This window comes from Magnolia sinica, chromosome 2 (assembly GCF_029962835.1).
Source record: "Magnolia sinica isolate HGM2019 chromosome 2, MsV1, whole genome shotgun sequence".
Lineage (NCBI taxonomy): Eukaryota > Viridiplantae > Streptophyta > Magnoliopsida > Magnoliales > Magnoliaceae > Magnolia > Magnolia sinica.
Genome location: NC_080574.1, coordinates 9488100 through 9632278, shown reverse-complemented (window position 1 = coordinate 9632278; position 144179 = coordinate 9488100). Strand labels below are relative to the sequence as shown.

The window sequence follows — 144179 nt, the reverse complement described above, 5'->3', positions numbered from 1 at the left end:
TTTTAGGTTTAGGTTATAAGTTTAAGTTATAGGTTATAGGTTCTAGGTTAAGGTTTAGGTTTTAGGTTTAGGTTAAGGTTAAGGTTATAGGTTATAGCTCTAGGGAATTGAGAATAGGTTTAGGTTTAGGAAATCGGGTTCGGGTTCAGAATCGGGTTTAGGTTTGGGTTTTCAAGTTTAGGTTTAGGTTTAGGTTAGGAAGTTGACATTAGGATTAGGTGTAGGTTTAGGTTTAGGGATTTGAGAATACATTTAGGTTTTAGGTTTAGGGATTTGAGAATACATTTAGGTTTTAGGTTTAGATTTTAGGTTTAAGTTAGGTTATAGGTTAAGGTTTAGAGAATTGAGAATAGGTTAAGGTTTAGGTTTAGGAAATCGGGTTCGGGTTCGGGATCGGGTTTAGGTTTGGGTTTTCAAGTTTAGGTTTAGGCTAAGGAGTTGAGATTAGGATTAGGTATAGATTTAGGTTTAGGGATTTGAAAATACATTTAGGTTTTAGGTTTTGGTTTTGGTTTTAGTTTATAGGTTTAGGTTATACGTTTAGGTTTAGGTTAAGGTTAAGTTATAGGTTATAAGTTTAGGTTATAGGTTATAGGTTATAGGTTAAGGTTTAGGTTATGGTTATAGGTTTTGGTTTAGTTTTAGGTTTATGTTATAGGTTTAGGTTTAGGTTATAGGTTATAGCTTTGGGGAATTGAGAATAGGTTAAGGTTAAGGTTTATTTTTAGGAAATTGGGTTCGGGTTCAGGATCGGGTTTAGGTTTGGGTTTTCAAGTTTAGGTTTACGCTAAGGAGTTGAGATTTGAATTAGGTGTAGGTTTATGTTTAGGGATTTGAGAATACATTTAGGTATTAGGTTTAGGTTTAGGGTTTTAGTTTATAAGCTTAGGTTATAAGTTTAGGTTTAGGTTTTAGGCTTAGGTTAAGGTTAGGTTGTAAGTTATAAGTTTAGGTTATAGGTTATAGGTTAAGGTTTAGGTTATATGTTTTGGTTTAGGGTTAGGTGTAGGTTATAGGTTATAGGTTATAGCTTTAGGGAATTGAGAATAGGTTTAGGCTATAGGTTTAGGGTGTGGTTTAGGTTAAAGGTGTGGTCCCTGCAAATACAGATATAAACACGGCCTGCTCCAATTGGCTAGGCCCTTCTAATGCTGTCCATAGGAAATGGACAGCTTCATCATGGTCATAACAGCGGTTCTCACCTTGCAGGGACCCCCGCTCATCCGGATAGCTCCGACGCACATCCGGGTCTACTCCATTAATTTCAACCAAATACATAAACATAGCCTATCCAAATAGTTAGGCCCCTCCAATGTTGTCCGTAGGAAATGGACAGCTTCATCATGGTCATAACAGCGATTCCCACCTTCCAAGGACCTTCGCTTATCCAGATAGCTCCGACGCACATCCGGGTCTGCTCCATTAATTTCAGGCAAATACATAAACACGGCCTGTCCAAATAGCCAGGCCCCTCCAATGTTATCCATAGGAAATGGACAGCTTCATCATGGTCATAACAGCGGTTCCCACCTTCTAGGGACCCTCGTTCATACGGATAGCTCCGACGCACATCCGGGTCTACTCCATTAATTTCGAGCAAATACATAAACACGGCCTGTCCAAATGGCTAGGCCACTCTAATGTTGTCCATAGAAAATGGACAGCTTCATCATGATCATAACAGCGGTTCCCACCTTCCAGAGACCCCCGCTCAACATCCGGATAGCTCCGACGCACATCCGGGTCTGCTCCATCAATTTTTATGAAATTATGCATATCCTTCTCATGAGCATGCCTAATATTACCAATGCATGGGATTCAGCACAAATACCTTTTCATGATTCAAAGAAGGGAACTCGAGGGTTTTCCTTACCTTCCCTTGTATGCTTTCAAGGTGCAAATGAACCCTGAAACACACATACATCCTGGGAATCGCTTCTTAAAACCGCAGACTGTTTTGTTTTGAAACTTGTTCATCTCACCTGAAAACCTGTCACATAATGAATAATTATAACCACAATGATAACTATTGTGAATGTACTATAATGAACAAATTATTATTATTATAGATAACTATAATTACAACATAGATATCATGCACACAATATCACGAACATATTGTTACAACAAGTAAATGTAATTATAATCACATAATGTATTGTTTGATGAGCTACACGTGTATTCTTAATAAGAGACGTACCGGATGCTTGAATCTGAAATATGCAGCTCCAATCCTCCCACATGCAACATCCACCTGAAAGAATGCACATAACGTCATGCTTGAGTAATCAATACAGGAATGTACAAGTAAAACCAATGCTTGAGTAATCAATATAGGTTTAGGTTAAGAGTGTGGTACCTGCAAATACAGATATAAACATGGCCTATTCAAATGGCTAGGCCCCTCCAATGTTGTTCATAGGAAATGGACAGCTTCATCATAGTCATAATAGCGGTTCCCACCTTCCAGGGACTCCCGCTCATCCGGATAGCTCTGACGCACATCCGGGTCTACTCCATTAATTTTGAGCAAATACAAAAACACGGCCTGTCCAAATGGCCAAGCCCCTCTAATGCGGTCCATGGAAAATGGACAACTTCATCATGGTCATAACAGTGGTTCCCACCTTCCACGGACCCCCGCTCATCTAGATAGCTCCGACGCACATCTGGGTTTGCTCCATTAATTTCAAGCAAATACATAAACACGGCCTGTCCAAATGGCCAGACCACTCCAATGCTATCCATAGGAAATGGATAGCTTCATCATGGTCATAACAGCGGTTCCCACCTTCCAGGGACCCCCACTCATCCAGATAGCTCCAACGCACATCCGGGTCTGGTCCATCAATTTCGAGCAAATACATAAACACGGCCTGTCCAAATGGCCAAGCCACTCCAATGCTGTCCATAAGAAATGAACAGCTTTATCATGTTCGGTTAGTAGAGAAGGACAATGTACTAAACTGGACATGTGGAGAGAGAGAGAGAGAGAGAGAGAGAGAGAGAGATTATTTATAAGTCTCTTTTCTCATATGTGAGGGGAAATGGTAAAAAATAAGGGTTTTTTTTTTTAATTTTTTCTTTTGGTGTAGACAAAATAAGTTTTTTTTTCTTTTCATAAGCATCCTCTTTAAAGGTCAACGATTATCCATGTGGTTCCAGAACCAGTGTACCTAGATTCAAAGGCGGAGGTCCGCGCCTTTATCCATGTGGTTCCAGAACCAGTGTACCTAGATGTTCCAATTTCCCATAAAATCTATATAACACCCTTTGAAGCTTCAGAATATGCATAAATGAATTACGTATAGTGATTCTATCATCAAGATAAATGTCGACATCTGATAGCTAAGTGAACAAGAGTGCAAGTCTAACAAAAGCACTGACAGATGAAATTTAACAAATTACACATGAAGAAGAAGAAAAGCATCATAAAAAAGATATATGAGAAGACAACATGTATAGCAACTCTTTGTCACAAAATTGGATCTAATGTGTTGATGGTGGGTGGTTTAGGTTGTGTTGTAGAAGAGACCACATATCATTTATTTCTCAGCCCACTGGATTGATTTAGCATTCTTTCATTCCTCAGCCCACTGGCATCCGAGTGAGACATTGAATCCATACTGATCCACTAATCAAGTGAGGAACCCATGGACAAAAATAGTAGTGGTTTGCAGAAAAAACAAAGATATTGTCAATGGCCCCATCCAATGCACATGTTGACCATATGTCTAATGAGTGGACTGGCCTCATCTATTTCTATATTTATACGTTCTAACAAAAAGCTCTAGATAAACCCAATCCAGTAACAACAAGATTCTTAATAACATATTTCAAGCTACCACATTATCAACTAGCCAAGCAACTTTGTATGCAAGCTGCGAAAATGGAAGATATACAAATAACATCAATGACACAAAACTCTCATATCCTAAGACCCCCACTCAACATCATAGTAATTAACAACTCTAACCATATTGTCTATGATTATTTTATTATGTTTCTAGATTGTAAAGCCTGTCCAGAGGTATGGAATCTTCTACCGCAGACAGCTTGCCTCCATTGCAGGTTTATGAGCAAATTGATTTGCGTGCTTTTGCATTGGATATGCTGTTTTTCCCCATTGATCATGGAACTGCTACTTGATAGTAATCTCTTAGTAGAGCACTCTCAAATTGAAAGATGTTAGATTATATATTCTCTAGGTAGCATTCTTTCAGCTATTTGCTATTGAAGTATTGACGAATGTTTCCAGTTAGAAATCAAATTTTTTATTCATCAATAGAAATCAAATTGAAACTAGTTTGTTTCACTACTTTATTTCGTCCAGGCGATGAAAGTTCTTCTTTCTTTCGAATTTTGCTTTAGTGTGTTGGAAGAGCTTTATAAATGGATTATAACAAAGTGGTGCATGTTTAAATTTTAAGAAGCATTAGCAAATGAAAATTTTAGAAGCTTAATGACATTGGCATGGTATGGACCACTATCTTCATCTTTGTCTCCATTTCTTTCTTCTTCTTCTTCTTTCACTTGGTAGTTGTATTCACTTCAGTTAGAGACTTACTGAAACATGTCAGCAAACTCCCTGCTAGCCAAATTATGGGTTGTTTAACTCCACTTCTGTTGGAGTACAAAGTTTTGAACTTCTCTTAGTCATTCAAAGAGGTCAATGATTTCCACAAGCAAGTCAGCTTCTTCTTCATCCTCTTTTTCTATATCATCATGGTTGTAGCGAAAGGCTAGAAAATAAATTTGAGGAAGACAAAAACAATGTAGAGAACGTTGCCACATGCATGAAGGCATGGTTTCTCTGTCTCCACCTCTAAAACAAAATGGTTTCTCTGTCTTCCTCTTATTCATCTCTTTAGACATGCCCATGTAGTCGAAGGTTCAACAATAAGATTGAAGGCGATATAATATAAAGAACACAGTCATATGCACCGATGCACGGGGCATGTTTATACTTTTTTTCCCTTGTAAGCAATGCCAGATCTATTGTTGTCCCAGTTTTATAGATCCTACAGGTATGGAGCCACCATTCTAGAACACATCAGTTAATGGTATGGAAAAAGGTGCTCGGCAATGCAATGAGTTAAATCTGCCATTTTATATGTTGGAAGCAGCATACAGAACCTTGAATTTGTAGTCTGAATGTTTTTTTAAAAAAATCCTTTTTTCCCCCAACATTATTCTACATTTATTTTAGATTTTTTTTTTCTCATCTTAGCACTTAATATGTGCAGGAAATCATGCTGGAGTTCCATGCAGGTAAGATGATCAGAGAGGGAACATGGGTGATTCCAGATAACCGCAAAGGGCTGGTTCGCATTGGAAGGGTATATATATGAACTTTAAGGATTGTTTATTTTAGTTTCAAGTACTCTTCCCTTAGTCACTTAGTGTTCTCCAGTCACAAGAGCAAAAATCACACCCTAAGGAGACATGTTAGCCATCCATTCATGTCTGTGTTGTTTTGGTATAGGATTTAATGAGGTGGTGTCGCAGTTATATTTAATTGGGTCATGTTCTGCTGTAGATGGATTGTCTATATCAAAATTCATTTGAATCAGATAAGCAGAGTAGATTGAGTCACATGGCATATAGGATATTTAAGAATTATATGTCAGAAATTCGAAAGGTAGGTTGTCTCTTTAAGATCGTCTTAGGTATTTAGGTTATTTCCAAATAATAGTAAGTAATTGTTGAGCCATGTTAGCTTTAGGACACATTCTAAGAGTCCAATGAAGATAAGATGATCTTCAATGAATGTAACTGTTCTTTCCTGCTAGTTACACGTGAAAGTGCTACATGGATGGACGGTTGTTCTCTCATATTTTTTGGAAAGTTATAAATACCAAAAGACTAAAAGACTCCTCTCCAAATTCAAAAATTCAAACGACAAATCCAACACAATGCTATATATATATATATATATATATAGGTTTAGTTCTTCACTGCTCAACAACTGTGAACCCTTAAAATAGATTTAGTTTTAGTTTGTCATTGTGCATATACTACACCGACTCTTAATTATAACTAATAGTTATAATTTCCTTCAATTTGCACATGTGCACTAGATCCAGAGGAAGACATTAAGCAGATAGGGTGATAGCAGATTCAATGTCATGAATACATAAATATTAAACCTAAATAACTGTTGATCAATATGAAATTTATTTATTTTTAATTAAAAGTGTTTATTTTCAAAAAATTCAAAAACCTTCGTCAATTTGTAGATCAGCCTATAACATGTCTAATGTGGTTTTCCCATACTCTAATTGCAATTTAAATGGGTGAAATTGAGGAAATTTTGGATTATTCCCAATTTCCCCCAATTTTTCCAAATTCACATCTTAGAGTGTAATTGATATTAATATCAGCAAACACTCGTAAATGCCTGCAAATGAAGGCTAAATAACCACTAATCAAACTGGATTTTTTGAAATACACACACACACACACACACACACACACACACACATAAAAAATCCGCAGACTTTTGTCAATCTAATATCAGCCTCTAGTATTTCCAATATAATTTTTCTATGGTCTAATTGCAATTTAAATGACTGAAAGGGGGGAAATTTCACATTTCCTCAATTTTCCCCAAATCCTCGAAATGGAGGTTGGTAGTCCATGATTGAGCATGCAAAATATGAGAAATCTATTCCATCTTAGTTCTATTGATTCCAAGTGATTTACACACAATTTAAAAAATAAAAAAACAAATAAATAAAACTCACTGCTTGAAAATTGGCCCACCCACTATCTGATCTTGAATTCAGCCAAAAAAAAAAAAGAAAAGAAAAAGAAAGGAGGGAAAAAACAGTTTTTTCTCCAAATTCGAAGAGGGTTGGTTAGATTCACCTCAAGAATTGATTAGAAGTGGATGATTTGACAAAAAAAGGGATTTTGTAAATTATTTTTAAAAAAAAAAAAATTGAATTTTTTCATCACCTCGTCTGTTGCGATGTATTTTTTTCCTCACCTCTTGTCTGTTGCGATGTATCGACGACAGTATCATCGATGATGCAATTTCATAGCCGTATGGATGCAGGAAGGGTGACATCTGATTTTCTCCTTCATTTCAATCCAATGCTCTTGAAAAACAACAACAAATGGACACTCTTGCAAGCTCTAATGATCGGCCGAAATCTCCCCTTCAATGTCCTTGTGGATTGAGAGAATCAAAGAAGTGGAAGAGAGCTTATGTCGCATGCTTGGGTTCAAAAAAAGGGGTTTTCGAAAACCCCTTTTTTAAGACTCTTTTCTTTTAACATAAGTTTTTTAGTTTGTTTATGGTGTAAGTTCAACACCAACTTTAACAAAGAAACACCACCATTTTAAGTTAAAATCAATAAAAAAATATTCAGTATCAACTTTACATTTTAAGCCTTTTAAAAATATGAGTTTTAAACCATTTAACATAAAGCTTTTTTCTCACACTTACTACTACCATTGGATTTTCTGTTTTATATTCGTTTTCTTCATGAAATACATGCGACAACAATTTATCTCCCTGCCATTCTCAAGGTTCCATTTTGGATATGTTTCCATCTTGTAACTTAAACATTAGTATTGCAGTATTTACATCTGTCACCATCATTACCATAACGTTAGTAATATGAATCTTCTAAGGTGATCAGTTTATTTGGTATTCTGCTTCTATAGCTTGGGATCTGTCTCCCACACTGCATATCATGCGTCTGCTTCAAATCCACCTTTATTTTCGTGAAGTGCAGTTGTTGTTGGATGCTAAGTGTTTTATTGATCAAAATCCTGAAGATATATCAAATTGGAAAAAAAAAAGAATAAGAAGAAGAAGAAGAAGGACAGATAAGAAAATCACTTCCATCTTAAAAGACTCCCCTTTCCATCTCAACCAAAACAGTAGATGTAAGGGCTGACACATTTGCAATACTGGTGGCTCAGTAAGAACTGTCTTTGTGTTGCTTTTCGGATATTGGATATTTTATCAGTCCAATTCCTAGAGATCTATCTAATTGGCATCTACATAAGAAAAGAAAAATAAAAGAATTCAAATTAAAGGGCTCCCATTTTGATAGGAATAATGGGCATACTTGGCCCAATCAAGACGGTTGATATTGGGTTCTCTCTTCCATACATGTAGCACATGTGTATGCCAGACAATATCCTCGTGTTGGTTCCACAATGATTAGTTCTTCCTTCTTAGCCAAACATTACACTGATTTATGATCCAAACTGTCTAAACAAGGGGCTCTAAATGGATGATTAAAAAGTATGGGCAAAAGTACACATTTGATATGTGTAAGTCCATCAATTAGTATACTAGGATCATTTGATCAGATCATTTTTCAGGTTATGACTCATCCAAGGTGAGATCCAACTCTTGGCATGTACACATGTATGAATGCAGGGGAGATGGCATGGGTATCAACCGTCATACTCATGTGAGCTTGTTATATTTCCTATAGATATTGCTGCATGAACCTAAAAATGAATAAATCTAATTCTCAGGTGGACCACACAAATGAGATTGACTGCCTACTGTTGAATACTTCTTGGGCCCACAACAGTTTAGGTCAAGCTAATATTTGTTTTTTTTTTCCCTCCATCCGAGTCTATATGGCTTTATAAATAGGTTGGATGACAAATAAACATTATGGTGGGTCCTAAGAAAGTTGCAACAATATAGTGTGATCTACTTGAGTGTTGGATTTACCTCTTTTTTTAATTTATAATCTAAAATTATATGACAAAATGTTGATGGGTTGCTTCCTACCACTGTGATTTTCGTACTTGCTCCATCTAAAGTCCTATAAGACTATCTCCTATAGTGCCTGCCTGGTAACTTGCTCCATCTAAAGTCCTATAAGACTATCTCCTATCGCTCCTCAATTGTTGTGAGACGATGATTTGGATGGTGTGAACTTATATACATGTATGGCACGTGTAATGGATGGTTGCCACACCATATGAAAACCTTAACCTTGGATATCCATCATTAATAATTCATAGATACTTTCAAAATCCTATTCATTTAATGGCCCACAGTCTTATCAAAGACGAGTGGATTCCATTAGGTATCTGTGAGTTCTGACTGTGAGCTTAAAAATAAAGCAGATTCAAATCTTAAGTAGACCATACCATATGAAACTTTGTAAGGCCCACAAAGCACGTGTTATCCACTCCGATCATCAGGTTCTCATGTTCACCACCCCCGAAAACTAGTATGATCCAAAATTCAGGTCCCGATGAGGCCCACCTGATGAACAACTTGGATGTGGTGTTCTTAATGGAGACTGGTGCAGCACAAAAACATGGTGGACCATGAAGCTTTGATGTACGATGGGAATTGTTAAGGATTCAGAAATTGGTTATGTGTCAGGAACTTCTACCGGGAGTTACAAAACAGATTGGCGAGACGATGCATGAACTAGCTGCAAACGTGGACGAGAATGCTCGTGGAATGATCAGTAGGTCTGGTTCAACCTTGTTTAAGGAGCTCATGGGAACTTCCCATGAGGTCGAGCTGTGTTGGCCCCATCATGATGTGTATCAAACATCAACACCGTGCATTTGATAGGTCCCCTTTAAATTATGGGATATCCCAAAAATCAACCGTGCACTTGGTGGGGCCCCAACTGAAATTTGGATGAGTCTGAAACTTGGTATGACCCCTCATCCAAGGGGCACAGACATAATTGATGAGCTGGATTTGTAAACCTAAACCAATGTGGGCCCAAAATATAATTATGAATGTTTTAATGGAGGGTAACCCCTCTCAACTTTTGTATGTGGTGTGGCTCACCATGGGATGGTGCATCCGACTGATGGGGTAGATGTTTTACACGCATCATAGTGGGGCCCACAGAGCCATACCAGACCTCGGCCGAAATTTAGGGCATGAGCTAAAAAATGAGCCAGATTTAAAGTTCAAGTGGACCACACCACAGGAAAAAGGGAATCGAACACCCACTGTTAAAAAATTCTTGGGACACTGTTCACTTTGGTGTGGGCCACTTCAACGTTGGATCTGCCTCATTTTTCGGCTCATGCCTCAAAATGCCATGGTAAAGTAGATGGACGACATGGATATGTCATATACATCATGGTGGGCCCACAAATAATTATAAATGTTTTAATGGAGGGTAACCCCTCTCAACTTTTACATGTGGTGTGGCCCATACAAGTGATAGATTGATTTGATTTTTAATTCCTGGGCCTACCATGGGATGGTGTATCTGATTGATGGGGTAGATGTTTGACACGCATCATGGTAGGGCCCACAGAGCCATACCAGACCCCGGCCTAAATTTAGGCGTGCGCTCAAAAACAGAGCTGCGCCCCAAAAAACCCCAATCTCAAATATCTCTCTCTCTCTCTCTCTCTCTCTCTCTCTCTCTCTCTCTCCGTTCCCTAACCCAGATCTGGTCTGTCTTCTCCTCCTCTCAGCAGCTGTGAAGAAAGCTGAAAGCGAAGAAGTATTTTTACCCTCTCTCTCACGGGGCTTTCAAGAGAGAAGCTCAAATCCGAAAAACCGTAAGAAATTCTTCCTCCTTTCAATTTCACGACGCAAAAGAGCTTCGAGATCGAATCATTTTGTGGTATTTTCACACAAATCCGTTGAAAATCACGTTAATCCATGTTCTTTCTTTGACTGAGTTGATTTCAGATTGAGAGGTTGATGTTAGGGTTTTGTTTTGTAGTGAGATTGATTGCTTGTTTGTATTGGAGACTGTAAATCTTTGATTCAATCTCTTGCGTTTTGGTTTTATTAAGAGAAAATGAAAATGTTTTTGTTTTCGTTTTTGTTTTTTATTTTTTAATTTTAAAGAAATTGAGGATATTTTTTAGCATATTAGTGAAATTTTCAACGTTCGAAACTGTAGATCCTTGAATAATCCATCTTTTTATTTTTATTTTTTATTGAAAAAGAGGCTTTGTGAAGGTAATTTTAAAAAATTGGAGGATATTAGTGAATTTCAGTTGGTTTCGATGTTTGGAACTGTAAATTTATGGGATTTCAGTGGATTTCGATGCTTGAAACTGCAACCCTTTTTTTAAGTGGATGGTGAAAGAGGACGTTGGAAGATTTTTTTTTAATTTAATTTTTTAATTTTTTTACTGGCATTTTATCACACACACACACACACACACAGAGTTCAAATTAGAGGAATTAAGTGAATTGTAATTTTTGGGATGTTTAATTTACAACAAAATCCTCTTCTTCTTTTTTTTGGTTGTCACTGATCAAATAGAAAGATACAGAATTTGTTTTTCCTATTTGTGTGTGTGTGTGTAACTGAGCAAGTAAGAGGCGCTAATGCAATTTCTGCATGGGCAAATTGAAGAAGCAAGCAATTTCTGGCATATGCCATCTCTCTCCTTTTCAGGTACTCTCTCTCTCTCTAGGTATTTTTCTTCTCTATCTCTCTGTAAAATTCCATTCCATGGCATAAATGATCTTCTGTAGAAGGCTGTTTTCTTTTTTAATGTTTCCATTGTGATTGAGGAATTTGCAATCTTTTCATTTCCATTCATGTTTCAAAATTGGGTTATTTTAGAATATTCTAATTGGGAATAATCACAAGGCGGAAAATCGAAATTCTGTTCTGTACACTTGAAAGGTTGTTTCCCACTTGTGGTTTCTGTTGTTTCTGTGTCTTTTGATTTTTAAAGTATTCACAGATTAGAATTGCCTAGAAAGTTGAATTCTATGTTTGTGAAGTTTAGGTGGGTGTTTTGAATTCTTTGGTATCGCTTTATGCTGATGCGTCTCAGCATTCCATTTTGGAATTTTTGTGCATGGTTTGCCATTTGTAGAAGTTGTATGAGGTCCATCCATGTCATGTTGGTGGTGGATGTTTATGGGGTTTGAGACCATGGATTTGGCAGGGCCACTAATTTTGGTGATTGGACGATTCTGATAAAAAAATGTTATCAGTTTTGTCAATGTAGACCGCATCAAAGTCAAAATTTCTTGCACCCTTGATCACCGAACAGCCCGTGTTCATGGCACTTAATGGTGCAGATTTTTTTGGTTCATCAATGATTTAGATTTGTATCTTTGTATCAGTGGGTCATCTGACATAGAGAGTAGTCTAGCTGAATGACTCCCAACTCAACATAGTTTCCTTACTTGTAAGTTCTTTTAAGCTGTGACTTACAGGTAAGTCACTTACAACTTATGGGTTATCCTGTTTGGATGTAAGTTGTAAGTCACTTATAGGTATGTTGGTTTTTCTTTTTTTGGATAAGCTGTAAGTTTGTTATGGGTAAAAAGTTGTATATTCACTCTAGGGAATCGTTCTAAAATGTTATAATCACATAAGAAATGTTGGTAACAAATATACCATTTTGTTAAGCCCATTTAAATGAATATTTAAGCCAATTCTTAGGCTAAATCAATCATCAAGTTGGTCATAAAAATGGGCCCATGGATAGGGACACATGGACAATCCAATCAATTGATCTGGACGTTTCTATCAAGTTCAGCTCATAATTAATGAACCACACACACACACACACACACACACACACACACACAAATAGGTAATTATATATGTGACATGTAGAATAGAGTTATTTTGTTTGTCTATTAGAGCAAGAGTGTTGAGTGTGCTTGGCGCTTACAACGAATCATTGACACTCTTTCCTTGAATGATTTTTCAAGGTTACTGGCATGGTTCTTAGAGGCATTTTTCTGTTACGGAAGAAGGAACTTGATTGGTTTTATGAGGGTGGTGCAACTGCTACTTTCCCAGATGGTATGTTTTCTATGTTTTTTAGTGTATGGGGGTATGTTTTTGCTATTACTCCTCTTAAGAGTAGGATTTTGAAAGTCTCCCTACGTAGTTGCATGATCCTTCTAATCAAGTGCCACTCCCACTTTAAATTGCACCTTGGACTCATGCCCCTCCACTTCCAGTTTGTTTATACCTGCTATCATTTTAAAACAGATGCTTCCCTGCTCCTTTGCCCAAATAAGTTGCCACTTTGCTTTACGCTTCATGCAATGCCAATATAAGACTTGTACCCTAGCGACTGCGTCGTCGCCGTGGTTCCGATGCCGCGACTCACGCGTCGATCCGACACTCTAGCCAGGAGATGTGGGGCAACGCTCGGTGCGAGGAAAACCCCGCTCGTGCGAATTCTGAAAGAATCTCTACGATATGTCACATCAATCAATCAATCAATCAATCCCATCATGTCAAGTACATATCAAGTACACATCACCTTTCACCCATTCCCAAGCAACCCCCCTAAGTCAAAAAGTCTCTTTCACACCCATGCCTTTCTTACACCAAGCAACCACAAAAGTCAAAAAGCTCTTACACACATCACCCACCACATCCATCATCCATCACCCATCTTTCACACACACACTCTCTCTCTCTCTCTTTACAACCCTCTCTGTCATCTTCACTTCTCAAACTCTCTTTCCCAAGCAAGAAAATACCATACGTCCAAGCCTCCCAAGCCCTCCAAGAGAGCTACAAGTGTGGCCCACCTTTCCTACCCTTTCATCTCCCATCTCAACCATCCAAACCTCATCTCTTTCGTTAAGATCGAAGCTAAGGAGCAAAGGAAGCCAAGGGAGCAAGAAGATCGAATGGTGGGTGCTTATATAGGCTAGTTTTCCTTATTTTCACGATGGGCCAAGTGAGGCATACCGATCGATGGTATGGATCTTACTCTGGACCCTAGGTGTGGCCGATGGCCCACCTTGATCCACATGATCATTCTATGATGGGGCCATTCTCCATGGACCCCATCATGATGTTTACCTTTCTAGCTTGTATATGGGTCATCTAGACCGTTTATTTTTGTGGAGAAGGAATCTCCACCGTTGGATTTTTTTTTGAATTAATGGGCCTACATATAATGGGACCCACTTGATGTATGATTGATTGCAACGGAGGGCCCATAGTGTCGGGGTCCCACCATCACACGCCTGTCCCACTCTCTCTTTCCCTCTCTTTTTCATTTTTTCTTTTCTTATGTTAATATGGTCATGTGGCCCATTAGGTTGGACCTTACCATGAGGCAGGTATTTTATCCAAGTCATTTATAAGTGGGGCCCACCTTATATGTGTTGTACCCACACCCTCCATCATTTGGTGGCCCACCTAAGTAGGGCCCACCTCAATGCATGTATGACCTCAAGTCGTCCAACGTCCCTGGACGTTGGACAAAAAGGGAAAAAGCACAAATATTAGCTTGTTTCCAAGCTTATGGGGTGGCCCACTCTTATAGGCCCCACCTTGATGTATGTATTCAATCCACGCCGTCCATTCCTTTCCCAAGCTCATTTTAGGCGTTGAGCCGAAAGATGGGACCAATAAGACTTTCGGGCGGGCCATAGCATGGCAAACAACGAGTTTACCTTTGAAATATCCCATGTTGTTTCTATACCCCAAAATATATTGAATATTGGGCTTGTTTGACTTGTCTTGAGATATGGGAAACAATGGTGGGGTTGGATTCATCTGATGCGGGCCCTACGCGTGAAAAACCGCAAGAAAATTAGTTTTCTTTTAAAAAAATAAATATATATAACAACAGAAGCCGTTGCTGCTGCCAAGAGGCGCAGGCAGCACGGGCCCAGCCGTGGGCCCCACCATGATGTATATCTGTCATCTAACCCGTTCATTGGGTGGGCCACTCCCTGAAGTGGACCCACTCCAAAAATCAACCTGATATAGAGCTCAGTTAGCCCACACCGTAGGAAACAGTGGGATTGAGTGGCTCCATTGAAAACCATTTTTTTGGGTCCACAGAAGTTTTAATCAATATGAAAATTATTTTTCCTATTCAGCCAGGTCTGTGGGACCCCATTAACGGCTTGGATGGCAAATACACGTTATCGTGGGCCACACGTGTGGACCCCACCATGAAGTAAGTGTTTTATCTACCCCGCCTGCCCCTGTACATGGCTGCGTACGTGTAGCATGGGGGTAGCGTGGGGGCGCAGCGTGATGTATATATCCTCACCGTCCACTGTTTGGATGGTGGGGCCCAACATGATGCATGTGTTGCATCCCAAGCCGTCCAACCCTTTTTAAAAGGCCATTTTAAGGCTTGAGAGTACAAATAAGGCAGATCTACGCCGAGGCGATACCCTGGTTGGGAGATGTGGGACAGCATTCGGTGCGAGAAAAACACCGCGCGTGCGAATTCTGAGGAAATCTCTACAATGTGTCACATCAATCAATCAATCCCATCAATCCCATCATGTCAAGTACACATCACCTTTCACCCATTCCCAAGCAAACCCCTAAAGTCAAAAAAAAAAATCTCACAAGCCATACCTTTCTTACAACTTTTGCCAAAAAAGTCAAAAAGAGCTCTTACACCCATCCCTCTCTCTCCCATCCATCACTCCATCACCCATCACTCCCTCTCTCTCTCTCCCTTTACAACTCTCTCTCTCCTTCTTTTTTTTCAAATCCAATCTAAGCAAGAGCTCCTCACGTCCAAGCATTTTCCATGGAGAGAAAAATGCATTTGTGAGGCCCACCTTTCCTACCCCTTCATCTCTCATCTCAACCATCCATTTCTCATCTTCCTCCATCAAAGAGAAGCACAAGGAGCTAAGGAAGCCAAGGGAGCAAGAAGATCAAGCGGTGGGTGCTTTGATAGGGTAGTTTTTGATGTTTTTAAGATGGGCCAAGTGAGGCCAACCGATCAATGGTTTGGATCTCACTTTGGACCCTAAGATGTGGCCAATGGCCCACTTGGATCATCATGATCATTCCATGATGGGGCCATTCTCCATGGACCCCATCATGATGTTTATTTTCTTGCATATTTAGGGTCATCTAGACCGTCTAATTTAGTGGAGAAGGGATCTCCACCGTTGGATTTTAATTTAATGGGCCCACATGTAATGGGACCCACTTGATGTATGATTTAGTGCAAGGGAGGGCCCATAGTGCCGGGGTCCCTCCATCACGCGGGTCTCACTCTCTATCCCTCTCTCCTTTATTTTATTTTATTTTATTTTGTGATGATAATGAGGTTGTGTGGCCCACTTGAATGGACCCCACCACGAGGTATGTACTCTATCTAAGCCATCTACAAGTGGGGCCCACTCTGTGTGTAATGTACCCCACCATACTCCATTGGGTGGCCCACCTAAGCAGGGCCCACCTCAATGCCTGTGATAGACCCAAACCGTCCAGCGTCTCTGGACGCTGGACAAAAGGCAACATGTAAATATCAGCTTGTTCCCAAGCTTTGGGGTGGCCCACTCATGTAGGCCTCACCTTGATGTAGGTATTTAATCCACGCCGTCCATTCCCTTTCCAAGCTTGTTTTAGGCGTTGAGCCAAAAGATGGGACTGATCAGATTTTCAGGCGGGCCATAACATGGCAAACAGTGGGTTTACCATTGAAATATCCCATATTGCTTCTATACACCGAAATATGCCCAATATCGAGCTTGTTTTGTTTGTCTGAAGCCATGGAGGGCCATTGGACGGAGTGGATCGCCTAAATGTGGACCCCTCCTGCGAAAACCACTGAAAAACAGAAAATAATAATAATAATAAAAACATAACACAGCAGCTGCTGCTGCTATGTCAGACGACAGCAGGCGCTGCCTGCGCACAGTGTCCAGCGGACGGACGGGCTGGGCAGTAGCCACGGCTATAGCCGTGGGCCCCACCTTGAGGTTTATCTGCCATCTAATCCGTTCACAGGGTGGGTCACTCCCTGACGTGGGCCCACTCCAAAAATTAGCCTGATCCAAGACTCAGGTGGCCCACACCATAGGAAATAGTGGGATTGAACCTCTACCTTTGAAACCCTTTTTGGGTCCACAGAAGTTTTGGATCAGGGTGAAATTTGTTTTCACCCTTCATCTAGGCCCACGTGGCCTTATCAACGGGTTGGATGGCATATCAACATTGTGGTGGGCCCCACATGGAGCCCACAGTGATGTATATGTTTTATTTCCACCGTCCGCTTGACGGTGGAGCCCACTGTGATGCTGGTATTAAACCCCACCGTCCTGGACGGTGGGTGTGATCTGGGCATGCGTGTGTTGGGTGTGCACGTGTGTGTATATATATGTATATATATATAATATTATATTATATATAATATTTTATGTAATGTATATATATATATATTATATTTGATTATATATAATTTATTGGTGATGGGAGGCCCATCGCAGTTTACTTGTGGCCCATGGTTGAGGCCCACTTGGATTTATATGTACAGCCCATGGGTCGAGGCCCATTTGGCGTATTAGGGGCCCATGGGTTAAGGCCCATTAAGGTGCATTGGGACCCATGGGTTAAGGCCCATTAAGGTGCATTGGGACCTATGGGTTGAGGCCCATTTGATGCACGTATGGGGCCCAATTGGCAAGGCCCATTTGATACATATAAAGCCCATGTGAGTAGGCCCATTTGATGCACTCTAAGGCCCACGGGTTATAGCCCATTGCAATGTACATAAGGCCCATTGGTGCGGCCCATTGATGTGGCCCACTTAATGAATATAAGGCCCATGTGATTTGGCCCATTTGATGTATTTACGGCCTAATGGGATGTACCTAAGGTCCATTGCAATGTGTGATCCCAACATGGGTTATGTAATGATGTTTACGTTGGGGTATGACGTCCACATTGCTAGTATAGTGTTGGTTAAATGTCCGCATTATGACTCACCCCAGGGCTCATTATAGGCCGTACGTGTTATGTGGGCCGTCTAGGCTCATCTTCGTTATGAACGTTATACATCCCATATAACATGTTTAAATTCCATGATTCATGATCATATGCATCATACGTATACTTGATATGAGAAATGACTGATCATAGCATATGCCCTCGGGTAGATTGTTCAGGGGCTCCCGTACAGGAGGTGTTCCCTACATGAGCGCACGATACGCGCAGGATTGCTGCATGACTGAATAGTGTGATTCATGCATTCGCATTGTGTGATATGGTTACTGTACGCCCTAGCGACATCAGGGCCGTAGCCTCCACAGACGTATCGTGGTTGGCAGGATTGGATACCGGAAATACTGTTCTACATGGGGTGCGATAGATATCTCTAGGTGAAAGTCCTTAAACCCTTATGGTACTGGGAGGTTGCTCCAACGTTTTAGACCGAGTGGGTGCATGAGCGCCGAGTGCCGATTACTGGATGGTTACGCTTTCCACTATGTCGTGGTCGGTTGGAAGGGGGTGCGGCCTTACCCGCCCGAGAGTAGGGGACAATGCTAGGCTGAGTCTGACCAACTCGAGGAATGAGTTCGCTATTGATGAGCCGAGCCTCGATATTGGCAGCGGATAGTGAGGTCTTTTTCACTCACCTTATTCGCGCGATGGGGCGGCAATCGGCTTGGAGTGTACTACCCCGATGATATTCCAGAGTTGATCCGTATTGATATGTGGACTTAAATGAGGATTTGTATGCTTGAGTTGCATTTCGCATTGCATGGCCTTGGTATGATCGACATCATTTATGCTTTGCACCGCATGGCCTTGGTACGGCTAATGGTATCTTGGCATTCATCAGCATGTTCCGTATTACTCTGATACTGCATAACTGCATTACCACCTCGAGCATACACTTTCACCACCCTCTAAGCTTTCTATAAGCTTATGCACGATCGTTGCGTGCAGTAACGTTGGATCGCAGCAGACTGAGGCTTGGACGCGTGGCGGATTATTTTGGAGTTTTTGTTCATCATCTTTATATTTCCCTTTATGTTCATTGTCCATAGAAGTTTTAAATCAATATGAAAATTGTTTTTCCCATTCAGCCAGGTCTGTGGGACCCCATCAATGGCTTGGATGGCAAATACACATTATGGTGGGCCACACGTGTGGACCCCACCATGAAGTATGTGTTTTATCTATTCACGCAGCCCTTATACATGGTTGCGTCTGTGCAGCATGGGGTAGGTGAGGTGCAGCGTGATGTATATATCCTCACCGTCCACTGTTTGGATGGTGGGGCCCAACATGATGCATGTGTTGCATCCCAAGCCGTCCAACCCTTTTTAAAAGGCCATTTTAAGGCTTGAGAGTACAAATAAGGCAGATCTATTTATCAAGTGGACCACACGACACGGTGAGCATTGAACGCCTACCATTGAAATCCCGAATTCTGGATCAACATGAAATTTGTTTTCCCTCTTAATTCGGGTCCATGTGACCTTATGATCAGATTAGATGAGAAATGAATGTTATGATGGGCCTAGGGATTTTTTTTTATGGTGGAAATCATTGTCTCCAATCATAGTTCGGTTTGGCCCACTTGATATGCATGAGGCCTATTGGTGTGGCCCACTTGATGTACATATAGCCCATGTGATATGGCCCACTTGCCATTTGAGGGCCCACTGTAATGTATATAAGGCCCATTAGAGGAGGCCTGCCTTGATGTATTGGTGGCCCGTTGTTGAGGCCCACCTTGATATTTATAAGGCCCATTTGAGGAGGCCCATCTTGATGTAGTTATGACCCATCCGTTGAGGGCCACCTTGATATATATGAGGCCCATGTTAGGAGGCCCGTTTGATGTATTGGAGGCCCATGGGTCGAGGCCCAATGGGATGTACATAAGGCTTAATGCGAGGAAGGTGCACCCAATGTAATGTGCGATTTCACTATCATGCAGGTAATGATGTTTATGACGGTCTTACCTTGGGAGCAATGTTGGTTTGCCGTCCACATTGTAAGAATAATGTTGGTTAAATGTCCGCATTATAATTCTTCCTAGGGCCCATTGTTAGGCTCATACTTATAGGCCATCTAGGCCCATCTTCGTTATTAACAACGTCCATCACCATATAACATGTTTAGTATAGTTCCATGATTCATGATCATATGCATCATATGTATGTTTGATATAAGAAGTGACTGATCATAGCATATGCCTTTGGGTAGATTGTTTAGGGGCTCCCGGATAGGCGGTGTTGCCCTGCATGAGCGCACGATACGCGCAGGATTGTTGTATGACTGGATAGTGTGATTCATGTATTCGTATTGTGTGATATGGTTACTGTACACCCTAGCGACATCAGGGTCGTAGCCTCCACAGACGTATCGTGGTTAGCAGGATTGGATACCGAAAATCTTATTTTATATGGGGTGCTATAGATATCCCTAGGTGAAAGTCCCTAAACCCTATGGCAGAGCCATCTTGTTGGATGTCATATACAACATGATATATTTGCAGTTATATGCTGGTTGCACTGTAAGTTAACATCTAACTAGTTGCATGTGAGACAACCTTATATTGTTGTTGTCACCGCTGCTGTTGTTATTTCTGGGTTGGCTTTACATCATGTCAATGGTTCCTTTCCCTAAAATAGAACCCTAAAAGAAAGGAGGAAGACTAAAGAAAATAAAGATAAAGCAGATGGGCCATTCAATTGTAGTTTTAAAGTTTTCAACACATGTAGTATATATTTGGCGTTCATCCATCTCATCTATGTGCATTTTTATAGTTCATGTTACATCTTTAATGCTTTTAAAGATTCATGTTACATCTTTAACCTTTTGCGGGGAATGGACATGGCTCTTTCAAAATTGAACCAGGGCGGGTGGGTTCATATATTCCCAGAGGGAAGTTGTTCTCGGGATGGGGGAAGAACCATGGGGTCTGCCAAGAGAGGTGTTGGAAGGTGAGAAATGATGTAAAACTGTGCGTCCCCCATATCATATCATTTCATGTTTTTGTGTGACAATCCTATGCTCATGCTTGTCTTCCTAATCTATTGAAATTTTATGGCTTTGGTGCCTCAAATTAGTTGGCTATATTCAGATGACTAGAATGACTAATGATAATTGGTACTAAAGCTTAGATTTGAAAGATATACACAAAGCTATTGGGAATACAATGATTTTAGTGTGAATATGATGAAATATATATAACATGTGTATATCAGGATGAATATGATGAAATATATTGTTAACAGGTGTATATTAGGAATTTTGTGCAGAATTTTAAGCTGGAATATTTATAATAAAAAAAAACGAGACTTTTAACGACGAATATTTTCGTAGCAAAAAGTTTTGTAAATGTTTTTTTAGCGACGAAATTCGTCGCTAAAAGTGGAACGATTTTTTTGTAGCGAATTCAGTTTTTTAGCGATGAAAATTTTTGTCGCTAAAAGTGGAATGATTTTTTTTTTTTTTTTTTTGCAAGGAATACAGTTTTTAAGCGACAAAAATTTTCGTCGCTAAAAGTGGAACGATTTTTTTATCAGCGAAAAAAGTCTTGTACAGTTTGTTTAGCGACGAAAATTTTCGTCGCTAAAAAGCTTCCATTTAGCAACGATTCAACGTTTTCACTGATAAAACCCTTCCACGTCTTTAGCGGCGAATTTAGCGACAAAAATTTTCTTCGATAAAACTTTTTAGCTACGAAAATTTTACTTTTAGCGACGAAAATTTTCGTCGCTAAAAGTGAAATTTCTTGTAGTGACTACCACATTGGCATTATAGAGTCAACAATAACTGAGCCTTCTTTCCTGGTCATATTAGCTTTATTCCACACTTGTGTGGGCTTAGCAAAGCTCGATACATGACATATTATCTTCCTGACAAAAAATATATTATAAGTATGTATGTGTTTTAGGTATTACAAATGATGTATGTGTTTTATCCACACAGGCCATCCAAGCCCAAAACTGAGGCAGACCACACCATAGGAAACAGTGCTAATTGAATGCCCACCAGTAAAAACTTCTCCAAGCTACAGGAGTTTTGGATCAAGTTAATATTTGGGTTTTCCCTTCATCCAGGTCTATGTGACTAATCAACAGGCTGGATGGCAAACGAACATTACAGTGGGCCTTAGGAAGTTTTTAATGGTCAGCGTTCAATCGTTACTGTCTCCTGTGGTGTGGTCTACCTCGACATGATGGAGGGAGAAAGAGAGAGAGGGAGAGGGTGCGAGAGAGACAGACAGAGATAGAGAGACAGGAAAGAGGGAGAGGGTGCGAGATAGAGAGAGAGAGAGAGAGAGAGAGAGAGGAGAGGGTGCGAATCGCATACCTTCTGACGCGAAATCTGAGAAACTAAAACCTCTAAAACGAGCATCCAATAGAAACGGAATCTCGCCCGAAATGGAGATCGAGTTTTGGGGTTTCTTGAATCCGAAAATGAGAGCAGGAGAGGGGGGAAAATGAGAGCTAGAATCAGGTTTTAAGGTTTCAGGAATCCGAAAATGAGAGGGAGAAAAGGGGAAGAAATGAGAGGCGCGAGACCGGGAAAATGAATTTGGGGATTTCGTTTATGCACGGTGTGCATTTTACACCGTTTGGCCAGTGATGCTGGTCGGTGCCCTGTGGGCCCCACTATGATGCATGTGTTATATCCACACTGTCCATCCATTTTGAAATATCATTTTAAGTCATCAGCCAAAGAATGAGGGAGATAAAAATCTGTAGTGGACCGCACCACAAAAAACAGCAGGGAGAGTGATTCCCACCATTGAAACTATCCTAATGCCCATCCATTATCTTTTGGGCCCACCGAGATGTGGTTCACAAATCCAGCCCATACATTATGTCTGTGCCACTTGTATGCGAGGTCATACCAAGTTTCAGACGCATCTAAATTTTAGGTGGGGCCCACTAAGTGCTTTTATATGTTTTAGGCATGTCTTCACATGATTTTAGATGGTATGGCCCACCGGAGTTTCGTATACGACTGATTTTTGGGATATCCCATAATTTAAAGGGGACCCATCAAATGCAAGGTGTTGATGTTTTACACACATCATGGTGGGGCCCACACAGCTTGACCACATGGGGAGTTCCCATGAGCTCCACCGTATAGAACCTTTTCCATATATATTATATTATAATAATATACACACACACGCACACACACACATAATATTTTAAAAAATATAAAAATCTATTGTATATTGTAATTAAATTCAATGGTTTGTGGCCACTTAAAAATGGTAATTAAATAAAATGAGTTCAACTCATTTTTAATTGGCACACAAACGGGCTCTTAAGAGTCCAATTTCTTAATTAGTGGATAACATGGAATTCCTTATTGTGCTAAAATTTTGTATATATGGGCCTAATGGTTTGTTGATCCAGACCATTGTACTTATTCCCCATCATGGATGGATCCAGACCATAACATGAAAAGCTATTTTCAAAACTTGCTATATGACAATCACTTTTAGAGCATAGAATAAAAGAAACCATAAACTCGAAAGACATTAGAGTCTATAGATACTTTCATAGGAATAGAATATCTGAAGTAAAAAAGAAGCTTTGAGAAATATAAAAATAAGAAAGACCCATGGACAAGATGGTATTTAATAGAAGTTTGGAAGTGTTTGTACTAAGTTATTTTGGTCCACAAAGTTATTCACTAAGATTTTTAAGATTGAAGAAAATGCCAAAAGTATGGATGAAAGGTACTGTGGTACTATTTATATGAATAAAGGAGACATATAGTGCTCCACTAACTATTGTGAGATTAAACTTACAAATCATATTTTAAAAAAAACTTTAAAAAATAGTGTTTGAGTAAAGACTAAGACTAACGTATGAGAAGAATCTAGTAGAAAATTATTTTGGTTTCATGTTAAGAATATATACCACTAGAGCTATTATCCTACTTTGATAATTTATCGAGAAATATAGGGCATGGTACACTTGAGTTTTGGATTTATCAAAAATTTGGGATCAACCCACACCGTTCATCCATTTTTCGACATAAATTTAGATAATTATCTAAAAAATGAAATGAATCATATCCAAAGATTAAATGGACCACACCACAAACAGGGGGAACGGATTGGCTACTCCCCCAAAAAATTTGTTGAACATACACCATTAAAAACTTCTTGGGAGCTAGAGAAATTTCGGATCAGATCATGCTAATATTTGTTTTTTCGCTTCATCCACGTCTACATGACCTTATGAATAGGTTGGATGGTAAAAGAAAAGGTTTCAACGGTGAGTGTCATTGTCACTGCAGCTTCCTTTGGTGTGGTCCACTAGAGCTATGAACTTATTTCATTTTTTGTCTCATACCTTAAAATGATCTGATAAAAATGATGAACGGCATGGATAAAACACTTACATCATAGTGGGCCCCACAGAGCCCTGCCCAGACGCAATTCGGGTCCCTACGGGGAAGGGGAATAGGTGAGGAAATCAGATTGCATACTGAGTTACTCAAACTCAGTTGGGCCCACTGTGAATGTACGTGGTTTATCCATGTTGTCCATTCATTTTTCAACCTCATTTTAGGCGTTGAGACAAAAATTGAAGCTTATCCAAAGCTCAAGTGGACCATACCGTAGGAAAGCATGGAAATAATGATTTCCAATGTTGAAACCTTGCTAGGCCCCACAATAATGTTTATTTGTCATATAAACTGTTCATAAGATCATGAAAACATGGATGAAGGGAAAAAACAAATATAATCTTGATCCAAAACTTATGTGACCCTAAGAATTTTTCAACAGTAAATATTCAATTCACATTGTTTCCTGTGGTGTGATCCATTTTAAACTTGTATATGCTTCGGTTTTGAACTAAGGCCCTAAAATTATCTAGTAAAGTAGATGGCCAGACTAGATAAAATACATAAATCATAATGGACCCCATAGAGTTTACTCAGGATGCTTAGCGTACTGAGTTACTCAATACGCAATCTGCTTCTATAGGTGAGACCCTGGCCTCACCCAAGATGGTGGGGTTCCTACTTTGCAGCCCACCATAATGTATGTATTCTTTATATATTCACATTATCGATCCATTTTTCAAGGGCCCCACCGTGATGGGTGTCGAACATCTACCCCATCAGTCAGATGTACCATTCCATGGCTTAAAAATCAAGTCAATCTGTGACTTTTTTGGGCCACAGCACATACAAAAGTTGAGAGGGGTTACTCACCATTAAAATATTCATAATCATTTGTTGGGCCCACCGAGATGTGGTTCACAAATCCAGACCATCCATTATGTGTGTCCCACTTGGATGAGGAGTTAGACCAAGTTTCATATGCATCAAAATTTTAGGTGGGCCCCACCAAGTGCTTTTATATGTTTTAGCCATTTCTTTACATGATTTTAGATGGTATGGCCCACCTAAGTTCCGTATATGACTGATTTTTGGGATATCCCATAATTTAAAGGGGGCCCATCAAATGCACGGTATTGATGGTCGACACACATCATAGTGGGGCCCATTTAACTTTGATATCCTTTAAACCATTCATACAACTCGGAGCTCGAGGAGCGTCAGCGCTCTCTCGACCCTCTTTCTCTCTAATCCTCTCCATCCCCCCCTCTCTCTCTCTCGTGCCCTATTCCTCTCCATCCTCTCTCTCTCTCTCTCTAATTCTCTATCAAACTGATGTTGAAAATCCTCATCGTAGCATCCCAGGATTCTCTCTCTCTCTCTCTCTCTCTCTCTCTCTCTCTCTCTCTCTCTGTTTGATCCAAAAAAGGGAGGGAGCCGAACCGATCTACACATCGGCAACCATATCAGCAGCGAGGGGCCATTGCAGCAGGTATTTCTCTCCTCTCCTCTCCTCTCCTCTCTCTTCAACGTCGAATATCCAAACCCTAATTAGGGTTTTCTAATGGTGTATGTATTTGGGGATTTTCGTTTTTTAATCCCTAATTAAGGTTTTCCAATGTTGCATGTTTTTGGGGATTTTCGTTTTTTAATCCCTAATTAAGGTTTTACATATTTAAATTTTGAAATCCCTAGTTAGGGGTATTCAAGTTCAAATCCCTAATTAGGGGTATTCAAGTTCAATCCCTAATTAAGGTTTTGCAAATCTCAGGTGGACCATACTATAAGAAACAGTAGTGATAAAAAGTCCCACTGTTAAAATCTTCATAGGGCCATTCTGCAATGTTTATTTGCCAGAAGGTGAAATATACTTGGATGAATGAAAAAAATAAATATCAGCTGATAAAATTAGGGTTGTCAACAGGCTGGGCTGGGTAGGTCTTAGCTTGGATTTTGAACTGTTTTCAAAATTCTGATTTCAGGACCAAGCTTGGCATGCCTGTAAGTGTTTTAAAATTTCATTGGCTTGAGATTTTTTGGCCAAGTCATTCCAGTTGACATTTAACATAATCAAAATTGATTGTGAATGTTTAATCAGTTATGGAAAATTTGTTAGTTCCAGGCTTCCAACAATGCTTTCCTTTTGCTTTAAGCAGTTTGCTTTTTCTCTTAAGGATAGTTTCTAATCAGGGAGCACCCACGAGATGATCAATAACCCAGTTGTTGCCTATTATCACCAAAAGATATTGAGTTGGTAATATGGATTGTTTGAGGACTGATCACCTATAACTGGTTGTAGGCTAACTTGGACTACATCCTGTTTTCACAAGCATTGTGCCCTTGAAAATAGTGGCATAAAAATTTTGAAGCATAAAAAAATAGATTTAGTACAACCAGTTGTATGTTATCAATTATCAGGTTGTTTTTTAGTTCAGAGGTTTGCTTACATCAGTTTGAGTTTGTAACTGGGTAGACATTTTTTTCTTGGGTCGTATGTTGCCATCCACTTATGAAAGCCCTTTCATAAATGGAGAATCAATCACCACAGTCCATGTTTTCCTCGTAGTAACCCCTGTTTGTATTAATAGATCATAGGAGATCCTGTTAACACTTTTTTGAAGGATTTTTTGTCTCTTACACATGCAACCTCTTCTCTTTTAAATTAGGCCTTAAAGATTACATTTGTGACTGGGTAGACATTTTTTTCCTAGAAGTCATCGGAATTTGTTTACTTAGCATTGTATTTCTCTTCTCAGTATGAAGATAAAATGTGTATATTGTTCCATTGCCTTCTATTGTCTAAAATGGTCCTTGCAAATCTTATGGACAGACCTGGATGTGTGTCGGAGCTATACGGATAGTAGTTATTTTGTGTGACTAATGAGTCGCATTTGCTTGTAGTTGACCTTGGAGAAGGAATGATGGACTGTTTATACGTAAAATGTGAGTTTGTTATTAGCTTTATTACAATGCCTCGTTTCATAGGTTGAAAAATTGCCATTGAGTTCGTGTTTTATGTTCGGTTAGTAGAGAAGGACAAGCTCTTTATACCAGATGACTTAGGACTAAAGAAAATTTCCACGTAAATTGTACAAGGTTTACAGTAATCTTGTAGTGGAGAAAATTTTCAAATATGTGCATTTCAGTTCGAGTTCTTTCTCTAATCATGATAGCCTTGAGAGGGTTGATCCGAGGGATGAGTTGATTGCAAAAGGACCGATTAAAACTATATTGGGTTATCTTGCTGGTATAATAATTTTAGGACTAGCAAGATAACCCAATATAGTTTTAATCAGCCCTTTTGCAGTCAACCCATCCCTCGGATCTATCCCTCAAGGCTATCGTGATTAGAGAAGGAACTCGAACTGAAATGCACAGACTTGAAAATTTTTTGCACTCCAAGATTACTGTAAACCTCATACAATATAAATTTAATGATCTATATAATATAATATATATAACATGAAATAGTACATGAGTGGGACAACAATGTACAATGTATATTCAACAATGAAATTAATACAATGTATATAATACAACATCTCTTCATAATTCCTCCAATGCCCTTGACAAATATCATCTACAGACTAGAGACAAGCTGTCCTTTTCCTATGGACAACATTGGAGTGGTCTGGCCATTAGGACAGGCCGTGTTTATGTATTAGCTCGAATTTGTTAAAGCAGACCCGGATGTGTGTCGGAGCTATTCGGATGTTGAGCGGGGGTCCTTGGAAAGCAGGAACTACTGTTATGCCCATGATGAAACTGTCCATCTACTATGGACAGCATTAGAGTGGCCTGGCCATTTGGACAGGCCATGTTTATGTATTTGTTTGAAATTGATGGAGTAGACCTGGATGTGCGTCGGAGCTATCCGGATGTTGAGCGGGGGTCCCTGGAAGGTGGGAACCGCTGTTTATGTTCAGGTAAGATAAGATGCATGATTTTCCTTTTCAACTATTACTCATAGAGTGACAGTACCTGTTTCAATTTTCTTGAATGGATGATGAATGTATTTGTGAATGTAAATGAAAATAAAGAACTTATAATATGTGTGTGTGTGTGTGTGTGTGTGTGTGTGTGTGTGTTATCAATGGAGGATACCTTGTTTAGGGGGACATGAAATTCTTGTACCTTATGGTATGGTGCCCCAATATTGGTTGTATGTTACTAGTATGTAGTAGATAATACTAGAGAATACCTAAACCCGATCCGAACCCGAAACCGAACCTGATTCCCTAAACTTAGACCTATACCTATAGCCTAAACCTAAACCTATGACCTAAACCTATAACCTAAACCTAAAACCTATAACCTAAAACCTAAACCCAAACCTAAACCTATAACCTAAACCTAAGCCTAAACTTAAACCTTAACCTATAACCTATAACCAAAAACCTAAACGTATTCTCAAATCCTTAAACCTAAACCTACACCTAATCCTAATCTCAACTCCCTAACTTAAACCTAAACTTAAACCTTAACCTATTCTCAATTCCCTAAACCTATAATGTATAACCTAAACCTAAACCTAACCTAAACCTATAACCTTAACCTAAACCTAAAACCTAAACCCAAACCTAAACCAAAACCTATAACCTAAACCTGAACCTTAACCAAAACCTATAACCTAAACCTTAACCTATAACCTATAACCTAAACCTTAACCTATAACCTATAACCTATAACCTATAACCTATAACCTAAACTTAACCTAAACCTAAAACCTAAACCTAAACCTATAACCTAAACCTATAAACTAAAACCTAAACCTAAACCTAAAACCTAAATGTATTCTCAAATTCCTAAACTTAAACCTACACCTAATCCTAATTTCAACTCCTTAGCCTAAACCTAAAGTTGAAAAACCAAACCTAAACCCGATCCCGAACCCGAACCCGATTTCCTAAACCTAGACATTAACCTATTCTCAATTCCCTAAAGCTATAACCTATAACCTAAACCTAAACCTAAACCTAACCTAAAGCTATAACCTAAACCAAAATCTAAAACCTAAACCTAAACCTAAACCAAAACCTATAATCCTAAACCTAAACCTTAACCAAAACCTATAACCTAAACCTAAACCTTAACCAAAACCTATAACCTAAACTTATAACCTATAACCTAACCTTAACCTAAACCTAAACCTATAACCTAAACCTAAACCTAAAACCTAAACCTAAACCTAAAACCTAAATGTATTCTCAAATCCCTAAACCTATAACCTATAAGCTATAACCTAAACCTAAATCTTAACCTATTCTCAATTCCCCAAACCTATAACCTATAACCTATAACCTAAACCTAAAGCTAACCTAAACCTATAACTTAAACCTATAACATTAACCTAAACTTAAACCTTAAACCTAAACCTAAACCAAAACCTATAACCTTAACCTAAACCAAAACCTATAACCTAAACCTAAAACCTAAGACTCTACCTATAACCTATAACCTATAACCTATAACCTAAACTTCTAACCTATAACCTAACTTTAACACTAAACCTATAACCTAAACTTAAGCCTAAACCTATAACCTTAACCTAAACCTAAAACCTAAACCTAAAACTAAAACCTAAATGTATTCTCAAATCCCTAAACCTAAACCTACACCTAATCCTAATCTCAACTCCTTAGCCTAAACGTAAACCTAAACTTGAAAACCCAAACCTAAACTCGATCCCGAACCCGAATCCGATTTTCTAAACCTAAACCTTAACCTATTCTCAATTCCCTAAAGCTATAACCTATAACCTATAACCTATAACCTATAACCTAAACCTAAACCTATACCTATAACCTAAACCTAAACCTAAAACCTTAACCTAAACCAAAACCTATAGCCTTAACATAAACCAAAACCTATAACCTATAACCTAAAATTATAACCTATAACCTAACCTTAACCTAAACCTAAAACCTAAACCTATAACCTAAACCTATAAACTAAAACTAAAACCTAAACATAAACATAAAACCTAAATGTATTCTCAAATCCCTAAACCTATAAACTAAAACCTAAATGTATTCTCAAATCCCTAAATCTAAACCTACACCTTATCCTAATCTCAACTCCTTAGCCTAAACCTAAACTTGAACACCCAAACCTAAACCTAAACCCGATTTCCTAAACCTAAACCTTAACTTATTCTCAATTCCGTAAACCTTAATCTATAACCTAACTTAAACCTAAACCTATAACCTACACTTATAATCTAAACCTTTAACTAAAACCTAAACCTAAGCCTAAAACCTAAATATATTCTCAAATCTCTAAACCTAAATCTACACCTAATCCTAATCTCAACTCCCTAACCTAAACCAAAACCTAAACTTGAAAATCGAAACCTAAACCCGATACCGAACTTGAACCCAAACCCGATTTCCTAAACCTAAACCTTAACCTATTCTCAACTCGCTAAAGCTATAACCTATAACCTATAACCTAAACCTATACCTATAACCTAAACCTAAACCTTAACCTAAACCTAAACCTAAAACCTTAATCTAAACCTTAACCTACAACCTAAACCTTAACCTATAACCTATAACCTAAACTTATAATCTATAACCTAACCTTAACCTAAACCTAAAACCTAAACCTAAACCTATAAACTAAAACCTAAGCCTAAACCTAAAACCTAAATGTATTCTCAAATCTCTAAACCTAAACTTACACCTAATCCTAATCTCAACTCCCTAACCTAAACCTAAACCTAAATCTAAACTTGAAAACCCAAACCCAAACCTAAACCCGATCCCGAACTTGAACCCGATTGATGTAATAATGTATAGCCTAATCACATGGCAACAAACAAGAAAATCTTGCTTTGTTGGCAACCATACTCGAAGTCAAGCATCACAATGCTTCTATTTCTATCTCCACCATCTCTTATAGCATAGATTATTTGAGATTTGGATTTATCTCATTTTTAGAGTCATGTCCTAACAAAATATAATAATATTAATAGACAAGGTGGATTTGTCACCAACATTATTCGAAGACACATATAACTTCTCCTTATAGGAAGTTGGGTAGGGCACATGCAGCTTGAATCCATCCAAGGAGAGAAGGATAACCTCTCATATGTTCTCTCTCTCTCTTTTCATTTATTTTTTCCATAGGATTGTTTATTTTGTGGTGTTTGCTCTAATATACGTACAACATTTTATCATGTTAATATAATTATAAGTGGCCTAATATCACCTTTTTAAAAATAACTAATAATAATTTCTACCTGATGAGAAATCACCAAGTACCATTAGGCTCAACCCAAAAGATAAATCAGCATTTTCTTTCTTTCTTTTTCTTTTAACACACACTCAAACACTAGAGTCGCTTACGACCACAATGGGTACTTGAACTTGTGACCTTGTATTGAAACTATTTTGAATCTACAATGAAGGCATGAGTAAGGACCTAGGTGTGTGTGCACAGTCGGCGATGTGTTCACTACATTGAATTTTGTGAGCCCCACCAAGAAATATGCTATGAATAATTTTTTGTATTTTATTTATGATGTTAAACTTATATGTATTTATGCGTGGATGAACGTGATGTGGATAAGATTGTTTGTGTTTGGATGGATGCAGTTTATGTTTGGATGAATGTAGTTTATGTTTGGATGGATTTACGTAGTTTAGGTTTAGATGGATGTGAATATGAATATGATGAAATATATTATATAACAGGTGTATATCAGGAAGAATATGATGAATTATATTGTAACAGGTGTATATTAGGAATTTTGAGCCAAGATAGTGCAAAAAAAGAGACTTTTACATATGAAATATTTCGTAGGTAAAAGTCTCATCCATAGAAATATAACACTTTTACCGATGAAACATTTCGTCAGTAAAAGTTGTTTATGTGTTTTTTACCGACATATAGTTTCGTCGGTACAAATATTAACTTTTCATAACACTTTTACCGACGAACCTTTTCATCGGTAAAAGTCTTACCGCGAACTTCACTTTTACCGACAGACATTTTCGTCAAGATAAGTAATTTTCTGCTTTTTACCGACAAAAATAGTCGTCGGTAAAACTCTTAGTGTAAAATTTTCTAAGTTTAAAATATCATACCTTTACCGATGAACGGTTTCGTCGGTAAAAATATTTTCCTCGACGGTTTTTGTTCATGGGTAAAAGTCAGGGCGAAAATTTCTATAGTTAAATGGTACAACACTTTTATCGAGGGGAATGTTCATTGGGAAATTTAGTTCTCAGTTTTTTACTGACAAAAATATTCGTTGGTAAAACTCTTAATGGAAACTTTTGTAATTTGAAAATACAACACTTTTACCGACAAACATTTTCGTCGGCTAAAATATTATTGCCAACGGTTTTGGTTCGTCGGTAAAAGACAACAAAAATTTCTTAGTTAAAACCATAACACTTTTACTAACGAAACTTTTCGTCGGTATAACTCTTTAGAGGAAAATTTTTTAAGTTAAAAATACAACACTTTTACCGACAAAACTTTTTGTCGACAAAAATATTATTCCCGACGGTTTTGGTTCGTCAGTAAAAGACGGAGAAAATTTCCAAGCTAAAACCATAACGCTTTTACCGACGAATATTTTCGTCGCTAGAAGTAGGGCCTTGCTTTTTACCGACGAAACTATTAATCGGTATAACTCTTAGAGCAACACTTTTACCGACGAAACTTTTCGTCGACCAAAATATTATTCCCAACGGTTTTGGTTCGTCGGTAAAAGACATCGAAAATTTTTAAGTTAGAACCATGACACTTTTACCGATGACTATTTTCGTCGCTAAAATTAGGGCCTTGCTCTTTCAATGAAACTATTCGTCGGTATAAATCTTAGAGGAGAAATTTCCAAGTTAAAAATATAACACTTTTACCAACAAAACTTTCCGTAGGCAAAAATATTATTCCCGATGGTTTTGGTTCGTCGGTAAAAGATGGACAATTTCTAAATTAAAACCATAACACTTTTAGCGACAACTATTTTCATCGCTAAAAGTAGGGCCTCGCTTTTTTACAGACAAAACTATTCTTCACTATGACTCTTAAAGGAAAATTTTCTAAGTTAAAAATGCAATACTTTTACGGACAACTTTTTGTCGGCAAAAATATTATTTCTGACAGTTTTGGTTCAAAAGATAGGGCCAAAATTTCCAAGTTAAAACCATAACACTTTTACTGACGACTATTTTCGTCGCTGAAAGTAGGGTGCTTTTTACCAATGAAATTATTCGTCGCTAAAAGTAGGGTGCTTTTTACCAATGAAATTATTCGTCGCCATAACTCTTAGAGGAAAATTTTCTTAGTTAAAAATACAACATTTTTACCGATGAAACTTTTCGTCGGCAAAAATATTATTCCCAACGGTTTTGGTTCGTCTGTAAAAGACGGCCAAAATTTCTGAGTTGAAACCATAACACTTTTACCGACAACTATTTTCGTCGCTAAAAGTAGGGCCTTGCTTTTTACCGATAAAACTATTCGTCGGTATGACCCTTAGAAGAAAATTTTCTAAGTTAAAAATACAACACTTTTTATCGTTAGCAAAAATATTATTCCCGACGGCTTTTACCGACGAAAATTTTCATCGATAAGTCTCATCGCGAAATTTTCAAAACACCGCGAAAATTTTCTATCTTAAAAATTAAAATACTTTTACCAACGAAACATTTCGTCGATAAAAACATTATTGCCGACGGCTTTTCTTCGTCAGTAAAACTCACTGTAAAAATCTTTCAAGTGAAAAACATAACATTTTTACTGACGATAATGTTTGTTGGTAAAACCATTATTCCCGATGGCTTTAGTTCGTCGGTAAAACTCGGTGAAAATTAACAAAACACTTTTACCGACGAAAATTTTCGTCGGTAAAAGTTTTACCATGAAATTGTCAAAATGGATCGAAAATTCTCTTTTTGCCGCGAAAATAGTTTTACCGACGAAAATTTTTGTCGGTAAAAATATTATTACCGATGAAAAAAATTTCATCGGTAAAAGTTCAGTTTTACCGATGAAAAAGAATTTCGTTGGTAAAAATGTACTTTTACCAACGAAAGTTTTTTTGTCGGCAATAATGTCGTCGGTAAAAGCGCTGTTTCTTGTAGTGACTTGTGGTTTATTTCGATCAATGAAATAAGGAGGATAGTGGCACACGAGTGGGCAGCTGGACAAAATACGGGCAGTGTCACATGGCGAGCCTCGTCGTTCCTTTTTTGCTTTAGTTTCAAATGGAGGTTCCTCCTGTACACGTGGACATATTTGGTCCTTTGAGCCTATCTTGTTGTTTCACATTTCCTCTAAATTGGGCTTTAGAATGGGCTTTAGCCAAAATGGGTTTATGGACTTGGTGAGTTAATTAGGTAGGTTATGTGGGTTAACTAGGTGAGTTGATTTAATGGATTGACTCTATGGTTAACTCTTTCCTAAAGTTTTGGTTTGAGACTAGTTTAAAGGTTGGCTTTTAGGGTTCTAGGGTTTAGAGTAGGGTTTGTATCAGGTTTAAGGGTGTGGATTGGGGTTTGGTTTTCAGTTAAAGGTATGGATCCGGGTTCTGTTCAATTAAACTTATCGGCCTGAGGTGGGTTGTTTACACCCTGAGATAACATTTTCACAAGTGGATACATACCGATTCCTAGTTCAGTGAAGGAGTTTAACATGCGTAGTCAATCAGAGTTGTTAGAAAGGTTCAATGTTGGTCAGTATGTGTCAGTGTGAGGTTCGAATGTGTTTGAAATCTCTATACCTTGAGATAAAGTCTTGTTAAGTGGATACATATCAATTCCTAATTTAGTGAAGGAGTTCAACATTCATTCAAAGGAGATACAGTGCATCTCGAAGTCGATCGGTGTTGTCGAAGGCATTTGGCATTAGTTGTTCTATGTTGGTGTGGGGTTTGAGTATGTTCAGAGTTTATGTACCATAAGATAACATCTTCTCAAATGGATACATACTGATTTGTAGTTCAGTGAAGGAGTTCGACATTCATTCGAAGGAAATGTAGTGCAACTTGAAGTCAATCGGTATTATCAAAGGGATTCAGTGTCAGTTTGGTCTGTGTTGGTGTAGGGTTCAAATGTGTCTAGAGTCTCCATAGTCTAAGATAACGTCTTATCAAGTTGATACACACTAATTCCTAGTTTTGTAAAGGAGTTCAACATGCGTTCGAAGAGATTACAGAGCAACTCGAAGTTCGTCAATGTTGTCAAAGGGGTTTGGTGTGTGTTAGTGTGAGGTTCTAGTATATATGAAGTTTTCGAACTTGATGCAGCGTCTTTTCAACTGGATGTCTAGCTCATTCTCAATCAGTAAAAGAGTTCAATGTGCGTTAGAATATGCTGCAGTGCATGCTAGATCGACATGCGTATGATGGGGCACACCTTGATGAACGTATTGTATATTCGTGTTGACCATTTATTTCATTAGGCCATTTGAATGTGTTACATCAACACATAAGCAGATTGAAATATCCCGTGGATCACACCTTAGGAAAAACCGGTGAATGGTTATAAAAAAACCTTTTAAAAGAAACCAAGGTTCTGAAAAATTTTGATCTTCCAATTTTAATTCATCCAAGTTTAACTGACCTTATAAATGGGTTGGATGACAAATAAATATTTCGGATCTGCTAACACCGGGCTGGTAAAATTACTAATGGTGGACGTCCAATCACCGTTTTTTGTGGTGTGATCCACTTGAGATACGAATTTGCCTCATTTTTGGCATCATGCCATAAATTGTTTGGGATAAATAGATGGGCAACGTGGCATGTACATAATGGTGGGGTCCACTGGTAGCTTCATCACTACTTACAGCCACACAACAGTCCATCCGTTTTTTCAGCTCACTTAAGGACATTGTAGGCCCACCTTCATTTAAGGACGTTATCCAAAACTTAATCAGATCCAGATGTGACCACACTACTAAAAAAGGTGGTGACTACTGTTAAAAGCTTCCAGTAGGCCACAAAAATTTTGGATCAAGCTAATCTTCATATTTTCCCTTTATCCAGTTCTGGTTGACTATATCAATGGGTTGGATGGCAAATAAATTTAACGGATTGGCTTACAGTTAGCCCACAGAAATTTTTAATGGTGAGCCTTCAATCATCACTGTTTCTTATGGTGTGGTTCACCTGAGATCTAAATCTGCCTCAATTTTAGACTCATGTTCTAAAATAATGATTCAAAATGGATGAACAGCTTGCATTAAAACATATATCATTGTGGGCCACGTAGAACAATCTAGGCTGCTTCCCTCACCCGGATGTGTGTCAACGGACTCAACACCGAGGTGAAGTCGGTGAGACCCCGACCTCTCTTTTTTTTTTTTTTTTTGTCTTTTTCTTTTTCAAACATACGCACCCGCCGCACGCCCACGCACACCTTCGTGGGATCCCAGGATCTCGTGTTGAAACTCGTCGGAGCCTAACACTCGGGCAAGGAGTGGAACCCATTAGACTCCGACCTCACCCTAGACGACGTGCCCTAATCGTGGGGCCCACCATGATGTGTCTATTCTTTATCCATCCATTTTTCCAAATTGTTTTTAGGAAATTATCCAAAAAATGAAGCGGATCCAGTTACAAGAGAAAACCGAGGTGAGTGACCATTAATGGATGGATAATATTTGATTCTACCCTTCAACCCGGCTTATGGATCTTCTCAACAGATTGGATGAAAAATAAACACTACAGAAACATTAAGGTGGGTCCAAAGATGCTTTTAATGGACGCGGATTAGCTACTGATAGGTTGAGTAGCTGGACTCTCTATTGAAGTGACGTCACCAAGTTCTGTGGGACCTACCATGATGTATGTGTTGTATCCACACAGTTTATCCATTCGAAGATATCAAATTAGGGTATTAGCCAAAGAATGAGTCATATCCAAAGCTCGAGTGGACCCCACCAAAGAAAACAGTGGAGAGACCAGTGGGCCCCACTTCGTGATGCGCTGCGCGATCTATCTGCGCGCTCTGCGTACTAGGGCTGAAATGCTATAGCTGTTATGCAGCACTTTGAGTTGAACTAGGATGCTACAACGTGGAGCATGGGAGAGAGAGTTGTGATGGGTTTCAAACTCCCTCTCCACAGACTCTATACAAGAGAGCTGAACGGTTTCGTCGGTAAAAATATTTTCCTCGACGGTTTTTGTTCATGGGTAAAAGTCAGGGCGAAAATTTCTATAGTTAAATGGTACAACACTTTTATCGAGGGGAATGTTCATTGGGAAATTTAGTTCTCAGTTTTTTACTGACAAAAATATTCGTTGGTAAAACTCTTAATGGAAACTTTTGTAATTTGAAAATACAACACTTTTACCGACAAACATTTTCGTCGGCTAAAATATTATTGCCAACGGTTTTGGTTCGTCGGTAAAAGACAACAAAAATTTCTTAGTTAAAACCATAACACTTTTACTAACGAAACTTTTCGTCGGTATAACTCTTTAGAGGAAAATTTTTTAAGTTAAAAATACAACACTTTTACCGACAAAACTTTTTGTCGACAAAAATATTATTCCCGACGGTTTTGGTTCGTCAGTAAAAGACGGAGAAAATTTCCAAGCTAAAACCATAACGCTTTTACCGACGAATATTTTCGTCGCTAGAAGTAGGGCCTTGCTTTTTACCGACGAAACTATTAATCGGTATAACTCTTAGAGCAACACTTTTACCGACGAAACTTTTCGTCGACCAAAATATTATTCCCAACGGTTTTGGTTCGTCGGTAAAAGACATCGAAAATTTTTAAGTTAGAACCATGACACTTTTACCGATGACTATTTTCGTCGCTAAAATTAGGGCCTTGCTCTTTCAATGAAACTATTCGTCGGTATAAATCTTAGAGGAGAAATTTCCAAGTTAAAAATATAACACTTTTACCAACAAAACTTTCCGTAGGCAAAAATATTATTCCCGATGGTTTTGGTTCGTCGGTAAAAGATGGACAATTTCTAAATTAAAACCATAACACTTTTAGCGACAACTATTTTCATCGCTAAAAGTAGGGCCTCGCTTTTTTACAGACAAAACTATTCTTCACTATGACTCTTAAAGGAAAATTTTCTAAGTTAAAAATGCAATACTTTTACGGACAACTTTTTGTCGGCAAAAATATTATTTCTGACAGTTTTGGTTCAAAAGATAGGGCCAAAATTTCCAAGTTAAAACCATAACACTTTTACTGACGACTATTTTCGTCGCTGAAAGTAGGGTGCTTTTTACCAATGAAATTATTCGTCGCTAAAAGTAGGGTGCTTTTTACCAATGAAATTATTCGTCGCCATAACTCTTAGAGGAAAATTTTCTTAGTTAAAAATACAACATTTTTACCGATGAAACTTTTCGTCGGCAAAAATATTATTCCCAACGGTTTTGGTTCGTCTGTAAAAGACGGCCAAAATTTCTGAGTTGAAACCATAACACTTTTACCGACAACTATTTTCGTCGCTAAAAGTAGGGCCTTGCTTTTTACCGATAAAACTATTCGTCGGTATGACCCTTAGAAGAAAATTTTCTAAGTTAAAAATACAACACTTTTTATCGTTAGCAAAAATATTATTCCCGACGGCTTTTACCGACGAAAATTTTCATCGATAAGTCTCATCGCGAAATTTTCAAAACACCGCGAAAATTTTCTATCTTAAAAATTAAAATACTTTTACCAACGAAACATTTCGTCGATAAAAACATTATTGCCGACGGCTTTTCTTCGTCAGTAAAACTCACTGTAAAAATCTTTCAAGTGAAAAACATAACATTTTTACTGACGATAATGTTTGTTGGTAAAACCATTATTCCCGATGGCTTTAGTTCGTCGGTAAAACTCGGTGAAAATTAACAAAACACTTTTACCGACGAAAATTTTCGTCGGTAAAAGTTTTACCATGAAATTGTCAAAATGGATCGAAAATTCTCTTTTTGCCGCGAAAATACTTTTACCAACGAAAATATTCGTCGGTAAAAATATTATTACCGACGAAAAAAAATTTCATCGGTAAAAGTTCAGTTTTACCAACGAAAAAAAATTTCGTCGGTAAAAACGTACTTTTACCAACGAAATTTGTTTCGTCGGCAAAAATTTTGTCGGTAAAAGCGTTGTTTCTTATAGTGACTTGTGGTTTATTTCGATCAATGAAATAAGGAGGATAGTGGCACACGAGTGGGCAGCTGGACAAAATACGGGCAGTGTCACATGGCGAGCCTCGTCGTTCCTTTCTTGCTTTAGTTTCAAATGGAGGTTCCTCCTGTACACATGGACATATTTGGTCCTTCAAGCCTGTCTTGTTGTGTAACACCCTGAAAATCTGGGGTTGTGCATACGCTCGACTCCCGAGTTCCCGGGGTCACTTATAATCAGTTTTCATTAATATGCGATTAATCCAAGTTAAAAGGCGCAGCATGGAATTACTTGAAACATGAAGCATGATCACAACTAGTCTGCTGAAATGAAAATAGATCATTTATACTTATATGTACATGCCTAAAAGAATACAAACGGGCGCACAAGGTGATGCCCAACAAATTCACAAAAGAATAATATGTCAAAAAAAGAATAAAGCTGAGCCCTCTGCGCGGCGAACCAACGTGACATCTACAGGTCCGATGAGGACCCGTTCATCAGCTGGAAGAAGAGAACCGGTCCTCCTTCTCAAGGCTCGCATCGCTAGGCTCCACGAAGTCTGTATCACCTGCATCTATGAACGGGTCTAGTTGGTGTTTTAAAACACCGTCCCAGAGTGGGAGTGAGTGATCAACTCAGTGGGTGCTATTAGCCTTAAGTTGCAACAAGCATCAATTATAATAAGAATTTAATGAAAAACAATCAATCATAAACATCTATCTAGTCTTGTTAATGTGCATGCATGTAGGATGATATGGTGTATGCCCTCACCACAACGCTCCCTCGTGCGACAACATCTAACGATCGCCAATGCCAACACTCCCTCAGTGCGACCTCGACTGCCAAGTCGCCAACCTAGCTAATGCCATGCAATGATGATGTTAACCGGGTTCTTAGTTAAGTCAATTCATCCAGTAAATTTGGGAATCTGATACACCCCACGTATCAAATGCCCTGAACTAGTTGCGAGGCCAAGACCCCCCAATGTGTGAGGCCGAGATCCCGCGATCCTTGACCCCGTCGGGTTTCCCCCATCCCCGACTTCAAGCACACGGGGGTGCTGAATGTGGGGTCGCTCGCAGTCACTACGGAGAAGCGCGTCACCCCAGCGTAGGCCGACAGCTCGGACATAGTGTCCCATTCCACCATGCCCGGCTCACGAGGCTGTGGACCAATTTCGAGTGGGTTATTATTGGGCTACAACGGTTGTAGGGTGTCCCAGGTTCCATACAAGTGTGAGCAAACAGGGTTAACAATCATGGTTGGCCAGACAGTAGGCTAAACCGCACGAGTCCAAGCAAGTGCATGTCGGAACGACATCGGGTGCAAGCAACCCATGTAGTCTAACTACAGTCGCCCACACGCACTCATACAAATCCATGGGTTTAGCCTCAAGGCGGTCCTACCAACGAGACCGCCTTAACTTTCCCCATTTTCTTGGCCAACCCTAGGGTTTGAATGGTGGTCCACAACATGTCAACGGACAAGGATAACAACTAGCAAAATCATCATCATGTTCTCATACCTCAATCATATAATCCATATTCACCTAATAAGCAAGCTAACAATTTATAAGCAATGGTGCATGTGTGTTGGGTGTGTTAGTGAGGAAGTTGCTCACTTCCTACAACTCATGGAAACAAATTACACATGAAGTAAATAAGGCATGCAAGCTATAGGGCATCATCACGTGAGCAATCATATGAGCAATCCAACAAGTCATCATCAAATTTGCACCAAGTCATGTAAGAAGCAAGAACAACGTCATGTGGGGAAATCAAATAAACATACAATTCCAAACCACTCTAAACAAATATAAATTCCTAGGTTCCTCTATATTCTCTAAATGCATCAAGGAAGCAGTCAAAATCATTAAACTCATATTGAAATTAGTGCTAGGCCACCTAGGAGTAATAGTCCGCACCTTAAGGGGAGATTTCCATTCTTTGAGATCTTAAGGTTTGGGGATTTGGGTAAAATCACCATTTCCTAAATCAAAATCAAGAAAGACAACATTAATGCCTATAAATCTACACTAAGTTACTCTATTGAAGGGAAATATACCATTCTTACCTCCTCTTCTTGGCATGGTGGGTTTGGTGGAGGTTTCCTTGGAGAATAGGTAGAGAGTTTGCAAGTTTGAGCTTCCTTGGGCCCCACCTCCTACCACATACTTTTTTCCTTTCTTCTTCCTCTCTCTTTCTCCTTCTTTCTCCTCTTTCTCTTCTCCCTTTTCTCTCTTCTCTCCTTCCTTCTCCAGGGCAATTTCGTATGGGGAGAAGGGTGCCCCAAATGAGCCCATTTTATAATGCCAGTTTTGGTAGAAATGGCCCCAAGTGTTGGGTTTTTACTATACTAGACCTATGAGAGGGTTTTTCTAAGCTCTAGGGCCCACTATGAGGTGTACAAGTCAATATACACCATAGGATAGCTAGCTCTAATGATGATCTACGTATGGATATGATTGGCCCGCCATTTGGATGCGCCGATCGACAGATATGATAAGAAGTCTGTTCAACGGTCACCGATAGTCGATCAGGGCCGCGGCTATACCGATATGAGCAGGGAAATATCCTTACTCCATGGGTAAAGTTTGGTCACAAATTGACGGTCCGAAATCCTCAACTTTGCATAAGAGTGGACGACTCAATTCACTTAAGTTCCAACTCATTCCTTTAGGGTATTTGCACTTCTCATGCACTCGTCCTACGGCTTAAGTTGACTGGTTCTGGACCGTACACAGGTCCGATTCCCGCGATGGACGTCAAGCCCAATGAGACGGACATTATTCTATAGTTTTGGAACTAGTGGTCCACTAACGAGCGATCTAGAGCTCGTTTAGATAACTCAGGCAGTTTTGGTGGTCCTCTGGCCATGAAACTTATAGGATAGGTGCTCCATGGCCCGATGAAGGGCCATGTAAAATTTGGGGATGATCGGATATGGGGTTTGGTCGTACGGGTCTGATTTGCGATCAACGGTCACCGTGCCATGATCGGGACCCAGATTTTGTGGGCGGGTGTAGAAAAATACATTAGACCTTCATCGTAAATTATGAAGAAATCTGATGGCTGAAATGTCTTACATTTCAGTTTTTATTTACACGTGCCAGATTCTAATTTTGGCATTGGTGGGGCGCATCTAGCAAGTGTCAGATTACACTTTTGGGTGTCCACTGGGTCCGTGGTCCGCGATGGTCCCCAAGCCCAGTGAGATCTATGCTCCCTTGAATTTTTATAATTTTCTGACCTTCCCATGTGGCGGTATAGCCCGCACGGGCTGCTGCCAAGTGTAAATGGCCATTTGGCTTGACGGCCCGCACTTGGCCCAATCACAACCCAACTGGTCTACTCTAATGGGCTAATCCTAACTTAATTTAATTATGGCACCAAACCATGAGTAGTTTAAACGAACGGTCCTACGGCAAATCCTACGAGAACGCCTCAGTACACTGTTCTGGTTGGATGAGACGTTACATGATTAACCGGACTTGTGCGGTTCTTCACTGGTACACCCTGTATAAACTGACATTGAGTGCTAATGGTCATTAAGTAATATTTAGGTTAATTAAATAAAATAAAAATTGATGGATTTTTGAAAATCCAAAACAGTGAAAATCAAGGATGTTACATGTTGTTTCACATTTCCTCTAAATTGGGCTTTAGAATGGGCTTTAGCCAAAATGGGTTTATGGACTTGGTGAGTTAATTAGGTAGGTTATGTGGGTTAACTAGGTGAGTTGATTTAATGGATTGACTCTATGGTTAACTCTTTCCTAAAGTTTTGGTTTGAGACTAGTTTAAAGGTTGGCTTTTAGGGTTCTAGGGTTTAGAGTAGGGTTTGTATCAGGTTTAAGGGTGTGGATTGGGGTTTGGTTTTCAGTTAAAGGTATGGATCCGGGTTCTGTTCAATTAAACTTATCGGCCTGAGGTGGGGTGTTTACACCCTGAGATAACATTTTCACAAGTGGATATATACCGACTCCTAGTTCAGTAAAGGAGTTCAACATGCGTTCAAAGAGAATGCAGTGTAATTCGCAGTCAATCAAAGTTGTTAGAAAGGTTCAATGCTGGTCAATCTGTGTTAGTGTGAGGTTTGAATGTGTTTGAAATTTCTATACCTTGAGATAAAGTCTTGTTAAGTGGATACATATCAATTCCTAATTCAGTGAAGGAGTTCAACATTCATTCAAAGGAGATACAGTGCATCTCGAAGTCGATCGGTGTTGTCGAAGGCATTTGGCATTAGTTGTTCTATGTTGGTGTGGGGTTTGAGTATGTTCAGAGTTTATGTACCATAAGATAACATCTTCTCAAATGGATACATACTGATTTGTAGTTCAGTGAAGGAGTTCGACATTCATTCGAAGGAAATGTAGTGCAACTTGAAGTCAATCGGTATTATCAAAGGGATTCAGTGTCAGTTTGGTCTGTGTTGGTGTAGGGTTCAAATGTGTCTAGAGTCTCCATAGTCTAAGATAACGTCTTATCAAGTTGATACACACTAATTCCTAGTTTTGTAAAGGAGTTCAACATGCGTTCGAAGAGATTACAGAGCAACTCGAAGTTCGTCAATGTTGTCAAAGGGGTTTGGTGTGTGTTAGTGTGAGGTTCTAGTATATATGAAGTTTTCGAACTTGATGCAGCGTCTTTTCAACTGGATGTCTAGCTCATTCTCAATCAGTAAAAGAGTTCAATGTGCGTTAGAATATGCTGCAGTGCATGCTAGATCGACATGCGTATGATGGGGCACACCTTGATGAACGTATTGTATATTCGTGTTGACCATTTATTTCATTAGGCCATTTGAATGTGTTACATCAACACATAAGCACATCGGAATATCCCGTGGATCACACCTTAGGAAAAACCGGTGAATGGTTATAAAAAAACCTTTTAAAAGAAACCAAGGTTCTGAAAAATTTTGATCTTCCAATTTTAATTCATCCAAGTTTAACTGACCTTATAAATGGGTTGGATGACAAATAAATATTTCGGATCTGCTAACACCGGGCTGGTAAAATTACTAATGGTGGACGTCCAATCACCGTTTTTTGTGGTGTGATCCACTTGAGATACGAATTTGCCTCATTTTTGGCATCATGCCATAAATTGTTTGGGATAAATAGATGGGCAACGTGGCATGTACATAATGGTGGGGTCCACTGGTAGCTTCATCACTACTTACAGCCACACAACAGTCCATCCGTTTTTTCAGCTCACTTAAGGACATTGTAGGCCCACCTTAATGAATGTGTTTCATATTCAGGTCGTCCATCCATTGTTTTCATATTAGGGCGTGTTTGGCCGGGCGCTGGATGTGGGATTAGGTAGGATTAGGAGGAATGGGATCGGCTATATCCTGGGATCGGCATGACGAGCCAAACAGATCTGGTGAACTTTGTCCTGGGATACGAGCAATCCCATGGATCTCAAGACAATCCACAGACATCACCATCATTACCTTAAAATTGATCCTATCCCTTGGTTGGATGGATTGGAAGGTACAATCCCAGGATATGCAGGGCGTGCCAAACAGACCCAGCGAACTTGTCCGGGATATAAACCATCCCATTGATCTCAAGACAATCCACTGACACCACCATCATTACCTTAAAATTGATCCCATCCCACCAAATCCCATGGGATTGGTCCGGCCAAACACGCCCTTAAGGACGTTATCCAAAACTTAATCAGATCAGATGTGACCACACTACTAAAAAAGGTGGTGAATACCGTTAAAAGCTTCCAGTAGGCCACAAAAATTTTGGATCAAGCTAATCTTCATATTTTCCCTTTATCCAGTTCTGGTTGACTATATCAATGGGTTGGATGGCAAATAAATTTAACGGATTGGCTTACAGTTAGCCCACAGAAATTTTTAATGGTGAGCCTTCAATCATCACTGTTTCTTATGGTGTGGTTCACCTGAGATCTAAATCTGCCTCAATTTTAGACTCATGTTCTAAAATAATGATTCAAAATGGATGAACAGCTTGCATTAAAACATATATCATTGTGGGCCACGTAGAACAATCTAGGCTGCTTCCCTCACCCGGATGTGTGTCAACGGACTCAACACCGAGGTGAAGTCGGTGAGACCCCGACCTCTCTTTTTTTTTTTTTTTTTGTCTTTTTCTTTTTCAAACATACGCACCCGCCGCACGCCCACGCACACCTTCGTGGGATCCCAGGATCTCGTGTTGAAACTCGTCGGAGCCTAACACTCGGGCAAGGAGTGGAACCCATTAGACTCCGACCTCACCCTAGAAGACGGGCCCGAATCGTGGGGCCCACCTTGCGATAATTCGGCTGCTATTTCCTTCTCTAGTAACAACAAGCATTCGTCAAGGTCAATGCATATCGACATCAAGTATCTTATTGTAAAGGAAAGTGTACAGAATCATCAAGTGTCCGTGAAATTCATCAGCATTAAGCAGATGATTGTAGATCCGCTCACTAAAGGGCTCCCTATCATGCCATTTCAGGAGCATGTAACATCCATGGGAGTCATTGATCCCACAGATATTTTCAATTAGTGGGAATTGAGCGTACTTTGATTTTCACAGACACTTAGAGATCTTGTTTTATACAGTTTGTTTGAATGATTTTGATATAAAGATTTATTTCTTCTTCTCTATATATATGTGCAAATTTTGAGTAAGTAGAACTACAGTCATGTCTCGTTGGAGACATGTAAAAGCTTTAGAACCTCTTAAGAATAGGCACATATCATCACACTAAAGTGTGTAATCCTTATACCACATTTCCTAGTTCATGATCTATGTCGTTAAGATTGAAAGTACTTGTGATCGCGCTTAGTCTCACTGTGCCTAAATTAAATGTTGTGACGACTACCTCGTTTCGATACTGACAGTCTTAATGGACCAGATTGAATAACATTACTCATATTGTCCAACTGTTTTCATTGGTTAACCATTTAGATATTTTCTTAAAATATCAAAACTTGTTTACAAAATTATTATATATATGACTATCATTGACGTTGCTCAATGAGGCCCAAGTGGGAGAATGTAAGAACTCTATTTAGTGGGCCTTACTGATCAACGGTCTAGATTGTTATACAGTTGGACTGGATGATTGAGTAGACCAGTGGGCCCCACTTCAGGTGATGCGCTGCGCAGTCTATCTGCGCTGGAATGCTATAGCGGTCTTACGCAGACAGCAGTTTGAGTTGAACTAGGATGCTACAACGTGGAGCATGGGAGAGAGAGTTGTGATGGGTTTCAAACTCCCTCTCCACGAACTCTATAAAGAGAGCTGGGTCCCTAATCCTACACCACAACACAGAAGTAAAAGTCATCTACTGATTTGCCGAAAGGGTGTGAAGGAGACGCGGATTAGCTACTGATAGGTTGAGTAGCTGGACTCTCTATTGAAGTGACGTCACCAAGTTCTGTGGGACCTACCATGATGTATGTGTTGTATCCACACAGTTTATCCATTCGAAGATATCAAATTAGGGTATTAGCCAAAGAATGAGTCATATCCAAAGCTCGAGTGGACCCCACCAAAGAAAACAGTGGAGAGAGTGACGCCCACCATTAAAAAATTATAAGGGCCACAAAAGTTTTCGATCAAGTTGAAATTTGCGTTTTCCCTTCTTTCGTGTCTATTTTAACTTATGAACATGTTGGATCATAGATAAACATCCTAGTAGACCATAGGAAGGTTTCAAGGGTGGGCGTCACTCTTTTCTGTGGTGGTTCCATTCAAGATTTAGATCTGAGTCATTCTTTGTATCGTGCCCTAAAATGATATCTCCAAATGGATGGATGGTGCGGATACAACACAAATATCATTGTGGGTCCCGTTGAACTTAGTGACGTCACCTCAGCAGCGAGTCTTGGTACTCAACCTGTCGTTCTAGTCCGCGTCCGTTTTTAATGAGAGGGTGTTCAACCACCGCTGTTTCCTAGAGCATGGTACACCTGATAATTGGATCTGATAATGCACTGAAAATGATCTGGAAAACGGCCTCACGTAATCTGATCCATCCAAGACTACCAACGAGGTGGTGTGTTGACGTCAGTAAGTTCTGTGTACCTACCTATGATGTATTTGTTATATCTGCACCGTACATTCATTTACTGTGATCATTTTAGAGGATGACCTCAAAAATAAGTCATATAAAAAGCTTAAGTGGACCACACCACAAAAAACACGGTAGAAAATGATTTATAGCATTAAAACATTCCTAAGGCCCACCATAATGTTTACTTTCCATCCTAATTTGTTAATAAGGTCACAAACACATGGAAAAAAATAAAAAACAAATATAAGATTGATCCAAAACTTGTGTGACCTCCTAGAAGGTTTTAATGGTGGACGTTCAATCCCCACTGCAATCTGCAGTGTGGTCCACTTAAGATTTTTATCTATCTCATTTTTGGCCTCAAGCCTTAAAACCATCTCATGATATGGACGGACGGCTTCTATATACCATATACATCACGGTGGATCCCACATAACTTGGTAACGTAAACGCACCACTCGGTTTTTGCCTCGACATACTTCCTAGCACGGTAGACGACAATAAATGCCAGTCGCGTTTGCCTAGACCAAAGCTTTGAAGCTAGGTCTCTTTTTTAAAATGACAAAAATACCCTTTTCATAAATAACGAATGGTGGTGGTGTTTTTTCCTGTGACATGGCCCACTTGAAATTTGAACTAGAGAGATTTTTATTCATTGACGAGAACCTCAGGATACAAACATAATGGACGGATTGGATTTCATGTAAGCACCAAGACGAGTACAATAAATGGCTTTGTATTGGATCCGACCTCTTCATTAGCAAGGCACGCACGTGGAAGACCTGGACAATTTACAATATGGGGCTGGCCATGAACATGCCCCCAAACACCAGGCCGGTGCGTCTGCCTGTCTAATGTACCAGAAGAATAGAAATAACAAGATGGCCTCATAATTTGTATTTGACATACAAGTGTGGCCCATTTATTGAATTAAGCTTCCTATTTATTTTCTGGTTGGGGCATATTAATAGTGGCCTTACCTGATAAGTGAATCTGATCCCCCCAGATTAGTTCACCTTATGGCAAAGCACTTTATTGACTACTTTCTCCATGTTAGTGTATGAAGATCCACCTTGTTTTACAGCATTTTCAGCACATTCTTTTAGTTTCATGGCATTCTTCTTCATCTCTTTTCCCTTCTCTCCTTCCATCATTTCTCTCACTAGTCCCTCTACTTCCTCTCTTTTAACGTCGTTGTCGATCTCCATTCCAATACCCCAATGAGTGCATGCGTACCAGCAATTAGTCTGTTGCTCCGAGAAGAAGGGCCAACAGATCACCGGCACTCCGTTGGATACACTCTCCAACGTTGAATTCCATCCGCAGTGCGTCAAGAACCCTCCCATCGAAGGGTGTGCCAGCACTTGCTCTTGCGGGCACCAATTTGCAAGTAGGCCCCTTTCCTTAGTCGCATCCAGGAATTCTTGTGGCAGCATTGCAGATTCACCCTTCACAAGATCGGGGCGGATTATCCATAAGAAATGATGGTTGCTATTTGCTAGGCCCCACGCGAACTCTTTCAACTGGTGAGCAGTCATGACTGTTATGCTCCCAAAGTTCACAAAAACGACCGATCTTGCCTCTTTCGTGTCCAACCAATCTAGACAACCCTTGTCTTCTTTCCACAGATTCGATCCTATCGACTTCAACGGACTATCCGGTAACTGGTTACATAGAATTGATAGGGGACCGATCGTGTATGTATTAGGAATCATGGCTTTGATTGCATCAAGGACATCGCGTTCCATGTCATCGAATGTGTTGAGAATGACTGCCGATGCTTTTGGAGCTCTCTCTGCATTGCGCATCATAAAGTTGAGCATGATGTCGTTGGGATCTGTTGTTCGAATGAAGCTCGGAAAATCCCTCAGACGAATTCCCTTCATCCCAGGTACCCAATCGATCGGTGTATCCAGATATCCATTCGTTAAGTAACTCTCATCTATACAACATTCACAAAAACAAAGCAAATAGGAAATTATAACATGTTAATGGTATTCATACTCGCTACGAGTCTTGATACAATCCAGCGCCTGCATGACAACTACCATGCGAGGTATGGATCCAGATCTGAGCCATTCATCAGGGAGTGCACACTTAGATTTCCCCGTTTCTTTTTTTCTTTTTCTCAAAAAGGTGGAAGCATACCATCTATGACTTTGTTATTTATATAGAAATTCTTCACAGAACAACTAACCAGAGAAACCACCCGACTAGCATGCACTGTTTCGAGTAACGTCCAAACCAAATGGACGGTTCAGATGCTACAGTTTTCATGGCATTTGAAACAGCCACACGTTATGGTTATTGGAATTTCCACATTTTGCACGTGTTGTTGCTGGTGGATTTCCAAACGTTTGAAACTGATGGATTAAATGTAGTTAATGGTATAGAATAAGGGCATATTAGGTATTTCACATTAGGTGCAAAAGCCTATAAGAGGCACATTGTGTGGCCGATTACAGCAAGTGTGTGCAGCAACGGTGCAGCAAGTGAAAAGCAAGTAAAAAATAAATTAATTAAATAAAAAAGGTTTTTATTTTTATAGCTTTGTGGTGTGTACGGTTCTAAGGCTTTGTAAAGCCAACAAATTGGCATCAGAGCGAGACGATCCCTGGGACCAGTTATAGTTTGAAGGTTCAGATCGTGTGATCAAGGTGTTGCCACCGCTACGTCAAGAAAAAGGCGTTGTTGATCCGTGGTGTGAAGAAGTGATGACGTCCTCGATCCAACCACAGATTCCAAAGTTATCAAAGGATAAATATGAAAACTGGTGCATCCAAATGAAAGCACTATTCGGGTCGCAAGATATATGGGAGATTGTTACCGATGGGTATGTAGAACCCACAACGGAAGAAGAAGCTCTCTACACCGCTGATCAAAGGGCGGTCCTCAAAGATCAAAGAAAGAAGGACAAGAAGGCTCTGTTTCTTGTCTATCAAGGGTTGGATATGAGTCCACATTTGAACGGATTGCTGAAGTGACAACATGCAAGCAAGCATGTGAGATTCTTAGCACAATCTTCAAAGGAGTTGATCGTGTGAAGAAGGTTCGTCTCCAAACTTTTAGAGCCGAATTCGAAAGTTCACACATGAAGGAAGGTGAGACCATTTCTGATTTTTTTTCAAGGTTACTTGTTATTGTTAACAACTTGAAAAGAAATGGTGAAAAGATCGAAGATGTAAGAGTTGTTGAAAAAGTACTTCGATCCCTCACAACCAAATTTGAACATGTGGTTGTTGCCATAGAAGAATCAAAGGACTTAGAAAATCTATCCATTGAAGAATTGATGGGCTCGTTGCAAGTACATGAGCAACGAATGCAAAAGAATGCGGGTTCAATGCTTGAACATGCCTTAGAGTCTAAGTTGACTCTAAATGAACAAAAGAATGGTCATACACAACGAGGGGGCCGTGGCACTAGCAATCGTGCAAGAGGCAGAGGGCGTGGATATTATCCAAGCCAATCACAAAATTAACAAAAGACTATCAATTTCCGTGGAAGAGGAAATGGTAAAGGTCGTTCCATGCGTGGTCGTGGAAATACAAAAAATATTCAATGTTACAATTGTAACAAGTTCGGCTATTATGCTTCAGACTGTTGGAGCAAACCATTAGATCAAGATAAGCATTCTAATTATGCAGAAGCATCAAATCATGAAAAAGAGGACTCCACACTTCTTATTGCACAAGAAGAAGCATATGATCAACATGGCGTGTGGTATCTCGACTCTGATGCGAGTAACCACATGTGTGGAAAGGAGCTGTTCGTGGAACTGACAGAAGATGCTCGTGGCAATGTGAGTCTAGGAGACTCATCAAAAGTTCCTGTGAATGGTAAAGGAAAAGTTAAAATCTATCAGAAGAATGGTGTGCCAAATTTTATCTCCAATGTGTATTACGTACCAAACATGAAAAGTAACATCCTCGGTATTGGCCAACTCCTTGAGAAGGGGTATGTCATACACATGGAAAACCATTCTCTCTATAAAAGATGCACATGGGAGACTTGTGGCTCAAGTCCATATGGCAAAGAATCGAATGTTTCCGCTCCATATTAACACAAAGGCTGAGAAGTGTCTCTATGGACTCGTGAAGAATGATTCATGGAGATGGCATCTTCGCTTTTGGCATCTCCATTTCAGTGGCCTTAAACTCTTATCCTCATCAAGTATGATGCATGGCTTGCCAGCTATTGAAGCTCCAGAATATGTATGTGAGGCGTGCATACTCGGCAAGTAACAAAGGAACTCCTTTCCTAGTGGAGTATCCCGAAGAGCAAGAGAACCATTGCAGTTGGTTCACACTAACATCTGTGGACCATTGGAGCCAATCTATCTTGGAGGTAATAAATACTTTATTACCTTCATTGACGATTTCAGTAGAAAATTATTGGTGTATGTAATCAAAGAAAAGTCTGCTACTTTTACTATTTTTAAAAATTTTAAAGCTCATGTTGAAGTTGAAAGTAGTCACAAAATTAAAGTACTCAGATCTGACAGAGGTGGAGAATACACCTCAAATGCCTTTCGAGAGTATTACAGGGAATAAGGCATCAAGCAGCAACACACTGCAGCCTACACGCCACAGCATAATGGCATTGCGGAACGAAAGAACCGCACCACCCTCGACATGACAAGAACTATGCTCAAAGAGAAAGGCATGCCAAAAAGCTTCTAGGCATAGGCGGTTGCATGTACTGCCTACTTGCTCAATCGGTATCCAACCAAGAGCGTAAGAAACATAACACCACATGAGGCATGGAGTGGTTACAAACCGAGTGTGGATCTTTGGGTGTGTCGCCTATGCTCAAGTTCCAGAAGCGAGAAGGAAAAAGCTTGATGATCGTGACGAGAAGTGCATCTTCATCGGTTACAGTGAAGTATCGAAGGTGTACAAGCTCTACAACCCACTAACCAATAAAGTGGTGGTGAATAGAGATGTAGTATTCTGCGAGGAAGATGCCTGGAAATGGAACGAGGAAGATTCAGCCAAAGAAAATCAAGTCACGGTTGAAGAACATGAAGAAGAGAAACATGAGAACCAGGAGCAGACACCTGCAACACCCTCTTCCACCGAAACGTCTGCACCCATAAGTCCAGCGATACGTTCCATCTCTTCTGGAAGTATTCCATCAAATCAAAATTCAGCCAGCACGTCATCATCCAGTTCTCCTTCACCCTTGACTCTTATCAAAATGAGGAGCCTAAACGATATCTACACCAAAACTGAGGAAGTAAATTTGTTTTGCTTATATGCAGACCACGAGCCTCTTACATTTGAGGAGGCCGTAGAAGAAGAATGCTGGAGGACGGCTATGGAAGAGGAGATCTAGGCCATTGAAAAGAATAATATATGAGATCTGACTTTACTTTCTCAAGGCCAAAGAACTATTGGCGTCAAATGGATGTACAAGATCAAGCGAAATGGTGATGGTGAAATAGATCGCTACAAGGTAAGGCTCGTAGCAAATGGTTACAAATAGAAATACGGGGTGGATTATGAAGAAGTCTTCGCTCCTTTTACTCACCTTGACACTGTAAGGATGATTATCTCCCTTGCAGCCCATCATAGTTGGATGATCTACCAACTAGATGTGAAATCTGCATTCCTGAATGGAATTCTGGAAGAATAGGTCTATGTTGACCAGCCTGAAGGTTTTGTTGTTCAAGGGGAGGAACATAAAGTGTATCGACTGAAGAAAGCCCTTTATGGGTTGAAACAGGCTCCTCGTGCTTGGAATGCACGCATCGACAACTATTTTCAAGAGAACGGCTTCGCCCAATGTCTATATGAGCATGCAGTCTAAATTAAGAAAAATGCTTATGGCGACATCCTCATAGCATGCCTATATGTTTATGATCTGCTGTTTATAGGAAACAGTCAGGCAATGTTTGAATAATTCAAGTATGCTATGTTCAATGAATTCGAGATGACTGATGGTGGATTGATGTCCTTCTTCTTGGACATCGAAGTAAAACAATAAGTCGGTGGCATTTATATATCACAGAAAAGGTATGCCAAGGAGTTGCTTAAAAGTTCAAGATGGCAGACTGTAATGCCGTGAACACGCCTGTAGCAACGGGCCTGAAGCTGACAAAAAAAGGAGAAGGAAGAAGCGTGGACTCGACTCTATTCAAGAGTTTGATTGGAAGCCTAAAGTATCTCACAATCACAAGGCCAGATATTGTCTACAGTGTTGGACTTCTAAGCAGGTAGATGGAAGCGCCAAAAGAATCACACTGGCTAGCTACAAAAAGAATTCTCAAGTACGTCAAAGGAACAATGGAATTTGGTCTTTTCTATCCATATGAAATTGAAGCAATACTGTATGGATACGCAGACAGTGATTGGGGAGGTGACCAAGATGAAAGGAAAAGCACCACGGGATATGTATTTTATCTTGGATCGACTGCTTTCACATGGAACTCAAAAAAGCAAAGTGTTGTTGCTTTGTCCACATGTGAAGTAGAGTACGTGGCAGCATCGTCCACAGTCTGTGAAGCAATATGGTTGAAGAACATGTTAAAAGAGTTAAAACATCCACAGGGGAAATCCACCATTATATATGTGGATAACAAGTCAGCAATCGAACTTACCAAAAATTCGGTGCAGCATGGAAGGAGCAAGCACATTGATACTAGGTATCACTTCTTAAGAGATCAAGTAAAACAGAAGATGGTGAAATTGGAGTCCTGTCACACCACTGAACAGGTCGCGGACATATTCACCAAGGCATTACCGACTGATACTTTCAGACGACTAAGATCGATGCTTGGAATGAAGCCTGTTTTGGTTTGAAGGGGAGTGTTGAAACGTCCAAACCAAATGGACGGTTCAGATGCTACAGTTTTTATGGCATTTGAAACAGCCAAACGTTATGGTTATTGGAATTTTCACATTTTGCACATGTTGTGGCTGGTGGATTTCCAAACGTTTGAAATTGATGGATTAAACGTAGTTAATGGTATAGAATGAGGGCATATTAGGTATTTCACATTAGGTGCAAAAGCCTATAAAAGGCACATTGTGTAGCCGATTACAGCAAGTGTGTGCAGCAGCAAGTGAAAAGCAAGTAAAAAAAAAATATTTAAATAAAAAAGGTTTTTATTTTTATATCTTTGTGGTGTGTACGGTTCTAAGGCTTTGTACAGCCAACAAGGTGGAAGCATACCATCTATGACTTTGTTATTTATATAGAAATTCTTCACAGAACAACTAACCAGAGAAACCACCCGACTAGCATGCACTGTTTCGAGTAATAATATTAATCGGGTTTGATCAGGGGTTAGAAAAATAGCAATAGTGGTTCGTATTTGACGTACGTGTCTCGCTTTATGTGTTTACTACCCTGACTTTTGGTACATGGAATGTTCAGTGTCCACTATTTAATTAATGGCCCAGATTAATCATACATGTGCCATCCCACGGTGGGGAGAGTTTACCTGTTGTAGCTATATGCAGAGGATGGAATTCATCAAAACCGTACTCGCTGCATGATCTGTTAATGTATTTGAAAATACTTCCAACGGACTTCTCTTTTTATTCTTTTTAACACCCACCCACACCATATGTTAAACGATCCCATCCCTTCAGTGTTGAAACAGGTCTATTTCTTGGAGCCAGACCTAAGTATTCTTCTTTGTGCCTAGTGAATCAGTTAAGCCCATTACGCATGTTCATGAGATCGGGGTGGACCAGAATACTCTACCACACCTGTTTTACACAGCTTGTAAAACATCAAAGATATTTGGCCGGCTCCTATCCCTTTCCCAGGTAGTTCCTGTGCAAGGATGCTGGGTGGGGCCACTGCAATGGATATGAGAAATCCATTCCGTCCATCCGTTTTGTGAGATCATCTTAGGACTACGCCCAAAAATGAGGAGGATAAAAAATTTAAGTGGGGTCACATGAGAGAGAAAATTGGGGAAAGAAATTTCTACGCTTGAAACCTTCCTTGGGTCCACCTTGTATGATTATATGCTATCCAAAATGTTTATAAAGTTATTCCTAATGGGATGAAGTGAAAAAACAAAAAAGGATAGCATGATACAAAACTTTTATGGCCATAAGAATTCTTCACCGGTGCTCACTGAATTCCCACTGTTTCCTCTTGTGTGGCTGACTTGAGCGTTGGATACACCTCAGTCTTAGTCTAAAGTACTAAAATGATATCGCAAAAAGGATGGACGGGGTGGATTTCTCATAAACATCTCAGTGGGCCCCAACCAGCATCCTATGCTGGAAACTTCCAGATAAAGACTTTCTCAGGAAATCCGCGTCCCGAGTCATGTCTACGAGAAAACTGAAGGTCAGTTTGTTGAAGATTTTTTTTTTTTTTTTTCCAGAAAGGTAGGAGCATACCAATTGAAGATTTCAGCATACTAAAATATTACCTTTGAGCGGTACGAGACCTCTTTCGATGAGCTTCCGGTAATGGAGGTAGCCCATGAAACCGCAAGCGCTTGACGTCCAGAAATCAACCCGAGGAATAGCAAGCTCTTCACCCAGTGCTAGAGCGAAGCTCATGATACCATCAAAGACTATGCAACTGACTTTGGGCACATGAGCGGCTTCGTTGAGCTTTGTTACAAGCTGCCGGAGTGGGACCAAGCAGTTCTTGCTCGTGGAATCACTGAGAGCTGGGACGTCTTGGGTAGCATCGCAATCAGACGGTGGAAGACCATCCGGTATGGCCTCGAACCGGAAGTCGTCCAATCCGTCTAGAGAGTTGGGGCCTCTAGACCTCAACAGACGATTGTGATTGAACTCGGTGTTGACAAAGGTGATGTAGAAGCCTCTAGAATGAAGGACCTTGGCTAGTTGTAGCAAGGGGTTAACATGGCCCTGTGCCGGACATGGTATGCAAACGGCATGAGGCTTCTCCACTCTCATTGACCCCATCTCTCTCTTTCTCTCCAGTACTCAATTCGGTGCTTAGCCAGGTCCAGCAGATTTAAAGTCTTTGTCCTAAATAGACTTTTTTTTTTAAAAAAAAAGTTATTATTATTATTATTATTTTTTTACCAGAAAAGAAAAGTAGGAGCACGCCCACGCGTAATTTTGATGATATGGACATGGGATGTACATACATTCAAGTGGGCCCACCAAGGTGGGTGGATCCGCTGTGGTGCAACCAAACTATAAGGGTATAGTGATATTTAATAATTAATTAATATTTTATAAAATTTTAAATAGTGAAATTGATAGAATATATAAAAGCTGTAAACGGACCCGCTTCAGTGGACATGGATGCCTGACTGTGGGGCCCACCGTGAAGTATGTGTCTTACATACACGGCAACCGTATGTTTTTCCAGCTCATTTAGAGAATGAGCCTAAAATTGAAGCAGATTCAAATCTCAGGTGGACCACACTACAGGAAACAGTGGTGATTGAATCCCTATCATTAAAAAATTCTTGGGGTTATGGTAATGTTTACTTTCCATCCAACCTGTTGATTAGGTCACATAAACCCGGATGAAGGGAGCACACAGATATCAGCCTGATCCAAAACTTATGTGGCTCTCAAGAAGTTTTTAACAGTGGAGCTTTAATCATCACTTTTCTTGTGGAATGGTCCACCTAGGATTTAGATCTGCTTCGTTTTTAGGATCATTCCCTGAAATGGTCTGACGGAACGGATGAATGGCATACGTATTAGACACGTACATAACAGTGAGCACCACAGCAGGATTCCACCCACATCCAAACCGCCTAAGCTGGAAACCACGTGCTTGGAAAGAAAAAATATATAATAATAATAATAAAATCACTCGCAGAGGAGTTACCTGCTCCACGCTGCAAAAGTCATTTCAATGCTGGGCCAGATCCGTATGATTGGAAGACTTGGATAACATTTAGTTGACTGGACTTGATATTTAATAATTAAATTAATATTTTAATTATCAATAAAGATTTTGAAAAGTTCCACTAGGAAAAAAAAACATTAATTAAATTAATAATTTTGTAAATGTTTTAAATATTGATATTGATAAAAATATGTAGATGTGGTTTACTTTGTTAGGGGTATAGTGTTTGAAACCACTTTTATTAAAAATCACTTCCGGAGTAGGTGACTCGTTCCATAGTCTTTGTTCAGCTGAGTTGACCTCTCTGGTAGAGGCTGAGTCAAGCTTTAGTTTCAGTCATCAAAAAGCTTTGGACTGAGTTTCATGGTGTCTCGCCTCAAAATCTTGTCGAGTCGAGTTGATTCAACTAAGTTTCAAGGTATTTTATTTTATTTTATTTTATTCTTATCATGCGTAACTTTGACTGCTTCAATCTATCAGCCTCATTATTCCACAACGACTCTTTTGATTTAGCAAAATATCTTAACAACCAGACAAACAGGGCGTCACAAGATAGATTTCGTGACAGAAGACAATACAATAATTATGAAATGGTGGGCCCGATAAAAGAAAAAGCATTCAACAATGGAAAAAGAAACTAGCGAGATTAGAAAAGGGAGTTTTACCATACTGACCTCGAAGTTTGGGCAAATTATCCAACAAGATTCAACCTTTCAAATATCCTAAGAGTGGCCCTCTGCCAAGCTTCGGAAATTACTTGAACCAAAATCCAAATGTCCTTGTTTCAGTAGTTATATGATTTTTTAGGGAATAAGAAGTTACATCGTATTTAATGCTAAGAAAGTGATGTGTACGAAACTCTTTTTTGCACGTGGGCAAGGACTAACCTAGTGGGGCCCACATGGATGTTTGTGTATAATATCCATGCCATTCATCCTTTTTGTTGTGTCATTTTAAGACAAAGGCCCAAATATCAGCCTTACCCAAAGCTCGTGTGGGCCACATAATAGAAAATAATAGTGACAATGGAATCCACTATTGAAACTTCTCAGGCTCACTGTGATGCTTGTTAGAAGTGGACACTGCCCAAGTCAGGACTTTTTGGGCCCACGGCGAGCAGGCCGACAAGGTGGGCGGAACGGATCACCCCATTGTGGGCCTATCAGCTTGATCCAGCGCTCACGTGGGCCAGAAAATAGAAAATAATGGTGGGGCCACATTGATGTATGTGTATTATCCATGCCGGCTATCCTTTTTAGGCCCACGGCGAGCTAGCAGACAAGGTGGAAGGAGCGGATCACCCCATTGTGGGCCTTAGGCTATTGTACCAATGGCTATCCTTTCGTTTGGTAGTAAATGAAGTAAACATGCAACAACCGCAACCCACATAACATGACAACCACGACTCATATAACATAATAATTACGATCCATGACAACTACGATCCATATAACATCACAACCACGATCTAGGCAACATGACAACCACAACCCATATAACATGACAAATATGATGCATGCAAACCACGTCGCATATAACATGAAAACCATAACCCTTATAACATGACAACCACAATTCATGACAACTACGACCCATATAACAGGACAACCACGACTCATATAACATGATAATTATGACCCATGACAACCATAACCTATATAACATGACAACAACGATCCATACCTCATGACAACCACGACCCTCACCGTATTACAACCACTTGATGCGACCTATGCTATGATACAGATATTGTTTGCATGATTATGGCGTGACTTGCACTAATTTAGTGAGTACATGGGGTATTCGATATCTACGTATGTCATGTACTAACTTTGATGGACGGTAAGGATCTTATGTGTAAGTCACGCCATCCTCGTGCGTATATAGTCATATGAGACGTAGTTGGCATATGAGTCATAGTTATCATGTTATATGGGTTATGGTTGTCATGTTATATAGGTCGTGATTCTCATTTCTTGCTCCCAGATTGCATCACAACCACGAACCTTACCACATCAAAACCATGACCCTCATGGTTGTCATGTTATATGGGTCATGGTTGTCATTTTCTACTCCCAGATTGCATGACAACCACGAACCATACCTTATAACAACTATAACCCTTACCACATTACAACCACGATCGTGGTTGTCATGTTATATGGAACGTGGTTGTCATTTCCTCCTCCCAGATTGCATGAGAACCACGACCCTTACCTCATGACAACCACAACCCTTGCCACATTACAACCATGACCCTTGTGGTTATCATGTTATATGGGTTGTGGTTATCATTTTCTGCTCCCAGATTGCATGACAACCACGACCCTTACCACATTACAACTACGACCCTCGTGGTTGTCTTTTACTGCTCCCAGATTGCATGACGACCACGACCCTTACCTCATGATAACCACGACCTTTACCACATTACAACCACGACTCTCGTGGTTGTCATGTTATATGGGTCGTGGTTTACATATGTCGTAGTTGCTATATTATATGGGTCGTGGTTATCATGTTGCCTGGATCGTGATTGTGGTTTTCAATGTGTTCACTTTCTTTTCTACCAAACTATTGGTACCATAACTTAAGGCCCACAATGCGGTGATCCGATCCATCCACCCTATCGGCTAGCTCGCCGTAGGCTCAAAAAGTCCTGACTTGGGCAGTATCTACTTCTATGCACCTTGTTGGCTGATATTTGAGCCTTACTAATAAAATGACACGACAAAAAGGATAGGCGGCATGGATTATGGACAGCATGGATACCTTACCTTTAAAATGACACGGCAAAAAGGATGGGCGACATGGATTATGGATGGCATGGATGAAAGACATACATCATGGTGAGGCCCACAGAACACCGAGCACCAGCCATTGCCTAGAAGCAGGGGGGAGTAGCCAATCCTTCACTTTCTCAGGAGAGTAGTCATTCCATCTCTCCAGGACCATACAACTTCTGAGCCAACGACAGGGGCATTTTCGTTTGAAACAATATCCAAAGCTTGTCAGAAGGCCACTCTTAAGATATTTGAAAGGTTGAATCTCGTTAGGTAATTTGCCCAAATTTCGAGGTCAGTACGGTCAAAATCCCATTAAAAAACTCCGGAATAAACTGATGAGATACCATGGGAAGTGGATTGGTTGGTGCACCAAGCACCACCGACCTTGCTAGTGTGTTGACGTCATCAAAATCTGTGATTCCCACCATAAGGTATGTGTTATATCCAAACCGTTTATACATTTGATGAGCTGGTTGCAAGACTTTAGCTGAACAATAAGAGATATTGAAAGAAAAAGTGAACCATATTGCAAAAAAGAGTGGGAGATTGAACATCCATTATTGAAAATCTTGTGGGGTTAGAGAAGTTTTGGATTAATATGATATTTGCTTTTACTATTCATTTAAGTCTGCATGACTTTATGAATAAATTGAATGGAAAATCAACATTACGGTGGCCCTACAAATGTTTTAACGCGGGTATTTGTGGTGTGATCAACTTGAGCATGGGATATGACTTATTTTTGAACTAATGCTTTAAAATGATCTCTCCAAATAGATGAACGGTATATATATATATATATATATATATATATATATATATATATATATACATTATTGTCTGGGGGCATATAACGTTGATTTCCGTTGATCCCTTTGTACGATCCGGAGCTCGAGGAGTGTCAACAATTGTCTTCGTGTGACACGTACACACACTAGCCAAGTCGCTTCCAATATCATAAGTGTTTGATTTTTTATTTATCAGTATAATTAATGATAAATGAGTAACGAATATTTACTTATATATTTATGGCAACAGTTCCAAGATTAACGTTGATAGGGAACTTGTTTGAAAAGCTTTCCAAAACTAGATTTCCACTTAGTAGGTTTTTATTATTTTTGTATGTAAAAGTTATAGGGCCACCCTGATGGATCTATCTTATCCACGCCATTCATTCATTCTACTGGCTCATTTTAGTGTATCAACACAAAACTGAGGTAGATTTGAAGCACAAGTGGACCACACAATAGGAAATGGTGGGAATTGAACACCCAAGGTTGAAAACTTTGTAAGGTTCATTGAAGTTTTAAATCAAGCTGATATTTATATAAGCCCTTTATATATACATATCAGTGTGATCTTGTAAAGAGTTTTAATGATTAGATGAACATCCCCATTGGCCTTAGAAAAGTTTCAATTTTGAACCGTGAACATCATTAGCCCCTGTTTCTTGTGTTGTGCTCGGTCAAGCTTCCAATTGTTTTAATTTTGGGCTCATGCCCTAAAATGAGATGGTAAAATGGATGGACAGTTTGGATCACATATATACATCACTACTAGACACATAAATTTTTGTGGTACTTAATTCTTCTTTAATTTCATGCATTTAATGATATTTTTGCGGTGTAATTACTTAATTATTTTTCTCTCAAATCATACCCTCGAAAGTATTATTAATTATTTACTCCCATTTACTTATGTAATTGAAAAAAATAAACATTTAAAGTTCTGGGTTTTAGAACTATAGTGTGGACCCAACATTATGTGTGTTGGACATCCACACCATCCACCTGTGTTATATCATATTTTTTACCATATTTTGGAAACTCAATTAGAACGTACACGTGTAATGGTAAGGGAAAGATATAACATACTAAAGATCTCCAAGGATACTTAGATTACTTTTTACGGAATCATAGCTGGCATGATGATAAGACAGAAGTAGGTGGGAGGTGTTAAAAAACAAACCAAGTAGCTAAGAGGCATCTAGAAGGCAATTGAGAGGTGTCTAAAAGCAGACCGAGCGCCTAAGAGGTGTCCAAAAGTAGATCAAGTAGTCGAAAGCCATTTAGAAATAGAACAAGTGGTTGAGAGGCCTATAGAAGTGGAAAAAGCAGCTGGGAGGCGTACATAAGTAAAAAGAGCAACCGAGAGGTGTCCACAAAAAGAACAAATACGAATGCGAAACAAGTGCTTTTGAAATAGAATGAAGCTTGCAGAGAGAAGGGGAACCATAAAAAAGAAACGTAATAATTAAAAGAATGATCTAAAGAAATGCTTTCGACTACTATAACCGCTGGAGTAATGGAGGAAGCATACAGAAGACACAAGGTGCAGAGAAATCTATAAATAGGAGTAGAGATTTAGAAAACCTAATATAATATAATCTAATACTAAACAAATTTATCAATTTACTTTATCTTAAGTTATCTTGGGAGTAACGATAATCCATTAGCGGTAAGTCTTAGCTATAATTTTTAGTTTTAATACAAATCTATGCTCATACACTGGATTTATCATTTATCCAATATCACACAGTTCTTTTAAGAGGCACATTCTTCCAGTCGCTCTCAATGACTGATTGTAAGTTTTTCTTTTTATTTAATTGCACTGGTATTATGAAAAGTCTTTTCTTATAAAAGGTAATGTACAACCCACTTTCGGAGAAAGAACCCCACCATCTGATTATCGCTTGATCATTGCAAAATTCTACAAGTGACTGAGAGTAAAAAACTAATCTTCTCAAAATCCAGTTATATACGTTTGCATCGAATGTATCTTCTTATTTCGGTGCTTAGTGTTGAAAGTTGATCGTTTTGAGATTGAACTGCTTTATCAATTTTGGCACGCCTGCATGCACCGTATGGGACAGAAAACAAACCAAGAGTTGATCGGTTTGGATTGAACTGCTTTATCAATTCTGGTACGCCTGCACACACCGTACGGGACATAAAACAAACCGAGTGTTAATAATTTTTGGCATGCCCAGTGGGACTCAATCGCGAGGTATACTTATTGGTGCAATAATCTCTTAGAATCATGCATTGAATGAGTGGCTATAATACTTCGACAACTACCACTAATGTTGTTCTAGCCAATAAGACTCCTGCTAAGGAGGAAAAATTGCAAGTACAACAGGTGCCCAAGTAAATCAACCACCTAGTTTGGTGCCTGTTCTATCAAAGCCGAATAGACCATCGACATCCCAGATTTAATGTCTCAAGATTATGTCAGTACGGATAGTTGATGTACAAATGAGATTTCAATACATCGTGGAATTGTTACGAGTTTAGGTTGAACAATCATGAGCTCAGACTGAAGCCTTTAATATGTGGATGGTCAACCATACCGAGAGCATGAATCAATTGGTAGCTTTGTTTGGTGAAAGAGCACCTGTTGTACCTTAGCAACAAGTCGTTATCAGTTCTGTTAGGAATCTAGCACCTATACCACCAATCTAACTAGTCTCATAAATACTTCCTTTATGACGAAATATAACATATGTTCCTATCCCAAGTCCAGTTCATGATCTGCAAATTTCACCACCTTTTATAGATTTTGGACGTCTAGGACGTGCGAAATTCATACCGCTGGTAGATTTCAGGTATCCTAAATATGAGAATAGGAACTTGATATCTAAAGTCAGGAATCAAGGGATACTTAGGAGGCAATATTCGTATAGAAATTAACATTATAACGAAGAACACTATTAAGTTTATACAAAATTACTTCCACTTGTTGCACGGCATTATTAGGATCATAATTAAATTGTTTAATTAGTTCAGGAAGTAGCAAGCCAAATTCTTGGTTGACCTATTACTCCAGTTTACCATAAGCCTTATCTAGAATGAATTGACCAACAGTCTCTATTGCCGTGACCGAATTTGTTATCTTTCGATCAAGATGGCCGATTTGAGTTTAACCAAGATGGACAAATTTGATGTTTTTCGACAAGACAGCCGATTTCGACTAAAATGACCGAATTTGCCATTTCTCAATCAAGATGGCTGAGTTCACCTAAGACAACTGAATTCACCATTTTTTTTACTAAGATGGGAGAGATAAACCAAAATAGCTAAATTTACTATTTTTCGACCAAGATGGCCTAGTTCAATTAAGACGACCAATTTATTGTTTTTCGACCAAGATGGTGGAGTTAAGCTAAATTGGTTGACTTCGACGTTTTCCAATCAAGGTTGCTGAGTTCGACCAAGATAACTGAAATTAATATTTTTACACGGTCGATCAGTTACATTTATTACGCCAAACAACAAATCACATCACATTCACATTTTACTAAAGACAAATCGACGTAGGGGCAATGTTGCACCCTATTTTTTTACCATTCTTAGAAAACCCAATTGGAAAAAGACACGTGTTATAGTAAGGAAAAAATATAGCATGCTAAATATCTTAAAAGATGCCTGGAGTGTTTTTTACGGAATCACAATTAACAGGATGATAAGACAATGAGCAGTTGGAGGTATTTAAAAGCAAACCAAGTGCCCAAGAGGCGTTCAAGAGGTGTCCAAAAGCAAACCGAGCAGCTGAGAGGTGTCCAAAAATGGAAAGAGCAGCCAAGTGGCGTTCATAAATGGATCGAGTAGTCGAAAGGCATCTAGAAATGAAATAAGCAGTCGAGAGGTGTATAAAAGCGGAATAAGTGTCTGAGAAACAGAATAAAGCTTAGCTGAGAGGAGAAATTGTAAAAAACAAGAAACGTTAAAAACATAATATAGAGAGGTTCTTCAACTTCCATAACCACTAAAGTAATAGGAGAATCATCTAAAGGAACAAGGTGCATGAGAAATCTATCATAGCAGAAGAGATTAGAAAACTAAACACAATTCAATCTAATACAAAATAAATCTATCAATTTACTTTATCTCAAGTTATCTTGCGAGTAGAGATAACCTATTAGTTATAACTCTAAGCTATAGTTCTTAGTTGTAATCTAAATCTGCGCTCATTCTTGTAGTCGCTCCTAGTGAGTGATTGTGAATTTTTTTAAAAGTTTTTTTTTTTTTTTTTTATTTAGTGAAAGGCAATATGCAACTCACTTTCGGTGAAAGAACCCTACCCTCCGACTAATCTTCTTAAAATTTGATTATATATGTTTGCATTGGATGTCACGCCCCGAACTCGGAAACCGAGCTCACAAAATTTCCGATTGCCGAATCCGGCGCCGATAGCCTCCGTAGTACCCCATTCTCAGCTCCCGGCACCCATACACCAGGTTTCGATCCTGGGATCGTACAAGGAGGATTTCTAATATCAATTTGATTCGTAATGAGTATAACCAAAAGCATAACCCACTAACAATAACCACAAGAACACCATCACAAAATCCACTATGATAAAAACTTTTGAGTACAATGCATTTGAAAGGAAATACAAGATAATACAAATAACGGAAACTCTAAAAGCTCATCTGCACGCTCTTGCTGCTACTATGCTACGGCTGCATCCTGGCGTCACCTGCACGCATCAATTGTGCATAGGCTTATAGAAAGCTTAGAGGGTGGTGTAAGTATGTGCGCAGTATAAGCATGCTCAGAATGCAAGGTCAGAGTAATGCGGAATCATGCTAATGAGTATATGAATGCAATCAGCCGTACCAGGGCTATGTGGTACAAGATATGAATGCTATCGGCCATATCAAGACCATGCGATGCGAGATGCAACTCAAGCATGTCAATCCTCATCCAAATCCACATATAAAAACAGTTCTCATTCTAAATAATCATCGGGGTCTAGTATATTCTACGCCAGCTTGTCGCCCCTATCCGAACGCACAACTGGGAGAGTGGAAGAGACCTCACTATCCGCCTGTCAATATCGGGTTCGGCTCGTTGATAGCGGATCCATTCCTCAAGCTGATCAAACTCAACCTAGAAATTGCCCCCTCACTCAGGCGAGTAAGGTCACATCCCTTTCCAACCCACCACGACACAGTGGGAGACGCGGCCTACTGGTATACGGCCCTCCCGCGCTCGTGTATCCACTCGGTCTCAACGTTGGAGTCATCCTCTGGTACTATCGGGTTTAGGAATTTTCACCCAGGGACATTTATGGCGCCCCGATGCTAGAAACAGTATTTTCGGTATCCAATCCAGCCATTCACGATGTGTCTGTGGAGGCTATGGCCCTGATGTCGCTAGGGCATACAATAATCACAATCACATGATGCAAATGCATGAATCACCCTACTAAACATGCAATAATCATGCGCGTACCGCGCGCTCATGTAGGGCAACCCTGCCTATTAGGGAGCCCATAAATAATCCATCTGTAGGCATATGCTATGATCAGTCACTCCTCATATCAGGCATACATATGATGCGTGTGATCATGAATCATGGATCTATGCTAAACATGTTATATGGTGATGGGCTATGTTCAGAATGAAGATGGGCTTTGATGGCCTCACACTACAAGTATGGGCCTATCAATGGGCTTTAGGGAGAGTGACAATGCGGACATTTAACCAACATTATCCTTACAATGTGGACGTCAAACCATCATTGCTCCCAAGGCATAGCCCGCTATAAAGGTCAACACATAAACCATGGTGGAATCTTGTTATAATAGGCCTCATGTACATCCCGTTGGGCCTCGACCCATGGGCCTCCAATACATCAAATGGGCCTCATGTACATGGGTCTCGTATATATCAAGATGGGCCTCAACGGATGGGCCATAACTACATCAAGATGAGCCTAATCACATGGGCCTTATATTTGTCAAGTGCGCCGCACCAATGGGCCTTGAATACATCACAATGGACCCTCATATGACAAGTGGGCCACATCACACGGGCCACACGTATATCAAATGGGCCACACTCAAATATAAGTGGTGATAATGATTTCCACTATTAAAATTTCTAAGGCCCGCCATAATATTTATTTCCCATCCAATCTGATCATAAGGTCCCAAAGAATGTCAATGGTAGCCGTTTAGTCCTCATCGTGCAGTGTGGTCCACTTGATAAATAAATCTGTCTTATATTTGTCTCAAGCCTTAAAATTTTATTTCAAAATGATTGGACGGTTTGGATGCAATACATGCATCATGGTGGGTCCCATAGATGGATGGCGTGGATGTCACTTGTGAGACCCACGGAACTTGGTGACGCTACTCTAGTAGCTGGAGTGAAGTACACCAGCCGTCCCACCCTGGGACGGTGTGGGGGTATAATGCATACATCAGTGGGTCCGATGTGGGGCCCACCATAATGTTTATATGCCATCCAAACCGTTGACGAGGTCACACGGACCCAGATGAAGTGGGAAAATAAATTTCATAATAATCCAAAACTTCTGTGACACCCAGAAAGGTTTTAATGGCAGATGTTCAATCCATTGTTTCCTGTGATGTGGGCCACCTGAGCTTCTCATGAGGCTGATTTTTGGGGGGGCCCACTGTCCCAAAAGGGACCTACCAAATGCACGGAGTGGATGTCCCACACACATCATGGTGGGGCCTACAAGTGGGACCCATCTCCCTAGCCCCCTTCACGTCCATGGCCGCACGAGCGGTAGCGTCCTGCAGCAGGCGCTGCTGTATGCATATATTTTTTTTGGGTAAACTGTTTTCTCACGGTTTTTCATAGGTGGGGCCCACTTCAGGTAGATCCGACTCGACCATCGGCTCCAATGGCTCAATACCAACCCATTAAGCCCAATATTCGAAGGGTGTTAGTATACAACAACATCAAAGTGTATTTCAACGGTAGAAAACTTTGTTTGCTATGCTATGGCCCACAAGAAACTCGGATTGAGTTCATTTTTCGGCTCAACACCTAAAATGATCTGAGGAGAAGGATGGATGGCTTGGATTACATACATCAAGGTGGGGCACTGTCCAATAAATGTCCACTAATTGCCCAGCCAACTAATCAAACAAGCACAATCTTTATCACACACCAACATGTTAATGGACTCATTTGCACATGCGGAGTCACAAAAATGTGGGGCGTGCAATGACGATGACTTAGAACAATCCATTCATTAGGTGGGCCACATAGGTACATAGATTCAACCATGAAGTAATTTTGACAGTTGGACCGCCTGGTGAAGGACAAATAAGCCTTATCCATCATCATGATGCAACCCATCTTTTGCACGGCCTAGAGGTTGTGTGAAAGTGACACGTTGATGGAAAAGACAACGTTGCATGTAGATTATTCTTTTCAGCCATTTGCTGCTCATAAATGGATTGGACCACAACACACAGGGTGCGTACGTGGTAGAGTTCATGAGAGAGTGACAGGAGGGTTGTCGCCAGGTTGGGTCCTATGGTACTTGCACCCGGGCTAATTAGGTTCATTTCACAGGTCCATCTCATTCTTGGGGACCCTAAATTTCTAGTGGGGATGGCTCAAATAAGAGCACTCAGGTCAGGCCCTCTAAATGGACAACTATATCAAGATTTCTAGCGAGGTTTTCAGGCCCACTTGATGGATAACTGTAGATCGCACGCGCGTGTGGAACTTTGACACGTGTGCTGCATAGATGAACTCCGTCACATGTTCGTGATCTAAATTTCTAGTGGAGTTGGGTCAACTAAGGCCAGGCCTCACACTTGATGGATGGGCTTTGGGCTACACACGTATGTGTTATTTGACACGTGCGCATGCTATGTAAATGAGCTCCCTTACATGCTTGCTTGGGAAGCCTTATTCCGTTGCTTGAAGCTATAATAATCAACATTGGAGCTGGGCTGGGCCAAGTTGACTCGATTAGAATTGGTTTTGAAATAGGCTTGACCCGAACTCGATTCAACTCAAGATTGAGTGTAGCATGCCTGACTCGATCTGAGTTTGGTCTGGTTTGAACAAATCCAGAACGAGTCCGATCCGGTCAGAAGTACCGAGTCGGATTGAGAGATGAGAAAGTGAAGAGGAGAGAGAGGCGGATGAGGATGAGGGTGATGGTGGTGGGTGGTTACCAGACTTGGAAGATGAGAAGGATGAGGGAGGGGGGAGTAGAGAGGAGGAGGAGGAGGAGGAGGGCGATGGTGGTGGGTGGTTGCCGAGCTTGGAAGATGAGGGAGGGAGGGAGTTGGGATTGGGTCGGAGTAGGGTGCGGCAGGTAGGGTTAGAGAGTTAGGTCGAGTTAGGTTTCGGATCGAGTCGAGTCTAACCAGATCGAATTTCGGGTTGAATTGGGTCGAGTTACTGGGTAACTCGAACTCAACTTGGTTTGAGTTTGAATTGGGCGAAGCCTACTCAATTCAGACCAACTCACCCATTCAATTCGAGTCGAGTTGGATCTGAACAAGGCGGACGAATTGAGCTAGCCGGATCGATTCGAATGGTGCCCACCTCTAATCAACATATATTTAGCATACATAATATCAATGGTACAACAGATTTAATCGGACGAAGAATCCACCCGATTTTAACCACTCCTAATTGATGAACCTGACCTCAACGTGACTTAGACTGAATTTAACCGTGTGCCAAAAGCTTGGATCCAAATCGAACACAACTTGGCTGGTGACCAAGCACCAGCCAACTAGCTGGTGTCAAAGCTCCGTGCCATTGACAGATGTATATGTTTCATATGCATCATTCATCCATTTATTTTTTCAGCTCATAGTTTAAGATCAATGTTGAAGTATATCGAAAGCTCAAGTGGACTGCACCATAGAAAACAGCGGGACCTTCATAGGACTTGAAGTGCTGTTTACTTGTCATCCAACTTGTTCACAAAGTGACATAGCCCTTGATGAAGGCAAAACACAAATATCACCATAATCCATACCTCTGCACCCCATGAAGTTTTCAACGGCTAGAGTCCAATTTCCTATTTCATGCTGTGTGGTTCACTTGAGCTTTGGATCTGCCTCGTATACCTGGTTGATTGCGACAGCCACCGTTGAAATCTTTTTAATTCTCAAGGCCCACCGTGATGATTAATTGCTATCCAATCTATTCATAAGGTTACATGGACTAGGATGAAGGGAAAATACAAATATTAGATTGATCTAGCCATAAAAACATTTCAACGGCAAGTGTTTATCCCCATTTTGTCGTCCAATTGAGCCTTGAATCCGCCTTATTTTCAGAAAATTTACTAAAATAACATGGAAAATGGATAGACGGTATGGATAAAACCCGAACGTCACGGTGGCCCCTCAGAGCCACTGTCCGTTACTTGTTAGGGACAACCAGCGTCTCCCAGGATTCTAGCAAACTCGCGCCAAACAGGCACGTGCGCGGGAGTAGGAATGGAATAGGTACTGTGCGGAGTACCAAACGCAATCCTCTACCTGTTGTTCGAGGAGAGGAGAGCTATTGCGAAGGATGGAAGCATTTGAGAAGCTGGAAAAGGTGCAAAAGATGCTATCCTTCATGAAATCCAATGGCCTCTCTTCAAACCACCAAGATTCCGATCGCTTCCTCGCCCATTTCCTTCTCTTCTTGGTATTTCTCTCTATCTCTCCATCTATCTATCATTTATTTCCATGATTCATCAGAGATCCAAACCGTTGCTGCGTTAGGCCCCACTGTAGATGCTACGGTACACCAAAATCTTCAATCCAGGAAAAATCATAACCCTGCAATCGTCCCCAGAAATATACGGTTAAGAAACTGCCACTCTCAACTAACAAAGGGCTGAAACTTCAATGGCTGTGATATTCCAGTCTGGGAAATTTTAGTGCATGAGAAATGGACATTGCAGTACACATTTTCAACGGACTAGATCAGTGAACCATGGGCCCCATTTGTACAAATTGAAAAAGTAACCATACTATAGAAATTTTTTTATTCAACCATGGCATCATACCTCGAGAAATTATGCAATCCGGTAATTGAATAAACAGGAATATTATATGTGAATCATAGATAGAGTATATAATGTATAAACACCACATAAGAATATTCGAATGGAGACGGATAAGAAGCTACTGGAAGTAACCCCTCTTCACTAGTTCAAAGTATAAGAACTTCAAGAAACTCATAACAATTCATCACCTGCAATCCACACAGAATCAGAATGCTGCTTGCCCTTCTGTTTGACCAGGTACCGGTCACGCACATTTATTTATTTACATATATAAAAATGCTCACACACAACTAGTTGTACGTCCAACTAGTTGGCATGTGGGGCCTACCACAATGTTTTTATGACATCTCACCTGTCCAACAAGGTTGGCCCACCATGAAAATGGAATGCCCCGCATGAATGTGGAGGTTTTTGGTTGGTTGTTCATGGTTTTCTGTGGCGTGCCCCACCTAATTGTTGGATCGACCTGATTTTTGAGGCATCACATTTTCATAATGGGACAACCTTGCTGGACAGGTGAGATGTCACACAAATACCATCATGGGCCCTACACACCAACTGGTTGGACGTATAACTAGTTGTGTGAGAGCATCTCTCTCTCTCTTACTCTCTATAACATATATATATATATATATATATATATTTATATATATATATATATATATATATATATATATATATATAATGATAATTTTATTAAAAGAAAGGGACAAATAGATGGAAAAAGGGGCAAATACAATCCATCACCCACACTGGAACAACTTCCCCAGATACAACTCATTGAAACTCCCCAAAGAGAGTGGACGCTGATCAAGCTGCTGCCAGCTGTTACCCACCACTCGCAGTACTATGATGCCTGTCTATCACAAAGAGGATGGCTTGGTGGGCCGATCAGCCTCCACATTAGCCTCATGTGCAATGAGAACAAAGGAGGTCTCCCTACCATACAAAGATCCTGAACCTCAATAATATCTGTAATACGCTATGAATAAGGCACTGCATTTCCCCAAGAAATAGCATTTTTAGAGTTGCCTTCAAAATAATAACCCGGTAGAAGTTGAATTTAACTATGATTTTGTAGCTTGGAGCATAGCTGAGACTCCCACAATAGTTGAATTGGCCATGCCAATAGGCCCTTAGAATTCCACCAACAGTGTCCTGCAATATACCCTGTATACCAGCCAAACAACAATTGCCAAAGGATCTCTCATCAAAATTGATTTTGAGATACCTTTCAGGAGGCTGCTTTAATGGAGCTAGCTTAGTATGGTTTACCTTGCCACCCAGGGAAATCTCTTTCTAGTTACTGACAATCATAGATGCTGAGTATCCCTTCCACTCGGGGTCCAAGTGTGCGCAATTCTCCAGTAGTCTACTACATCTCATAACAATTGGCCAAGCACTGCTGGAATTGGCCTCAACTGGTATTGGCAGTCTTCGGTGCTCAATGCTTGTTTAACTTCATCATTCCTTCAGGAGTTGTTTGACCATATCACCAATAACCTTGGCTTGCACATCAGGCAACTTTCCACATTACTTGAGCAAATTAACCATGTTGAAAGTCAGTGGGATATCTAACTTGTTTGGCAACTCGATGTCATTGGCACTGTTGCTTAACTTCCTCTTGATTTGGCCAATCTTCTAGGACCTGAGCTTGTTATAAGTTCCCCACAGAACCAAGTCACCATCATCATAATGCTTCTTTGGCAGTGTTTGTTCACAACTTCTTGGTTATTAGTTCCCCACAGAACCAATCGCCATCATTATAATTCTTATTTGACAGTGTTTATTCACAGCTTGTTGGTACTTGTAGTTGCTCTCTTTGAGAAAGAAGCAAGAAGCTGCAAACAAACACAAGGGGCGCCATTATCATATTGTCTATTTACTGCCACCTCACCATCTTCATTCACATTTGCTACATATTGTACAAGTTTGCCTCATTGACATATGCATGCCATTCATAATCTATTGCTACACATGCAATTGCAGTTAGGGGAGTTGTCATTATGGAAATACAATCCTGACCTCCACTTTGGTCATTTCTTCTGAATTAATTGAATTATGGCAATTTAGTCCAATTGAGCATCCGAACACACCCTTAAACGACTATTTTAATGCTGATTTCATTGATCTCATTGAAACTTGATGTGCTGAAGATTCAACCGTGCGGCATACTCAACATGGAGAAGAGGTGTCGCTTGATTTCTGAAAATCTATCAAAGGTTAGTTGGGGTTTCTTAGTCCAATATCTAGTTCCATTTCTTTGCTTGATTATGATCGAGGTCCGACAATCTGCATAAGACAAACATAACGGCCCAGGGTTGTCAGTCATATGTAACAATAACAGCCATTACAACGAGTGTTTGAAAGAGTAAAACAAAAAGGAAAATCGAATGTGTGTTATGTTGGACATTATAACATTTCCGGTCTTTGAAGTAGAAGGACCGGCTGTTATTTGTCCCATTAGTTGTGCATAAGCAACACTTTAGGGCCGTTATAGTGTTTTCTGTGACCATGATTGTTAGAGTTTTCAAGTGGAAATGTTATGCCCATGGCAGATTTCAGCTGCAGGTCTTGAGGAAGCACTACTTTGGTTTACTGTGGAAGGTACAGTGTCTTCTATTATTTTGATCTACTGTAATTGTTTTTCATCATAAGTGCTGTTTTCGGATCATAAGCTTTACAATTCCAATTTCATGGTTATAATATAAATGGCTTCTCGGTGTTTCAAGTTGATGACGATTGCATGTAAAAGCATTATTGGATGGTGGTATTTAATTGTTCTAAGGGAAATTATGGCTTAAATTTTGTCTTTTGACAATGAGAGAGCCTTGTTTTAGCATCAATAGGGCATCATTGTTTATTTAGTTCTACTTCTAGATTTATTTAAACTCCAATGCAATTTATAAAGGTAGTTGGGTTCATGATGGTTTGATTAAATTGAGGTGGAAATTCAGAAAGCATGACATGGAAAACATATGCTTGAAGTAATGCGGAGTCTACTTTCCCTGAGATATATATAATGCTGGATCCAAGAATTGCCTACGTAAGCACAATTCTTTAGTTTGTACAAGTGAGTTCGAAACTGTTGATATTATGGACTGGGTTGCAGATGCCCCATTCACTAAATTTCCCTGATTGGTAGATCATAGCTATTGAATCCTTGGCTGTTTTTAGTTGAACGTGGACCATTGCCATATTATCTTTCATAACCATTTACATGCTGGTCACCAATAGAAGTGTGGAGACTTTCCCATGAGGGGGATTTATTTATTTATTTATTTTTGTGTTCGAGCTATCTGCAGTGGGGCCCATCATGTCAATGGTTTAGATCACTGAACCATCGGCACAGCTAGGCAAACATGGAAAGCCACACATACAGATACAGTAGATATTCTCTGGTCGAGCATTATATATCACCTCCTTTTGTAAGTACTGAAAATAGGTAATAGGTTGCTCCATGGGCTATTGGGTTTGTTGACATCAGTCACTTGGTTTTATGGTGTCTGAAATAAGCAGGATTGTACCTTTAAACTGTGTAACTTTGTAGGTTATTTTTATATAGTTTTTCAGTATTTCTGCTTCCCACTATTTCTTTTAGAAGTATGGGAGATTTAGTGAGTTATTTCCTCAGTTATGTTTCCTTTTCTTATGGTTAGCACACTTCCAGCAGGATTCAGGTGGTTTTAAAAAGATTTACTTCCTTAACAATAACTGCAATTCAAAATTCATTTTATTTATCACACCCGAGACTGTAGTATCCCTATACTTCCTTTTCTAAATCTCCAATTTTTTATTGGATACTGTAGAATCCCTCTACTTTCTACAGTTCTACTTCTTGATGGTCAGTGTGTAGCATTAGGCATGGCTTAACTCGTTATTTCTATTTTGGTTCAATAAGAAAAAGTACCACTGGGAGGAAGCCTTTCTGTGGAATCTAATTTTTCTTTTTTCTTTCTTATGGTCCTTGTTGGCTTATTCTCTTCTATGATTCTCTCAAAGAATTAACTGTAGCTATATTCCAGATTCCCAACAAACCTTCGCTGAGCTTCCTTCCCAACTGGATCCTGATAATGAAAGCAATCTTTGCCCATTGAGTCCAAATGCAGAAGACATGGCTGTGATTGGACTTGATGCAATGCAGCGAGCAAATTCTACCCTTGAGGATTTTGTGAGTAAATCCTCATTCTTTAACTGTGGACACGTGAGTAATGATTGTCTAGTTCTCATTTCTGACAAAAAATAATATTACTAAGGGTCATGCCACTACCTTTGAGTTCAGGTTTATGTTCAATTAACTTTGTTTTTTTACCATGTTTGTTTGCTGCTTTTCCCTTGTTAAACTATTACAGTGTACTTACCTTCATACATGAAAGTCATCAAAACTTCATCCTAGTTAATATTATGAGGTTAGCACCCAACCAGGGATAAGCTGGAAATGATTGTTCATTTGTTTCAGCCCCTTTGGTAATTTGTATGTTTTTTTTTGCTGGTGATGGTTTCATGGTCAACCAGAAAAGTGTATATAATCTGTAGCAAGATATCTGTTTATGACCATCCTTCCATGAGAAGTTATGAAAAAATTAATTGTAGATTGGCTCCAGATAAGTTAGATGCAGAAATTCAATAATGACAAGAGCAAAGTGTCGCTCCTTTCGATTGATGATATTTCACCCGTATGAGAAAAGGATATCTTGTGCTTTACTATCCGGGGATACATAAAAAAGTGAATGCCTTTCTTAGTAGCAAAGGTCCGGGGAAAGAATGGGAAAGATGGTATCACTGCATTTCTGACCAGGAACAGGACCTACCACAAGAATATTTCTTTTTATCTCACAATCTAATAGTCAACTAATAGTTAGTTCACACGCATGCCTATGTACACAAACACACACACAGCCACTCATGCATCCACACCTGCTTATGTATGTATGTACACACAAACATATCTACACACACCTGCACATATATAGACACACATGCGCGCACACCCTAATAGTTAGTGCATCTTGCTAGCCAAAAAGAGAAAGTTACTACGCTTCTCAAAGTTCCATCTTAAACTAGTTCTCCACCGGCTGGTGCACCCCGGATTTCTTTTGTCGATTCCACATCAGCTGGTGTGCCCCCGGCTGCGGCAAACCTTTTATTGCAAGCATGGTACGGTGTCCATATCGGTAAAGATAGAACGAAGATTTGGAGAATGATGATTTTCGCCATATGGTGGTCGGTCTGGGAAGAAAGGAACAACTGATGTTTTAGGGACATTTCTAATTCAGCAGGGGTAGTCTCGACCAGGGCTAAGCGGCGATTGATTGAGTGGGCCACTCATGTAGAATCCCTGAAGGGTTGTGATTTGCTGTTTTTAGGGTTGTAGTTCTTGTCTGCTATCTCAGCAGACCTTTCTTCTTTTGTTTATTAATACAATCGTTGCCTTTCAAAAAAAAAGCCTAGTTCTCCACCTATCCTGATTAGATAATGAAATCTGTTAATATTTGCTAGGAGCAGAATATACCCAGAACATTAGCCCATCCAAATTCCAAAGTAGTGAAGATTGCAAGGATGTAAAGGAGCTTTCCCTTTTCCAGACCAAAGGTATCCTATTTTCTGTGATTGCTACTTACAGAAGACAGTAAAAGGATGCAAATAATTCTCATTGAATGGGTAGAAGTTTCATCCAAATACAAGGCTTATTAAACTAAAGGACAAATGGCCAATATATAGACTTTACTGGGGGTGGGGGGGGGATTTGATGTACAAGTCATTAATGTGAAAAAATTGGGGTTAGACTAGTGTGATGGTTCGTGATCACTTTGAAAATGGTAGTGCCATCCACTAGACATGTGGCGTGTGTGTGAGAAATCTTGACCATCCTAATTGTGGGTCACATTATTGATGGAAAATAGACTGAAAATCATACCGATAGAAAGCTCTTAATGACCTGTTACTTTTTTCTGAATTTGGACATCTGACCATTTTATTCTTTTCCATCCATTTGATATTGACGAATTGGATGCTTAGAAGCCTGGAATCCTCTGATCAGGGTGAGCTAGAGGTTATGCCCTATCCACAATGGTCTGGATGATTTTTACTGTCCAGATTCACATACATGTATGCCATGTGTATGCTGGATGAGTCACCACTGTTTGGAAAATGACGGTGAACTGTCACCATAAATTTGTTTAGGAAATTGTTGCTATGTTAAAAGTAAAAAAAGGGAAGGGTGGTACAATCCTTAATCTGGTGCTGGGTCATAGCACCATGCAATCGAGTCTCATGACTTTTCGCTTTGGCTCTTTCCCATTAAGGGGAGGTTGCAGGAAGTGCTCTCTTGATTCTTCTGCAAATTGAACCTACGCCAGTTTAGATCTTGCCTATTTTATGCATTGGAAGTAGCATATTCAGTAGTATTCATCCCAGGAGCCATTTTTGCTGAACATCTTAATCAGCGATGATATCTTACTAGCCTGTTATGCTAGTCCATTCTGTGGATGCATGAGGGTGTGCCAACCTTGATGGCATATACATGACCTTCATAAGTGGATTTTTTTTCCTCAAGCGATTTACCTTCTTTAGTGGCACTGCAGACTACTTTTTTTCTCAGAAAAGCCTGTTATGCTAGTCCATTCTGTGGATGCATGAGGGTGTGCCAACCTTGATGGCATATACATGACCTTCATAAGTTTTGATTTTTTTTCCTTGAGCAGTTTACCTTCTTTGGTGGCACTGCAGACTATCTTTTTTTCTCAGAAAATTTTGCTCTGTATTGTATTTCTGTTCTCTTTGATATCAGGAATTTCCAAATGGTTTGAAATTACGAATATTAACTAGGCCTTGTCTCTTCTGATCATTTCTGCAGCAAGTGATTGGAAAAGTTTTACTGGTGATGATCCCAATCTGGAATGTTTAATGATTGTTTGGTCGCATAGCAGTGCAGGTCTTATTTTATGTTCCATGGAATGGATGTGAATGAACCACAACCAGTATTTAAATTCCTCCCTGTGCTTTCTTTCACAGAGAGCTACATTTATCAGGTAACGGGCTTGACTTCAATATCATTGTTTACTGCCCTTTTTGTTTAAACACCACCATTACCTGGTTCCTCTTTTTCTTGTAATAGCTAGACAGTTTCAATGAAGAAATTCTGTGCTTATCGGTGGATTGTGGTGCCCCAGAAAGAGACCCTGACTCTTCACATGCTGGTTATAAGGTTAGTTCAAGAACTCTCTCATTTCTAACTTTTCATCTAGTTAGGTGCTTAAGTGATTGAATTCAACTAAAAATGCAGGAGCATAATTGGAGGGTGTCAAGAAAGTTCCTGGATGCTTTTAGAACTGATCCATTTAGATCTCTTGTTCTTCAACTAGAGCATCTTGGACTGTTGACAGAGCGGTATTGCATCCTTCTTACTGTTCATTCGTTTCTTCATATCAAAGATGTTATCTTAGGAAATAGTACAAAATGTGCCTTTTTTTCCAACCTTCTGTTGTTTTTATTTTTATTTTTTATTGAACTTAGAATAAGAACAGAACTCAGATTTGGAGCTGAATATTGGGCCTTAGAAAGGAAGCTTTGTCATGCACTGATCAATAAAAAGGAGGTACTTGCACTGTCCCTTTCACCATTCTTGTTGCCGCAGTTGGTTAACTGATTCATGCAAATTATTTCTGATCATAGTTGGCAAAACATTACGAGGCAAAAATATGGTATGGAAAAAGCATGGGTTTTGTTTGGGTTCATTTTCAATACAAACAGTAAAAAATTTGGTCAAAGATACAGATATGCCAAAAAGGTGGGAAGTGAAAAGTTTGGGTTTAATGTACAACTAGAAAGACAGAATGAAAACAATGGCCACATGTACGCATGTATCATGTATGTGATTTTAGGTCATGCAATGCCGATGGTCTGGATTGATGTGCATGCATGCCATGTGTATGGTAGATGATACACTACAACTTAAAAATATGGAGGTGAACTATCACCTTAGTCTCTCCTCTTTTAAGGGAAAGACTCCCATAAGAGTTCACCTCTCAATAATGGCAGTCTCTTCAGAGGGACATATAGCTTGGTTGTATGGCAATCTAGACTGTCTTAATTGCTTGCCCAATTGTGCATGAGCATCAAGCAAACATCATAGTAACCATCTGATTTTGCCCCTGGAATTTGGACTCACTCACTATTTTATGTTTAACCATTCATTTAATAGTCATCAATTGGATGGTTAGAATTGCTTTATTAGTGTGATTTTAGATTCTCCATCGATCCATCCACAATGTGCTCTGCAAGTAGATGGTTGGGACAGTCATACGTGAGTGCCACATGTGAGGTGGATGGGGCACCACCATCTTCTAATATGGTGGACAACTATCTTAGCAGTCTGGCCCCTCTCCGAAAGGTAATGAAATTGGGTGTTTTTTGGTACTTTGTTAGAGTGTGATGGTTGAGACACGGCCTGAGACACTGTACACGTCGCATAAATTAACTCAAATTGTACTGTCCAAATTGTAAATGTAGAAAGGTATCAACCCCAAAATCAGATTGCTATAACCAATCTTAGGATGAAATTTTCATCATATTCATCGATCACGTGCACCCACAAATTATGAAGTTCTATAGTCAAATTAGTATAATTTTGTCTATGAATTCATTTACACATGGGCTCATAGTTCTGATGGTTCAGATTGAGTTATCATTGTACCAGCTATGGCATTTCTAAGTGCTTGCTTATGAACCGTCAGACTCTGCTAGAGTACCGAACTTCTCCTTATTGAGGTTAGAAAATTGGGATGTTACTGATGAGGACACTTGGCTATTTAGAGTGTACCAGAGAAGGAGGAGATCGGCCCGACTTTCACTTTGACTCTATGGCTTGTACATGGGCTTGGGTGGGCCAGAATGAGGCCTTGAAGACCCCACATGCATGATCGTGCATCTTCGAAGACCTATACTAGGAAGATGCATGTGGCCTACCTAGTTGAGGAGTTTTGACTGTTGGATTGCGAGGACATAACGATTGGACCGTTGGATCGTGTGGATCCTTCGATTGAATGGTTAGATCATTGTGATCCTTGATCATTTTGATCATGAGTGTTTGGATTAGCATATTTTATGTTTTTTGTTGATTATGCATACCTTAAGATTAGCATATTTATATTTTATGGTGTCATAGGACATGTGAGACATTTTTATTTGAGGGGCATTATTGTAAAAACGCATTATTGAGACTATAAAGTGGGGGACGTCCAGCCCTAGCCCTTAGATTTTGGAATGAAAAACTCTCTTTTGCTTAGAAAAAGCATCTCTCATGTGATGTGAGAATCTCTTGTGAAAAGAGTCTATTTTGGTGTGAATCCTTCCTAGGGTGTGAAGTCCATTATCTTATTCTTCTTTCTACTTTCTCATTCTCCATCTCTCTCAACCCCTCTTTATTTCTCTCCACCTCTTCATTTTCCTTTTGTTCTCAACCAAAACCCATCCCCATCACATCCAAAACCACCTAAACCTGGCCCATTCAAGCCATACGACCATTCAGACCAACCCCCTAGATTGTACGTCCATGCGGGTGTGATCGTACAACCGTCTGTATGGTCAGCCCTTCCTCTCTATCTTTCCCTCTTAACCGTTGCTCAATTTTCCCATTTAAGATCCCTAGCCCTAAGCCTAAAACCCTAACCCAATACCCTAGCTTTGAAAACCCCATTTCTCCACAAACCCTAATTCCCAAATCCTCAAATTTCCTCACCCTAGAATTGAGACATATCTGCCATTGAATTAGGACCATGCCTATACTAATGTGAGAGTTCTAATCTCTCATTGGGCCTTAGATTTTCATGCTTGTGTGGGATTGTAAATTTAACATAAATATGAATTTTATTGCCTCTTTGGTACTCTTTTAATGGTAGGATAACATGTTATCATATTTGTTTTGCTTTGAGTAATCTGTTAATAATTTCCCACATCCAAATAATTAGATCATACGCCCTGCATCAAATTTTGGTATAAAATCCTAGAATTTTAGCATAGGTTTACTTAGGGTTAGCACATTCATCACATTTAGGGCCTTGTTAGTGCATTCATTGCATATAGAGTCTGGGATTACATATTGCGGCGTCTAGGTTAGCCACTTTTCCTTTGTCATAAATAGTACTTAAGAGTCTTAAGTCTTAGGCCCCTTATTTTGTCACTTGCTTATGCACATGCGTTCTGGGCGAGGTTTTGGTCTTCATCCTATCACCATGAGTCAAGATGAGATTCTCCAGAATCTTAATGCCATAGCTAGATGATTGGAGGCCCTTGAGGCTCAAAGCAGAACTACCAACAACCAACTGACAACGATTAACAATCGTATAGCTCAGTTGGAGACTTCCCTTTCAGTAAACTCTAGTAATAGGGGAGATGGCTAGTCTCAAGCGGGAGGTGTAGAGGAAGTTTATGTGGGTCGTCACGTTGGAGGACATGGAAGAGGCTGTGACCAAAGTGTTAGCCATAATGGGGTGCGTATCTAGCCACCCCTTGAAGAGTATCACGATCGTTACGATCCAAATGAGCGCATTTTGAAAAGCATTAAGATCGAGGCCCCTAGCTTTAATGGTTGTCTGAACCTAAGGGTTTTCTCTAACTAGCTTGCGGACATGGACCACTACTTTGAGTGATATGAGATGTTTGATCGCCGTCTAGTGAGGTTCTCCAAGATGAAGTTGGTGGGTCAGGCTAAGTTGTTTTGGATCAATCTTGGGCGTAAGTTAGAAATGTCTGGAATATTTCGCCTCGGATTGTATGTGGATGACAGATGCAGAACGTCAATGACTTGACCCGGATCTTCTAGAGCGGCATTGCAACTTTATTTCGCCAGGGGAAAAATCTTCTCAATCAAGGAGAGTTGATGAAGACACTCGACAATTCAGAGTGTACCAAAGGAGGAGGAGATTGGCCCAACCTTCACTTTGGCTCAATGACTTGTACATGGGCTTAGGTGGGCCACACCGAGTCCTTGAAGACCCCACATGCATGATCGTACATCTTCGAAGACCCTACACTAGGAAGATGCATGTGGGCTACTTAGTTGATGAGTCTTGACTGTTGGATTGTGAGGACATGACGATCGGACCGTTGGATCGTGTGCATCCTTTGATTGGACGGTTGGATCATTATGATCCTTGATTACTTTGATCATGAGTGTTTGGATTAGCATATTTTATGTTTTTGTTGATTATTCATAGCTTATGATTAGCATATTTATGTTTTATGGCATCATAGGACATGTGAGGCATTTTTTATTTGAGGGGCATTGTTGTAAAAGCGCATTATTAAGACTATAAAGGAGGGGGCATCCAGCCCTAGCCCTTAGATTTTGGAATAAAAAACTCTCTTTTGCTTAGAAAAAGCATACTCTCTCATGTGAAGTGAGAATCTGTTGTGAAAAGAGGCTATTTTGGTGTGAATCCAAGGGTGTGAAGCTATTATCTTATTATTCTCTCTCATTCTCTAAAATTGAGGTATTTTCTTCTACTTTCTCCTTCTCTCTTTATTTCTCTCTACCTCTTCCTTTTCATTTTGTTCTCAAGCAATACCCATCCCTATCACATCCAAAACCACCTAAATCTAGCCCATTCAAGTCGTACAACCGTATATACCAAACCCCTAAACCGTCCATCTGTACGGGTGTGACCGTATGGCCAGCCCTCCCTCTCTCTCACTCTTTCCCTCTTAATACTTGCTCCTTTTCCCCTCTAAGATCCCTAGCCCTAAGCCTAAAACCCTAACCCAATACCCTAGCTCTCAAAACCGTATTTCTCCACAAACCCTAATCCTCCCTAGCCCTAATCCCAAAGCCTAATTTCCCAAATCTCCAAATTTCATAACCCTAGAATTGTGCCAAATCTGCCTATTGAATTAGAACCATGCCTATGCTAATGTGAGAGTTCCAATCTCTCATTGGGCCTTAGATTTTTATGCTTACATGATTCATGCTTGTGTGGGATTGTGAACTTAACATAAATCTGAATTTTATTGCCTTGTTGGTACTCTTTTAATCATGGTAGGATAATGAGTTATAATATTTGATTTACTTTGATTAATCTGTTAATAATCATCCGCATCCAAATAGTTAAATCACACGTCCTGTATCAGTTGCTACATCCATGTGTGTGAAGTCCTTCCCATCAATGCATGGGCACATCTTCCAATTGGAAAACATGTGCAATATCTGAGCTTTCTGACAGGCCTTAAAGCCGGTCTGCCTAACTTCCTATGTGAGCCACCATGTACAGAGTAATCTGATGGTTAAAACTGTTTATGTTGGCTGTCCACTTGTCTTGTTTGCTGTGTTTACCTATGGGAAGAAACAGCTTGATTTTCATAAAATAGAATAAAATAATGTATACCACCTAATGTGCAGCACTGATCTTGCACAAGTTTTCCAAATTAGCACATCTACTGCATGGATGGGCAGGGCCCACCCATTTCTTACCAGCTAGTTTGTTTTTTTTTTTTTTTTTTTGATGGGCGGGCCCCCACACGTGTGGAATTAGCAAATCTGTTGTTTTTTGGATTGTGAATTCTTAGGTCTTAGGTGTCTTAAGTCGTCTGAGAGACTGCTAGAGCTGGCAAAAAGGAAAATAAAAGGTAGAGCTGTCTATCCACAGTATATATTGGGTTATTTGTCGATTGGTCCATCTAGTTGGCCTAATCATTGTTGGCCCATATTAAAAAATCATACATGTTGAACAATCTTAACCCACAATACTTTCTTCAATTTAAGCACTTAATTAACAGTTCCCATTTCTAGCTTTGATTTTATGACACCCAATTAGATCGAGGGGCCATCAATCTATGTGGATCCTTCTTCCTATTTACAGGAATGACAATTTCATTATGACTTAAATTGTTCTCTTTCTTTCCATTTAAAGGAATGATAGTTGAATCATGAAATTTACCTGCTCATAGTTCTTCTGTTCAGATTTTGATTGAAGATGTGATGAGAGCAATTCATCTGAAATCCTTTGACTATCGTGTTTTGAATCTTTTGCTATATCGGTTGAGAGAACAACAGGTAGTTCCTTCCCAGTGAGCCTTTAGTTACTTCCACGGATTTATTTGTTATACTAACTCTTCTTTCATCCATGAAGTATTAATTCAAAATCCGAAGAGTATCTTTGCAAAAAATTCAAGTTTTACTCTAAGAGTTTTGCTGATATTGTTGAAATTTGTTCCTTTAACTTGCATTATAGTATCATCTAGTGCTGAAGGTTTAATGTTGTGTCAGTTTGTCTCCCCCAATAGATTGCAAAAATGTTTCAGTACTTGATGCAGGACATGAGATTTAAATATGATATGCAAGATTTTAGGCTTAGATCATACCAATTCAGAAACAATTACACAAATTCCACATCCCACTTGAAAATCCAAACATTCAATTAAAGGGGAATCCATGCGGGTCTAGGCCTACACAGGCTAGGACTGGACCAATAAAAATTATAAGCCAAATGATCTCAAAGGGAAATAGAAATCAACCACTCATGCATAGCAAACAGTCCCTAATCCAAGGGATTCCCCAATCTCAATTCAAAGAACCCTATGGTGAAAAAAAAAAGGGCAAATAAATTAGGGCTAATGCAAACTAAGGATAGGGTTTAGGAAATAGGAATGAAAAGAGGAAAATCAGAAGAAAACCTGACCCGGAGAAAGCTCCTGCGGGCAGATGGTGACCCGAAGCTGACACACGTGCGCGGGTGGGCTGGCCGCACGTATGATGGAAGCCCACCTCCCCAAAGTGACACCTAGGCCTTGGTCGGTTAAGGGAGACCTCCAATCCCTCCAAGTTTGACTACGATCCAACGTAAAGTCGAGGCGTAGTGCTCCGCCAAAGTTTCAACCCTCCTACAGGTCTAGATTTTGGAAACTGGCTGTAGGGGAATGAATAGCTGAAAAAACTGAAAAATTCAAAGCAATAATGATGATAGAAGATGAGATATATGGATGAGAGAGGATAGGGACGGATGGGGATAGATGTGGCTTCACACCACGTAGTTAGCCCTTCGAAAAGGGAGGGCTTCGCACCCACTTTTGAATTTTTCCACAACTCACTAAGAGAGCAAAAAAATAAAGAAGGAATTTTTATTAAGCTTGAATGAATCAAAAGAACTATAAGGGGTGCCTATCTATAGGGAAAACCCTATACCCTAAAAACTCGCACCATGCGCGCAACCTATTATTTGGCGATGAAGTAAACTCAAATAAAAACCAAACAAAGAAATTTAAAGCGTTCACAATGTTCTAAATAATAACAATAAGCAAAACCTAAAATATAAAATCAATTCGACGAGTGGGCCACGATCATGAGATGCCATGATGGGCTTTCCTTGGCTATCGGGTCCACTCTCTTGGACCAAAACTTCATCTTCTAACCAGGAGGCCCTCCCTAGACATCGTCATCGATGCAGATCAACGGTGGGGCCCTCCTTCTGGTGTACGTGCGTAGGGGGCCCGACGTGCGTGTGTGCACGCCAGGATGTCCCCATCAATTCTCCCTGGCTGCGAAGATTTCGCCACTGGCGAAATAAAACTCCTAAACCGCTCCGAGATGTAAGTATCAAGACTCTGAAGCTCCTCCTCAGTGAGCCACATATTGGCTGAAGCTGGACATGACTTTCACTTGACTAAGAACTTCTAAAACCCGCTGTCCAACGTTGAAACTATCCGATGGTATAGGATATCCTCTACTTCTTCTCTGGGTGTGTGAAGGTTAGGTATGGTAGGTAGAGGCTAGGAAAAAAGGTCGGAAAGAGTAAGTATAGGAGGTAGAGGCTGGAAAAATGGGTCGGGAGGGGGCCATGGATCAAGAGAAAGGTTTGGAGAATCAGGATGGTTAGGCGAAAGGCTGGATAATGTGTCAATGGCCCCTTGAAATGCAACTAGATTCTCCACATAGAATGTGGAACTAATTCCCATGGAGGGTGGAAGATTTACCACATACGCATTAAGACTATTTCGTTTTATAATTTTGAATGGTCCAGCGCTATACACGTGTAATTTTCAAACGGCGCCCTGAGGGTACTGTTCTGGCCTGATGCGGATCATGACAGAGTCCCTTACATTGAATTCCTTGAAACATTTATGTTGGTCTGCAGAAAGTGAGTAATGTTCATTACTAGTCATGATCTTCTGCCTGATTTCTTGATGCCATGAATGAATGTGATGCTCAAAAGACTTTGCAGGCTCTAACGGCCTATGAGACAGTGACATAGGGACAAGATCAATAGGTTTTCCAGGTTTATAACTAGTTACGACTTCATAAGGACTGAGACCTGTGGACCTATCGACAGAACTATTAAATGTAATAGGTATTACGGTGTCCCATGTTCTGGTGTGCTATATATCCCTCCTACGGGGAGACTCATCCGGTGGATCATTAGGAACGACATCATGGAACTCATCCACTACTAGAATGGCCTCAATGGGTAACTCTACACTAGCCTCTGGTGAACTCTTTTTAGCCACGAGGCCGTACATGTTGTACCCCTCAAAATAATGGTCTTGATGTCCCTCATGTGATGGGGGTACGGGTGCACGCCCATGACTGATTCCTTCGCCACCTCTATTCATTGGTTTATTCTCCTGGCCACTTGCCTGAGATTGACCATCTTCCCTAATGGTGGGGTTTGTCTTGAGGGAGGCCTTTATTTGGTCAAGGCGTTGATTTATGCTTCGTTCCAAGTACTTACCCCAAGACTCGATCTGCTGGGATAATTTGTTTAGTGACTTTAGCAGTTGTTCTATGTTTAGTGTAGGGTGCTAGCCAAGACCATGACCCGTACGTGTAGGCGTACAACTTGCTAACTCCACCTAAGGACTTTCTACGACGACCATATGAGACTAAATGATCCTATGAGACTCTATATGAGGGGACTATGCAATGTTACTCCAGCAATATAATTAATAAAATAAGGGACTATGGACTTCTAAAAGCTACATGTGATGGACTAAATGCATGACGGACTCAAACAAACTAACCTTAAACAAATAATGTATTCCCCTATAAAAACCCTAAGCTTTGATACCAAATTTAATACAGGACATGAGATTTAAATATGATATGCAAGATTTCAGGCTTAGATCATACCAATTCAGAAACAATTACACAAATTCCACATCCCACATGAAAATCCAAACATTCAATTAAAGGAGAATCTAGGTGGGTCCAGGCCTACACAGGCTAGGACTGGATCAATAAAAATTATAAGCCAAACGATCTCAAAGGGAAATAGAAATTAACCACTTATGCATAACAAACAGTCTCTAATCCAAGGGATTCCCCAATCTCAATTCAAGGAACCCTAGGGTTAAAAAAAGGGCAAATAAATTAGAGCTAATGCAAACTAAAGCTAGGGTCTAGGAAATAGGAATGAAAAGAGGAAAATCAGAGGAAAACCTGATCCGGAGAAAGCTCCTGCGCGCAGATGGTGACCCGAGGCTGACGCACGTGCGCAGGTGGGCTGGCTGCACGTGTGATGGAAGCCCGCCTCCCCAAAGTGACACCAAGGCCTTGGTTGGCTAGGGGAGACCTCCAATCCCTCCAAGTTTGACGAAGATCCGACGTAAGGTCGAGGCGTAGTGCTTCGCCGAAGTTTCAGCCCTCCTGCAGGTCCAAATTCTGGAAAATGGCTGTAGGAGAATGAATAGCTACAAAAACTAGAAAATTCAAAGCAATAATGATGATAGAAGATGAGATACATGGATGGGAGAGGGTAGGGACGGATGGGGATAGATGTGGCTTCACATCACGTAGTTAGCCCTTTGAAAAGGGAGGGCTTTGCACCCACTTTTGAATTCTTTCACAACTCACCAAGAGAGCAGAAAAATAAAGAAGGAATTTTTATTAAGCTTGAATGAATCAAAAGAACTATAAGGGGTGCCTATCTATAGGGAAAACCCTATACCCTAAAAAATCGCACCATGCGCGCAACCTATTACTTGGCGATGAAGTAAACTCAAATAAAAACCAAACAAAGAAATCTAAAGCGTTCACGATATTCTAAATAATAACAATAAGCAAAACCTAAAATATGAAATCAATCTGATGAGTGAGCTACGATTATGAGATCCCATGATGGGCTTTCCTTGACTACCAGGTCCACTCTCTTGAACTAAAACTTCATCTTCTAACTAGGAGGCCCTCCTTGGACGTCGTCATTGTTCCAGATTGACGGTGGGGCCCTCCTTCTGGCGTACGTGCGTAGGGGGCTCGACGTGCGTGTGCGTGTGCGTGGGATGTCCCCATCAGTACTCGCTGAAATTTTTGTTGGCAAATAAGGTGCAAGTCTAATACCCTTTTCGGTCACACTCACAATCAGGTTTATTCAAGCATTGCATAACTCTATTCAAGTATTGTTTGGCAGGAGGTTAGTGTTGAGAAAAGGTAGAATAACACATCTGGGTGTCTCCATAGCCTGTCTCTGTCCCTGCAGGTTTTTCTCCTGGAATGTTTTTGTTCTCATATCTCGAGAAATTTTGCACTTCTCTTTTCAGTAATGGTATGGCAACAGCATATTAGCAGGGAAAAAAGGCATACAGACCTCTTCCAGCCCCTTGGCGGGCTGTTTATCCTGTAACATCCCATAACACATAACTTCACCACCATTACCGTTACCGTTGGTAACAGCCATTACGTAACTGTTTTTGAAAACCCTGGTTATTAGAGAAACAACAATGCGCAAAATGGATGATTTGGAAATTTAATTCCATTGTATGATTCATTGGCTTGCTTGCAGATTTCCACCTGTTTAACTAAAAGGTTTGAACGCTCGGGGCTCAAACTGAATTCAATATCCCAAAGAGCCATGGTCATCCATGTACAAATAAATAAACTATTCACACCATCAGTTTGCCCTGATTCCTTTCATTTTTCTTTTTGGTGGATAACATATAGGTTGCAACAGACCGAAGTAGTACATTACATAAAGAGAGTCTTGCTCCTTTACTCTCTAGACAGTAGGGTGCCCAACTAATGGAAATCACATAAGAGAGATGCTCCAGTGCTTCCAGAGCACTATAAGTTGAAGTGCTCCTAGTTGCATTGGGACAGTTAAGCAGTTCAATCGATTGATCTAGACTGTCCATTAGGTCCAATACACATTTCATGGGCTAACTTGCAATATCATTCTGATATGATGATCTTAACCATATGATCAATGGCCTCCAATATAGACGGTCAAGGTCATTTGTATGAAGATAGGTCTAACCAACAATTCGATCCATCTATTTGATAGTTCCCATTATGGATTGCTTATGATTCTAAATAATTACGTCTGCTAGCCAATCCTAACCACCCCATCCATGGGTTGGGTAAAGGATGGCTATAAAAAACTAGGCCGGATCTAGGATTGATATGATCATCAGATCAGTCTGACTTTTGCATGGTCGGCCTTGAAATGTGTTATATACTTAATGGACAGCTTGATCGACTGTCAAAGTTACCCAATGCAACTGGGAGCACCGTTACTTGCAGTGCTCTGAGAGCTTTGGAGCATTTCTCGTCACATAATTCACACAATCCTGAAGATAGTTCAATTTGATGTGGAATTGGGTCCTGTATGCCGTACTCTGGAATAATGATCGAATCTTCCTGGGTGGGTTCACTCAAAATTTCCTTTATGCGCTCACAGTGCAGAATGTTCTTCCTTCGGGCGCCTAGTATTTGCTCAGCTTCTTCCTATGTCTAACAATTCATATTCATGTGACCTCCTGAATGAGTGGATGCAGATCTTTTGAAACATTCATCTGGCAAAGTTGTTCCTTTTAACTTGCCTGCTACTTGGCTATTAAAAAAGTTTTCTTTTTCTTTGTTCTTGTTAGCAATACCTGTTTTCCATTTTTAGCTGTCAATAGTTATGCATATTTGGCTGCCCAAAAAAAAGAAAAAAAAGCGGTTATAGATCTCTTCCCTTTTTAACCTTTTACTGCATAATCCTCTTCAGCACAATTGATTTCATTAATATTCAATCATAATGTTTGGATCTACACTTCTTCACATTTTTTGCCTCATACATACTGGCTCCCAAAGCCTTCTTAATTCATTTTGATGTTTGACATCTCCAATTTGTATTTTTGTATTTGCATCTTTATGGAAATGTGCCACTTTCCAAAGTTTGTTATTATCTGATTTTGAGTTTGTTATTATCTGATTTTGTTGATACACATGGTATTACCTTTTACATAATCCCGAGTTCTGGTAACTTGCATACTTTACCAATTATGGTGTTTTTCCTCCCAAGTTGTGAAGGTCAATGACTTGCATATGGAGTTTCTATCAATCTCAGAGTTCCTAGTTGAGGTATCGGATGACTTGTGAGTACTTCTCTTATCTGTTCCCTATTGTATCATTCCCTTTTCTTATGTCAAACTCATGTGAATGCAATATGTTTCTGGGATGGATGCCACACAATCATTCTAGCAGCTAAAGAAAACTTGTTTGGAAGCTGTGAAATCGACAGTGTCCTTGCTAGTGAATGAGAATCCATGCACATCATGCATCCTTGGAAGAATGAGGAGTTGCTGGGCCTTGTGCATCTTGGTTAATGGGGCTGTCAGATGGCTGGGCTGGGCTGGCTTGGCCTGTCTGGATTTCAGGCTTGGATGGCTTTGGGCCAGGCTTGAGCTCGTGTATCAGACCCAAAGGCCTGACCTAGGCCTAAAATTCAAGCCCACTTGTTAATTGGGGGCTGTGTCTAAACAGCCCATCAACCTCGCCCGCGCAGTCCATTAAGGGGTTTCACGGGTATTTTGTAACATATCTCATATATACATATGCATACATGCAGAAAGCCATAAACATGTACATACATGCTTCGCATATTTCATTCCTTTGTAAATATGTAACCCCACTTATGATTTATATGGCTTGATTTTTGGGCCACAGTCATGCATACTGGTATAAACCAGATCTTGCAGTGGGTTTGCGAGCTGGGCTCGGGCTCTGCTGGGCACAATAATCTTGGTCTGGTCACAGGCCTGTCTGTCTTGATCCATAATGGGCGGGGCGGGGCTTGGCTTTTACTTTGCAGGCTGGGCTTAGATCTTTTTCCAAGTTCCAACCCTATTTATTAGTGAGAGGGCATGACAATATTTGTGTGCGTGCCTTCTATGTATGTGAGTGGGTTTTGCATCATTCATTCTTAGAATATCAACATGCATCCGTGCACATGGGCATGGGCAGGTTTTGCAATGTGTGCAGAAGCTATTGCTTTGTGTTGGTTAGATAAATTTTATTTTATTTTTCATTTATGAATATTTTTAACTTTTGTTTTTGACAAGCATGACAGCTCTTGATCAATGACAAGATGGAGGGTGATGTTGTAGGTTTGATTACGAGGTGGGTGTGTTTATTCATTAGCCCATCCTCTCACTTGGAAGCATTAGGGGTTGGAATATGCTGTTTTCTAATGTTAATTTTGCAATTCTGTGTAGGATGATGTGATAGAGAATAATTTCAATATTTTACGGATGTTTGTTGCAATATATGGAGCTTCAATGGCACCACGAATGTTGGTAAGCTAAACAAATAATAATTTTGAATACCAACCTTAATGGCATGGTCTTTTACTTGATGGGGAACCATCCGACATTGGCCATTGCCTTCCACTCTCTTAGAAGTTCCGACCTGAAACCTTTCAGATATATCAAGGAGATTTCCAGCATTTTTTTTTTCTCTACAAGTGAGTCATCATGTATATCCACATGAATCGGCACTGGTATAGATGCTTTTGAAATACGGATCAGACCTCAATCCATTTCTGTAGCCATTTGGATCTAAACCAGTTCAAATATCAGTTCATTTGGTCCAAACGGCAACACTCTGCAATGTCATGAATGAATTGAATGAATGATATGAGGCTGGACCAGTTGGGCTGGATGGTTGGACCGTACAAATACAAATCACCTGAGCTGGATGGCTGGACCAATTGAACCATCCGGTTCCTTCCCCAAAATGGATCTTTAGTGACCCAACCAGCTTCAGTTAGGTCTATCAATGCACCAGGCACGGGCCAAGAGAAGTCAACAATTTAACAAGCCCGTTCCCTGGCCAGAACAGTTCAAAATCCAGGCTGAAACCAACTCTCACCGGGCCTGTTGACAGCGCTACTTTTAGGGGACCATCCAGCTCAATTTGGTCCAACCATATGATCCAGGTTTTAGAACACTGGGTATGGAGATACTTTTAATGAAGTACAGTAACTTCTGTTACAATATATTCTACATTATGATATTTCTGTCAGGCAAAATGCATTTCTGAGGCTGAAGAAAAGTACGAAAGCCTATTGGAGGCTTTGGATCCTGACCTCTCTTCAAAGTACAAAAGAAGATGTGAAGAAGCTACAAAAGAAGGTGAGCTCTATTTTTCTTTTTTCATCCTACATTTCAGATTGGCTGACGATCAAAAGGCCCGTCCCTTTTCCGTTCACTCTTCAAATTCAAACATTTGTTCTTTTACAGGAGGAAAGGTATCAGGGCATGCTTTTGGAACTTGGAGTATACCCCCTCTGATTGCAGATGAGGAATCTTACCGCTCTGGCATCTTACCCTCCAAAGCAACGGTACCTCCAGATTGATTTGAATGATTTCACTGTTTCTTCCTTACATGAATGGCTTGAGTGGTTTCCCTGATGCTTATTGACTAATCTATTCCATGCAACTCACACAAGTTGAGTGATTAAAGTTTTTTGAGGAACAGATCATTGTGTTTTAAACATGGCAGTGGTTTGTTAGTAATTGTAGTTCTGGATACCCCATATTCAAGGGCACATTTTCTGGCACCAGGACGTTTATAGGGTGGTCCCCTCAGTGTATGTCCTATAAAAAGAAAAAAAGGCTGGCTCCTTGGGTGAACAACAACACGTCGATCTCTTCATACCGTGTCATGCCAGATGAATGGACTGTCCGGATTTTGGGCTAATGAACATCCACCATGGGGACCACCATATGGACACCCTGAATCCTGCATGTGCCATGTTGGCAAAAATATGGTGTGCTGGGGCATATGAAATTAGCATTCCATATGGTCCATCACTTCAAACTCACATGAGTTCTCCATGTAATGGACTATGCATGATTGATAATCTATCAGCACAATCGCAAATCGAACCATGCTAGATTTTTGGAAACTGGGCCAGGTTTCAACTTGTTTTGATTGGTCGTTCCTCTGACCCGCTATTATGTGTGAATAAGCTGCCTTATTGGAGCTGCTTTCCTCGCTACCGATTATTTGTTTCTACGGTAAATATGTGCTGTTTAATTATTTTTATATTTGAGTTAGGCAGTGATAGAGGAGCTCCCGTTGCATGGGGAACTATTATTCTCACTTGCGCTTAGATCTGCCTAATCTGGTAGCTCTGAGTTCTCACATGCAGTGGGTCAGTCGTTCCATGCCCTACACCCCATGGTTTAGGCCAATTGATCTGACTGGGGTAGGTCCTTTGTCCCGTGAGGCCCCATTGGAGCCAAGTGCCAGTCCTGTTTGGGCTGATGTGGGTTGGGCCTCGGCATGGATTTCAAGCTGAAACAGGCCTGGTCCCCAACAACAACCAAATTGTGGTCTGATGTCAGGGCCCGCATGGCGCCATGTAACCTCCGTTCCTTGGGTCATATCATCTGTGGCTAGGGCTGTCAACTGGTACCTGATAGACCCGACCCAATTTAAATGGTAAGGGTCCATTTTTTTCATAAACATTTAGAAATTGAGTTGGGTTCAGGTCCATTTTTGTCGCTGGTTAGAAATCAGGTCTAGTTGGTTTCGGGTCAGGTCCTTGAACCGGGTTAAAATCAGGTTGGGTCCAGTTAATTTTACTGATAAAAATATTATATTAAATGCATGTTATATATTCTAGTATGGGATTAAGGTTGCGAAGCCTTGTGCATGTGGTTGATGTGGCATGTGCGCAATCTAATGCATCCATATGTTGGGCCCAACCATGCAAATTCCATTATTGGACCTGGACCCAAATCTGATAATATCCAGGTTACCTGGACATGGCAAGACCCGACCCGATCAAACTGTGTACGGGATCTCTAGGACCCGACACCATGACAACCCAAACTGTGGCTAGCTATACAAAACCACACCGGATGGATAATAAGTGGCATTTGGACCCTTGAAGGTAAAAGGTCACTCCAGCTCAGTGGTGGGACCCAATGGACGAACGGTGGAATTACTTAACTGGATGGGGGCAGCCTTCAAATGACAGTTTCATGCCTGACATTGTCAACATGCGGAGTCACGGGCGAACCTCAGCTCATAAAAGATGGTGGTCCCAAGGAATCTCCCACAGGGAGCCACTGCTACCCGTCCTCGAGTCTTCGACGTGGAGGCATATGAATACGATACTCGGGTTTTCACTTTGAACATTGGAGAGTATAGGTCAGTGATCCAGACCGTTGACAGTTGCTCCCTGCTAATGGATGGACCGTTGCTGTATCTTCTCACTGAGAGGGTAAGTCAAAACCTTTACATTTGTCGCCTACAAATAGACGTTCAAGATTAAACTGGAAAGAGAAAAGGCCTTCAGCTGTTTGGATCTTCCAATCTTCGATTTTTGGGAATGGTTCATACACGGCGAGGCTTAATAGACCCATGGTCCGTGTCACTGAATCACGACCCTCACTCGCACATCTCCTTAGATGAATGCAATCCCGCGTGTACATTTCCAGCGGGTCACGCTGGCAGTTCATTGGCGGAGGATCAAACAGATCTGCTCATCAAGTGTACAGCATTTATGAGAAAAGTAATGGACGGTTTGTCCACATTTACTGTACACGAGCTCTCTACTTGATGAGTAAACAGACCTGATTTTCGATAAGGACATGTCCATGCCATCTGGCACACGCGCCACAAAGTTATCTGTCCATCTCAACATACCGAGTACACCTGGCGTTACCACCCTTTTCTAGGACGCGAATTTCCTGTCCTCCCGTGGGCGGAAGCTATGTGGGGTCCACCATTATGTCCCTAAAAAATCTGAACCGTTCATCAGTTTTGCAGTCTCACAATAGACTGGAGATAAAAAGATGAGGCATAGTGGGCCACACGACAGGAAACAGTGAGAACGGAAATGCTCACCGTTGAAACATTCTCTGAACCCATCATGATGGTGTTTATATGTTATCCATATTATTCGTAAGATAATATGGACAACCAACTCGTGGGTAGCTTAAGATAATTTATTTGATAACATGATACATACAAATGCAGTATGTATAATCTAAAATAAGAGCAAGAAAGATGTACGACGTGAGGCAGGTGTAAGCTAACAATATCTAATTTAAAACGAAGGTTTCAATTATGGCTGTACATCAATGAGTGTATGCATTCCTATCCCATCATGAGTATGCAAAACTGATGGATACTATAGATTTTTCATGCACATCAATGATAGCTTCCGTTTATGGGAACTTTGTATTGATCACTACACCTACAATTGGTTGTGTTTTAATTGTGTCACATGCTGTTGTAATGGATGCCGGTGAAACACTCAACCTAACAATTTTCAAAGTTTAAATTACAAACTTTCAAACATGATGGCAGCATATGGCTCAATCAAATCCACAATTTTCAAAGTTAAAATTACAAACTTTCAAACATGATCGCAGCATATGGCTCAATCAAATCCACTGCAAGGTAGTTTTGGGACACCACGCAATCCACATCTTTTAGTTTGTGTGGCTTGGTGGATACCCCATCCAGATCGCTGAACGTGGGCCCACTCTGATATGTGCCTTTTATCCACTCCGTCCATCCATTTTGGGTGGACCGTGGTACAGGAAACAGTGGTATTCGATCATTGAAACCTTCTCGTGGGCCATGAGTTTTGGATCAAGCTGATATTTGTGTGGTCTCTTCATCTAGGTCTTTGTGACCTTATCAAGAGATTGGATGGCAAATAAACATTCTGTTGACCCTATGAAGTTTTTAACGGTGGGGATTCAATCACAACTGTTTACTGTGGCATGGTCCACTTAAGATTTGGATATGCTTCATTTTTAGGATAGTGCCTTAAAATGAGCTGTCAAAATGGATGAACGGTACGGATGTAAGGCACATGCATCACAGTCAAGCATCGACCCAAACCGGACTATCAACAACAGAAGCCACGAAGCCAGGCCGAGGGGACATGTCATAGAGAAAATTGCACTCCAACCGTCCTGCTTCCCCGCCTCTCTCACCTGACCCAACCTCACACACTCGCTGAGAATGTGGTACACGTGTAACTCAAATTGAACCGTCCGAGTTTTTAATCCCAATTAAGATGGATTATAACACAAAATTTACACTAATTTGAATACCCAAACAGGTCGATTTGTGGACATTCATCCAACGGTTGAAATGGAAAATATCAACGGTCCTAATTCATCAAACAAGCATCCTCCAGTTGGAAATTAGAACCATGAAATCGCTCTAATTTTGGGGTTACGACTTATATACAGTGGGTCCCTCAATTACGACGGCTTAATTTCAATTAATATATGACAGGTGTACAATTTTTTAGTGCACTGATAAAAAAGCTCGAGAATATCTAATGACTCTTAACCTGCACAATACGGAAGCGAATGGTCCGAACCTAAGCCGTCCGACCAGGGCTCCTGTGGGGCCCACCGTGATTCATCTGTTTATCCAAGCCGTCCATCCATTTTTCTCAGATCATTTTAATATATGAGCCCAATAATGAGGCAGATACAATGTGGGTTCAAGTGGAACCCACCAGAGATGACTCTTGCAGTTAAATGCTCTGTGTATGAAGTTCCGGATGCTTGGGGGCCATGGTGATGTTCGTGAGAAATCCACTCCGTCCATCCATCTTGCAAGCTCATTTTAGACATGACCAGAAATGAGGCGGATACAAAAATCAAGCAAGCCACAAGAGAGGAAACAGTAGGGATTCAATGATAACCGTTGAAATATTCGTATGGCCAGAAAAGTTTCGTATCACGGTAAGCTGTTTGTGTTTTTTTTTTTTTTCCAATTCATTCCAGTGGGAATGAACCTTATAAACGGTTTGGATGGCATATAGACATCAAGGTGAAGTCTAGGAAGGTTTCAACGATAGGCATTTCTTTCCCCGATTTTCCTTCTCGTGTAGCCCATCGATCGACCTCATTTTTTGGTGGCATGTCCAAAAATGAGCTCGCAAAACGGATGACGGGGTGGATTCCTCAGCAACATCACGGTGGGCCCCAGTTAGCATCCCAGGAAGGAACTTCCTGCCTGCGCCTTAGGACCAAAAAACGCACAGCTGATGATCGGACCGTACCCACATGATTGTAAGTGCTACCATAGGTCGCCGCATACAAGATTAGACGCGGTGAACATTTTTTTGGGTGATCAGGACCTTTGATCAAGTAGTCCACCGTGTGGATGGGCAACATGCTAAAAATAGCGGTGATCCGACAACTCTTAACCGTTCATTTGTGGTGAATTTTGCTAATTCGATGCAAACGGTTGCTTCAATGGTTTTTGCACTCCCGCTGAACGGTAGCTACTACAGTGCGATGCCCTTGATTTTCGAACGTGGGCTATCCATAGGGCGGCGCGCCACCAGAACAAAAGTCCAGATAACAGACATGTTTGCCACATGTACCGTCAGGAACTGCAGACTGCTAGTGCTGATGCAGCACCGGACGCGGATTAGCTACTGACGGCTTCAGTAGCTATCTCGCGACTGAAGGGACGTCACCAAGTTAAGTGGGCCCACCATGATGTGTGTGTTGTATCCACACCGTCCATCCATTTGGAGAGATCATTTTAAGGCATGAACCAGAGAATGAGTCGGATCCAAAGCTAAAGTTGATACCATCACAGAAAACAGTACGGAAAGTGAGGCCCACAATTGAAACCTTCTTAGGGCCCACCATGATTTTTACTTGAGATCTAAGCTGTGTTCACACAGACATGGACGAAGTAAAAGCACAAATCTCCGCCCATCGAAAACTTTTGTGGCCCCCAAGAAGGTTTTTTTTTTTTTTTAATGGTAAATCCCCACTGTTTTCTGTGGTGGGGTCCACTCAAGCTTTGGATCTGCCTCATTCTTTGGCTCATACCCAAACGGATGGACGGCGTAAATACAACACATACATCATTGTGGGGGCCAAAGAACTTGGTGGCGTCACTTCAATACCTAGATAGCTAGTGAAGCCGATAGTAGCTAATCCGCGTTCGTCGACTATTCTTAATCATCTGGCGGTTGTGAAGGCAGTTTATTTACGACGCTGTTTGGAGAAGGTAGAAAACCTTGGAAAATATATTGATTTCCATGGAAATTTATTCCTGTTTGAAGGGTGAAAAAAAAGAGAGGTTTGGATGGAAAACGATTCTCATTTCCAGGAATTTCTCTATAAAATTAAATATTAATTTCTTTAATCAGTGTGGGCCACCTATGTCCGCCAATCAAAGGTCACGATTATAAGGCGGTAAAAGCTTAGCAGGACTAGGAAAATCATACTTTAAAAAAAAAGAAAAGATGTGCTGACTACAGCATGCAGACAAATACCTTATCCTTTTGACAAAATACCAAAGGCATCTTTATCTCTTTCTTGAATTGAAGGCTAACTACTACCTACGACGGTGACCTAAAAGGAAGATGAACCGGTGGGAGCCGGAAAAACTGGAATATATGGTAGAGCATCTAGCCGTCTTTATGGTGTGATAAATCATTTGGGACCATCCATCTACCTACTCTTACGGTGCATGGCCAATGGTTAAAGATGCATGTTAGATCCAAGCATATCCTAGTCGTTCGTTGCATAGACTCCAAATTAATGTGTAAGGAGCTAATATAAACACTAGGGAAGGAAATTGGAGGAAAGTGAAGGATATGATTTTGCCTGATTTTTGAAACATAAGCAATCCATGACAAGGCCCACTAGATCAACGGACCATATTGACAAGTCAGCCAGCCACGTATACTGTGGAGAGATGGCTCTACCATACTAATGTGCCATCTCATCTCCCAGAGAGAGTAATAGGGGGTCCCACCAAAGACATTTGCCCTGGAATCTGGTATTAGAAAACAAATCACTGATATAAACTATTTTAATACGACTGCTGAAAGGTCAAAACTGAAGAAAGGAGAGTCCATGAAATACTTCAAAGTGAAGGAAGGTTGAAAATTCTAAGCTCTTAACTCCAAGATTCCAAATCCCAAACAGTTGTTTTCTCAATTATAAGGATGCTTGTTTTATCTATTTTTAGTTTCTAGAAAATGGGGCGGAGCATGCAATCTGTAGCTTCAAAAAAAAAACTGTAAATGACATCCCCATCTCATGCTGGTATCTAATCTAAATAGTATATAATATAATTTAAGATGGTTGGGCTGAAAGTTTGTGAAGTACTGTTTTGGTTTTCAGTTATCCAAACAGTCGATATTGCAGGCCCATGCAGCAAAAATGGAAGAATCCAAACCTTTTGATAGAAGCCCAACAAATAAAAGGTAAAGAAAGCAAAAACGACACTGCTCCATGATCAACCAAACAAAGAAGGTAAAATATTATATGGCTTGGAAATTCTTATGTGGGTTATTTTTGGTCAATTTTTTTTTCTTTTTGAAAGGTAAAGTTTGTAAAAAGGCAAAAGCCACAAAGCATATGAGAGGCAATTACAAATCAGACCAAAAAGAAACCGAAAGTGGGCTGAGGCACTCAGCGGGAGCCCTTATATTTGAGGTCCAGTCCATTACATCCCAACCATTACATCTGTTCATCCCCATTATCGCCATTCCCTGCGATAACCAATCGGGGAGATTACGTTTGAACTATATGGATACGCATGATGCATTTGAAGATCTGCAAATATGTATGGAGAAGATTTCTCGATAAATATGAAGCTAGGACACATCAGACAGTATTGTGTATTGCTTAAGGGACCGATTAAGATGCAATTGTGTGCAAACTGTTACTGGACAAGTGGCAAGAGGAGAAGCAAAGGAGTTTAAGTCGTGGAGAACGGCTATGGTAACCGTCAAAACGTGGGAATAATTTAGATGGCAGAATTAAGAATACAAGTAGAAGAAGAATATAGGAAGAAAAATCGTCTCATATCGTTCCATAGTGTAACCCGTAGCATTATCCCAATAGCTTGTAATTTAAGTCTACGCTCGCATGATGGACTCAACTCATCAACCGAAAGGTGTTCCACAATGTCTTTCATGATCGATTGTAAGAATCTCTCTTCCCATTTCATTTTATCTGTATCAAAAGTACAATCGTATGGAAGGCAAATGTGCAACCCATCATCAGAGGACAAACCCCACCCTTTGAATATCATCTAATCTGATTTTACACATTGAGCGAGTGACTGAATAGACGACCGATCTCACCAAATCTCGATATACACTACGGGCCTGTTTGGCCGGGTGAATCCCATAGGATTAGGAGGGATGGGATGGATTTTAAGGTAATGATGGTGGTGTCAGTGGATTGGTTTACGATCCATGGGATTGCTATATCCCAGGACAAGTTCACTGGGTTTGTTTGGCACGCCCAGCATATCCCGGGATTTTACCTTCCAATCCGTCCAACCAAGGGATGGGATCAATTTTAAGGTAATGATGGTGATGTCAGTGGATTGTTTTAAGATCCATGGGATTGCTTATATCCCGGGACAAGTTCACCGGGTCTGTTTGGCTCATCATACATATCTCGGGATATTGGGATCCCATCCCTCCTAATACTGTGGGATCGGTCTGGCCAAACAGTCCCTACGTGTTTGACTATCTTGGCACTTGGGGTCATTGTTATTCAGTTTGAATTGAAGCTGCAATTTCAATTCTAGTACGCCCGCGCACGCACGTGGTACCTAAAACAGCAATAACAACATCAACTCGAGTTCTGGTAGGTTGTCCGGGTCCTCAGGTCAGGCAAGGGTTGGAAAACTCCAACCCAATTTGAAATTGGTTGGGTTTGAGTCAAGCAAATTTGGGTTAGTTGGGAGTAGTCGCATGTATTTTGGTTGGGTTGGATTGGATCGGGTCAGGTCAGGTTGGGTCAGTTTAGGGTTTCCTGAGGAATTTAGCTTGGGAACCTCAGGTGGTAATTTGAGTCGAGTCGGGTTGCAGGTTGGGTCCTCTTGAGGTTGGATCGGCTTCTGGTGGATCCTCAACCTGACCCAACTCGGTCAAGTTGCACCCCTAATACAATCTTCTGTCCCCAACATTATAACTCAATCTAAATAAAATCCAATCTATATTCATGTCTTGGCTTGGTTTAACCGATGAAAACTAAATTGAATAGAATCTACATGAACAAAGACTACCAGCAGAAAAGGTGATTCAAATGGAAAGGAAGAACAACCACACAACTTCACTTCCAAAAACAAAAAAACAAAAAAACGATGTGCTTTTTTAGATATATAACATCCATCTCTGATGCTTCTGTGTTTGGATGCAGTATTACACTGAATTGCAGTAATCGACACCATTGGGAGGAAGAACCATATTGTAATTACCCTAAAATCCATAGTGAGGAAGTTGCCTTCAAACTGCAGTTACATCCCTCTCAAGTCCCACTTGAAAGTGAAGTAATTGCATTTCGGAGCCTAATCCCTCGATACAGATACTAACAAAGGTAACTGCACTTTGGTCACTTCCACTTTATTGAAGGATTATCACAATTCAATTTGTTAGGGCATCCAAACACAGCCTTAAGTTTCAAAGCATATAAGTGGCCATAACAATAGTAGAAGCCCTGATCTCACCTCAAGGGGATGGTGGCCAATCCAACCCAAGAGCAGCATCATTCAACCCTTCATAGAATCTCAGCTCCAGTCCCTCCAGCCCATGGTCGTCATCCCAAACACCGTCAAAGCTCTCCGCATCATAGTCCCCAACATCATCCATGTACTCCCACGCCAAATACCCAGAAGAATCTGAGTAATCTGAGCACCCATCCCATAAATTCCTCACTTGGCACTCAATGTGTGGCCCACGCACCTTCAAACTGGCGCACTTCTCCTTCAAGAAGGCTTCATCGAGCTCCACATCCCAACAACCCGTTACATCCAAGAATTCAAGCTCACTACACTTTGAGAGTATCTCAAGCACGCCTCTAGTTGTGAGGAGGCAGTAGCCCATATTCAGACGCTTGATCTTGGGCATTGTGGTGGCAATTGCATGGGCCTCGTCATCCTGGCAGACCTTGTCCGACTCCGTTGGGTCCCTTCGGCGCCACAACTCAACAAGTGATTTACAATTCTGCCCAATCACCTCCAGTGCACGGCTGCCAATCTTTTCACAGAAGCTTATATCCAAAAAAGTGATATTGGACAATCGCCCTGCAACCAATTCAACTATGGAATCGCTAATGTCACTTCCCTGCACCTGCAGATTCCGAAGGGAACCAGCACTAGCAAAACCGAGAAACAATAAAATGGTGAAACCAATAGTCAGATAGAAGGCCCCCAGGTCAAAATTCAATTAAGGGCGGCCAACATGGACGTTCTTCAACTGGCAACAGATTGGATACGCTCAGCCAAATTGTAAGTGGGATATAAGAATAAATATGATTTGGAGCTGGGAAAAGAAAACACAAACGGGTAGCCTTTCTGGTGTAGTTTGCATTTCTGCTCACTTCAAATGCAAGATAGATTGGTTCATTCGGGCAAATTTACAAATACATTCTTGCCCATTGAGATTAGAGCGGGAAGTGCAGTAAATCTGGAGCCTGTCAATGCAGTTTCCAATTCCCAGTTCTGCTCCAAACACAAAATGGATTGGCTCTGCTGCACAAGTGAAACCAATTCCATTTGGGTGCACTTTCAAATCGCCACTCAAGTGTTTGTTTGACATTTCTGAAATCTCCAACTCAGGAAGAGTTTTAAGTTATAAGAAACTACGAAATTTGGGCAATGCAATGGAAATGTGGAGTGTTTCTCTTACTGATCTGCAATGAAGGAGAAGATAGGATCGTTGGAGAGGCCACAGACACTGAGCTTGCGGAAGGACCCACAGCTTCTCGTGATAAGCATTCGGAGCATCCTATCCACACTGTCCGGCTTGTGTTGACGTTGACGGCTCCATTCCAAGATGTCAATCTCTTGCCAGATGTGAGGCCCTGAAGCTGCCTTACCCCAAGATTTGCAAACCATGGGAACGACAGTCAAGAGGTCCTGAAGAGAGAGATTACTGAAGATTAACTCTAGAGCATCTGGTATCAGCTCTTCCCAGCAACGGATTTCGCCGCCCCCATCCATCAAATCTTCCTGGAAAAAAAAAGAGAATAAAAGGAAATGAAAAGACGCAGACGAGGAAAATGAATAGAAAGCAAAAGAAATCATACCAGTGAATCTGAGAAAATGTAAAATAAAATAAAAAAATAAAAATAAAAAGATGACCCAGATGCAGAAATGCACAGAAGAGACAAAATTCGTTATTGAAAGACGAGATCAATTTCAAGAGAATGATAAAATCAGATATTTATTCACAGAAACTGATGAGAGAATATGAAAGAAAGAACAGATAAAAGAGAGGAAAAATGAGAGGAAAGATACAAGAAAATGAAGAAAAAGATGAACAGTAACCATAAATTAACAGATTGTAGTTTGTAGAAGAGAAATGAATAGAGAAAACAGAGGGAAAAACCACTTCTTTCAATCACTAGCTAAATGACCAGATGCAAAAGGATGAAAAAATTAAAAAAAAAACGAAGATCCACATTTTTTTTTTTTTTTAAAAAAAAAAAAAGAGGGAAAATTGAAAAAGAGAGGCCCAAAAGGGGGAAAAAAGAAAAGGAAAAAAGAAAAAGGAAGAAGTAGAAGAAGACATAAATGCAGGAAAAAAAAATGAAATTAAAAGAGCCACTGTAACAGGGAAAGGGATTTTAAAAAAAATAATAAAAAATCAAGAACAGATAGAACCCATCATCTCAAATGAATGCATTTTCACAGATAAAATGCACAAAGATGATTTCTTTATACTATTCCCATCCTTACTACCTTTTCTAAAAACCCAACAAGCACCGAGAGAGAGTCTGCAACGGCCTCACAACGAGACTCCGGTATATCCGCCTGATAGGAAGGGGGAAAAGGGCGAGAGAGAGAGAGAGAGAGAGAGAGAGAGCGGCACACTTGTGGAGTAGATTCTCTGGCAAGGGATGGGTGTTTATAAGAGCGCCACACGCGTACAGCTGCAATCTGTACACGTGCCGATTGTGTATCCCAATCCAACGGCCCAGGTCTTTCATCTTATCTGTTCCTTTCTTTGTAAGGAAAGGAAGGGGATTGCCTGTGACCCCGGCGCGGAGATATTTCTGTGCCCGGGCTGTGTGGGGCCAGAGAGATATCAGTGGGAAATCCACTCCGTACATCTGTTTTTAAAGACACAATAGGTAGATCTTTCTAAAAATCAATCAGATCCACCCGAAAAAGTGAGGGGTAATAACCCTACGCCTAAGGTTGTAAAGGGGACGTGCCGGGCAGTTCCGACTCTGAACAGTTCGGGCCCGGCCATGCTTCATGCCGGATGACGTGTTGCGTTGTACCGTGTCGTGATATATTTTTGGAAAGTGAAGCTCGGTACGGCCCACGTGTCTAATAAGTCGTGCCGTGTTGGACTGTATCCAAAAATATTAATAAATTATGTCTATTTATACATTCAAAATAAAGATAAACAAGAAAATTTATAATTTACAAAATTGATCATTGGTTGAATATATTTTAATTAGTTTGGTATTCACTCACATATGATAAGTAGTTGAAAGAAAGAAAAAATACTTGATAATAATATATTTTTTTACTTTTTATAAGAAATTTTAAAAAAATTATAACTAAAAAATAATATTACATATATTGTTGAATTAAATAAATTGTTAAATTTCTAATTTATTAATTTTATTGTCGGAAATGTTTTTATCGATTAAGCTTTACCCTCTACTTTTCACTTTAAACCAATTCCTCTAGCACATACAATACTCCACCATCTCCACTGATAATCTACTCATATAATTATCCAATATGCGATTAGTTATATTAAACTGCAATTCGGATGCAATTGTAGGAATTTGAACGTTAGTAGATCTCTGAACATAGCGGAAAGAATACAAAAGCTAGTTTTATGTCTCCTCCACCGGGCTAAACACATCGAAATGAGTGGCTTCATCTAAAATATGAAAAATAAACTGTTCATTTTCAAGATAAAAACCTAATTCAGATGATACATTACTAGTGATTTAACTATTCTTTTATTATAAATAAATGAAGATGAATTAGATCTAGTTAATGATGGGGTAAGGGTAGAACTTGTTCATACACTAGTACTTAATTAGTTCTGATATTATTTAGAAAGTTCATTTAATATTGTCCAAATAATAGACGTATGGATTGAATTATCGGTTTCATATTTTTACTACATTTCTCAAGGAAAAAATTTCAAACCATGTAATTTTATTTTATAATAGAAGTTAAACAAAAAATTATATGAATATTTTTCAAATATTTTAAAACATTTTCTTATATTACTACACAAATTTATTAAAAACTAGATATATTTCGATAGTCTAAAAAAATAAACTTATATTATATAAATAGATTATAATTTGATTAGACATTGGATAGTAAATACTTGACAAAATTGTGATTGCATTATAAAATGTTTATAAAAACTCTTTTATCAATTTTGCAATGTCCTAGTTTATATTAGTTGTCGAATGCCTAAAATCTCTGTTAAGTAAAACTCATTTATCACATCTTTAAATTTATATAAAGTCTCTAACATTTTAACAAAAAAAAAAAGTAGAATTCTACTGGTGTTTAACATTCAATGAAAAATTTCTAACATTTTTATTTACTGTCGTGCACGCGACTTTAAAGTTTTAATATTTAGCAGGAGAAGTAAAAAAATAAAACTTATTGATTGCCTAATGCGTTTTACATGAGGACCAATAAATGTTAATCTATCTTACATAACTAAATCTATGATACTATAGCACATCACATGTGGAAATTTTTTCTATTAACATTAAGAGGATATAGTATGTAATCTCCAATCGAAAATTATCTAATGAACGGTTACACATATATAACATAAATATTTATGGGAAGTACATAAGTTTGAATTCAGACTTATTTTTTTAGAAATATTTATAAGTCATTCTCTTTTTTTAAATATTTTCAAAGTATCATTAGTATTTCTTAAAAAATTTAAAAACTAGAGGGTAAATAAATTTCGAACTATTTATTCAAAATCCTTATTTTCTACAAAAGTAAATGGTTATTTAGTTTTAATTATAAATTTGACGAATTTTAATCGAGTATTGACTTAGATAAAACTAAATGTAGACAAGCTTCTCCTTGGAGGCTTAATTAATTTCGGTTTATTTAGGATCTTCTTTCCAATGTTTGGTAAACATTTATCTAGATGACGTTTTAGGTGGCCAGTACTATCGGATGAATTACAACTATATTGGCTTTTATATAAGACAAAATCAGCCTTAAACACCATTTGACCTTTATTATTTTTAAAATTAATTACTTTCTTATATTTCCAAACTTTTGAAGTACGGGTCCTTTTTAAAACAGTCGATGATTCTACGAGTTTTTCTTCATCTATAATTTCTTAATTGCAATTGTGGTTGAGGAGAGGTGGGGAATTTGTATATCTGTAATCAGGAATTGTTTGGTTAATATACTCTAATTATCCAGTATTAAAGAATCTAGCATCCACATCTAATATATTTTTTAAAAAAAAATTTAGAAAAAATCATCTTAATTATAGTAAGAAGGGTATTAGAGAATGGAAATTAGTTATATAATATTAGAACTGGGCCTGACAGCCATGCCGCAGGGATGGTTTTACCATGCTAGGTTTTGTCATGATGTGAATTGACAGGCTAGATTTACACCCCTACCTAAGCCAAAGGTAACAAAAGTTTTGTATTAGGATAACTTTTGTTCCCACAGTTTATGTGAGAGGCAATAACCCTACTATCAATTTGGATGACATATAAACATTATGGTGAGCTCTTGGAATGATTTAATGATGGACATTTTTACTCCTATTAATTTGTTAGTATGGCCCACCTGAGTTTTGAATCTGCTTGATTTTTAGATCCTGTCTTATGTGGTCTCTCAAAACAGATGGACAAACTGAATTTGTTAGATACATCTCTATGGCCCCACACAGCCAGGGGAGCGGATTAGGTGAGACCCTGGGTCCACTGAGGTGGGTTGGACACTTGACTATCGGACCATTGTGATTTATGTGACTATATCCACGCTGTCCATCTATATTGAAAGCTCATTTTAGGTCAGGATCTAAAAAATGAAGTAGTTTCAAATCTCAGATGGGCCATAGTACACAAAACAATGGTGATTGACCATTAAAAACTTCTTGTGGGCTACAAAAGCTTTGGATCAAGATGATATTTTTGTGGTATTTTCATTTAGGTATTTGTGACCTTGTCAACAAGTTGGATGGCAAATAAACATTCCGCTGGAATCCATGAAGTTTTTAATGGTGGGGATTCCATCAAGACTGTTTCCTGTGGTGTGCCCACTAAGATTTTGAGTCAGCTCTATTTTTGGGATCATACACTAAAATGAGCTTTCAGAATGGTTGGATGGTGTAGATTTAAGGCACATACATCATTGTGAGCCCCACAATCGGGTGTCCTACTCACCTCGGTCCATCAAGGGTCTCACCCAATCCATTTCCCTGTGGGCATACCGTGGTGTACCAACAGTGTTTATTCGTTTTAATAGCTCATTTTAGTGCATGATCCCATAAATGAAGCCGATCCAAATCTCAAGTGGACCACACCATAGGAAACATGATGATTAACCATTAAAAACTTTTTATGGGCCAAAAGATGAAGCTATTATTTGTTTTGTCCCTTCATCTAGGTCTTTGTGACCTAACTATCAAGCTGGATGGTAAATAAACATTCCGATGGCCTTTAATAAGTTTTTAATGGTGGTATACAGTCACCACCGTTTCTTAACGTGGTCTTTTAAAAAAAAATAAAATATATTTTTTAAATGATGATATTTTATTAAAGTAATGAAATTACAATCTGCCTAAGATTTGGATCTGCTTAATTTTTTTTATCATGCCTTAAAATGAGCTTCCAAAACAAATAAAGAGAGTGGATACGAGGAAACTACATCTTGGTTGGCCCCCACAATAAGGGATCCACCCACCTCCATGGATCTTGGGATGGTTACTTGGTGACATTGGACCCATAATTTCATTTGTTTAATTTAAGTAAACACATACCGGGTGTGTGTATGGGGGTGGGGTCGACCTCATGGGAGCTTTACATGAGCTTAAGCTATGTAAGTCCCACTATGATGTGTGTCGGACATTTATGCTGCCCATTCGGTGAGTCTCCTTTTGATCATGTGATGTGCCAAAAATCAGCTATATGGAGCTCTGGGGTCCACACCATCTAAAACCATGTACAAACATGCTTAGAAAATCTAAAAGCATTTGGTGCGGCCCACTTGAGTTTTAGATACTGCTGAAACTTAGTCTGAGCTTTCATCCAAGTGGGACACATACAGTGGATGGGCTGGATGTATGAACCACATCATAGTGGGTCCTATAAATGATCACGAAGGTTTTAAAGGGCGAGTAACTACTCTCAACTGTTCTGTAGTGTGGCCAACGTAAGTCATGAATTGACCTGAATTTTAGGCCCGTGGCCCACCATGGAATGGTGCATATGACTGATGGGGTGGATATTTGACACACATCACTTTGGAGCCATACAACTCAACCTAAGGAGAAGCTTTCCTATGAGGTCGACCTCATAGTACTGTTTCCCTATGTGCGTATCATGTTGTTGTCTATAGTTTCAAGATGAATGAATGGTTTATATTGTCTTAAGCTTAGGCTATTTGTATGAAATAAACATGAAAGGATGAAATAGATAATTTCATCCAGGCTCATTTTAATTTAATTTATAACTAATGTCATACTCAATATGAAAGACCAAACTCAAGGAAGTATCATGTGGACCTCAAGAGTTGCTGTATTGAAAACATGATCATTGATGTATATCCCGCCTGATATCATAAAAGAGACCTTAAAAAAATAATAATAATAAGAAAATCTAATTATTTCCTTATTGGAAGATAAGGAAAAATTTTCTTTTTTCTTTTTATGGAAAACCTTGGCACGACTATGGGTTGGGACAGAGGAGCGCGCTTACCTCTTTTGTGAGGCAAATGGCTTCATGAGATCCACACCGTCCGTTAAGGGCATCACCTACTGTTTTGCCTTGACGGTACAATGGGCTTGGTGGGCATCCCATCTCAACTTTTCCCTACAGTGTGGCCTCCCCAAGTTTCAGGCAAGCCTGATCTTTGGGTTCCAGGGTGAAAATGAGGCAATCTACTTGATGAATGGTGCGGATCTTAGGCACAACATCTCCCACATGAGCCACTCAATTACTAAGCTGTTTGGATGAGAGTAAATGGTTGGAATTGGGAGTTAATAGAGATAAATGAAGTCAAATGCAAGTAAATGAAATCTTCTCCGGATTTAGAAGTAAATGGGGGTGAAATGTCTTTTTGAGGTCTCTCAGAGAGTCCAAGTCTCTTGCGAACAAAGGTGCCACTACGCACATGTCTACCACACTCATCATGCCAATGATACTCCTAAACAATCCAATGATCGGCTACATCATTAAAATCACACCAAAAGAATGATCTAAACCATCTAAAGGATGGCCTTATAAATGGACAATTAAAAAAGCCGATAAGTTACTTGTTTTTGATTTTTATATTTGTGGCCTATCCAAGGTTTGAAAATTTCTATTTTTTTTACTAAAGCATATATTTCAATGGGCTTATTGTAATCATTCTATTAAATATCACATATAGCTGAGATGTTAAAGCTAATTTGGTATATCATATATATTATTGTAAATGTATTGAAAAATACAAATGCATTCCAATTCCTCCCATTTACTCCCATTCAAACACACTCGTGTAAGTCATCCGCTCCCAATTCCATTTTCCATTTACCTCCATTTACAAGCTCCCAAGCCAACCAGGCAATTCTTTCTAAATCGTAGAGCTACCCTTTTAATTTTATTTGAGATTTTTTTTTTAAAAAACCAGAATTATAAAAAGATGATTTGGATTAGAGTATAATGCCGAGCATTGCATGTCACACATCACACCACCCATTTACCGGTGACCGATCACCATTAAAAGAAAATTAGCCCGAGGGCGGATTATTAGATGTACAATGCAAAGTAATACTTGCGGGGGGCAGCATCATGCAGGTGGGGCCCAAATTTTGGACGGCCAGACCATCCTCACATTCAGTGGGAGCAGTCCCGGATCTCATGATGTGACAGATCTTGAGGCATGACCCATTCAAATTAGTGCCCACTGGATGAAATTTTCAGCAATTGGAATATCTTAGCCGTTGTATCAGCAATATGGTAAAGAATGGCCGTGTGAAAACGTTGTGCAAAAAGAAAAGCAATGGTCCAGATACAAAGACCATCTACACTAATCAGATGGCTAGGATTTTGAATCTTCATCATTTTCACGCAACGGGCGTCTACATGGGATGGGAGTGGAACATCTCAGCACTTGCGATTGTCCTAGACATGTGCCACGTGTACACAATCCCTCTACAAGAATACAACAGCAATATCCGATCGTGAGCCTAGGATACACTTTGTAGGACCCACGCGCAGATTTCTACGGGAGATTTCCGAGCTCTCAATGTGGCCCACCATGTAGCCGACCTAGTAGAGAGTAGTAGAAAAATAGATCACGGCTTAAATGGTGGATCCACGCCTTCAATTCGAATCAATTAAGATCTCATATTAGGATGGCTTAAAGACGACTGTACTCTCTTCATGATGCTAGAGCTGTGAAGGGGCCCACCCTGCGACCTGATTGCTGAGCTCGAAAATAAATGGAGTGGGGCCTGCGCATAAGCTTTACAAGAATTCCATATCTCAGGCAAGGCAGGAGGTGGAAAGTAGGTCCACATAAAGTCCGATCTGGCCTAACTTTGCAGTGGGTCAGGTCCTGACCTAACTTTCATCATTGTGTAAGCCATAACTCAACTAACTAGGGTCCACTACACAAATCCTGTTCCACCATTCCAGCCTATGAAGAGCAGTTCGGAACATCATATTGTCCCGATTCATGATGAACATTACTGCAAAAGTTACATGCCGGACTGCCAACCTAACACGTCCCTCTTTTATCTGAGCTTGAGACCGGCAACCAGAGCATAGAACTCGCACAGGCGCCATGTAATAGTCGATTACCTAATCTTCAGGTGAGATATTTGGATGGTTGTAGTGCCGGCAGACCTCAATCTAGCATGTGTAAAGCCCCTCAGCACAATGACAGAGCCCTGCATACGCTCTTCAAGCTCTGTTAAAATTTTCAAATGGGATTCTCATAACAATCCTTGAAATCTATGTGAAATGGAGACCTACTCCTGGCGTCTTCAATCCATCTGCATAGACAAGCTTTCCTTCCAACATCAAAATGGATGCAGCAGCCACTGAGTTTCATCTCACATACAGGAATGAAACTGACTTGTCCAGTGTCAAAAAAAAAAAAAAAAACCAGCTGATCTACACAGGTGTCAGGTGGGCCACCACCACATGAAACAAATGCTCTGTTTAAAAACACTTGTTGAGGTCCACACTCAATGTGTGGCCTACCTGATGCAAGGACCAAAATGATTTTTGTGCATGGAGAGAACCAATTACTGCACCATCGCAGTGTGTAGTGTGTGTAAAGGTGCATGTGGGAGCTAGCAAACCTGCAGTTCTTGTGAAATAATGCTTACCATAACAAAAATGTGCTAGAAAACCATCAAGGGCAGCTCTGACAGTAAAAGAAATCACATTCCTGAGTACATAAGTATTGTTAGCTTTCCACTCAAGTAATCTCGATGTTAGGCATTGCAGACCTGACAATCAAACACATCACAAGTGAGTACATAGCTACTTGTGAATACCCTGGACTAGAAATAACAACACCATTCCCATTTTCAGGCTTGAAATCCCAGATTCTAAGCAAAGCCATCCAAGAGCCAATCCCCCTTATCCGGCAGTTGAAGCAAGTGGACCAAAATTATGAGGTTCACCGGCATGGTTAGATTTGGTTTTTGGCCCAAATTTGTGGTTCGCCACAACTTCTCAAATGACCAGTCAGGCTTTAGTTTGAGCTGCGTTATTTCATTCAAAACCACTTTTGAAGTATGGTTCACTTACGCAGGTCGACCTGGCTCACTAAATTGGTCCCCTTGATCTTGGTTACCACAAAGCGTGCAATGCCTCTATGGCATGTATTTCTAGCTCGAAGTAAAATCAGCATATGAGATGTCATATCATAGTGTCTAATACAATCCAGTTCAAAATGCATAAGAAAAAGAAACTTATAGTAAGCTTCTGACTCTTTAAGTTCAAGGAGCCTTAGTTTTATATATATATATATATATATATATATATATATATATATATATATATTGTCTTTTTAATATTTTGTATTGTTTGTGTTTTATTGCTAGGCTGGCATTTCAGGCCAGGTAAGCCCAAAAAGGCCCAGCCTGACATGGGCCTTTAAATTCAGGGCCGGGCTTGGGTTAACATCATTTGTAGCCCAGCACAGCAAAGCCCACCTAAAGCACCCAGATAAAGAAAAAAAGAAGAAGAAGAAGCCCTAATCCTAAATAACCCAGCTGGTTCCACTTCCACTTCGAAAGCCACCGTCCAGAAACGGGGTGTCAATTCCTCCTAAAAGATCACTTTGATCAGATGATTCAAACCTTTTGACAAATGACTAGAAAATGGATCCATATTTATTACAGCATAGAAATGTCTAATTATTGCCCATCATGTGGGCCCACCTTTGAATCACCCATCACAATCATACGTGATTTGCACTGTTCATCATGCAAAACCCAACATCCATTGCTCATCTCTCTTAAAAGTCACTTTGATCGGATGATTCTAACCATTTGATTGATATAATAGAGGTATTAACATTGATCCGTACCGTCCATCATGGTGGTCCCACCTTCAATTGCCCATCCCTCTTACAAGACATTTCGATTAGATGATCCTAACAGACCTAACCATCCGATCAATGGTGAGGAAGACGGATGATCCATATTGGTTATAATAGTTGAGGTTCAGTTATTGATCTGGACCATCCATGACATATGGGGCCTATTGTTTTTTTTCCCATCCCTACGAAAATAATCTCCGACATGATGAACATGAGCATTCGATCAATTGATAGTTAATGGACGATCCATATTTATTATACCATGAGATGTCCTATCTGTGATCAAGACCCTCCATTTGGACCCACTTTTCATTGTCGATCCCTCCAAAAAATCACTTTGATTAGATGATTCTAACCATCATTCAATCAACAACTAGGAAATGGATGATCCATAAAGTTTAATTATTATTTATCATGTGGGATCCACCTCTGATTGCCCATCACTCTCAAATACTTTGATGCTAGCCATTTGAGCAAAGGTTTTGGAAATTTGATGGTCCATATTAATTTTGCTACAAGGATCATTGATTGGACCTTTCATCATGTGGGATCTGAGTTAGTTGCTTTTTCATATCAAACATAACTTTGATAAAATGATCATAGCCATGGACCAATTGTGACAAAATGGATTTTTTGTTGAGGGTGGTGAACTGTTCTCAACCTTGACCTTGGAAGCCCTTGATTTCCTAACTTCATGAATTGGGGATTTTTTTTTTTTTTAAAAAAATTGCTAAGGTTGTGATTTATGCCCCTTTTGCTATTTGGGCAATTAGTGAATTTACCAATTAAGGCCAACCCAAACACATTAATAGAAAAAAAAAATCATGTCTTGGGCAATTAATAATTTACCAAATTCATGAATTTGGTGTGTGCGCAAACAGGCCCTAACCCGTATAGGTAAAATATGGACCAGCACAAGAGTGGAACTCTATGTAAGGGAACCAGTTTACCACAGACTATCAACATTCCAATGTTTGAGTTGATCATCTTGTAAAATCCCTAGATAGAAGGAAAAAAAAAAAATCTGTTCCCAACCCCATGCTTCGAAATACCAAAATCAGCTAACAAGACCTAGAATGTCATTTCATTACTAGCAGTGTATATTGTTTGTTGCAGACAACAGAGGAGTTCTCAACCCATCAAAGTTCAGCAGAAGATCAACAATGTAACATCATCTCTAAGGGATGACTATGATGAAGGATCCTGCATAAAGCAGATCTCAGAAAAGTAACATTCAACATATTCATGTATCACCAGCCAACTTGTACACGTTAGCATCCTCTCCTACTGACCATAAGTTATTGTAGAACTTGCAGATTTTCAAGGTTACGGGAAGCAACAACCTTGGACATAAACCAGGAATTCTCGTGGGCTTCATCACTTGCGCCATGGGAGATGGATTCAAAATATGAAAAGCATGCATCTCCAAACCCATACACCAATAAGAAAGCCTTTGATTTTCCTCTAGGATGTCAAAGATATTAAAAGATAAAAATTGCAAAACTTATATAAGAAAGCCTTTGATTTTCTCAAGGATGCCAAAGATTTTAAAGGAAAAATTGCAAAACTGTGATCTAGAAGTGTAGTGTAACCAATTTTACAAGAATGGGAAAAGAGATGCCACTTACACGAGAATGTGTATGACCATCTATATGTGACTCTGTTCTAACAAGCATCTAGGCTTATTTATGCAACCGGATGCAGATTCTGGACTTGTCTTTGTTCCACAGAAAAAGCCTGCTGAAGCTGTCTGCCAATTCACTCCCTACAAGCAGGATGGGATGTATTTATTATTCTTTATTGTGCTAGCAAATGACTTGAAGATGCTGCATAAAGAACCATATTAACCTTTGCTAAAGCAATTACAAAAGTGACATTCAACCCAAATAAAGGCCAGTAGTATGATAATCATACAAATGAAACATAATGCACATCTCTAAAAAATTGGTATTCGTCCATCCTACATATATAGAGCTAGTAAACAATTCTTTACTTACTTTCTAAACCAAAAGATGTGCCCAGAATCCAGAAATAAGCAGGGTACGTGAATCCAAATTGTGAGGCAATCATTTCACCTTGAAAGCAAGGAAATACATGAGCAAGAGGGCTTCTTCGGCCAAATTAAATGTTTGATGGAAAAATGCAACTACAGATGCCCATATTCAGGCACCACACACAAGGGATGAAGGCACCACACATGGCAGCATGGCACGTGTGGGATCGAGGACACTTGTCGGGTGATCCCCTTGGTGATGTTTACCAGAGAGACAGTTAGAAAAATGACAACCAAGCATCTAAATTAAATGTGCACGTGTTGCTCGCACTATGGGGTGTCTGATAAATGTCCTGGATCCTGCAAGCACGTGCATGTCAGCATATGCCATGTTGGTCTGTTTGGCGTGTGAAGATGAGGTGTTCCAAATTAGGACCCATCAGTACTGATGAGATTAGAAATAAAGCAAGTGAAACATGGAGCTCTTTAAAATTGCTGCAAAGTATGACTATGGGACAATTGATACACACTGCATACTGATGTTTTTGGTGGTGATGGTGCCTTTAAACACATGGACAATTGAATCATCTATCTGGATAATGTATTAGGTATGCCGCACTTTTTGTGGCACATTTTTCACTAAGACCTGACCTGAGCATGAGAATGTGAATGGGTCAGGACAGTTAGTAAATGTGCCAGGCCTGACCTTTTGGTTCACCTGATAATTCAGATGCTCTGGGCTGATGTTGACCTGCTCGGACCCTCCACCTGATTTTGATCAGATGACCATCATGTTACTGTCCATTGATTGCTTAAAAAACAACAACAGCTGTAGAGAAGACTGGCTGATGTTTTGGACAGTCAGCATCCTCTGATTAATATAAGATTTTTATGGTGGCCCATAAAAAGCGGGGCCATCCTATAGAAAGTCCACATCGATGATCTGACTGTGCACGTGTCTAAAAGCACATTGGCACACCAAGAGCATCAGTGTGCACCCTAGGCACACGTGATCTTTTTCCCAGTGTCATTTGCTTGGCTTTTGCCCAACATTATAGCCTAATAAATTAATACTCTATATCACTGTCTGCAAGTGTCACAGGTATGTTATCATGTTTGGGTGGTGGGACTGTAATTTCATGGGATAGAGTGGAATGGCAGAACAGAATTCATGTAGCTGACCCCCAATTTGGGATAGAGGTTAGATGATGATGACTGTGATTTCATGGAACCGTAAAATTATTTTGGATTAAAGAGGTTCATACACCATTGCGTGGCTGAAGTCATGAATATGAGCTGACTCTTCTCCAGAACTATTTTGCCTACTGGTGTCTGATTCGATCTAATCAGTGCAATGCATGAGCAGGCTAGTCTCCTAGGTGACCTTGTGTTCTTATCAATTTAGTTGATACTTATAACTTAATCATTTAAAGGATTCGCATTGGGCGAATGTCGCACCTTTTAGGACCCAGTTAAAAAACCGTGTAATTATCTAGTTAGGTTCAGGTTGGGCCTACGACGGGTATTCCTTTGGCAAAGCATGCACCATCCCGATAGCATTAAATTAGGGCCATGGTTTTAAGACCCAGGGACTCAGACCAACTCGTTTGGCACTGAGTTATGCCGCAACTTGGCCGAGTTGGGGATTGAATCATTCCAACTTGCTCAATTGGGGGTGACTTGGGGTGGCAACTCATGGTTTCGAACTGGATCAGGTAGCACCAAATCCGAGTTGACTTGTCTGAGCCACAGCCGACTTGGACGAATCTTAAGACCATGATTAGGGCTTTTGGTTCTATGCAAGGCGTGCGCCATTTATTAAGTGTACGCCATCATGAATGATATATGAAAAAAGAAAAAAGAAAAAAGAGAAGCCATTGACACCCTAGATGGGCCAGGCCAAGCCCATGTGCTCATAGACACATCTCGAGCCTTGCCCGATTAGTAAACGGGCTTAAATTTTAGTCTTTCTTCCATTTATTTGATATGTAATCAAATGCATTGAATTCAGTAAATTCATATAAATACAAAAACAAGGGGTAAAAAGAATTACAAAAACACAAAACCTAGTAGCTTCACTATTTGTTTCTCTAAATTTACATAAGATTCCCAAAACATGACATAATTCAATAAATCACTTCTTCAAAAAAGGGAAAAATAAAAAGTGAGTTCAGAAGAAATTCATGTACAGCTAATTCACAACAACTGGAAATGTTTCGCATATTCTAATGGAAATCAAAAATTTCAAGCAAGTTTCACAAAATTTTCTATTAATGTAATCCACACTACATGCAAAATTCATGTTTAAACCCTCTTCTATGCTATTACCATCTTTGTAAAAAAATAAAATAATGAAATAAAAAATCAACCTTGCTAATGCTCTCCCGCCCACTGCTGCAGTAAATGGAAAGAAAAGATTACCATTTCATACCACAACCTGTATTATGCATCAGAGAACAATGCAAAGTACCACTGACGAATGCCAAATGGCATCTACATACTCAGCGGCACAATTCAAATCACCTTCCGACCTAAAACCCCACAATCTGCATCCTCACGCATCATATACACCAAACCTATGTGGGCCTCAGCATGTTTTCAGTGTGAGATCTGCTCCGTCCATTAAGTTTGACGTCGTCAATGAACCACATATTGAAATTGCTAGCTACATCAAAAGCTGAAGGAGACCATACTTTTGGAAATCTAGAAGTCTTGTGGCTATCATCATTACCCATTTTCCATGCGGTATGGCTCACCTAAGCTCCCTAGCCCTAGGCTGCACTTGATGAGCGGATCTGATATTCCACTTTTTTTTTAAAAAAATGGTAACGATATTGTATTAGAGGAAAAGAAGATTACAAAAAGAACAAAAAGGGGAGCTAAATCCTGCTGAGTTAGCGAGAAGTGGCTCCTCCAAGAGGAAACAGATTACATTCCTTAATGTTAAGAAAATAGTAGGCCCATTCTGCTGTGTATTGCTGCACCTTCTGGAGAACGATATCCACTGAGTTTGAGATGTTGTTGAAACATCTCCGGTTTCTTTCCTCCCATACCGACCACCAAACCGCCATCAAGCATAAATTCCATGTTTTGTTTTTTTGGGAGCCAAGGTTGGAGCCTATCCAAGCTATGAAGAAATCTTCCGTTGAAGCAGGGTCGCACCAGGAGATGTTGAAGGAAGAAAGGACAGCATACCACAATTTATAAGTAAAGGAGCAGTGGAGGAATAGGTGATTAACTGATTCTTCAGACTTCATACAGCAGAGGCATATGTTGGGGAGAATCATTCCCCTCTTTCTCAAATTATCAACTGTCAGCACTTTCTCTTTTGCCGCCAACCATCCGAACACAGAGATCTTTGGAGGGACCTTGATCTTCCAGATTTTCTGATATTCCACTTTTAGAATGTGCGTCCCATGGAGGTTGGGATGTTCGACATGCTGTGAGGTGAAATTGCATAACCTTCTTTGGCTGCTATTTCATACTCCAAATCCAATAGGGCATGGCGCTTGATATGCAGGCACTCATTAAGTCATAGACCCAACAAACATTCACTCAAAAGTAAACTGTTTATATTATGCTTTCCCATCTAGGTGTACTATGAACCAAAAATTATGCTTAACAAATTAAATGACCATCCCATTGCTGCATACTTGTTGGGCGGTTAGAAATGAAATATATCAAACATATGGTTGGTATCCTATCCCCATTGTTCCTTGTGGTGTGGCCCACCTGAGTTGTGTATCAGGTTGATTCTTGTTTTTTAATAGCTTGGAATCAAGGATAGAACATGGTGGACGGAGTGGATTTCACACACTCAACATGGTAGGCCCCACGGAGTTTGGGTGTTTTAACCGACATGTAACACTTATGTCCAAAATTCAAAACCAGAACAACAGTAAAAAATCATTGACAGGTGGATTGCCAAGCTCTATAGGGCCCATTATGATGTTTGCCTCATGTCCACTCCATCCATTCATTTCTTCAACTTATGAGCCCAAACGTGAGGGAAATCCAAAACTCAAGTGGGCCACATCCAAAGAAACAATGGGGATGGAAACGCCCACTGTTGAAACTTTCTTACAGCCCACCAAGATGTTTTCATGCTACCCAACCCATTCATGAGGTGATTCCCATCTGGATGAAAGGAAAACACAAATATCAGCCCAATCAAAAACTTCTATGGCCCCCTCATGAAGTTTTGGATCTGCTTCATCTTTTGGGATCATGTCCTAAAATGAGCAGGTGAAACTTTTTTTTTTTGAAGATAATGTCCTGAAATAAGCAAGCGAAACTGATGGATGGAACAATGGTGGGCCGTAATAGGGTTGTCAAGGCCGTTATGTAAAGGTAATGGTGGCAACCGTTACATGTTACCAGGTCGTAAGGGCCGTTATGTTAAAAGTAACGGTGGCAACCGTTACATGTTACAGAGTCGTAAAGGTTGTTCCGGAAAAAATGAACTGTAAAGGCTGTTACAACCCCTGCAAAGGCTGTAACAGTCCATTACAAGGCCGATACAGGTTCTTCAGATTATTTTTTTTTCAATAAAAAAAAAAGGAGACTATAATGGCCGTTACGAGGGTTGTAACAGCCATCACAACCCATATCGTAAAGGTAATGGTGGTGGCCGTTATGGCCATTGTTACCATTACAGAATACCTTGGACGGAGTGGATGTTTCAAGGACTTTGCGATGGACCCCACAACAAGGATTAAAAGAAATCATGTTCCTTTGGTGCCCGTCCTCAAGTTTGCCTGAATACATCCCTACGTATTGTAGCGCAATAGGTCGGGACTTTAGTCTTTGAATCTGGATCATCTTCCAATTATCCAAGCTGTTAATCTATCAAGTCTCACTTTATATGGTGGAAGGATAACAAATAAAAGCCTTCAACTCGATTACTTTAACCCTTTGATAACTTGGTCATTTTTTACTTTCAACATGACTTGTTACTATATCCTTCGTATGATCAAAGGTTTAAATATTAAATCTGAGAGTTTTTATGGAAATCCCCCATCCAATGAGAGCCCTTTTACATCAACAACTTGAATCATTGAAAGAAACCCAAATTTGCATTTAAACGATAGGTGTTCAATCCTAGATGTTTCTCACGGTGTGGCTTACCTATGTTGTGGACCCGCCTCATCTTTGGTTCATTGTCTGAACTGGATTGGGTATGGTAAATCCTCTAAATCCAACTTCTTAAGGTTATACCTACAACAAGGATTATCCTACTAAATCAAGGATCGATTTTCCTTGAAAGGTTGTACAACAAGGAATAATTACAACTTGTAAGTATGATCATATTAAAATATTTCCTTAACAACAAAAGTATGGTTTAGGGAATTTTACCAATGTAGAGCCAATGTCTACTTTAATCACCAAACTAGACCCTCTTTCCAAATGTTTATTTTTTTAGACTTATGATAACTTTTTGACTTTTTTCGGATGAAAATTCCCTTGGAGGAATCCTAACGCTTGTAAAGGTGGTTGCGTGCGGAGAATATTCGTGGGGGCCTACAGCTTGTTTGATGTGGACCGTTGAAACCTCCATTCGGTCCACTGCTAGAGCCATCTGGCCCGTTCATAAGGCCACATTAGTTTGGACGAGAGGAAGACACAAACTCCAGCTTGATCCGCACAAGTTGTTACCCCACAAGTTCTAAAAGATGGATGGGTGTTCAATACATATTGTATCCTCAGGTGTTGTCTAACTATGAGTTGGATACCTCTCATTCTTTGGCCCATGTATCATGTCCTATGGTGTGCTATAAAGGCTGCTATGTAACGGTAACGATGGCAATCGTTACACACTATGGGGTCGTAAAAAACGTAATGACCGTTACGTAAGAAGGACCTATAAAGGCTGTTACAACCCCTATAACAGCTCGTTCCAACCCTTGTAAGGGCCATAATGGCCCAGTAACAGTCCATTATGAGGCTGATACATTTTTTTCGGGTTCTTTTTTCAATAAAAAAGAGAGATCGTAACGGCCGTTACACCCCATATTGTAAAGGTTACGATGGTGGCCGTTACAACAACCATTACCATTACAGAATACCTAGCATGCCTTAACCTTAAAAGCTAAAATGAATGGACGGTGTTGATAAGACATGAACCTCATAGTGAGTCCCATAGACAGTGATCCAAGGCCATATAATAGGCCCCACAAACACAAAACGGGGCCATTAACCCCCGTTTTTTAACTTTTAAAATGGAAAATGAGAGAAATTTCTAATGAAGCTCTCAGTGGGCCTCCTAGCAGTTCAAAGGTTCTATTCTCCCATGTGCACACATTGGCGGCACGGCATACTCACTCTAACATTATCTTTTTCGGCATTTTTTTTCTTAAAAAACAACGGTTGCTAGAGTACTCTTCTCGGTCTGATAACTCATACCGGCATCCTGTCTGTCCTATCAACATAACAAGTAAGAAGATAGTTGTGGTTTTTATTTTATTTTATTTTATTTATTTTTTTATTTTTTTATTTTTTACAAGGGAAGAGTATTGATAATGTAAATCTTAAGTTCCACATACCAATTGCGACCCTTAAAACGTGATAACCACGAATCGTAAAACGTGACAAGCACAATCCCTTCCACGTGCAAACCGTGATCCCTAAAACGACCCAACTGTGACCCCTAACAACGTCAGAACTACGACCCCTATTACATCAAAATCACAACCCCTACTGCATCAAAACCGCAACCCCTCTAATGTGTCAACCATGATCACTAATTTGTTTAAACCGCAATTGCAGTTTTCCTTTTATCTTTATCTTCTTCTTTTTTCTATATATTTTTTTTCTATGCATAATAAACCACATTTTTTAAGGTGCACCCATATTTATAAATCATGGCTCTCTAGCCCATCCTATGCTTTTTATGATAGGGAGTGTGTATATGAAGAAAAGAGATTCTTTTATAAGGGTGGGGAAAAAATGTGTTGTTGTGACTCGTGAGTAATGAAATTAGTTTGTACATGAAGTAAAGAGATTCTTTTATAAGGGTGGGGACAAAATGTGTTGTTGTGAGTAATGAAATTACATACCAAGAGCTCGTATCTAAAATGCACAATATTAAGAAGATAACATTGGAGGAATATGATGGCAGAATTGAGGTTGTTTACCCTTGGCACGATTGCGGGTCACTCCCTCCAACCACTCTCAAAGACGACAAAAATGTCCTAACATATATCCTTTTCTACGGACAAAATCAAAATTTTCAGACACCCATGTATATAGAGAAAGTGAGGTGTACAATTGTTCTCCAAGAGAGGAGCATTCCCCTGAATAGTCCTTCAAACATAGTGTGTCGTGATATTGAGCCTATTCATCAGAGTGCCCCAAAACATATTCCTATCCATGAACCCATCTTCAAAGGGTTGGATGAGCGGCCCACAACAATGGATATTGATTGGGGATGGGATTTGCCTACACCCCCTCATCGGTCAGGATCCTTCCCCATTTTTTTGGCATGCTAGATAATGAAAATTGTGTAGATATCCTCAGTCCATCAACCTATGTACCGAGACATGATCCATCAGTCGACAATTTTGAGGCACCATTTTTTTGCTTGTTGGATGGTGAAGGCTGTGCAAGTATCCTTGGGCTATCAAACTATGCACTAACCACTAAGATATGATCCATTGGTCAATAATTTTGAGACACCATCTTTTCGCTTGCTAGATAGTGAAGACTATGCTGATATACCCAAGCCATCTACCTATGCCGGACGTCGGTAGGCGCTATCAACCCTGTATAGTGAAGACATGTACCATCTTTTTTTTTTACTTGTTATGTCAATAAGGTAGACAAGACACCGGTATAAGTCGTTAGACCGAGAAGAGTATTTTAACAACCGTCTTTTTTGGAGAAAAAATGGTAGAGAAGATATTGGGGTCAAGACATGAGCCAAAGAATGAGAGATATCCAAGTCACAAGTAAACTACACCTCAAGAAATGATGGGGATTAAACATCCACTGTTTAGAACTTGTAGGGCAACAAGGTGTGCGGATCAAGCTGAAATTTATCTTCCCCTCGTCCAGACCCATGTGACCTTATGAGCCGGCTACTCATCCAAACCCGTGTGACCTTATAAACAAGTCAGATGGCTCTAGCAGTGGACTCAAGTGAGGTTTCAATGATCCACATCAAATATAGCCGTGGGTCGCATGAACATTCTCCGCACGCAATCGCCTTTACAAGCGTTGGGATAGATGCAAGGGCATTTTCATCCCAAAAAAAAAATAAAAATCCAAAAGCTACCAAAGGTCCCCAAAAAAACCATTTGGAAAGGGACTCTAATTTGGTGATTAAAGTAGACCTTGTAAAAATCCCTATGGTTTATAACCAACTTGGTACGGTCCATTACACACTCTAAATGGTTAATACCTCTAGTGTTCAAAATATCCGTAGATGTGGAGTTCAAGTCACAGGGACGAGGATCCCCTACCCAGCTACTTAAGGATCTGACTCAGGCTATCCAAGTTCTTAATGTTCAAAATATCATAGCTACCAAGCCTACCTAAATACCACGAAAGTACCATAACATGCGACTTTAGCACCCAATTGGTAGATCCATAACCTTTAATAGGCTACTCACTTAATCGAAACTAAAGTGAAAAAATAGTACACTAGAAGTAGACATTAAGTCATTATATCCGCATTGTCATTGGCAACTCCCGCGAAATGGATATATACTTGAAACTTTGAAGATTGGTTCACACATAAAAAGGAGAAACAAAAACCTAGCAAGGTTACCTAGAAGGTCGGTCGCTTTGGCACGATGGATTGATAACTCATATGAGTCAACTCAGACTCAGTCGAGTACGATCCAGTTCAGCACCACGTCAACATTTTTGGCCAGCCCACAAACTTGGGACCGAGTGAGTCAGTCTGAGTCGTTGAGTCTTAAACCGTGTTTAGCAGTTGTAATGTGGTATGAGGTCGAGTACACAGTATGCTAATTCTTCCAATATGTGGAACAGTAGGGGTAGGATCATTTGGTTGCTCTAGTACATACACAAAGTATATGCAATGTAGTTTTATATATGAATTGATATTCTTTTTTCTTTTTTTTTTTGAAAGGCTATATGAATTGATATTCTAATTTATATATGGGATGATCTAACTATCATAGATTCTACACGCTTAGTATCGTATTTAATGCACCCTATTGAATTAATCAAAGTAGAAGTCACTACATTCTAAGTATAGTTTTACATTTCAACTTAATTGACACTAATATAGAACCACAATTTCAGCTTTCTAGAAATAGAGATCTGGATAACAAACAACCCATAATCTGGATCAAAGAGCTTTGGGAGAGAAAATGTTGGTCGGTGATTTAGCTAACACTGGGTCAAAGAAGTGATACAAAATTTCAAGACTTCTACAAACAATATCCAGAAGTTCATCAATAATAATAATTAATTGATGACAACAGCCTGCTTGATCATTGTATGAACCTTGCTCTAGAATTGCCAAACAAATTACCATATTTCAAGAGGATATTTTGGCCAGCCCCAAATAGCTGGGACAACGTTAGAACTTATGACAATGATTATTCAACCAATGGCGATTTCAACTACCCAAAGTAATGGCCTCATGATGTGTAAATTTTAGAGATGGAAGGAATGAAGTACGAATAGCAAAACCAAAATTAATTGTTGGTATACTTGGTTTGTGTATTGTACAAATTTTAAAAAAGAAAAAAAGAAAAAAGAAGTAGAGCACTGAATATGATCTATTCACCCCTTACATTCTTTTTATCTTGTGCATTATTAGTTGCACATTAAGCAGCACAAACCTTGTTTCATGAAAGAAACTAGTCTGTCACATTCTCAAAGAGTTTCTAAGACTAATGCAACTCAACTAAATCAAGATCTAAATTCCAAGAAGAACAACTTTTCCCTAAATGAGGAACACAAAAGGGGCTTTTCCCAATGTGGCTCGTGCATAAGAGATCCGAACCATTCATCAATACAGCTTACTTTGACCATCCTGGCCCAGAGATTGGGCAGGTCCACTGATCAAGAATGTGGGCCCTTGGTCATTTTCTCTAGAAGTCCATTTTTCTCAAATAAATGTGTTTCGCCTAACAATGGCACTGGCTTGGCTTTTGGACTGGGGGAGTCTGTGGTGGCTCCCACATGATAAATGGCCATGTTGCCATGTCATGAGGTGAGGCCCCTTTGCCATCTCATTCATGAATCTCATTAGCAGTGCTCTCCCCAAATAGAGAATGGGAAGAACCACAACAGAGCATGAACGTTCCAACAGACACTGATGTGACTATAACAAATCAACCAGACGTTTCCCAGTTTCAGTTTGGGTACCAGCATTTTCCAGTTTAACCATCTCACTGGGAAGCATGGTATAAAAGAATACAGACCCACTGAAAACCCTCCCATTCACAATGTGGAACTAGTCTCCAAACTACCACTAATATACGCATAGAGATTGCAATTACAGGTTTGGCGTTATCATGAATTAATATGGCATCACCCTGACTTTCATTGATTCCACTCTACGGAGTTGATTTATCACAATTCAATTCAATTGAGCATACAAATGCTACAAAAGGCAATAAAGAAATTTAGCAATAAACAAATCAAGAAGCATCGAATCTTAGGATTCTCAAACAGTAAGTGGAAGACTCAGCAGAGATTTATTAGCAACCAATACCCAAAAAGAAACAGAAAGAAGCCCAAGTCAAGAATAACTCTACTAACATTTATAACAAAAATGATGACAATTAATGGAAAAATCCAATTGAGAGACCCAAGAAATCGTACCATTTGATGAGTGACCCGAATAGAAAATGCTGCATGATTGGCACCTTCTCAAGCACCTCAGCGCGGTACATCTTGAGCAGGCCGCTGTTCACCTTGCTCCACGCGGGCACCCCGCTGATGTCATCGAGCAGGGGCGAGTGCTCCGAGAACGGCCCCTTCTTCACCTTCTTCACGAATGCCACGCCCGAGAGGTACATGTAGTCATTCGAGAAGTTGTCGAGTATGTCCTGGTTGTGTATCGACTTGGGTTTCATGTACTTGTGGTCGATCAGCTGTGATGACCCAAAGATGAATGGCAGGAAATGGTAGTCGTCTAGGCCCCACACGCCGTGGGACCCAGCAGGCTCTAGGCTGTATGTCATCTGCAGCTTCCTCATCAGCTCGAGATACCTGACGAAGACCTTGAGGACGACGGATGGATAGTCCTCCTCTCTGATAAGGCCGAGGCGGGCGAGGCAGTAGAGCCACGCGACGAAGTTGGTCTCGTGGCCGGTGCCATAGTCGATGCGGGACGCGTTGCCGAAGCTGTCGGTGAAGTAGGGGACGATCTCGACCGTCGCAGGCTTCAATTCGTCGGGAAGGAGATTGGAGAGGACGGGATCGGCGGTGTCGGTGAGTTGACAGTGCCAGGTGCGATAGGCAGGATTGCCATAGCGGGACGGCTGATGGACGGGTGGGATGGCGTCGACGGAATCGGAGAGGGTTTGGAGGAGGGAGAGGAGGGAGGAGAGAAAGGAGGAGAGATGGGTAAGGTCGGAGATCTTACGGCCGCGGACAGAATGCGAGAGGGATGCGATGAACGAGAGGAAGTTCGAGCCCGATGGGGAGGAGAGGAAGCGAGCAGCGTCGGACGGGGAGGAGATCTGCTTCGACGGACAGAGGAAGGAGTGGGGGAGTGAGATGGTGGGGACTGGTTGAGGTTGGGGGATTGGAGTGAGGAGGATGGATTGGGAGTGGGGGCGATGGATGGGAGGTGGGGGCGACGCCTCAGACCAGGAAGTGGTTGGAGGACGGAAGGTGAACTGGTTTTGTTCTTCGTTTTGGAAAGGAGGATGGAGATCGGGTTGGGTTGGAGGAGGTGAAGAGTAGTTGGGATGATCTGCCATTTCAGTTTCACGCAGTTTGGAGGTATTTTTTATTTTTTATTTTAGCCTCGGCGAAGAAAGAAGAAGGCGGTGGCGTTGTATGGAAGCCGAGCAGGAATGCTTAATACGGACGGGTTATTCGATTGCGAAATACATGAAGGAAATTCAAATTAAACCGTCCACATTATACATGTGTCATGTACAAAAATTACTGTATTTGATATGCATTAAGTATAAGATCTCTGAACATTTAAGAGTAGTATTTGATATGGGCTACCAATTACCATATAATTTATAATTCATGTGAATTGGAATCATCAGGTTGCCTTTTGCAGCTTAAAATTCAAATATACTATGGACCGTATTTGGAAGAGGGAATGAGGGAAATGGCATTAACAAGCAAATCAACAGTAAATAAAATCTCATGACTTTGTCATGGACATGGATTCATTACTATCCTGGGACCTAGCCAAAGACTGATAGTTCAGTTAGGAGTTTTGTTGGAACCATTGGCTAGAGTCCTTTAGTTGAATGAAAATAAATTTTATAGAATCATATTGAATATTTGACAATACAGGGATGTCTATGTTTTATTCATACAGTTTTTCTTTTTTTACGGATTATTTTATGGAATAAGTCTAAAGTAGAGTCAAGCTCAAGTAAGCCACACGACACAAAGTTATAAGGATTAAAAACCTATCTACCATTGTAAACTTCTTTAGAGCCGCAAAAGTTTTAGATCAAGTTGCTATTTAAGTTTTTCCTTAATCTAAGTCTATATGACCTTATAAACAGGTTAGCTGGCAAATAAACATCATGGTGGGCCGTAAAAAATTTTCAATAGTAAAAGTTCAATCACCATCGCTTGCTGCTGTGTGGTGTGCTTGAGCCGTCAATCTACCTCCTTTTTAAGCTTATGTTATAAAATGACTAGTTAAAATGGAAGTCGGCATGGATAAAAAAATATACATCCTATTGGGGTCTACAAGGCTCCTGACATGACATGACCATCCCTTTCTAACTAAGTCTTGGTGGAGGTAGTACCCAGTCCACATCTATTAGTAATAATTTAAAATAAATGCCTTTTGGTGTTTTTTTTTTTTTAATACAAATTAGATTTCAACTCACATCAAATACACTCCTCCCATATGCATGTTTTTACAGCCGTTGATCATAATCAGACAGGTGTCACATGTGAGGATCTGAAACCTATGAAATGTGAGGCCCACCAACATGGTAAATGGTGTTATCCACTTAATTGGAGGCAACAAGGTTAAGAAGAACTGATGGCCCTAGATCAAGACCACGTCATCTCAAATAGATCAGGTTTGAGGCCCACAAAGTAGTAAACGGGTGGTCCCTGTTTAATTGGGCAGTTGCTATTTGCTCACAGTGAAAGTTTAGTGTAAGTCCATTTATCTCAGATTGCCCACTTGAAATGTAAAAACGAAGTGACTAGACAATGTGTAAATAACTAAATATCAAAAAAGAATGGCAGACACAATCATTTTCTCTTGTTTTTTTTGTTGACATATCCTACATTTTTTCTAGGAATATGGCCAGATTGTGGGCCCAATCAGGTCATGGAATTTTCCAGAGGGGATGTTCAAGTGGCCCAACCACGATGAATGGCCCGGATCTTGCCCTTCTGTTACTTTGGCACCTCTCCTGTTCAAGCTGCTAATGGGGGTCTCTAATTGCTCGCACCACAACCGGATTTGGTGAGGCCTTTGATTTGAGGATTTGGTGGCACAACGAATGCCGACTATGAGCTCTTTTCTAAGCTGTCCGTTGCATGTGGGCACTTGATGAATTTGAATGGGCTTAATTTTTTCAGGGCACATAAAAGGTGCGCAGGCCTTTTGATGGACAGCCATGATTGCGTTGAATGTATACCCGGTCGGTGTAAGTGGTACATTCATTTTGTAGGGCTGGCAATGGGCTGGACCTGGTCCTCATGGTTCACGAAAAATTAGAGCCGGGATGACTCGACTTGGGAAACTCGACTTGTCCGACTTATTTAGATTTGACTCGATCTGAACCGAGTAGGTGAGTCGATCTGAATTGAGTTGACTTCGTCCAATTTGAACTCAATCCGAGTTGAGTTCGAGTCACCTAGTAACTTGACTCAACTCAACTCAAAATCCAACTCGGTACTGACTCGACTCATTAAAAAAATATTTAAAAAAAAACTAAGATATGAGATGCCATGTAGTGAATGGAGAGGCCGCAATTCAGGCAAGTGAATTTAGGTTTTGAGTTATGATTTCAGCCAGTATATTGCACCTAACTCGGTCAGGATTAGTCTAGGCTAGACCGGACTGAGATTAGGTCAGGCATGCTGGACTTGGTACTGAGATGGATTGAGTTCAGATCAAGCCTATTTCAAAACCGGATTGAGTCAGATCAGCCCTAATTCGGTCCGACTCAACTCGATGCCCATCTCTACGAAAAATCAACATTAGGCCCACCTGTTGTCAGCACTATCAATTTGTGGGTTTGGATAGAACCACATCTTATTTAAGGTTCACAACTCATTGGTTAAACATCTATCAAATGGACCTTTCTCCATCAAATGTGAGCCATTGTCGATTTTTATTTTTTTTTCCTTTTAATTTCCATAAGTAAACTGTACCGGGGACACAATGACAGGTCAGGATCGTCAAAACTAAATGAATGGTTTTGATCTCCTACTTGAAGGTCACGTCTTTACACTTGGGAGTTTTTGTTTCCCATTATGAATTTCAGAAATATCATCATGCCGGCCCAATCTTTGACCTGGGCCATCCATCATGTAGAGATCACGTTTGATGTGGGCCGTCCATCAGGCAGTTCGCATATTTGATGTGGGCCGCATCCTGTGGGCCTACATTCAATGCCAACTATCCACCACGGGAAGCCCACATTTGATGTGGACTTTCCGTCATGTCAGCCCAACGTCCAATGTGGGCCGTCCATCATGTTGGGCCCGTCTTCAATGAGGACCATCTATCATGTGCAGCCCACCTTTTATGTGGACTGTCTATCGTGTGTGGCTTACCTTTGATATGAACCATCCATCATGTGGGGGCCACCTTCCATGTGGAAGATCCATCATGCGAGGCTCACATAGGGGCTAGCTTTAATGTGGGCCGTCCATCATGTATGGCCCACCTTTGATGTGGGCCATTCATCATGCAGGACCCACCTACAATGTCCACTGACCATCATGTGGGCCCACCTTGATGTTGAATATTCATCATGCAGTGCACACCTTTGATGTGAGTCGTCCATCACGTGGGTCCCACACCTTTAATGTCCTGTGTTTGTCATGTGGGCCCATCATTGATTGTCCTATCTATCATGCAGAGCCCACCATCAATGTGGGTCGTCCATCATGCACGACCCACCTTTGATGTGGGCTATCTATTGTGTGGGGTCTCGCTTTGATGTAGGTTGTTCATCATGTAGGGCTCACCTTTGATCTGGATTGTCCATCATGCAGGACCCACATACGATGTCCACCAACTATCATGTGAGGCCCACCATGATATTGAATGTCAATCATACAGTGCACACACTTTATGTAAGTTATCCATCATACAGGTCTACCTTTAATGTCCATCGTCTGTCATGTGGGGCCCACCATCAATGGTTCTGTCCATCATATAGGGCTTACCTTCAAATAATAATTTTCCATTTTTTCCCAACTAAATTTAAGTTTATTTTTAAGTTTTAAAAAATACATTTAGCATAAAATTGTTTACCAAACATAGCCTACTCTAATAATTTATCTAATTTCTGTGGATCCTCATTTGAGGGTCTACCATGAGGATCCACCAAATAGACCCATAATATTTTATTTTAAGCCTCTTTCTTAAATTCATATCATTAATTGTTTTCATGGTAACCGTCCATTAAATATCAACCAATCAGCCAAATAAGAAGTTAAGTAAATGTGAATTTCTACCAAAGTGTGGTGAAAATCTTTGTTTTTACCATTTCTATATGGTATAAATTTCTAGTTGAACTTGAAATAACTGTAATTGCAATTTGAAGGCTACTTCACTATCTGTACTGAATATTAGCTACTGTTTTGGTCATTTCCTCTTGCAATTCATTTCACTTTTGTGTCCAAACACAACTTAAGTGTGCCTCACTGATGGAGAGAAAAAGGAGAGGGATATGCTGGAAGCATCTAAAACTCTGATTCTGACAAAGACAAGCAACAAAAGATGAGAAAAGAAAAAAGAATCAAACTAACTTTAATGAGCATGCTTGCTTGCCCAATGACAGTGGATAAACATGTGATTAAATGTTTATTTCATTGCTTTTACAACTGATACAATCTTTTCTGTGGAGTTTTCAGCATAACATAGTTAAAATAAGGGCCGTTTAGACCTTCAAAAGGGGCTTCTGATGCCTATATACCATTTGAAGCAAATTGTAGTTCCTGTTGTTTGTTTGGATGAACTTTCACTACTAAATAGGAGCTCAAAAGCCTACTGGCATTGGTTTTCAGCAAGCTGGCCTACAAAATAGGCCGAAACCCGTTTGGGAAGAAACCTCCTTTTGTGGTAGCTGCATCCAAATGGACCTTAACCTTTTGTAGGGTGGGCCGATGCCAGCTCAGATCATTGTCCATGCCTTTGATTAAGGACATGGCCCACTAATGATATCCCAAAACAATTAGATTATCAATTACATCATTATAATTACTTTAATACGATGATCAACACTGTCCAAATATTGTCCATGTAAGTCAATGGTTAAAAATCGTTGATTAGTCACTCAGACATGATCTTGTGCATGTGGCCCATCCGAGACTTGAAATTTCATCATTTTTGTGTAAAGCATATATTTCAACAGGCTTATTACAACCATTGTGTCAAACATTACATACGTCGCTAATTAGATATATTAAAGTTGATTTACTAATTAAATTCAAACTCCTATAAATATACCATACATAGCTCTTTTTGGATTAAAGTTAATTTCCAATCTGGGTGCCAAACACAATAGGAGGGTTTAAAGGGGGTTCCGAATCTAGGGGGTTCCAAATCGAGGCTCCCAAACAGGCCCTAATAGTATAGTGACACATGTGGATGTAATCAAGCTTTTAATACTGATTTGAAGCCACCGGTTACTTCTATGGTGCCAGATAATCAAATCCATGGTGCCACCATAAAAGGCATAGGTTTTGTAGAGGATTCCAATGGGCTGCATTAAAAGTTGTGGTGATTATAATAGGGTACGGTAATGATGTTGAATCTGCTTTAGATGAGTCATCAGATGGCGACGGAAGTTATTAAAAGAGATTCGTTAAGATTATGTGCTCACGAGAATAGTACTTGATCACTTTATTAAAGTGATTTGTAATAATTTCTTCTTCTATTATGTTAGCTAAGAAAGTGGACGTGTTTATTATCAAGAAACATACAATTTCAAAGAGATAAACTCAAAGAAAAAGGTGAAATCTGGTACACCCATTGCTGAGAACGGAATGGCTAGGAAAACGTGGTCCATTCTCCCTACCATTTTAATCGCTACGATTCCAAGCTAAACTTTCCTTCTTCTCTCTCTTAAAAAAATTAAAAATATAATTAAAGTACGGTATGATTGAAACCTGATGAATAGAATAAACTTAGGTCTCATATCAACGTCGATGCCTAAAAATAAAACTATAGAAATGGCTGGCTTCAACACCTTGGGAGACTCCGGGAGACTCGTTCATGTCACCCAAAAGTACTATGAATTCACGAGTGCACGCGTACAAAAGGAGAGAAGGTTTTGTTGAAGAATCTCCATCTGCTTGAATTCTCGCTTGGAAAGGTTATCTACTTCATTGATCACGGGCTTCAAATGCATACATTGCATGTTGCCATTATATAATAATATATATGTAGAGAAATTAATGTATCAACCCTAGTTACATTATGTAATCTGTGTCCCTCGTGATGAGGAGACTTATAAGCTTTATGGTCACAGGCGGCGCACACACATCTATAACATATAGAGTAAGCAGTATGGGACAATTTTACCCTAGTAACTTATTTTCCTACGGCACTGAACTTAGCATATTTGAAGGATAGAGAAGATATTTACGACACGATTTACTGCTAAAGCCTTTCTCAAGATGTTCTTGCATTGGAATGCTAAGTATGCTTAGTGTGATGTTTGTGAGAAATCCAACACATCCATCCATTTTGGGAGCTTATTTTAAGACATGCAATAAAAAATAGGTGTTTGGAAAAGATCTGATAGCACCGGATTACCGGCACAAAATTAGCCATGTAGCAAACACCAGATATTTACAATATGTGCTGGATATACAAAAAATAACTTATTAATGAGCAAATCTTTAAGGAGTTAGATGCTTAGGTGACTCTTAAGTAAGGCTAAGTAATCTTAGGGCTATGTTAGCATCAAGGCACATTCATGAGTTTGTTTATATGATGAGGGCACATTCAACCAAGATGATGGTACGATCAACTAGAGGTAATTGCCACTTTACAAATAACGATATACAACTTCACTATGTGATTAGTGGTTATTTTCGCAACAATATCTAGGAGTCTATAAATGGTAGAGGAGAGTTTGAATATTCAAGTATCCTAATATTAATCCAAAACCCAACTACAATTAATTAATCAATCCAGCGGAACTCTATTTATCCAATCTTCCAGGACATTTATAATTTTCATTGCTCATCGGTAGTGGAACCCCTATCTTCTATGAGTAGCTTAATCTGTCTTTACTTCAAGGTTGGCCAACTTAATCGTACATAGTAGTTGTAATTCCCTTTCATTTGTGTCTTCGTGTCAAATTTGAAAGAAGATCATAATCTTAGGAAGCGTCTATATGTGCTCATACGTTGAGTCAAGAGTAGCTTGTAGCTTCGACATTGCCTATTTCTTGCTTATCAATGTGCTGCTTAATTAAGCACCTTATTGCTCCCAACTAGGTCACTGATTCCACTTTAGTAGTAAGTATCAATTTTTCATATAAGGAACTTATTAGAGGAAGAACTCTAATCTCTGTAAATCACCTAATTAGCTCATAGACAATTGGTTGAATAAACAATTGGTCGCCAAACCATTTGATGAGGACCGCTCTATCTCAACACCAGGATTGGTCCTATCAAGGGCTACGTAGGGCCCAACATGATGTATATGTTTTATCCATACCGTCCATCCATGTTGAATGATTCAGGGCATGAGCCGGAAAGGGAGGCAGATGAAAGGCAGCAATTCGCCAGTGAGATTATTGAAATCTTCTGATATCTTTACAAAAATATCACTGGATTACAAAATAACAAAATCACCATTTAGATGGCCAAACTACCTAATTATTTATGAGAAATGCTCCAATGCTCTTTGAGCACTATAAGTTCTAGTGCTCCTAGTTGCATCAGTTTACTTGGGGAGTCCATTCGATCAATCTGTACTGCCCGTCCGGTACACATTTCATTGGCCATCATGCAAAAATTGCACCGGTCAGATGATCCAATCCGTCCTTGATTTTGCCTTTTTATGATAGCCATCTGTTTTCCAATACATGGAAGGGATGGTTGTGATTGCCTAACGATTATGATTCTTTAGAATCATAAGCAATCCATGATGGACCCTAACAAATAGATGGATTACGTTGTCAAATGGCCTAATTTTTTTTAAATGTTCTTGACCGTCCATTTTAGAGGTTATTGATCAAATGGATAACATTTCTCGGATTGATGTGATATTTGTATGATGGCCCATCAAACGTGTTCTGATGCTAATGAACAGCATAGATCAATGGATTAGATTGTCTAAATGTCTCAAACTAACTAAGAGCACTGGAAGATTTCTCATTTTGTTTCTACTTTCGCCGCTTGCACAAAATACTTCACTCTGATATATGTGCACTGCTGCTTTTTATAGATACGACACCCTTCTTTTGTCTTTCCTTACAGTGTACCATGATCAAGACCGCTCATTTGGTGGGGTACCACATGGATGAGTGCAACCCCAAAAGGCAGAGTGATCAGATTTTAGTGGCCTCCTGATCATTAATAGCCTTAAAAGGAGTAGTTTACTCGAAGAAGAGCAAATGGTCCGTACCGTGCGCACAGATTGAAATAAGCATACGTTCACGGTTCAATCATTACTGTTCTTGGCCTATAGCCCATCCATGTGGTCGCCCACAAGATCAACGGTCCACGTTTTCTAGGTCTATTGTGTGGCCGGATGATGATGAAGTGTGGATCACAATGTGGCTCTCTTGGCAGAACGCACATGAGATTGAGGGTCTTCCATGTGCCAGATGCGCCAATATGGATAAACAAGGAAATCCAGGCCATTCATCAGGTGAGGCCATATATATATATGGCCCCCATCTTTTTGCAGGATAATCTAGAACATTATTTTGTGAGACCAGTGAGGATGGACCATACATAAAAAAAAATTCTTAGATTGGAAGATCACAGAAACTATTTTAATAAACATAGACCACAATTATAAATAACCGTCACTCTCATGTTAGTCCCGTTCTGATGTTGAATACATGTTATTTAAGGTTGTAAATGAGTCGGACACAGCTGGGATATTGCAATATCCATATCCAATGTCCGTCTTGGACATTGGATACAGACAAGGAGTCAGATACTGTAAAAAAGGTTGGATATAATTTGGATGCTTATGATCCAAAGAAGTTGGAAATATTTCGGATTGTTGGGTAATCGGCTATTCGACTAATATGTAATTAAATAATTTAAAGAATAAGTATTTAGTAAAATTAAGAAAAAGAACTTAAAAATGACTTAGCTAATATCAATTAGGTACAAATGCCCAGGCATTTAAACAAATATCAATCATATCATCCATGTCAATGCCAAGTCAATACCGTAAAATTTAATATATTATATGTCTGTATTGCATAATTTAATTAAGATTTTATTATTTGGGTAAATTTCAAAATTGTACTATGATAATCAAGTACATGGGTATGGATATTGTCTGTATCCAACTCACTTAAGGGCTTTCTAATTTTTTATTTCCATTGTAAATACTTGGCAAATAATTCATTATTATTCCTTGAGTTAATTTAACTTTAGGTGAGTATTTTCATGTCAAAAATCAATCCAAAGTGGATCACTTTTTGTTATTTAGATCAAATCAAAACGAAACAAAACAAAACAAATCACCCAAAAAAATTCATAAAATAAGCACCCACATTATGAGATTTCTATTTTACCACTTCTCATGAAATTCAAGTTACATCTGTTAGCTTATTTTTGAAAATAATAAAAATAGTTCTTAAAAGTTGTCATAGAATAATTTAAATCATTGTCCACTTATTTTTAAACAATCTAAATCATTGTCTATAATTTTAAATTAATTTAGATCATAGTCCACAAACTTCTAAACTGTCTATATAATTGTCCATTTACCTTCGAAGGCCCAAACTACTAGCCATCCAGGATTCAACATAGTCAGCCTGCATTAAACAATCCAGGTCGTAATCCAGTGTCTTAAAACAATTTCCGCCGCATTTTTGTTATTTTCATAATTGGGTGTACTTTTAAATGATCTAGACGGTTGTCGATCTACTTTTGGGCTGCCGGCATTAAACATAATCAACCGACATTAAACAATCCCGTCACTGTTGACTGTTGTAAAACAGTTTTCACATCGACCACTTTTTAAATGTATTTTCTTTATTTTCATGAATGGGTGTATTTTATTTTCATAAATGGGTGTATTTTAAAACCGTCTGGATAGCTGTCCATCTACTTTTGAAAGCCCAAATTGCAAACCAGCTGGCATTAAACATAATCAGGTGGCATTAAACAATCAAGGTGACCACTTTGATAGAAAGTGATAAAATAAATGGGACATTATATCTAAAGATTTATTTATTTATTATTTATTATTTTTTATGGTTATGTTCCATTTAGCTATCTAATGGATTATAAATCATAAAAATACATTTTTAAAAAAATATAATGCTTAAGACCATAATTACTCATAGCAATGACTCATTTCCCAAAGAGCGGGTGCCATACACCCTTTATTCCAGTTCTGTACATTTCCTACCCAAACAGGTGATAGACATACGCTCTGATTACAACCATTGATCCCGTGGGTCACAATGTTGACAAAGAATGGACTCGGATTTCCTATCCAAAGCCTTTCCCAGGAAGTTCCACCGTGATGTCTGTGAGAAATCATCCCTGTCCATCCGTTGTTTTTTTTAGTTCATTTTAGGACACAATGCCAAAAATGAACCGTATCTAATCCCCAAGTAAACGGAAAACGTGATAATTGAAATATTCTTTGGCCACTGCAGTTTTGAATCATGCTAATATTTGTGTTTTTGGGAATGACGTTATTAACTGCATGAATGGCATGTAAAACATTACTCTTGAACCCTGGAACGTTTCCTTACTAGCTTTTCCTTTGGCATGCCTACTTGAGTCTTGGATCCCGATGAATTTTGGTGCATTCTCCTAAAACGAGCTCACAAAACGGGTGGACAGGGTGGATTCATGACAAACATGACGGTAGGCCCACCTAAGTTTCCAGCTTCCTGCCGGAGGCTTTCGCAGGAAATCCGCGTCCGCAGATAATAGAGCTGAAATTTTTTGATACAGTGGCAAAGTGTGATGGATGATACACATGCGCTTACGAATTACTTAAAGAACTTTCAATATCGGCATAAAAGTAATTAAATTAAACAGTCTTAATTATGGAACTCAGTGCAGATGTATCATGAACCAAAAGCTAAAAGATTAATTGATTATCTATCCATCTGATTGGTTGACATTCATTGATCTAACCGTCCTGATTCCACAAAAAGGTTTTCCCGAACAGTGGCTAGGATTGTTTAACCAGCTTGATCTTGGTCTTATGACTTGGAAACAGTGTACTGCCCAATGTAGTCGATTTTACTTCAGTTTTTATACGACGCGTGTATAATTTCTGAGTGCGTGGTCAACGGTTCGAGTACCCATAGGTAGTGAAATCCTGCTACGGTTTGAGTGTGTGGCGGTGTGCGTGCGTGTGATTAAAAAAAAAAAAAAAACGTCAGCGCGAATAGTACACGCTTGTAAATTATTACGCTCCATCCATCTGGAGCATTTATCTCTGTGAAGTTCACCATTTCCCGGGTCACTTTCCCTACATGTTCCATCCTCACCGTCTATGGTTTTGCAGATTATACACGTGTGCGGTGGATGAGTGTCCAGAATTAAAAGTGCTGAGGACCGCAGTATAATTTATAACAATGCATTACATCTCTTCAGTAACAAGATAACAAAGACAAAAACGGTCATCGTGTATGTCTCTCACGGACGAGCAGATAAGCCCAATGTCACACGTCATAAATCTATTCAATCCGAACCGCCCAAGTAGTAGGTTCCGTTTTAGACGGTAATTCCAGAATCCACTGTCGGGATGTTCCCAACAGACGACTGATTGGCATCCATCAAATGGATGGTTAAAAATGAAATAGAAACAGTCAAAATGTACCAAAAGCGTTTGGGATCAGTCAACCGATGTGATTTTGGCCCACCTACCATGGCCCCATGGATTAGGCGTTGAATGGACTTTGATTTGGTCGTGCTGGAAAAAGCTGTGGGTCCTCCACGATGTATGTGTTTTATCTAACCCTACCATCCACTTTGCCAGCTTATTTTGAGACATGAGCTCAAAAAATGAGGCAGATTCAAATCTCACGTGGACCACACCATAAGTAAACAGTCGTGATTGAAGGCCCACTAAAAAAATTCTTGAGCCCACGAGTTTTAGATCAAGCTGATATTTGTGATTTTTTTTTTTTTTTCCATCGAGGTCTGTGTGAATCGAGGTCTGTGTGACGCCATCAACAGGTTGGATAGCAAATAAAAATTAAATTGGGCCTTGAAAGTTTTTAACGGTGGACATTCAATCACCACTGTTTCCTGTGGTGTGGTCCACCTCAGAGTTTGGATCTGCGTCGTTTTTAAGCTGGAAAAACGGATGAACGGCGTGGGTGAAACACATACGTCATGGGTCGGGCCGACAGAGCTTTTCCAGCACCGATCAATACCGAGGGGAGTACCGGAGGGGTCAGTACCGAATCCGAGTCAGCCATAGCTGAATCTTGTACGTGTATGCCACGTGTTCGTTATTAGTGCGTAATCACATTCGTTAATCATCATCATTATTCAACCGATCTTCTTTCTCCATTTATAACTTTTTTTTTTCATTTTGATACATACAGTACAGTCCACAACAGCAAAACTACAAAAGAGGGTATTTATATTGTATATATAAGAGAGAGAGATAGAGAAAGAGAGAGTATATCTACGGTAAGACACCGTATCTACATACGTACAAACACCTCTCGATCTCTGTCCATCTTAAACAAGCGTCAAGCATGCGGATGTCTTTGGGTCCCACATCGCTGGTAACAAGTACTTCCTCCCATTCACCCCCAGCGCATTGTAGCTAGCACCCGTGGACTTCTCCACCAGCAACTCACCTGGGTAGCCCGGATAAGCCCCCTTTCCAAAAAGGCCCGTACAGGCCGAAACGGCCTCTAACGGCGCGTTAGCCGGCCCTTGGTAATACCCTCCCGCATACGGATTCGTAACGGTGGCAGCCAAAACCGTCGCCAGATTGATGATCATTCCGTCAACCCCAACGTCACCGTTAGGTGCTACTAACGGCGGCGTTTGCGGGCCGTAAATCGGCTGGTGAAAGGGCCACGCGCACTGACCCGGGCACTGAGTCTCTGAGTTCCCGACCCAGGCGTACGCGAAACGGCCCTTACCCTGCGCACCCCGCACCGACCCATGGGTCCCACACCTACTCATGCAGAAACCTTCAACGGCCACATCCTTGGACGTGAGGACCACGTTTATTACATTCCCGCCACCGGCCTTAGCAGCTAGAGCTAAGATGTCGCTGCTCTTGAGGGATTTCCCCAGAGGGTAGTTTCCGTCCAGGATCTGTTTCCCTAAGATGAGATTGCTGGGCCCCGCTTTGTATTTTTCAGTGGTTTTCCACCACGAAGACACGGAAGGGGGAGATGGGTTTGTGTTTTGGTTGAGGGATTGGAGGAAATCGACTATAATGGAACGTTGAGTGGGGGTGAATGTACCATACCAGATAAGATTGAGGGCGTAATTGCCTTTAAGGAGAAGGCCGTTGTGGTACTTGAGGATGAGAGGCTGTTCTTTGACGAGGGCGGTGAGCTTTCTCGTTGTGGCTGTGGAAGGATAGATGATGAAGGAGAGGAAGATGAAGGAGGCAAGAGTGTAACGGGAAAAAGGTGACATTTTTTTCTTGTTTTGGGGCTACTGTGATTTGTGCTTCTTTGAGAGAGAGAGGGCAGGAGATTCCAGAACTTGGCAAGTGATGGATGGACTGTGTTGAAAGAGGAGATTAGTGGCAGGCGTTTTATAGAGAGAGAGAGAGACAGCTGTAAACCTGATCGTGTCCACGACCAAGGGTTGCCATGTGTATTTAACTGCTTGGATGAGGAAATGCATTGCCTCGTGACCTTCAGACGCTGTGGGACCCACCGTGATGTATTTGTTTTATCCACCCCGTCCATCCGTTTTGAAAGATCATTTTAGCATGGGATCAAACAATGAAGCAGATAAAAAGATTATGTGGACCACACTACAGGAAATAGTGATGATTGAACGCCCACCGTTAAAAACCGATTAATGGACCACAGAAGTTTTAGATCAAGCTGATATTCGCGTTTCCCTTCCCAGGTCTGCGTGACCTCATGAACAGGTGGGCCTTAAGAAAGTTTCAACGGTGAGTGTTATTGTATTACTGTTTTTATGGAGGGTCCACTTGAGATCAGAATCTACTTCATTTTTGAGCTAATACATTTTAAATGATATGAAAAAACGGATGGACGGCGTAGATACAAAACACATGTATCAAGCTGGGCCCTGCAGCGCCTTCCACCAGTCATCAAAGAATCCGCTGACGTTGGACGTATGGATCGTTGCCAGGCTGGCTTGGGGGTGAAGTTGGTATTTGAGGTTTATTGTGACGTGGTGCTCAAGCTAATGAGACAACAGACAAGCAGCGTCCCCGGGTTTCCTGTAAAATTACTAAAATATCCGTATGCATTGGAACGATGTGGCCAATAATAAAACCGGGATGTTGACATGTAAGACGAACCGCCATGAGTGAATAGGAGATACGCCTGTTATGAGCTGCTCATCGGGTGAGACTGAGGACCAGTCGTGGGTGGGATTTGGTCCGGTAATCAGGTCGGCTGACTCACCAAACCACTGGATCGAGTTAATGAACGGTTGAGAGAAACTAGCCTTTGAAAGGCGTTTCCCAGATGAATTTAATTTTAACTAGGGACTGCTGGAGTGGCTCCGATTTTGACAGCATGCTTTGTTCGCTTGTGTAATTCTGAATTTATGGGTGGGTGGTTGGGTTGGATTAGTAGTGGATATATATGTATATATGAGAATCGAATTCACATTAAGTGCTTGTCTAATATTCTTTTTATGTCGACGAGATGATACTATAAAAGAACCAACGTGGTAGACTCATTTTTGGCTCCATATGCGGTAGGGTAAAGTATCAATTGAATCAACCCTTACATTAGAACTGGGAGAGATGGCTTAATTTAAAAAGAAAAACCTATCTATAAATGTTTCTAATCCTTTGAAGGGCTGTTGGGATGGTGAAAAAAGAAGAATAAGAAGAAAATTGCAGGGATTGTCCATTAATAACTTCTTGATATTTTCAATGGAATGGAAGTGGGTTGCATCCTACCTACGCTTGGATAGAAATTGGTCCAAGAGGGGCTCCATGGAATTCACTATAATGTATAAGGTTTTATCTATGTTGTTCATTTATTTTTCAATATCATTTTAGCACCTGAGGTCAATAATCAAGTAGATCAAATATTCAAATGGATTGATCATACTATAAGTAGTAGTGATAATGATACTCATTATTGAAACCTTTGTAGTACCCAAAGTAATGTGTAGGGGTTGTTTGGCACCATAGATTTGGGGGAGATTTCAAATTCCCTAGTAGTTAAGCACCGTAAAGTAACAGGGGTTTCAAATCCCAATGAGAGCTTGGATTACATCTAAAATTCTTCCAAGAGTTACATGTGTAACGTTTATGTCATTAGACTATTATTCTATTGGGCACATAACCCATTAATAATGTTTGAAAACCATTAGATTATCAATTGCATCACTATAATCACTTTATCATTATCATAAGCACATACCAAACATTGTCTATGTAAATCAATAATTAAAAATTGTTGGTTAGTCACTTGGACATGATTTTACGCTTGTGGCCCATCCAAGACTCAGAATTTTATCATTTTTAGGTGAAGCGTATATTTCGATGGGCTTATTGCAACTATTGTACTAACCATTACATATGTTCACTAATTAGATATATTAAAGTTGATTTAGTAATTGAATTTAAGCCTATGTAGTTATACCATGCATAGTTACTTTTGGATTAAGTTTGATTCCCAATTTAAGGTGTCAAACACAATAGAAGGATTTCAAATCCAGGAGGTTCTAAATCCATCCTTCGAGACAGGCCCTCATTTGTTGTGTAACTTATTCATGAGGTCATGTAAAGCTGAATAAAGGAAAAATATAAAAATTAGCTTGATCTAAAACTTATGTGACTTCTAAAAAGTTTTAATGGTAAGCATTCAATTTTCATTCATTAGCCCACTCCAGCTTGGATCTAACTTACTTTTGGGTTCATATCCTAATATGAGTTTTCAAAATGAACAGACAATGTGGATAAAATCCAAACATCAAAGAGGGCCTATGAAGCCTTATCTAGATGGATTATTTTCAAGCCAGGGACCCTACTCAATTGGCTTCCCCTTTCAACAAGCATAAACTATGTTTATCATTTAAATAAAATTCTCACAACTGTAGCTCGATTTTGCATGTGTAAGAATTCAATATTTTGTTTGTAAATGAATACGGTGAAACGTTGTGTAAAAAGTAGTCTATTTTCTTTCTCTATTTATTTATTATTATTTTTTTCCTTTTTCTTTTTCTTTTTCTACCACCCAAGCAGGCCTGAAATGTTGTGGAAAAAGTAGTCTGTTTTTTTTCTACTTCCACCCGGGGGCGGCCAAATTATGAAGGCCTATATTATAGGAACAGGCTTTTAATACTCTGACAGAGTTTGGTAATCTATACACATGCACTGAGAAATTGCAATCTTTGAATATTTTTAAATTAAATTAAACAGATATAATAGTGGGTCCCAGTTTAGATGGTTCATGAAAAACAAAAACAAAAATACACAATGGCTGGATCCCATAACTGGTTGATTCTTGTACACTAAACAAATTATTTGAATTCAACATACAAATTCCTACTATTTGGAAGATAGAATAGTTAAATCAATGGAATTTTTGTAATTTAGCCGATCCATTTAGACGGTTTGGATGGCGTCAAAATATGCTATATTAACAATTTAGGAGTGTCTGTTTATTAACTATAACACTGCTAGAGTACTATACAATTCTAAATTCTTTATTCTAATGATAGACGCGGATTGCGTGTAGACCACTTCAGGGATTCCTGCAGTCCTGAGCTCTGTGGGGTCCACATTATTATATGTGTTATATCTATTCCGTTGATCCATTTCTTCATTCCATTTTAGAATATTAAGAATGATATGAAGCAAACCAAAGCTCAAGTGGACCACAACACAGAAAAAAGGAGATATTGAATGCTCACCGTTAAAAACTTTTCTTTAGGCAGCAGAAATTTTGAATAAGCTGATATTTATGTTTTCCTTTCATCCATCTAGGATTCACCTTATGAACGATTTAGCAATTTTATTTATCAAAATTGATTTATTGGGTAAACTTGAATACAGAAGTTTAATTAATAATTTTACTTCTAAAAAGGGAAGCAAATTCATGGTTTAATTTTGAATTTATTAATTTTCTTAAAAAAAATTTTAAACTAAAAAGCCTCATTTCCATAACTTGCCTAAGGCCCCAAAAATGTTGAGCCGCCCTCCTTCCACCCAAGCAGGGCTGAACTATTATTAATTTTTTTAAAAAACCATTATAACTACAAATCTTATAGATAAGATTTTCCAATAGTTGTGATTTTGATGGTATATACCATTTATACTAGGGACTTGAAATTGGTGGATTTGATTTAGATGTCACCATGCGCGTGCTGTAGAAAGATGGCTCCATCATCTTCCATTTAAAAACTCATTCAAAAGCCTACGGATTTAACATGGTTTGAAAAGTTAGGACCGAGCCATTCTAAAACTCGTTCTAGTGGATGCGAATTTCCAATGGTAGTTGTATAAGCAACAAAAAGCTCTATCAAGTTGATTGTGATGTGAGTGTGAAATCTAAGCTGTCCATCATCTCAACCAGCTCATGTTATTGCATGAGCCCAAAAGTATGTTGACCCAAAGTTTAGGTAGGCAACATCAGATGGCCATGGCGTCACTAAGATAACCCTCCCAAAGTTTAAGTAGGCCACAATCAGATCGTGGTGAGGTCACCAAGATAACCTTCACGATTCGATGCATACCTACCACCCTCCATCTGATGATCACCAATCAGATACGAATACGCTGACCCATCTTATGGTCTTAAGTATTAGTAAATATATGTGTTGCTGTCGGAATTCAAACACATGGCTTAGCTATCTATTGTTAAGATGTCAAACAACCACTTTTTC

General features: G+C 39.9%; 5 protein-coding genes across 9 annotated transcripts; 1 reads left to right on the top strand and 4 right to left on the bottom strand.

Annotated features, from left to right (window-relative positions):
• Positions 1–47816: 47816 nt before the first annotated feature.
• LOC131234231 (7-deoxyloganetin glucosyltransferase-like) lies at positions 47817–56151 on the bottom strand. Its single transcript, XM_058231050.1, has 2 exons — positions 55588–56151; positions 47817–49134 (listed from the first exon to the last, which is right to left on the bottom strand). The coding sequence occupies exons 1-2, from the start codon at positions 56093–56095 to the stop codon at positions 48200–48202; spliced, it is 1443 nt and encodes a 480-aa protein (XP_058087033.1). The 5' UTR covers positions 56096–56151; the 3' UTR covers positions 47817–48199.
• Positions 56152–70048: 13897 nt separating this feature from the next.
• On the top strand, positions 70049–92307 carry LOC131234195 (uncharacterized). 3 transcript variants are annotated; one of them, XM_058231048.1, is made up of 14 exons: positions 70050–70220; positions 72741–72806; positions 73143–73191; positions 74610–74755; positions 77514–77615; positions 77702–77791; positions 77870–77973; positions 78100–78181; positions 83540–83632; positions 89861–89925; positions 90937–90949; positions 91045–91125; positions 91854–91962; positions 92071–92307. In XM_058231048.1, exons 1-14 carry the CDS (start codon positions 70101–70103, stop codon positions 92184–92186), a joined length of 1236 nt encoding a protein of 411 aa, XP_058087031.1. In that variant the 5' UTR covers positions 70050–70100; the 3' UTR covers positions 92187–92307. The 3 variants fall into 3 exon arrangements, with proteins under 3 accessions (XP_058087032.1, XP_058087031.1, XP_058087030.1); XM_058231047.1 differs by having other exon boundaries at positions 74610–74788; XM_058231049.1 differs by lacking the exon at positions 83540–83632 and having other exon boundaries at positions 70049–70220; positions 74610–74788.
• Positions 92308–100870: 8563 nt separating this feature from the next.
• Positions 100871–103705, bottom strand: LOC131234179 (F-box protein FBW2-like). The gene is made up of 3 exons (XM_058231046.1): positions 103550–103705; positions 102495–102817; positions 100871–101961 (listed from the first exon to the last, which is right to left on the bottom strand). Exons 2-3 carry the CDS (start codon positions 102806–102808, stop codon positions 101316–101318), a joined length of 960 nt encoding a protein of 319 aa, XP_058087029.1. The 5' UTR covers positions 102809–102817; positions 103550–103705; the 3' UTR covers positions 100871–101315.
• Positions 103706–113663: 9958 nt separating this feature from the next.
• LOC131234148 (uncharacterized) lies at positions 113664–126617 on the bottom strand. Of its 3 annotated transcripts, XR_009165582.1 has the most exons (3): positions 125403–126614; positions 114235–114371; positions 113664–113809 (listed from the first exon to the last, which is right to left on the bottom strand). XR_009165582.1 is itself a non-coding variant. In XM_058231045.1 (2 exons), exons 1-2 carry the CDS (start codon positions 126506–126508, stop codon positions 114365–114367), a joined length of 1113 nt encoding a protein of 370 aa, XP_058087028.1. In that variant the 5' UTR covers positions 126509–126614; the 3' UTR covers positions 113664–114364. The 3 variants fall into 3 exon arrangements, 2 of the variants coding, with proteins under 2 accessions (XP_058087028.1, XP_058087026.1); XM_058231045.1 differs by having other exon boundaries at positions 113664–114371; XM_058231043.1 differs by lacking the exons at positions 113664–113809; positions 114235–114371 and adding an exon at positions 114921–115367 and having other exon boundaries at positions 125403–126617.
• Positions 126618–138646: 12029 nt separating this feature from the next.
• Positions 138647–139856, bottom strand: LOC131234132 (protein EXORDIUM-like 2). Its single transcript, XM_058231042.1, has one exon. The coding sequence runs from the start codon at positions 139764–139766 to the stop codon at positions 138846–138848; it is 921 nt and encodes a 306-aa protein (XP_058087025.1). The 5' UTR covers positions 139767–139856; the 3' UTR covers positions 138647–138845.
• Between the last annotated feature and the right edge of the window lie 4323 nt (positions 139857–144179).

Bases quoted from the DNA above. Each gene is read 5' to 3' on its own strand.
- LOC131234179 (XM_058231046.1), bottom strand. From the start codon at position 102,808: ATGGATGGGGGCGGCGAAATCCGTTGCTGGGAAGAGCTGATACCAGAT. The intron at 101,962-102,494 runs GTAAGAGAAACA...CGGTTTTGCTAG, and splicing joins TTCTCCTTCATTGCAGATCA to TGCTGGTTCCCTTCGGAATC.
- LOC131234148 (XM_058231043.1), bottom strand. From the start codon at position 126,508: ATGGCAGATCATCCCAACTACTCTTCACCTCCTCCAACCCAACCCGAT. The intron at 115,368-125,402 runs GTACGATTTCTT...GATCAAAATCAG, and splicing joins TTCGGGTCACTCATCAAATG to GTGGAGGGTCCGAGCAGGTC.
- LOC131234231 (XM_058231050.1), bottom strand. From the start codon at position 56,095: ATGGGGTCAATGAGAGTGGAGAAGCCTCATGCCGTTTGCATACCATGT. The intron at 49,135-55,587 runs GTAATATTTTAG...AATGTTGTATAG, and splicing joins AGGTCTCGTACCGCTCAAAG to ATGAGAGTTACTTAACGAAT.
- LOC131234195 (XM_058231047.1), top strand. From the start codon at position 70,101: ATGGAAGCATTTGAGAAGCTGGAAAAGGTGCAAAAGATGCTATCCTTC. The intron at 70,221-72,740 runs GTATTTCTCTCT...GATGTGCTGAAG, and splicing joins CCCATTTCCTTCTCTTCTTG to ATTCAACCGTGCGGCATACT. The intron at 91,126-91,853 runs GTAAGCTAAACA...TATTTCTGTCAG, and splicing joins CAATGGCACCACGAATGTTG to GCAAAATGCATTTCTGAGGC.
- LOC131234132 (XM_058231042.1), bottom strand. From the start codon at position 139,766: ATGTCACCTTTTTCCCGTTACACTCTTGCCTCCTTCATCTTCCTCTCC.